This window comes from Lontra canadensis, unplaced genomic scaffold (assembly GCF_010015895.1).
Source record: "Lontra canadensis isolate GAN:19392208 unplaced genomic scaffold, GSC_riverotter_1.0 scaffold58, whole genome shotgun sequence".
NCBI lineage: Eukaryota > Metazoa > Chordata > Mammalia > Carnivora > Mustelidae > Lontra > Lontra canadensis.
The window spans coordinates 11,561,882-11,689,697 of record NW_022631052.1 but is presented as its reverse complement, the minus strand read 5'-3'; the positions used below and the strand labels follow the sequence as shown (position 1 = coordinate 11,689,697).

The 127,816-nt window shown below is 52.6% G+C and overlaps 2 protein-coding genes across 5 annotated transcripts; both read right to left on the bottom strand.

Moving 5' to 3' along the window:
- Positions 1 to 30,936: 30,936 nt before the first annotated feature.
- Positions 30,937 to 84,138, bottom strand: AACS (acetoacetyl-CoA synthetase). Of its 3 annotated transcripts, XM_032876497.1 has the most exons (18): positions 83,924 to 84,136; positions 77,294 to 77,397; positions 75,242 to 75,362; positions 68,855 to 68,968; positions 65,935 to 66,032; positions 62,174 to 62,288; positions 61,922 to 62,003; positions 58,498 to 58,645; positions 53,183 to 53,263; positions 49,490 to 49,614; positions 44,706 to 44,770; positions 44,438 to 44,560; positions 41,594 to 41,707; positions 39,789 to 39,914; positions 35,370 to 35,439; positions 34,869 to 34,927; positions 33,822 to 34,024; positions 30,937 to 31,387 (listed from the first exon to the last, which is right to left on the bottom strand). In XM_032876497.1, exons 1-18 carry the CDS (start codon positions 84,054 to 84,056, stop codon positions 31,250 to 31,252), a joined length of 2,019 nt encoding a protein of 672 aa, XP_032732388.1. In that variant the 5' UTR covers positions 84,057 to 84,136; the 3' UTR covers positions 30,937 to 31,249. The 3 variants fall into 3 exon arrangements, with proteins under 3 accessions (XP_032732388.1, XP_032732389.1, XP_032732390.1); XM_032876498.1 differs by lacking the exon at positions 53,183 to 53,263; XM_032876499.1 differs by lacking the exon at positions 33,822 to 34,024 and having other exon boundaries at positions 31,266 to 31,387; positions 83,924 to 84,138.
- A 20,116-nt stretch (positions 84,139 to 104,254) lies between these two features.
- BRI3BP (BRI3 binding protein) lies at positions 104,255 to 126,908 on the bottom strand. 2 transcript variants are annotated; one of them, XM_032876495.1, is made up of 4 exons: positions 126,584 to 126,908; positions 113,917 to 114,019; positions 105,427 to 105,510; positions 104,255 to 105,014 (listed from the first exon to the last, which is right to left on the bottom strand). In XM_032876495.1, exons 1-4 carry the CDS (start codon positions 126,791 to 126,793, stop codon positions 104,593 to 104,595), a joined length of 819 nt encoding a protein of 272 aa, XP_032732386.1. In that variant the 5' UTR covers positions 126,794 to 126,908; the 3' UTR covers positions 104,255 to 104,592. The 2 variants fall into 2 exon arrangements, with proteins under 2 accessions (XP_032732386.1, XP_032732387.1); XM_032876496.1 differs by lacking the exon at positions 105,427 to 105,510 and having other exon boundaries at positions 126,584 to 126,905.
- Between the last annotated feature and the right edge of the window lie 908 nt (positions 126,909 to 127,816).

The following is a 127,816-nucleotide window of genomic DNA, read 5'->3' as shown; positions in this document are numbered from 1 at the left end:
CCCCCCCCCCCCGTCCTAGCTGCTCCTCAGGCTCAGGGTTCCCACCTCTGCACTCTGCCCTTGCCCGTCCCTGCTCTGGGCACACCTGACCCGTCTCTAACCCCTGCTACCTCCCTTTTCCTTCCCTTCGGAGCTCAGCGCAAACATCACCTCCTCAGAGAGGCCTTCCCGGACTAGCCATTGAACACGGGACCCTCCAGAGCCTGTTGGCTGGCTCCACGGAAAAAGCCCGCATCTCTAGATCTTGGGGTCTGCGTTCAAGACCGGTGTTGGGTGTGGAGATTACTTTAAAAAGTAAATAACTTCGAAAAAATAATTTTTTAAAATATGAATAAATAAAATAGCCTCCTCCCCAGCCCCCCCCCCACCGCTCTCCAGCCGTGTTGGTATATTGTTCTGAGCTCTGCTGTTACAGAGCTAAGGTAGATGGGCACAACTCCTCCCCCCGGCCCCATCGATCTCGGCTAAAGATGGCTGGGGAGAGGGATCTGTTCTTGGTGGCTTTTCCACGTGGCCGTGTGACATTGGACGAGCCCCTGAATTCTCTGAGCTCATTATTTGAGATGAGAACTCCAGCCCTGTCTGCGCGGGTCCTGTGGTTGGGGGAGGACTCCTGCATGTTAAACGAGGCCTCTGAGTCTAGACGATAATGGGGGTATTTCCAGCGTTATTCTGAGCAGGTTAAAAAAGCCTTCCCGGATCCTGAACGGGTCAGGGTAGGTGGGAGGGACTGGCAGCTATGACCTAGGAGGACACCACCCGCCCCCCACCAAAGCTGGGCAGAGCCCTCCTCTCACACCTACCCCATCCCGCCTCCCAGCAAACCCAGAATCTCACCTCCAACCTACTGGCCTCATAGCCTGGGGGCAGAATCAAGAATTAAACAGCCCAAACTCTTCCCCTGTGTACAGATGGGGAAACTGAGGCAGATCCAACTAAGAGCCAGCTCGAGGCCCTCTGCTGCCCCAGGTCCCGCAGCCCCCCTATCCGTCAGGCAGGTGCCCCCACGCGGGCCCTCTCGCGCCCTTCCCTGCCCCCAGCTCCGCTCTGCTCAGCCCACGCGCCCGCCGGGCCACAGGCGTGGAGCGACACTGCCATCTCGTGGCTGCCGCTGGCACTGCGGGCCTGGCCTGAGCCGCGGAAGGAAGACCGTGCGCCCAGGGCAGGGGTAACGGGGGCACCGGGCAGAGAGATTTCCCCACCCCCGCCGAGCTCGCCCCAGCTTTGGAAGACCCTTGTGTCCTGTGCACCGCCCACGTTTCCAGCACACGTGCGGCGACCCCCGTCGTGACCCACCCGTTAAGATGTTCTTTGCCAAGACGCACTGTCCTTTTCCGATGCAAATATTCCCCTTCGGCTGAAAGGGTAGCTGGCATTCTCTCCAGCGAGTCCGCCACCTCGGGGATGGTGGGTGAGGAGAGCCTCTCAAAACAGCAAGTGAGCTCACTTGGTTGGACAGGAAACCAAGAAGGGCAGAACTGCGACCCCTGAACTACTGACAAGTGATGGAAGGAAGGGCGCCCTTTCTGGGGACCCCGGACTGCAAGTACCCCACCTCTCTCTCTCTCTCTGTTCCATTTCTCTTTTCTATTTTCTGCATAGTTGGGACTCCCTGCTCTCAAGCATGCAGCGAGAGAAACTTCATTCCTCCTGGTCTCCCCCACGGGGAGGTCAGCCCCTGTCTTGTTCACGAAATAGCTAGTGACAGGAACAGTGCTGGGCGCTAAGGGGACCGTCCAAGAAATAGTGGTGAAATTAGCGACTGAAAAAGGACACTCGATTAAGAGCTGAGCCTTTTGGGGCGTCTGGGTGGCTCAGTCGGTTAAGCATCTGCCTTGGGCTCAGGTCGTGATCCCGTGGCCCTGGGATGGAGCCCTGCATTGGGCTCCCTGCTCAGCAGGAAGCCTGCTTCTCCCTCTCCCACTCCCTCTGCTTGTGTTCCCTCTCTCGCTGTCTCTCTCTCGCTCTCGCTCTCTCGCTGTCTCTGTCAACTAAATCAATAAGTAAAATCCTAACAAATAAATAAATAAATAAAAAGAGCTGAGCCTTGGAAGTTGGCAGAAATTCCATGAAAATTGAGAACGGGAGGGGCTTGAGTGCACTTTCAGGTAGAGTCCCAGTGGGTGGGGAGCCCCCCGGGGAAGAATGGCTTCCAGGTGTGGCTAAGCAGAAAGCACCCTAACCAACCCCCACCCACGTCCCCTCCCCCAGCCCCCCATAGCTTCCCAGTGGGACCTGGGAGCAGAATGATCCCTGGAGGCCCAGATTGACCCCGGGTAGGGGTGGGGATGGGGATGACAAAGCGTTGGGAAGACCTCCTGCACGGGTTTTAACCGCTCTGGGGCAGAACAAACAAATACTAGCATTTAACACAGACCAGGCGGGCACAGCTCTAAGGGCTTTCCACGGTTTTGTTTTTTATTTTTGTAAATTATACATAACACAAAATTACCATTTTAACCACTTTAAAGTATACAATTCAGTGGCATCGAGTACATGAATGATGCTGTGCACCCATCACCAATATCCAGTTCCAGAACTTTTCCACCACCCCAAGGAGACTCCTTGTGCCCAGCTCCTCCCCATTCCCTCTCGTCAGCCTCAGACAACCACCCAACCGCTCCCTCTGTCTCTTTGGATTTGCCTGTGCTGGCCACTCCATACGAACGGGGTCTTTTGTGTCTGGCTTCCTGCACTCAGCATGTTTGCGAGGTGTAGCGATTGTTGAAGCACGATTCCCTAGCTCATTCCTTTTCTGTAACTGAAGGATAGTCCATCCCGCGGTTAGGTCACGTTTGCGTATCCACACGTCTGCTACTGGACCTCAGGACCGTTGGCACCTTTTAGCCTCTGGGAATAGTGCAGCTGTGAATGCTTGGGTACAAGTTTCTGTCACAACACCTGCTTTCAGTAGTTTGGGGCTGACACACTGTAATTCATTGGATCCTCATATCTGTTCATTGTATGCTTGAGGGAACTGACGCCCCAGGGAAGGTTGAACAATGTGCCTGTGGCCATAGGATCAGCCCCCGAGGAGTGGCAGGGTCAGAGGTGACCCAGGCAGTCTGACCCCAGGGGTCTCTGAGTCCCCGAGATGGATGGGTTATGCCTCTCCTACCCACGATCGCTTCCTCACAGCCTAAGACCCCCAGAAACTCAGATGCAGCCTTAATTCCTCCCCAGGAGACTCCCCATTGGTTTGAGTGGCATCAGGCTGAGCCCTGAGGGCAGGGGAAGGAGTCCTGATAGGACTCAGCCAATCACATCCCCTCCTGCCAAGGAGCTGACTAAAGAAGGCATGCGACCCAGTGCTGACCAGTGAGATGTAAAGGGTAGTTGTGGGAAAATGATTTCCTGGACCAGATGACCAAGGCAAAGGGCCCATTTTACCGTCCACCTCTTCCCTCTTGCCTCCTTAGAGAGTGAGGTGTGACGGGAGAGCTCTGGCAGTCTCTTCTGACCTTGAGGCACCACAGTACCTCTACCCACAACAGGTGGCAGCACAGAAAGACAGACAGCTCCTGACAATACCTTGAGCCACGGTGTCAGCTTCCAGTCCAGACTTCCCGTCCACTGACATGATAAACTGAATTAAACAAGCTACTTGTAGCCAAAAGCAGCCTGATAAACCTACCTACAGGAAAAGCCGACAATGGACTGCGATATGTGTTTTCCACTCAACAAAAGATCCCAAGTCAAGTGGTAGAAAGTACAAAAATTGTTATTTCCTGTATACTAACTTTGTGAGTTTTTTTTTTTCCAAAATATGCATTCCTGGCACAAAAGAAACCAGTATTGAAAAGGCATAACCCCCACCCCTCGGAGATAACCACCTCTAATATATTCATGTGTTTTCCATCCCTTCCTCTAGCTATAGTCTATAGACAATTTATTAAAAATGAGCTCCCTTGGAGCCCCGGGCTGGCTCCGTCAGTAGAGCACGGGAGTCTTGATCTCTGGGTTGTGAGTTGGAGCTGCACATGGGCATGGACAGTCCTGCAGGGTACGTCCCTAAAGAACGGATCATCGAGTGAAAGCACGTACAGTTCAGGGATTTCCACATCAAGTGCCTCTCAGAAAAGTTGTACCAATTCAAATTCCCATGAGTGCAGAAGGGTGCCCATTTGCATTTTTAATATACACTCTCTGGCTTATCCAATTAATAAAAGACTTCCCATTTACGTTAGTTCGTTATACATTAGGAACTTGTAAATATCATGGAGACTGTCACAACGAAATATAGAAATTCAGTGAGATCATCCCTAGTTATGATTTTATGGTCACTTGTTATAATCGTTCAACCCACTGTGCTTTGGTAGAATATGGGTGTGAGGGATGGTATTGAGCCATTGCCGGGACATGCGTGGGCTTTTCCCTGTCTGCATAGTTCTTCATTCTGAGCACATAGGCCTGTGTACAGTTTTCAGTATTTTTTATTTCTCTCACAAATTATATTTATTGTTTAGTCTTTGCTTAGGGGAGCTTCCTGTGGGAAAATTAGAGAGCATTTCGGACCATGCCAGGATGAACATGCGTTAGCTTCTTCACATTTGCAAAGTCCCAGTGTCCCAGAGGAGGGGCAGGAAGTGATGCAACACTGGACAGGAGGGGGTAATTATGGAAATGTTGATGGACAGACGAGACCAGTGCCCGGCGGATGTGGTCCTCACATTCCTGTTTTGGAGGACCCAAACTGGAGTTGATGGGCTCCTTAAGTCACAGCATTTCACTACAAAGGGCCAAGAGATTTCTTCTTGTCTAGAACCACCAGGCTCAAAACTGTATTATATTTTATAACAATAAAGCCAAAGCCAGAAGGGATTGATTTGTTCACATCATCAAAACGTCCACAGCTTCAGGCTTGGCTGGTTCCAGGAACCCAGTGTCCTCAGGATTCCGAGTCAGCAGAAGAACAGCAGGAAAGAAATATCATTGGCTACAGTGAGGTCATGTTCCTACCCCTGAACCAATCACAGTGCCAGGGGATGGGATATGCTGATTGGCCAGGTTGGAGTCCCTTGCCCAACCCCAGAGCTGGGAGATGCTTCAGCCCTGCGCAGGCCACACAGCCTGAGGACGGGGAGTCCGGGGACAGCTGTTCTCGCAAGCAGGTTCAATGCAGAGAACAGACCCGGGAAGACTGCATCCATGAGGGAGCTCCCTCCTTGCCCTTACATTTCATTCAGCAGGCGGAAGACACAGATGACGCTTATGCCTTTAAGAATATTAAAAAAATTTTTCACACAGTCACATTTCCTTTTTTTTTTTTTTAAGATTTTATTTATTTGAGAGGGAGAGAGCACAAGTGGGCAGAGGGCGGGGGGAAGGGGCAGAGGGGGAGAGAGAAGCAGGCTCCCCGCTGAGCAGGGGGCCTGATGTGGGGCTCCATCCCAGGACCCCGGATCATGCCCTGAGCTGAAGGCAGAGGCTTAACGACTGAGCCACCCAGGCGCCCGGTGGTCACACTTCCTTAAGCATGTTTGCATTGAATGAGTCCTGTACTTTGGACCCTAGAGCTGGGGTACCCCAATTTTTCACCATGGACACTCTAAATAAGGTAGCCGTGTTTAATTAAACCTACAAGGGGCAGTCCCCGAGAGGAGCCCACACCAGGGCATCCCTGATGAATTCTCAGCATGGATCAGCTGCCACAGCGCTTCCTGGCCTTAGTGAGAGGAGGAAGCCCTCAGCATTAGCTCGGGTGCCCCTTAACATCTGGTCAACTGGTGGAATGTGAGCACCTCTCGGGTGTGACAAGCCATGTAACCATTCCAGTAGAATCAGAGGGGTTATTTTCTTTTTTATTTTTTTTTTTTTTTAGAGGGGTTATTTTCATTCCCATTTTACAAATAAGGAGACTGAGGCTCGGGGGTTTGAGTCACTTGCTTTAAGTCACCTAAAAATGGCAGAGTTGGGGCTTGAAGCTACTCTGAGCTGCCACAGTGCGCTTCCTCCCTCTGCAGAAAGCCATTCCCGACGCAAAGCCGCAGACAGAGCTGCCTCCCAAGGGACAAAGCACGGAGTGCGCCCCCGAGATGTTGCTGGTGGCGGGGTGTCTGCCTTGCTAGCACGGCCACACCATCGTGAGTGGCTGTAGCTGCTGGACTTGTCCCACCAGTGCTGGACTGGAACAGGGCGGGGGAGAACCTGGGCAGTCAGGACCCATCAGAGGGCCTCGGAGGGAGAAACTGATTGTCTGGGAAAGCGGGGACCGCCGAGAGCTCTCGGATCCCTGACATGAAAATTCATGTGCGTTAACGATGCCGAAGGGCTGAGCTCGGTGGCGGCCCCCAGGCAGCCCCCACACCTGCTGCGGGGCAGGGGTGCCACTCAGTTGATTAAATGCAGCCGTTAAAGCCCCCCTGGGTCTCGGCTCCTTGAAACCACAGCACCTAAAATTTCACTGCGATCATCTTGACATTTACAAATTCATAATGTATAATGAGCTAACCCGAAGTGGGAATCTTTTATTAATTGCCTAAAATGGGGACTATATAATAAGAATGAATAAATACAACAAACCAAGCTGGCCTTGCAGACCCCCAAGAAGCCGGCTGTGGAAGGAGGCTTCACACACGTGACCCCTTGGGATCTGAGGACTGGGCAGGTGGCTGAGGCCAGTGGCTTTCCCTCATCACGGGGTCGGTCCCCAGGCCAGGAGGGAGAGCTCCTGCCAAGACAGCAGACACTGTTTGGGTGGGTTGCCTTGTTGATGTCTGCTGCAGGTTTCAGAAACACGAGGGAGCCTCTGAGACGCCGCGTTGCCTGAATGCCCAAGAAATGTTGGGGTACGGCGGGGGCCCTCAAGGATGCACAGCGAGCAAGTGTCAAAGACGAGATTAGAATCCTCGCCCATCTCTTTCTGCTCCCACCCTCCACTTCAGCTATCTCTGTGATTACAGAACGAAGCTCGCCTTTTGCCCCGAGATGTGGATATTCACAGCATGACATTGACCATGGGCTGACCCTGACCTGAGGCCTGCTTGGCCACCAGCAAGGGCCCCATCGGCCAATGGGGCCTCCCGGCGCTGTGCCAGGAGCGGTCTCCCCCCACGCCCCCCCCCCCGTGGAAGTGAGGCCTGATTTCCAGGGCTCTTGCGGAGAGCTCATGCAGCTAAAAGGAGAGGCTGTAAACACCAAGTATAAACGCTTGAGACAGTGCTGACAGCTCCTTGCAGAACGAAGGTCCTGATTATATAAAGAGGCTGCCTGGGGAAGGAACACTCGTGCCTGCTCAGGTTTTTCCAAAAAAAAAAAAAAAAAAAAAAGGAAAAACAGATTTTAAAAAGTTAAAGCTGCCCACCTTAACCCTCATTCATTCTTTGGGCCGATGTTTACTAAGCCCCTGGTATGCGCCAGGGGCTCCACAAATAATAGCTCTAGGGGCTGGGGATGTGACAGAGAATCACACCAAATACCCTGCTCAGGGAAAGCTGACATTCCAGTGTGGGAAGACCATAAACCAAATAAACAGGCAAAACACACAGCAGGTCAGAGGAAAATGAGTATGAAGGAGAAAAGCAAAACAAAAGTATTTTTATTTTTAAAAATATATCAGTCTTGTTTTTTAATTATTTTTTTAAGGAAACTATACCCCCCACATGGGGCTCAAACTCATGACCCTGAGATTAAGAGTCGTTTGTTCTACTGACCAAGCCAGCCAAGGGCCCCAAGAAAGTTTGTTTTTGCTTTTTTTTTTTAAAGATTGGATTTATTTATTTGACACAGAGAGAGAGCACACAAGCAGGAGGAGCAACAGAGGGACAGGGAGAAGCAGGCTCCCCATTGAGCCAGGAACCCCCACCCCAATGCGAGGCTCAATCCCGGGACCCTGGAATCACAACCTGAGCTGAAGACAGACACTTAGTCAACTGAGCCACCCAGGCGCCCCCCACCCCCCAGCAAGTATTTTTTGAGTGGAAGAAAAAAGGAGTCAGAAAAGGCCCCCCTGAAAAAGTGTCATTTGAACAAATGCTTGAACGGGTGAGGGAATGAGCCATGCAAGTGATGCCGCAAGAACAGGAAGTGCAAAGGCCCTGGGGTTGGATAGTACCAAAGGCAAAAAAAGCATAAATGGAGACCCACAGCCCAGACTGCGAACTTTGAAAACTCCACGGCCAGAAGACAATGGCTGCCAGCAATCAGGAAGCAAAGCCTGCGGCTGCCAGCAAGCAGACATGCTGGGCTGGCAGGGGCAGGGGGCAGGGAAACGGCTTCTGTGGGAGGAAGAAAGAGGGATGGAGGGGAGAGCCGATTCAGTCCCGCATCTTCTGGCAGGCAGAATTCTCAGATGGCTCAAGACTCCCACCCTGTACAATCCCAAGACTGTGAAGATGGCGGATTTTTCTTCCTGGGCAGGTTACGTTAAATGGTACACTTGACTTTAAGAAAGAGAGATTATAATAAGTGACCCCGTGAAAGAACGGGGCTCTTCCCAGGGTGAGCGATTTGAAGCCGCAGCTGGCTGTGAACCTGGACGGGGCCACCAAGAAGGGCCGTGGGAGGTCTCCAGGTGGGCAGAGCAGCCCCCAGCAGAGTGAGCCAGGAACACGGATCTCACTTGGTCCTGCTGCCACTGAACTAAACTCCTCCACAACCCCTCAAACTTGGAAGAGGATCCAAGGTCCACACGAGGACCCAGCCCGCGGGACCCGAAGCTGAGAACGCAGCCATCCTGTGCCTGGCTCCTGACCCAGCTGTGAGCAAGTAAGTGGGTGTTGTTTGGAACTGCTCGGTTTGGGGTGATTTATAATGCACCAGTAGAAAACTAAGGGATGCTCACTTGATATTTTTGAGTACCTACTATGTGCTGGTCCCTGTTAGGTGCTAGAGACACAGCCCTGGGGAGGACAGATAAGGCTTCTCCCGAATGGGGCTTATATTCAAATTAGGGTAATGGATAGTGCCTAAGGAAACAAACAACTAAGATAATGTCAGATGGCAGCATCCCTGAAAGATGGGGCCCTGGAACGAGGACGCTGGGCTAAGTTTCAATGGCCCGTTTCCCCCAGCCAGTGAGGCCCACGCTGGCAAACCAACTCCCATCAGGCAGAAGCTTTAGCCAAATGACCACCCCAAAGCCCTGTGGGACTGGTCCACCCTCTCTACCCTCGCCTCCTGCTGCTTTCTCTTTCCTGGTGTGGTCCCCATGGGCCCTCCTCTTCCTCAAACACACCAGGCTTTTTCCCACCTCAGGGTCTTTGCACATGCTCTGGCTTCTCCTCAACTCTCCAGTTTCTCCTGCAGTATCACCTCCTCAGAGACTTTTGCCAACCACCCCTCATAAGGGAGCCCTCCCCACCTGCACGTCTATTTACCCACCACGTCTTAGTCTCTCCTTTGCATGTATCACTCACAAAATGATCTCACTTATTCATTTACTTGCTGCCTCTCTCCCCCACCAGAATGTAAGGTGCAGTCCGGCAGACACTGTGCCTTTCACCGCTGTCTCCCGGAGCCTAAAACAGCTCGCGGGACATGGGAGACTCTCAGTAAACATCCGCTGACGGAATGATTGGAAACTTCCTCTGATCAGTCAGTGGCTGTTTTTATTTCTTCCAAGAGAGGAAGGCAGAAAAAGCAGTGAAAAAGGAATAATTCATAAAAGGACGAAAATCCTAAGCTATAGCGAGACAGCCATTTGCATAATGACGAGCATCTGATTTTTAATATAATTCCACCTCCAAAGTAAAATGTTAGCTATTCAAATGTAGCCGGGCCCCAGGAAAGGGCTCAGACAAACAGGAGCAGCAATCACACGGGTGGAAATCAAAATCCTTCCGTGGTTGTTTTCCCCGTCCCAGAACAATTTCTGTTTGTGCCACTCAGAACTTGCTAGCTATTCCAAACACTGCTAGCGATCTAACCAACACCCATTCCCAGCTTCGTGCTCCCTTTCCCCCTCACTGTGTAAGAGGAAACTAAATACTTTCCCAGGCCCCCTGAAAGACCTACTTGTGTCTAGTGAGATGAATGGAAGAGGTCTAGGGATAGTCTGGGAGTGCCTACGGGAAATAGAAGTGGGGAGCCTGATCAGGTCCTAGATCTTACTCCTGCCTTCATGTTGCTGTGATGGCTAGAGCTGCAGCAGCCACCTTGTGACCATGAAGAGAAGACCAAGAGAATCACAGAGATCGTTGGCCCTTACTTCATTAATCAGCTTTATCATCACCCAAAGATAACCACTTCTGAAATATATATTCTAGTATATACATATATATACACATATACATATATATGTATTCTTGATATATATAAGTAAATGTTTATCAAGCCACAGTAGTGAAGTTGCCTGTTACCTGCCAGCAAAAATCATTTCCTACCAATATGTCAGCTCTAATGGTTACAGACAGCTTCACAAAACTGAACAGTTTTGTCTTTTGTCAAAGCAATTTCACGGCCATGATCTCATCTCATCATCTCAAACCCCCTGAGCATTTGGATGGGCAGAATTCCGTTTCCCCATTTGCCAGATGAAACTTCTGAGGCTCAGAAGGGTCAAGTGACCCTCCACCCCTCACACAGCTTTGTGGCGACACCACAAACTCAGAACTAAAACCTGGACTTCTGGATTCCCAGTCTAACACGTGGAAAGACAAGAACCTATAATATAAAAGAGGATCCCTAAAACTAAAACAAAAACAAAAAAATAAAACAAACCTTCATTGTAAACCTCTATTTTATGGCTTTCAACTAAGAAACAACTGTTGTGATTCATTTACAAACCCAAGACCCAGTGGCCCAGTCTTAAAAATGAGCGGGACGCCAGAGCAGCAGGCCAGGGCAGCAGGAGCCCATCCACCACAAGGGGTGCAGGACATAGCCGTGCTCAGACTGCCCTGGGCTGCAAGGACCTTTGACAGAGGTGAACCATCCCAGTGTCCCTGGGAAGGACAGAGATGGGAAGCCAGCTGCTGTATGGCCTCATGACGCACTTCACACCCGCGGAAGGGCAGTAACAGGCTCACACCCAAGGAATCACCTGCAAGAAGGAAGGGACCACCCGGTTCCCACGAGATGTCCTGCATCTGGGCCCCAGGAGAGGCCCCGATTTCCACAGGTAGCCGGGTGGTACCGTGTACTCATTCTCCCCTTCCCGCCGCATCTAGCAGATGGTAGTTCCCATGCTGCTTCGTTCGGGGTAGGAGAGGACGTCATGAAAGCAGGTACAAAAGCCTTCAAGCGTCATGCTTTGTCTTCCCAAACCCCGGCTCTTTGGCTCTGGGATCGTAGGTACGGACGTCCACCAGAACGGAGTGAAGCACGTCAGTGAGCAGATCAGGACAAGGGCAGGGCAGCAGGGAGTGGTGCCGACTGGTGAGGCCTGCGTAAAGGCACTCAGGTTTCATTTTGAAGAGGCAGTCCTGGGGAGCGGGCAGGTGTACCCCAAGATGGAGTGAGATTTCGGGAAACCACAGGGAGGAGGGGCAGAGGGAGAAGCAGGCTCCCTGCTGAGCAGGGAGCCCGATGCGGGGCTCGATCCCAGGACCCTGGGACCCTGGCCTGAGGCGAAGGCAGACGCTCAGCGACCGAGACCCCCGGGGCCCCGAGTGGGGACCCTATGTTTTCAGCGTCTCAACAGCACTGCGAGCTCCCAGCATCATTTCAGGCAAGTCCTTGCAGCTTGAGCAACTGACTCGGTCGGCCTCGTACGCACCCAGGGGTCCTGACTCTGATGCACACGAGCGATTGTGAACCACCTTCCGGCCGCTGTGCTTACAATAGCTCACTCCCTTGTGACTCGATCTTGGAGGGCGATTCTGGTCTTTGCAACTCACCGGGGCTGGATTCGGAGAACCCCAACTGTCCAAACTCGGAGGCCTCACCTGGGGGGGCCAAGGTTGCAGACCAACGCCGGTTCTGGAACAATCACACTCGTCCTGGAGACAGCAGCCAGGACCGCAGCAGACAGCGCGCAGTCGGATCAGGTATCTCGGACTGGTCCAGAGGCAGGTTTTACTGCCTTTCCTCATTATTAAGAATTAGCTCTGTGTCATTAGCACACCAAGCCATCAGCTCAAATCCGTCCGGCCATCTGGACGCGGCTCTTGCTAACAGCACGAGCCCAGATGGATGCTGTTAGGAGAGTTGTGAGAGGAGATCAGCTAGGAGGGAGAGGGACAGAGAGCGGGAGACAGAACAGGATCCATTTGCCATATGCCCATTTCCTAGAGGCAGACACTGAGTCCTAGAAGACTGAATGCAGTGGGACAAGCTGGCTAAGGGCCAGGCCCTCTGAATTCATGGCCTTCCCAGGAAGGTCGGCTGTTTGGGCCTGACCAACAGCGGCTCCCCTTCTCTTCCGCACAGAGGACTCAGACTTTCCTTTGGGGGGGGGCGTGGAGGGCGATGGGGCGGGGGGGACTACACTCTCTCCTTGAGTCAAGTTGTAGGCCCACGAGCGGCCATATGACCCAAGCCTGGGCAATCAGATTCACAGGGAGGGTCCCCCAGTATCAAGCCCTGGGAGTGAGGTCAGGAACTTTGCTGGGACTCTTGGGAAAGCCCCCGGGAAGGCCAGCCTCACAGGCGCACGGTAAGTGGTTGGGCAGCAGGTGCGAAGAGGAAGTTAAAAGAGCAAGGGACTAATTGGGGTGGCCCCTGCAGAAGGTATGGGAAGGGAGGAGGCAGAACTGGGCAGAAGCTTCGAGACCCCACACAGATCTGACCACACGGAGCACCTGCACAGGCTCTGATTAGAGGTGACTGCACCCTGGCCCGCCACCTTCCCGGTCCCCAGCGGGTGTGCTCAGAGACACAGGCAGACCCCACAGGCGGCCGGTTGATGTGCCCCTTACTGTGGAGGAGACAGTGGACTCTGCCCCCAAGGGAGGCCCCTCAATGGTGGGAGACCTGGAATTGCAGGGGCCTCTTGCTGCCTGGAGAGGATAGTGACTCGCACGCAGAGGGCAGCAGCACCCTCAGTGGGGTGACAGGGATGCATGGAGGACACCGTCTGGGGCCCTGGATACAACCATGCCTGCAATCCGCACCCAGACTTCCTCCCACTCGCAGTAGCCAACAGATCTCCCCCTTCTTAAAGCCAGAGGCATTTGGGGTTTTCACTCACTCGCCAAAGAATCTAACATTCTCGGTCAAGCCAGCTTCTTTAAGTTTGAGAAGTGAATATATTTTTTAGTTAATGGACTCCCGTTGAAAGCTCTTCACATGGTGAGCACTGTCTAGGCCCTCAGCCACAGCGCCGGGGTCAAGGACAGCCACGGGAGACAGCATGTGATCTGGTTCTAGGACAAATTTTAGAAGGTAGCATTCATATCCCTACCTCTAAAGTACACTCAGGTATTCACAATTCAGTGGCTAAAATTCCATATCATTTGTTTTTTCCTCGTGGATGGTCTCCTATTGGATAAAGTGAGTAATGAACATTTTTAAAAGTACACCATTTTCTGTGAGACTCAATAATCAACAAAAAGGAGTGGTCAAGAGTAGGGCCCCAGGCGGGCCCACCTGGGTGTGGGTATGAGGCCAGCTCCCAGTGTGACCTTGGGCAAGCCACCCGGACTTTGCACCTTGATTATCTTCATCTGTAAACTGGGGAAATGACACTGCTCACCTCGGGGGCCTGACAGGAAGGTTAAATTAATTACTGAATACAAATGTGCCTAAAATAGTGATACTCATCATCTATAATAAAATCATCATCAATAATCATACAATAATCGTCACCTGGAATATCTTTAGCACCATACTTAAACATTTCCGTTTTTCTGAACTTGACCTTTGCACAAAAGGAAAGGCTGCCCCCACCCCTGACAGCTTGGATGGAACCGGTGGGCAGACAGACAGCCAGACACCGCCGTCAGTCTGTCTTCCTCTGAGGGAAAAACATGCAAGCAAAGACGGCGCTCTGTAACCCAATTTGAGTGTCTCATTACAATTATATAATGCTAATTGCCAGCTTTGTGTTCCATTTGGCAACTTGTTAAAGTAATTGAACAAAATATAACTAATGAACAATTATAATGAAGTTCATAATTAGGTCCTTGAAACACTTGATATGGAAAATATTTCAGATGCTTTTAAAAAACTGTACTCAAGTGAGGTGAGGCAGATACAGACATGGGAGAAGCTATGAATGGTTTCTCTGGTTCAAAACGAATCAGGTCCCCCCAGATCATTACTCAGCGCCAGCCTCGTAGACCTGAGATGCTAATTTCAGCAAGACAATGGACGTGAGTGCCTGACCCAAGGCGTGGCACGGAGTAGCTATAAGAAAAAATACTAGTTTCTTCCCTCCCCTTGGGCAGGAAGGTCAATGAGGGTAGACAATGTCATCCATGACTGGATATTCTGTGCGGTCCTGCCCAGGAGACTGGCACATAGTAGGTGCTTAGAAAGTGTAGCTAAAAAAAAAAAAAAAAAGGAATGGAATCTGCTTCTTTCTGAGGACCTCCTTCCTCCCCAACTCAAGATTAGCAGTGACTGCCGGGGGCCAGTTCACAAACTCAGACGTGCAAGACCATAGTCATCTCATGGGTTGGCCACCCCGACCCCCATTCCCACTCTCGAGGTGGAAAATCCAATGCTGAGACAGTAACTTCATAGTGGAGAACCTGGCGGGCCCAGCCTCATGCGCGATCAAAGCTGACAGCCAGAAATGGGACCAACCGACAGCACGTGGCCCCAGAGACAATGCTTAAAGGGGCACTGGGCATCACCGCCGCACGGTCCTGCCAAAACTCACAACCGAAACCCAAACAGAAGGAAGCGTCAGGGGACTCAGTACTGCAAAGTCGTTGGCCTGTCCTCTTCACAAGATAAAGGTCGGGCGCCTGGGGGGCACAGTCCGCTAAGTGTCAACTGTTAGTTTCAGCTCAGGTCATGATCTCAGGGTTGTGAGATCGAGCCCCAAGACGTGCTCCAGGCTCAGCACGGTGTGCTAGAGATTCTCTCCCTCCCCATGTACCCCTCCTTGTTGCTCTCTGTCTCAAATAAATCTTTAAAAAAAAAAAGAAGAAGAAGATCAGTGTCATGGAAGGCAATGGAAGTTTGGGGCAAAGCTTCTGACTAACCCAGGCTTAGGAACATGACAACTGCGTGCGGTGTGACCCAGGCTTTCGTTCGGGACAATTGATGAAATCCGAAAAAGGTCGGTAGCTTGGGTGATAGCATTGTTTCTATGCTAATTCCCTGATTTTGATCATTGTGCTGTGGTTATGTAAGAGAATGCCTTTGTTTTTCGGGAATACACAATGGAGTATTTAGGGATAAAGGGACATTATGTCTGTAACAGACTCACACAATTAGGAAGGAATACACGTATGTGTGTGTACGTATGTATGTGAGGGGACAGAAAAAGGAAAACATAAAGCAGATGTCAACATTTGGGGAATTTGAGTCAAGGGTATTGGGTATTTTTTGTGCTACGTTTGCAACTTTTATTTCAGTGGGAAAGTATGTCAAAACAAGAAGTGAACGGGTGTTGGGGGGAGAGTTCTAGGGCCTGCTCCCCAGCCTCCTTTGTAGCTTGAGGCAGCCGTGAGAAACAGCCCTGCTCAATGAACCGGAGGGGAAGGCTGCAGGGGACCGTTCAGGGAAAACATTCCCCACACTGGGGGCCACAGGGAGACTTCTTGCTGCCCTGGCCACCCCACACTGCCACGTCCGGCCACTGACACAGACGTGTGAACATGGGATCCCGAAGCTGTGGCAGCAACTTTGTGACCATGAGGAGTCCAAGAAACGATGGTGCCCAGAGGCCTGACACTGCTCCCCGCCTTAGGTGGTCACACGAGATCACGAAATGCCCATACTCAGTAAATCCCTTCTGTTTGGGCATTCTGTTGCTTGCCACCAAAGCGTTCCCACCTCTCTGTGTCCTTGCTACCTACCCAGGCCTTACCTCAGGAAGCCAGAGCTCCCCCGTCCCTAGAGCCAGTAAAGAATCTGGGGACGTGGCTGCCAGAGGACTCAGCCCAGGGAGCCAGGCTCCCCTTACTCATACCCATCAATGTCTTCTCTGTCTTGGCTTCTCCTCCAGTCCCAGGAAGCTTCCAGTCTGCTGGGGGCAAAGCAGAGAAACCCTGCTCTTCTTCATGCTTTTTTCCCGCGTTTTTTCCCATTTTTTTGGTCTGTGCCTCCTGGCCTCTCAGTTCCAGACTGTTATACATTCTTTTTTTAAGATTTGTATTCATTTATTTTTTTCATTATTTCATTTTATTCATTTATTTCATTTTATTCATTCATTATTTCATTTCATTCATAAAAAATAATGAATAAAATAAATGAATAAAATTTCATTTTATTCATTTATTTTATTCATTATTTTATTCATTGACAGACAGAGATCACAAGCAGGCAGAGAGGCAGGCAGAGAAAGGGGGAAGCAGGCTCCCTGCCCAGCAGAGAGCCCGATGCGGAGCTCAATCCCAGGACCCTGAGATGATGACCTGAGCCAAAGGCAGAGGCTCAACCCACTGAGCCACCCAGGCGCCCCTCAGTTCCAGACTTTTAAAAAAGCAAAAGCTATATAATGGCTCTTCTCTCTCCCTGCTGCTCTCTCCATCTCTCTCTTACACTGTCACAAACCACCCCTGATGTAATGCACACACACAGCGGCCCAGCGGCCCAGCAGCAGGGAAGGGTCAAGGCACGGTAGTGAAATCAGTTAAAGGCCGGCTCAACTTGACAAATACCCTCCACGACAATCTTTCACAAAGCATCGCGGTCCCTCCACTCTGTCCCTCCGGGCCACACGCGTTCTGTGCCCCAGGCTTCGTCCAGACAGCTCCCAGCCCCCGAAAGGCCTCCCCTCCCCCACATACAAGCCCGAGAGGGAGACCCTGTACCAGTCACGGCAGACTGTTCTGCTGTGAAACAGATAAGCCCACGGGGTCGGTGGCTTTACCCAAGCAGCGTTTCCTTCCCTCACCCAGCACCCGTGCAGGCCGGAGGGTGGTGGCTCCGTCCCTCGTGATGGATCCGGACACGGCGGGTGGGGGAGCCACCCTGTGACAGGGAACCGGGAGCCGGGGGAGTGCGGTTCTTACATCAGCAAACACTGCCCTAGACCCCACACACTGGCCTTCACAGACCACGCGGCCTCCCCTTGGGTTCCCCAGTTCCGTCTTATTCTGGAGGACTTTCCATGCCTGAGCTCTGCCCTTTTTCCAGATCACAGATTCCTTGTGGCAAGTTTCTTTTAGAATATTGATGCCCAGGCTTTTCTGCAGACCATGAAATCAGCATCTCAGGAGTAGGACCTGGAAATCAGTGTTTACAGCATACATGCACCCCAAGGCACAAATCCCATTTTTTTTTTTTTTTTTGGTTAAGATTTTACTTATTTATTTAGGCAAGAGAGTGAGTGTGCACACGTGGAGGGAGGGGCAGAGGGACGAGCAGACTTCGTGCTGAGAACGGAGCCTGATGCAGGGCTTGACCCCACAACCCTGAGATCACGACCTGAGCTGAAACCAAGAGTCGGTGCTCAACCAACGGAGCCACCAGGCGCCCCTCCTCCCAGACCCCATGCACGAATCGTAAGCGTACATCTCCATGATGGTTTATTGCGGTAAAATACACAGAACACAAAATTTGCTATTTTTGCCATTTCTAAGTGCTCCGTTCCGTGGGACATCCACACAGCTGTGGGGCCATCGCCACCACCGACCTCTAAAACTTTCCGTCATCCCATTAAACACTCAGCACCCCTTAAACACTAATTCCCCATGTCCCTCTCCCCACCCCAGCCCCCGAATACCCTCTATTCTCTGAGTCCGCCCATTTAAGCTGCCTCGTAGAAGGAGGATCACACCATGTCTGGACTCTTGAGTCCGACCTCTCTCACTCAGCACGTTTTCAGTGTGTGTCCATGTTGTAGCATGGATCACAACATCGTTCCCTTTTCTGGCTGAAGAATATTCCCTTGTGTGGAGGGGCCCCATTTTATTTCTGCAGTCATCTGTTGGCGGACACGCGGGCTCTCTCCATCCTCTGGCTGTTGTGAAGAGTGCCGCTGGGAAGAACGCTAGCGTGCAAACGTCTGTTTAAGTCCCTGATTGGAGTTGCTGGTTAACTCCTTGAGGAACTGCATAACTATCTCTTTTTTAAGATGTCATTTACTTGAGAGAGCAAACGAGAGCTTGAGCACAAGCGGGAAGGGAGGGCAGAGGGGCAAGAAGATATCCTACTCAGCAGGGAGCTCGATGTGGGGCTCAATCCCAGGACCTCAGGTTCATGACCTAAGCCAAAGGCAGACACTTAACCGACTGAGCCACCCAGACGCCCCTTGCCAAACTACAGTGGCTACACCATTTCATAGTCAATGCAAAAGGCTTGATTTCCCTATATCCTCACCAGAGCTCAATTTTGGGTACACATATATAAGCTCAAGTAACCAGGATCAGGAACTGGGCCCTCAAGTTTGTTTGTTTGTTTTTTAAGATTTTATTTATTTGTCAGCGAGAGCAAGCGAGAGAGAGAGAGCACAAGCATGGGGGAGCGACAGGCAGAGGGAAAAGGAGGCTCCCCGTCGGCCACGGAGCCTGACATGGGACTTGATCCTGGCACCCCAGGATCAGGACCTGAGCTGAAGGCAGACACTTAACCAACTGAGCCACCCAGACGTTCCTGTGCCCTCAACTTTTTGTGGTTCTTTCTCTGGAAAGGCTAGCTGACTCCTAACCCAAAAATAAACCTCAGGTCTGAAGATGCCATATTAAAAATGACACTGTCGCCTTGACAGAGTGGCTAATGATGCTAGGGCAAGCAGGAACCCACTGATCACAGGGCTGCCGCCTCCCATTTGGGAGCGGAGGAAGACCCTGGGATGCAAGAGGGAAGAATGTGGGACGGGACAAGTCAGAGTGGTTGCCTGGCTGTCCATGGCCAGGCCCAGAAATCTCAGCCTGCACCTCCCAAGCCTCTCCCCAAACTGTGAACGTGAAATCCAGCAGCCGCACGGAAGGGCTGACCTCCCCGAATTCAATTTGCAAGGTCAACCATGCAAGAACCCAGGCTAATAGAATTGTCACATCTGCGTCGCCGCCGTTTACAACGTGCTCTTGCCGGGCCTGAACACGAAAGCAATTATGTGATACATACTTTGGCAAGAACCTGAGGTTCCCATCAGGGGGAGAGAGACACTGCCGACTCAGGTTATTTAACAAAAAAGAGAGAGAGAATGAGAGACAGAGAGAGAGAAAAGGAGGAAAGCCACAAAAACACATTCATTATGAAAATTTGAAAATTTCCACTTCCCTCGAAATCACATATGAAGACCTAGGAATTGAATCCTTTTGAAAGCTCCATTGTTTTAAGAGTATAAATAGCATTCTCTTAAAAACCCACAATTTCAATCAAGCTGGAATAATGGGAAATTCCATTCATGGAACGTTGTCTTTTAAAATTTCATGACACATGAATTCATTCCCCTCCAAATCTAATTAGAGGCTCAAACATATGAGAGGGTTTGTGACAGCATCAAAGGGACTTGGAAACCGTACATGGCAATTGATCTTTTTCACTGGGGGATGATTTTTTTTTAATCAACGTAGACATTCGAGAACGCCCCTCCTCCCCCCAAAGAGGACCACAGAATGAGGCTTATCAAAAGGGGGATTCTCTCCGTTCTTTTGCAAGCCCCTCCTGAAAGGGTCCAGGATGTGAAGGCTAGCATCTAGAGCCTGCCCATCTGTGCGACCTTGGGTGAGGTCCTTGAACCTGGTGCCTTGTTCCCCATCTGCAAAGTGGGGATAATGATGGTATCTATGTCCTGGGCCTGGAGACAGTCAGGCGCGTGCCCTTGGAACAGTGCCTGACACGTGGTCAGTGTCACAGCGATGTTAGCTATTATTAGCGCCAGGCAGCCTAGAGCACAGACGAATGGCTCCAGACCCCAGGGCCTATGGTCCGAGGCCTGAGTGTTATAGAAAGACAGTCGACAGACCCCACCCCGCGCCCCAGTGGGAGCCACCACCCTCGGCTACCAGACAGCCCAGGCTGGCAGAAACAAGTGTGTGGCCTTCAGCAACTGGCACCTGGCTCGGCTGTCGGCATGCAGAGGGGACCCGGGCAGTCATTACAGAAACTGCGGGGACACAGGAAGCCTGAGGCAGGGTGACCTGCACCGGCTCATTCCAGCTGGGACAGGAGCAGCAATGCATTAAGCACTGACTGTCTGCAGGTGCCTCAGGCCACCCCGGGCTCCCCTCCCACATGGAGACCACTCTCTTGCCATAGAGGATACCATCCCAGCTCTGCCAGGAGATCCTGCCAGGAAAGGGGCTACCGGGGGAGACAAGGCAGCACCATGGACAGCGTCAGGGCGCTGTGGCTGGCCTCCCTGGGGCCTAAGCCCAATTCTACCCCACCCACTCTGTTAGCTCTAGGACCCCAGGCAAGTTAACCTGTACACCTCAGTCTCCACTCTGTGAAAACAGGAAAACAGGGGGAGTTGCAGAGGATTCAATCAGTTGCTGGCCTCTGATCGGCCTGGGCTCCGGGGAGGGTTTGCTCAATGAGTGGCTTCTGCCAGGGCTCAGCCCAGGTGTGCGGGTTGGCAGAAATGGCCTTTACTTTTCCATGACCAGGATGAGCTTCTCCCGTGAACCCCAGCCTCCTAAGGACAGGACATTGACGTCAGTCAGTCCTGCGTGGGGCTCCCCCACTCCCTGGGGCTTAAACTGGGGCAGGGGGGTAGAGGGAACATTTGGTCATGGTCATCTCTCGCTGCGGTCCCCACTGAGGCGGCTTCCTTGCTCCCCGGATCGCTTCCGGCACAGCCCGGGGTCGATGAGGACACTGCGGTCCAAGGAATCCCGCCTGCCAGGCCTGAGAATGGTGTCGGGCCACGGGAGCTGTTATGACCAAGCGATTGCAGAAGCTGCAAAATCTCCCAGTTGCTAAACTGGATCCAAACGATAAAGCCATGAGAGTCACGGGACATACATTTGCAGGCTAGATTTGAACCGCGGTTTGAGACCTCTGCTCCCTGTTGTCAAGTCTGCAGTTCCCGGAAACCCCATTCTACAGATGGGAAAGCTGAGACCCTGGGTGGTTGAGAGACACCCCCACTGTGATCCAGCGTAACCCCAGATCAGCTTCGGAGCCAGCTTCCTAATCACGGCTGTCACCTTGACACAGAGCAGGCGCCCGCTGTCCCCAGCTTTCCCAGAGCTGCGCCCGGTCTTCTTCTAGTGTCTACACCGCCAGTTTGGCCCTGCTATAAAGGAGCCTGTTCTGATGGCTACTGCCACATAATCAACCCCAAACTCAGTAGCACAGAACAAAAATATTTTACTGTATTGCCAGGCTTCCATGGTTCGAAATGCAGGCAGAGCTCAACCGGGTCATTCTTCTGTTCCATGTGGTGTCAGCTGAGGTCACTCGGTGATATTCAGCGGGTGGAAGACAGGTATGGAGGGTCAGAGACGGCTGCACTCCAGAGCCAGGGGCCTAGGCAGGGATGGCTGGAACTCTGGGCCAGAGCACCCCCATGTGGCTTCCCAGCTTGGTGACCTCCAAGTCTTCAGCCTTTTTTCTTTCAGTCGAGGTGTAATTTACCTAGAGCGCTGGGTACAGTTAAGATGTATGGCGTGTTGATTTGATCCACTTTTATACTGCAACAGGGTCACCACCACCTTCCCTATCACATCACATAATTATCTTTCCTCTTCCGTAGTGAGCACCTTTGAGATCTAGTCTCTGGCCGCTTTGAAAGATTTAATGCTGTCCTGCTGACTTCACTCGCCAGATTATGTATTGTCTCCAGAAACTATTCCTCTTCTAGCTGCAAGCCTGCACCCTAAAACAGTATCTCCCCAATTCCCCCCCTCCCTGAGCCCCGGTATCCACCATTCTACTCGCTGGTTCCATGACCTCCACGTTTTCAGATGCCACGTGTAAGTGAGAGCATGTGATGTCCGTCTTTCTCTGACTTGTCTCGCTTAGCATGACGCCTTCGAGGTCCAACCACGTTGTCACAGACGGCAGGATCTCCACCCCCGTGTATAGACACACGTAAGTAGAACATCTTCTTTATCCCAGCAGCCACCGATGGACACTCAAGTCCCCTCCCTATCTTGGTGACTGTGAATAATGCTGCAGGGAGCAGAGCAGCACGGGTGTCCCCTGGAGATCCTGTTTCCATTTTCTCCAGACTTTTTTTTTTTTTTAAGATTTTTATTTATTTGACAGAGAGAGAGAAATCACAACTAGGCAGACAGGCAGGCAGAGAGAGAGGAAGGGAAGCAAGCTCCCTGCTGAGCAGAGAGCCCGATGCGGGGCTCGATCCCAGGACCCTGAGATCATGACCTGAGCCAAAGGCAGAGGCTTAACCCACTGAGCCACACAGGCGCCCCTTCTCTAGACTTCTTACACAGGGGTGGGCTTCCCCAGAGTGAGCAGCTCCCAAAAGAACGAGGTCGAGCTCCATGGCTTCCCTGGCCAAGCCTATAAGCCACGGAGCAGCACGTGTCCCACCCTGTGGATCAATCCAGTCACCAGTCCGCTCAGATTCAAGGACAGGGGACCCAGACACACCCCTCCCCTCCAGAAGAAGTGTCGAGAAACGTTCCACCACTTTTCTTGACCTGCCACAACCCTGAGACACTGCTCTTCCTAGAGGACACGCGGTAATTTTAAAAGGAGATTTATCCCAGGAGGAGCTGCTTCTCCTCAAAGGGGGGGCCCATCCGGGTTGAACTCAGGCTGATCCTCAAAGCCCAATTCTTTTGTTTGTGGTCTGTGCGCAGAATTCTCACTTGTGTTCATGACACGAAAACGTTCACAAGCAGAAAAACAAATTTTCTTCTTGAGGTTCTGTTTGGGAACTCTTCCAGGCCACATCCAGGCAGGGCTCGGATTCCCTCCCCGGCCTGAAACAAGGCCCTCCTGCACGCACTCGGGCCACCCGCTGCATCCGGAGTCACCACCCCAGGTAGGGCTAGTGACATGGAGGAGGCAGGACCCTAAACTCAAAGTTCAGCATCAGCTCTTTCCCCCCTCCCCACCTCCCCACACCAAGTCCCAGGGTCTCACTGACCCCCTGACACCATACTGATGGGGAGCCTGTGCCCTCAGAAACCCATCCTCAACACCCCCAGCACCACCGTCAACAACCCAACAACCACCTTCCCCTTCCCCACTCTCATTCCAGGTGTGTCCAGGTGGGCTGCCCCGCCCACCCCCTGTAGGGGAGGGCAAATGACCCGGGTGTGCCCAGTCAGAACCTCCCATCCCCCTGATCATGGTGGCTGGTTCTGAGATGGGCACATGATCTTGGCCAGGCCCAGGAGACTCCTCCCTGAGACTTAGACCCCCAAAAAGCCAGGCTTACTCAGAAAGAGACTGTAACTGTAGGTAATGTTAAGAGAGCATCGGCCAGATGCCTGGCCCTACACATAGGCCGTGTGATCACCCCACCGTCCCCACAGCCCTGTTAGATTTCATCTTTTTAATCCCCACTTTTATAGCTGAGGAAAATGAGGCTCAGATAGGTCAAGTAACTTCCCTATGGTTACACAGACAAAAGAGGAACCATACTTCAGATCCAAGTACTTGGTTAGAGAGTAGGGTTGCCAAATGTAGCAAAACTACAGGACAGCTAAGTTTGAATTTCTGATCAACAATGAATACTTTTGGTGTAAATATGTCCCACGTTATATTTGGGATATTCTTATATTTGGGATATACTTACACTGAAGAGCTATTCACTGTTCCAGATTCAAATTTAACTGAACATCTATGTTTTTTTAATGAATTTTATTTTTCACTTTAAGTAGGTTCCATACCCAACATGGGGCTCAAACTCAGGACCCAAAGATCAAGAGCTGAATGCTCTACCGAGCCAGCCAGGGACCCCTGAACATCCTATAATTTCTCTGGCAACCCAATTCCTGAGTCCATGCCCTTAACCACAATACTCCAGTGGCTTAGAGATTCCATGAGAGATACTGAATCATGATCCCACTGTCCCAGCTCCTGGATCCCACTGAACCTGAAGCCACTGATAAGAGATGGCTTCCTGTCACAGAGCCAGTCCCAACTGAAATGAAGCCTTACCAGTGGTTGGCACCAAGCAGCGGAGACAGGGAAGAGGTAAAGGAGGAGGATTCCCGTCCTCAAGGACCTGAGTGAGGCCAAAGAGATAGCACTCATACATGGAAAGGTGCTAAGTGGAGTGTGATCCCATCTGCAGAGGCCTGGACCACTGAGAAGGTATGCTCACTTTCTATCGCTGCATAATGAATTACCACAGAGTAGCTTAAAGCAGCACTCATGTATTACCTCATCGTTTCTATAGACCAGGAGTCCAGGCATGGCTTCGCTCGTTCTCAGCTTAGGGTGAAGGTCAGACTGTATTATCATCTGGAGGCCCAACTCAGGAAGGATCCCCTTCCAAGCTTCCCCAGGTTTATGGCAGAATTCATTTCTCTGTAGCTGCAGAAGTCATGGTAGCTTGCTTCTTCAAAGTCAGAAGTCTCTGCTACTTGGAGTCTCTGATATCAGATAAGATCCAGAGCCTCTTATGAACACTCACCTGATTGGGTCAGGCCCACCAAAATTGTCTTCCTTTTGATTAATGCAAAGTCTACTGATTAGGGACCTTAACTGCATCTGCAAACTCTCTTCACTTTTGCTATCTTCTGTTGGTAGGTAACAGGTCACAGGTCCCGCCCCCATCCAAGAGGAGGTAATGCAAAAGTACGGGTGCTAAGGACAGGAACTATGGGGCCACTGTAGGGCATGTCTACCACAGAGGGGATTGAGTCAGTCCAGACTGGTACAGCAGGACAGGCTTCCCAGGGAGAAAGGATGTGAGCCCATCTCTGAATGGCTGGTGGTGAGGAGTGGGTGAGGAGTAAATGGGGAAGGAGGGGAGGGAGAGCAGGACAAGGAAGAGGGAGGGCAATGGGGAGCAGAAGCAGGGGTCCCCGAGGAGGGCTGAGCCCTCCTGCCCACACAGCCCCTCCATCCAGCCAGTCCTGGCCCAGCACAGGGGTTGCAGGGGGCTCAGGTGGGGGGATGGGGAGCAGCTAAACATTATTCCAGACTTTTGAAAGCCAGACATGAGAATTCAGAGCTTTACTTTCCAGAGTTTGTGTTATGGAGAAACACAGCACTTCCCCCCCCCCACGCCCTCCCCCCCACCCAATTTTCTTAATCTGGAAATCCGTTCTCATAGGCACCAGGTCCCTGCTGGTTTTCCAGGCGACCTGTCCTGCTGGGGATGGAAGGGGGAAGAGAGAGAGACAGAGGAGGTTAGACAAGTTCTCTCCTAGAGAAAGAAGGAGCAAGCGAGGGACAGGAAAAGGGCCAGCACCTATGAAAGGATGAGAAGAAACAGAGAGGCTGGCTGCCGGCTACTCCTGAAAGGAAAGCCCCATGCTGCTTTGGGACCCGCGCCCAAGGCCCTGTAACTGAGTATGGATAGTTTCCAGCGGGCATCATGGGACCCAGGCCTGGCCAATCAGCACATGCCTAGCCAAATGTGATCCAAATGGCCCAATAATCTTCAACACTGGAACTCAGGATGGAACGACCAGAAGGAAAATCCTTCTCCCCTCGCAGCACTGGGAGGACAAAATCCTGGAGTGGGAGGTATCCAGGTTGGCAGAGCAAGAGGAGAAGCCATCTGAGAAAGCAGTCAACACAGAGGAAGGTATGCTGACCCATGGAGACAGGGAACCCTGATGCCACTAGAGCCCCTAGATCCAGCCACACCTGAAGCTCATCTTGGCACTGGAGTTTTTAAACCTGTGTTTAAACCTTCTACTTGCTTGAGCCAGTTTGGGATGGGGTTTCTGTTCCTTGTAGCCAAGAAAATCCTGAGTCATGACTGAAAAAAAGGAAATGAGCCCCACAAAGAATCGGACCACACCATAAACAGGTAAGTGGTAAGTGGGAACGCGGGAATGATAAACTCAGAGCCCAGAACGTGAAAACTAGGTCCAAGCCATGCAGGGCCACTCGACAACCACCTCTTTTCATGCCCCTAAAACCACCCTGACTTGTGCCTTAGCTGTTTGAGGCCAGGAAAGAAGGCAGGAGCCAGAACAGGGAGGGCAGCCCCAGCAAGATGAAGAGGTTTGCAAACCATTCCAGCACATAATAATGAGTTGATGAACAACTGTTTCTCCGCTGGAAGTCATCTAATGAAACGATGAGACCATCCACTTACTGCTCGGACGGTCAAGGCTGCGGTCCGACGTGATCGACCACGACAGCCGAGCCAGGGCTTGGCTTGTAACGTAGTTTAAACATCATCTTAATAGGCCTTCACTTATTTGCTTATGACCTTATGACAGTCTTGAGGACACGGGGACAGAATAGTAGCAGGCTTTCAGAACTGACAGAAAAGGCAACCATGGCCTGGAGAGACAGAACCACAACTCGTCAAAGCCAATCTGGGCTTCTAGCCCGATACAACAGGCTTCCGCCTGTCCCGGCTGTGTGTTCTACACCGATGTGCCTGATGAACCACAGTGGTTCTCGAATTCTGTGCACAAGGGGTGCTGGGACTGCAGCGAGAGAACAGAGGAGGAGGAGATGGGAGAAAGCTGGACCCAGCTGGACCCACCCACCTCCTGATCCAGATCCTTGCTCCGCCTGGCTACCCCTCTACATGGGCATACACCAATGTCACTGCTGGGCTCCAACTCCTTGTGGCTTCCTGGTGCCCCTCGGAACACAGTCCACACTCTAGTTTCCACAACGCGGCCCCTCTCCCACTCGGCTCTGTACCCTTTCTCCAAGTCACGTCTCCTTTGAGCCTCTGGGTCAGTCCATGTGCTTCTCCGGACCATGGCTGAGGCTTGCTCTGCTCTGCCCCCGGGCTGACCTCCCACCTTCTCACGGGGCAGCTCCCCTCGGAGGCCGGCCTTCAGCACCGTCTCCTTGGAGAAGCCTTGGCCGTGGTGTCTGGTCAGGCCTCCTCACCTCTCCTTGCTGACCACCTGTCTTCCTGCCCGAAGCACCCACTCCCTAGAGCAAGGGACTCACCACGCTTGGTGACCACTGGCCCCAGTGACAAACAGGGTACATCACTGGAAGAGGCAGTTATTGCCCAGTCCCCAGTCCTGCAGATGCCCAGGAAAAGCCGCTTGACTGGGACACGGAAAGACATCCCCACCCTGGCAACCGCTCGGGGGGACAGGCTGAGATGGCGGAGCCGTGAGCAGCCAGAGTCGGGCCAGGCAAATGTGAGACGGGGAGTCTCCCCGCTGGCCCATGTGTGCCACGTGTGAGTGAGCGCCTGGTTCGGGTCCCTCACCCTGATAGAAAAACACATACACCGGATGTGTTCACCACCCTGCTCTTCTGGGTTCGGATGAGCTGTGTGTAATGTCAGCACACGCACACATGCACACAGGTTCACACACAAACATACACATGCAGACGTTTGCATAGGCACAAACATATATGCACACATGCGTGCATACACACACATGGCCAAAATGTTATAAAGGCCCACAAGTTTGCCTCATAAACCCTACAATTTACCTTCAAAAATGCAGAGGCACAAAGACAAGGAAGCATTGCCTTCACACGCACGCATGTCTTCTCCCCCGGGGCTGACACTCCAGCTGCAGGTCAGGTGCGATCCAGCCAGCGAGCACACAGCCCAGCCTCCTGCCGCTGAGAGCAGCTGTGGGACGGGTGGGGGCGGATGGGCAAGAAGCGGAAGGGAGGGGGCTGCAGTGTGAATGTGACCGGCATGGGTCACAGGACCAGGCCGCCATGTAGGGGATGGTGGGGCAACCGGGTGTTAGAAGCGCATGTCATGTGGGCGACCTTGCAAAGGCAAGCCACCTACCCTTCAGGCCACCCATTCACCTTCAAGCTGTTGCAGGGAAAAACCTCTTTCTAGTTGAGCCAGACCGCTACCACTCATCCCCGCAAATCTGTGTGTGGCTTTCCCTTTGAAGGCTCAAGTCCAGAGTTGGGGACATGGCTGGGCCCTCAAAGGGAATTCATTCCCCACAAGACCTTGCCCTGAGCACCTGAAGCCCAAGGGGAGAGTCTCTCCTGTCCACAAACATGGTGGTGGTGGGTTAAAAGGTCAAGGAGACACCCTTCCGGGGCTTGTTAGGGACTGGGGATCCCAATGAGAGAGCAGATCTGGGCTCCTCTGGGGCTGGGAATGAAGGGGGGGCCAGCAGGCACATGCCCGTAGCAAGAGGGGTCATTCTGAAGCCAGTGCAGAGGAGCACAGCACAGAATGTGTTGGAGGGGTAAGTGCTCCAGGGTCCCTAGGATTCTCTGTACAGGTGAGGAGGCAGGGGTGGGCAAGATCCCTCCCCCCACCCCCGAGAAAGTTCTTAGAGGTGGGAAGACAGACCCGGAGGAGGGAGCCCCCTGGCCAGGCAGCCCCCAGCCAGGCGGCACTGCAGGTCCCTATGCTCCTGGCGAAGTTGGGGAACAGACGTGCTGGGGAACCGGGAGAAGGTTGGGAAGGAGACTGGGGGGTACAACCTGCAGGCATCGCAAAGGGAAAGGCCACTGACCAGCAGGTGCTTTCAGGGCAATGCCAGGGCCAAGGCACACCGTGGGAGAGCCAGCACCACGGGGTTCGATGGCGGTCGCTCAGACCATCTGTCTCTCATTAATGAAGCTGTCCAGCGCAGCATATTAACATGGAAGTGTGGGCTTGGCCAGCCCGGGGGGTCTTGCTGGAACTCAAAAGGCACAGCAGTTAAGTCTTAACAACACCTCTGGAACAGTCTGACATGGGCTCAGAGCCCCCAGTGGGGTGGAGCCCAAGTCCCGGGAGGGAGGCTAGCAGCCAGGCCCACAGTAGGGGGACAAGCTGAGCCCAGGGTGAGTCGACAGCCAGGGGTCCCAACCACCCAGCAGCTCCAGCACAGAGTTCACAGCTTCTGATGGCCGCTCTCCCGTCCTCCTCACCAGCAGGACCTGACCGTGTTTGCAAAGTGAGGGAGGCAGAGTTGAGCCCCCAACATGCCCCAGGAAGAGGTCGGGTTCTGCGGCCAGGAGATTTAAGGTGGCACATGGAAGCGAGTGTGCGAGTCAACAGATGTTAAGATAGGGAAATGATCCCGGATTACTGGAGCGGGGCCGACGTGATCACAGAGGGCTTCTGTGTGCAAGCGGGAGGCAGGAGGCCCTGCAGCTCTGGGGATGGAGGCATGAGCCAGCAGCCACAGGGGAGGGCGCCTCCGGAAGCTGGAAAAGGCAAGGGAGACACTCTCCTCCAGGGCCTCCGGGAGGAGCACAGCCGGTGCACCTTGACTATAGCTCAGCGAGATCTGCGTCAGGCTTCCAGCCACAGTAATAAATTTGTGTTTTAAGCCACTGAGTTCATGGTAATTTGTTACAGCAACAAAAAACAAATATGAAAAAGGTGACGGGTCCTGTTTAAAAATGCTCAGATGTCCGGACGCCCTTGCCGCTGGGGATGGCCGTGTGGCCCAATTCTGGTCACTTAGGTACCAGCAGAGCCGCACGGGGTGGGGTTTCCAGAAGAGCCACTGTTTGGCTGATGACAAGGGGACAGATCAGAGAGGGAGGACTTTCTTTCTTTCTTTCTTTTTTAAAGATTGATTTATTTGACACAGAGAGAGAAAGAGAGATCACAAGTAGGCAGAGAGGCAGGCAGAGAGAGAGGGGGAATCAGGCTCCTCGCTGAGCAGAGAGCCCGATGCGGGGCTTGAGCCCAGGACCCTGAGATCATGACCTGAGCTGAGGAGGGCCTTTCTGCCCCTCACCCAGCCCACCCATCACTTCCTCCAGCTTCCTTCCAGGAACATGATGGGAGGTGAGAGGCGGGGCAGCTACAGATGGAGGACGATGTAGTGCAATTACTACCCAGGCCCCGGACACACGCTTGCCTCCACCATCCCCCAGACGGGAGAAAAAGCAGCCCTTCTTTCCGGGCAAAGCCTGGATTCTGCAACACTCTCCCAGGGACGCATGGCTCTTACAATGACATGGGTTGCTGTCCCGGTACCTGGCTGCTTGGAACCATGAGGGAGCCCAGGGTAAGGATGGGCCTCTCCTCTGGGAAGCTGGCCTCTCAGTCACTGGGAACCGTTGCTAAATGCCCAGGGCCCGGGAATGCCCCACCCCTGTGACCAAACATCCCCCCTGGGGCACGGCCCCCACAACACAAACAGCTTCGGACGCACATCCAGTCACCCGTCCAAGGAAACTCCAGCACGCCGCACACGCACAGGTGTCTGCACAGACACGTATATACAGAGAGACGTTTATTGCATAAATTCCCCCTAGTCCCTTCCACCTGTGTTTTTATAATCCAGAAGAAAAGGGATTCAAAACAGGTTTTCATTGTGCTGTTTTTACAAATACAAAAACGAACATCAGGATTACAGGAACTCGTTAATGTGCTGGACTGAGAACACACATGAACCGCCCAGTGAATGAACCCGTGACTGGATTTACAACTGCTGGGAACACCACTTCCACACGAGGTCCCGAGAGCCCCCAGGGGGAGGAGCAGCAAGGCTTTGTCCCCTGAGGCCAGGCAGCTGCAATGCGGGAGGACCCGTGCCTGCTGTCCAGGCGGCCTGCCGGCGCCCCAAGAGCGAGGCCACCCCGTAGGGCGGACGTCCAGTTGTCTAACACCCACACACACCGGATAACAAACGTTACAATATTTTTAAACCACTCGAAGTCCATGAAGTAAGGAAACCCCGCTGAAGCACGAAAGCCACGTGTGGTCCCGCGAGAGCCTCTGCTGGCCGGCGGCGGGGTTGGGTGGGCGCGACACACAGCTGCCCCAGGACCTGCAGGAGCGGTGGGCCACCCGGGGACCAGGCCACGTGTCACAGCGGACGGCCAGGCCCCGAGGGACGACGGCCAGAGCCAGAAGACCCACTTAAGAGGGAGACACAGATTTACACCTGAAGACAGTAAAGGGGACGACAGGCACAAGGCTGAAGGCAGGACGGCTCCTCAGAGGGGTGCCGCTGCCAGAGAGGGAAGCGCGGCCGTAGCCACAACTGTCAGCCACAACTGTCCACGCACAGGCCACCCCCGGCTCCTCGAGGCATGGCGCGTGCAAGAACACTTGTGCAAAGACACACACTCTCCAAGCCTCGCCACACACACAACCAAATGCTCCTTTTCGGCCTCTGAAGATCAGGACGTGGTCCAGGAAGAGACAGGGAAGCCACCAGACGCGACTGCGGCCCGGACACGACTCTCCCCCCAGCCCGCGGACACTTGCCTTCCCAAAGTAACGTCTCGACCCCACGAAAGTCACAGCACGGACGCATGTGGCAGGTGCCGAGCAAGCCAGGCCGACTCAGAAGTCCTGCAGCTCAGGGATGTCCCGGTACAGATCTAGGGCCTCGGGGTTCGAGAAGGCCCCTCGGTGCTCCACGGCTTTTCCAGCGATGATCTGCTTCACGGCCACTTCCACTTTCTTGCCGTTGAGGGTGTACTGCACAGGGCGGAGGAAACAAGGATGGGGCTGGGCCTCGAGCGGGGAAGAGCCGGGGGCTCCCGGGGCCGGGCAGTCCAGACTGCGGACGGAACGATCCCCGCCTGGAGCCCACTGCGCACTGTGCCCGCGGAGGGGGCCTTCCACTGTGGTGAGCACACGGGCCACCACGTCTGGGGACTGTGGGCTGATTCCCGAGGCCCCACTGGCCTCCTCGAGCGTGACGGGGGCCCCAGCGCCTCTCCCTGCAGGGGGCGCTCACGGGACTCACATAGGGACAGCCCTAGCAAGGGCCTCACTGTCAGACTGTCTCTTTTTTGTCGGTGCCACTGACTTCACTAGCCTTCTCTGTACCGTAAAATCAGGCCATCACCAGCATGTCAGCAGCGGGCTGGCTTCCCACCACCTCGTCATGATCACATGGCCAGCGAGCTTCGTCCACAAGCCTCACCAAGCTGTCCCCAAATCTGTCCTCAGAACCACTCGTCGGGGTGCGATGGGGCAGTCAGACTCCTTCCAAACGTGCAAAGCTCCCCCTAAAACCTGTGGCCTGCATGTGCCGCCTTTGCTCCCTACAGGCCTCTGGTGGCAGTGCAGGCGTCCGGGGGCCGGGGGACTCAAGGACAGAGCCCTTTAGTAGAATGGCAGTGCCCTGATCTCTCCTCCACGGGCATGAATTTTTTTTTCAACCTGAGATGTAATTAAAATTCATTCATTTGAGAAACTCAGGCGACGTGTGAACTAATTAAGGACCTAAGCGCTAGCTTCCCAGGGACTGCCTGTCACTGGGGTGTCAGCCCCTCTCGGCCGGGAACGCGAGAGTCTCACATGCTGTATGGGCTTGGAAGCTTTACACAAAAGCCCCAAGAATGGCTCAGGGGAGCTAATAATTTATATCTTCCACCAGTTGACAAAAGAAAGAAGACCGTGATTCAGATGCAATCCCACTACCGCTTTCCCTGGTGAAGAGGGTGGTGGGAGGCAGAGGACCCCACCGCCCCTGGGGCTATGGCTCGGGCCTCCCTGGGGCACACACACCATGATGCCTCCCATCGGTATGGGACAGGCATCTCAACTGTGAGTGGGGACAAAGATGTGATCAGTCGGGGCGGTCGTGCCTGCCTGGGGCCTGCCAGACTCATAATGCCCCAAGTGCCCCCCAGTCTCCTTGGCCGGGCCACCCCCACCCCAGCGCGTGACACCCAGGGCCAACCGAATCCATCAGTTCAGATCAGGAGGCTCTGGAAACACAAGGACCTCAAAACATCTCAGGGAACCCTCAAAGTGACTTCCCAGCCCAACCAGACAGAAGAGACAGCGCCCGCGGAGGGTGGGAGCTGACAGCGACCTGATAGCCATGCTGAGGACAGAAAGATGGGCCACCATTTCCTGTATCTCTCAAATAAACTGTGTCACTAACCTCATGACCTCAGTTGGGGAATAACCCTTCTGGTAACAAAGGACAGATGTCCCGTTTCAACAAAAGAGAGCCAAGGGGAAAATCAAACTCTCATACTCCAGAATGTTCCAGAAGCAGACAGAACTGGTTCCCTGAAGGAAAGCCTTAGGCCCTCATCAGAAGGCAGTAAGTGTCACGGACTCGAGAAGTACCGTCCCCGCCCGTGGGAGCCACCGTCCACAGAGTCGCTGGGAGTCACCAACCAAGAGAGACAGAGAGACTAGTCCCAAGCTTGGGACCCTTCCTGTGCATAACCATTATTTAAAAGAAGCGTGTGAACAGAAGTCTGGGCCCTGCTGAGGACAGCATCAGAGCTGTGCTCCCGCAGGGGCCCGGTCACACTCTGCCCCATCTGCCCGTCAGAGAACCACGATCCGCCGGCTTCCGGACAGCCTGGCTCACCTGTGCACACACGCGTGCATGTGCACACGGCAGCCTCCCCTCTTGGCTGCCATCCGCGTGTCACCAGTCCCAGCTGAGGCTGAGATCCAGTCTGGGAGCCCATCCTCCCCCACTCAGAACCTAAACAGAGTGGAAGGGGGGGCAGCTTTCTGGAGACGTGCCTCTAAATAGATTCGACTTTTCTTTCCACGGGCGAAACTTAAAATTAAAAGCCAAGAGCAATGGCACCCCAGCGGCTCTTTAAAAAGTTAAAATTAATTTTCTCATTAATAATTTTAAGAACACACCAGCACCACACTGGGGGAAAGCTGGCTGGATGTGCAGGTCCGGGCCTGCCTAGCCTCTGAACACAGGTATTTTAGCAGAAGTTACTTTAAATGCAATTCAGGAAGGGTTAAAAAAAAAAATAGGAGAGAGAGAAAGAGAGAGATGTTGGGGGGAAAAAGATGGGGTTGCCAGGCAACACAGACAAACTATATATAAAGCAGAGCAAGCTCCTAGATGAGTCCCCGCGTGCGGGGCTCTCGGGGAGATGCCGGCGCTCTGGCCCCATGGCCTGGGGGCAGGACCTACCGGGATGCCCTTGGTCTCCAGGACGAGGCTGGGCACGTGCCGTGCAGACAGGCCGACGCGGATGGCGTTACAGATGCTTTTCACCAGCTCGGGCCCGAACGAGTGGCCGGAAGCCATCTTCAGGAAGAGAAGCACCCTCTCCTCCCCGTCCTTGTTGTACTGGGGGACGCAGAGGCTGTCCGCCACCTCCTCGAAGGCCTCCACTGCAGACACAGGGGAAGGGGACACGCGCTCACAGCGGCCCGCTGCGGCCAGCCAGCAGGGAGGGGGAGGCTGGCCCCCCGGGCCTGACGGGCACGGCCGCCTCTCCCCCACCCTCCCGGGAAGAGACCCTCCAGGGGAGCACGCAGGAGAGTGTCCGTCTCTGGCGGGGAGTCAAGAGCTGTGGCTTGAACTGCAGTGGTCAACGTGTTTATAGGAAGCCAAACGCAGGCCTCCCTGGCTCCACTACACGCCGATTTAAAGATAAACAGGAAGCAAGTGCCTGTGGTGGGGACCCCACTGCGGGGAGGGACAAAGGCTCAAGGCAGGAGGAGCAGGACTCTGGCCTGGCTCCACTGACAATCTTGGCGTGACATCAGTAGGACACCACCTCCTAGGGAGGCTGACTTCGTGGCCTGCGTGGAGCATTTTGAAGGCCCATGGTTGATTGCACTGAGTGGCCGCAAGGCCCACCGTCTTTATATGGTGTCCTGAGTGGCGCTGTGGGACCTCCAGCAATCACAACCTCTCTGTGCTTCTCCTTCACCCATACGGAGAGGACATAATTAAGCAAGCCAAGGTTGCTCACTGTGAAGATAAAATGTAACGGAACAGGAATGGGCCTCTAAGGCTTTGCGGCCATGAGCAGTGTGGACAAGGTATGTTCTGGAAAAAAGGACACGTTCACAAATGTCTATTCTCACCACTGAGGCAAAAAGACCAGAGTTAGCGCCAAAAGGCGGGCTGGGCTCTCTGGAAAGCGGGCTCTGGGGCTCCCCGCTACGACAAACCCTCCTTCCTTCCTGGATGACCCGAGAATAATTCAGGAGAAAGTGAAACACTTACCAATGTTATAGATTTCTGAGCTGCCAAATCGCACTCCGTTGGGGTTGAGTGTGCCATCGCTGGAAAGAGACAAGGTCATGAACACACAGCAGTTCCTGAGTGAGGCATGTCACCCGGGGGCGGGGGTGGAGGGAGGCATCACCCCCTTTCCACACGGCAACGCTGGGCCCTGTCATGAAGGTTCCCTCCTCTTGCTCCTTATCCCTACCAGTCCCCCTCTCTCTCTAAACACCAAGCCAGACAACAAGGGAGTCCCCTTTGTGTGGAAACACCTGTCACCTCCCTGCCCCTTCCCACCTGTACAGCTGTTCTGGAAGGGCTGCTGCTACCGAGGACGGACACACCTTTGCCACAGACCCGCTACCCCATGCTGGGGCCCAGGAATGTGGATCAGGCCCAGACCCGGCCCCCAGGGAGCCGACACGGGATGCCCCCTGTCCCTGCCTGGATGCTTTGGGAAAGGGGGCTCCTGGGAAGAGAAACCGTCCGAAGACCCCTCACCTCCGGCCCAGCATGCTGATGCCCCCCGTCTTGGGGTTGATTCTGCAGAAGTCGCCGTGCGCCCAGACACCTGCAGGGAGGCAGAGGGGCTCAGTCACCCCGGAGAAGGGGTCCTGCCTGGACAGACGCCCACGGCAGGCATGACAGCAACAGGAGGTTCATCAAAACAGACACGGCTAAGGCACATAAATAGGTACAGAACGGGGCTGGGGCCCGGGGTAAAAGTGGATTAGCCCATCCCTGCCCCCAGGAGCACAGCGTCTAGCAGGGGCCACTGGGCACCCAGTTCTGACACGCACCAGCACGCAAGAGAACGTCACTCCTTCGGGCACCCACAAGGGCCTCAGGAATTCACAGGGTTGGGACCAGCCCTGGCAGTGAGGGTGCGAGAGGGGGCAGGGGAAGGTCAGTGGGAGCTTTGGGAGCAGGCCTGACTCAAGAAGCCACTTTAGGAAGTCAGGGTGGTCTGGGAGAGCTGAGGGGGCAGGTCTGGAGGGGCTGGACCCACCCCGGAACGGGACAGAAGCAGCACGACCAGAGGCAGGCTCCTAACGGAGGCCCGAGGTAAGGCACGAGCCATGTGCACAGAGCTACCTAGCTGGTAAAACGCGGGGGACACGGAAGGCAGAGGAACGGGGTGGAGGGGCAGGGATCAGAGGTGACCATGCAACCGATCACCTGTGCCAACCCCGTGTGGCCCGGCGGACAGCCGAGGCCTGGCCTGGCAGCATTCCCAGGGAGGCCTCGTCCAGACACAGCAAAGCTAATAGCCCCAGCCTCAGCCACATCCTCCAGGAGCAGGAAAGAGAGGTCATGCCTTAACGGAATTGCCAAGGGAGCAATTAAAGCGGCCAGAAGCTTCCTCCTGCCGCCAAAGGCAATGACCATTGACCAGCCGCACAATCGGAGGCCAAACGGGTTTGAATGACCAGGCGCACATCCCGCCAGCTCTGTGGCTGCCTGGAAGTCACTTCCCCAGGGGCAGTCTGGCCTCCTGAAATGGGGCCCGAGTCCCTGCGGCCCAGAAAGGGAAAATATCAAATAAAACCACCTTCAGGGCCTTCACAGAGAGGACCTCCTCCCCCGCAATGCTGGAGACGCTTCCCGCCTGGAGGCACGAACCCCATCCGCCCACACCTGTCCGGGAGGCGCCCCCGTGACGAGACATCGCACTTATTCCCTCGCTCGTTCACAGTCATGACCAGACTGCACGAGCAGCGACTGAGGCTCCCGCCCAGGTGCAGACCCAGCTGAAGGCCAGGACGTCTGTCCGTCTGCAGGGAGGTGGTCCTTGGGAGGCAGTTAGGGAACGGAGGGACTCCTGAGCTCCTTTCTTCTGACGCAAAAGAATAACTGTAAGCCTCCGGGTCCCTCTCCCCTCCTCCCCTAGCTGAAGAGAGAAACCCCCTTCCTCCTGACGGGACTCGTGAAAGACTCGGGTACACAAACAGGAAAAGATCATTCCCAGGACTGCGAGTGATACGCCAGGTTTCTGCAGAAGCACATCCGACAGCTACGCCCAACGCCGGGCTTCCAGACGCCATCCCAGGGGACAGGGCTGCGGACGCAGCCGCAGGGCCGCCCCCTCCATGGGTCCTTTCTCATCTGGGGACCGGGTGCCGACCGACACAGAGTCTGGGCCGTGCGGAGCCAGCTCTCCCAGGAGTTTGATCATGAATGTGAGACCCCGGAAACGAAGACAAAACAGAAGATGCAAATGCACCCTGAAGGAATTGTCATTTGTGAAAACAAAATGCAGCACTGCTGCCTCGTACAACGTGAAGTCGGGAGGAAGGATTCTCACGGGGCTGGTGGCTCTGCTGCCGGGTCATCATGGCGCAGGAATGCAGGCTTCCCTGCGGGTTCCCGTGCCCAGGGCCAGCAGAGCACTGGCTCCTTCCACCCTGTTTCAGCGACCGCACGCCAGTGCAAAGGGAGAGACCCAGCCTTGCTCTTGCTTTCCTCCTGCAGGAAATCTAGGTAAGCATGTGTCTTGTATAGAGAGAACAACAGCACGGCTGTCCACGTCTGCAAATGCTCCATCATGAATAAACTGCACACACACACACACGCTTCTCTTATGGGAGGACGGAGGGCTCCATGAGTTATGACTCAGTCTCCTTCCACTTTGAGCTCTTCTGCTGATGCGGGCTGAGGGAACCTCTGGCTGTCTCCATGTCCAAGTTCAAAGTCCCAACAGTTGGTGGGTGTGCTTGGCTCCCGAGTGGAAATGTGTCCCCTGCACCCATCCGTACCCATTTTATTTCCCTTTTTATCTTGGCTGCCAGGAAACTTGGAGCTGAAATCACTGCTTTGTAGAATCAGAACAGTCTAAGTCTTTCTTCAGTCCGCTTTTAAAATCTTTAAATTTTTACTAGATTTTTTAAAATGATAAGATATAAAGAAAAGCAAAATAGCTCATAATTCCCCCGACACAGATAACCCTTTGTTGTGGATTTATTCACACACTTACACACACATATTTCCTTTTAGAAGTTTACACAAAGAGATACTGTACCCTCTGTGCCGTACTTCTTTTCGCTTACTAATTCCTTGGATATCACTGCCTGCTTACGTTTTCACCTGGTCTAACGATGTCTGTGAGTTTGCATGCTGCTCCAGGAACGACAACCTTGGCCTCCAGCTGTTTCCTTCAACACTAACTCCAATACAGTGTCAGAATCTCCCAGGACAACCTGGACAGTCAGGTTCCACCTGTGTTCCTCCGGTCCATGACCAAAGGCTCCAGAGTTCCATTATCTTAACTGCCTTCCTCTTTCCGTACTGGTTCGCAGATCTCCCACCTACTCCCAGAAAGTATCTGAGGAAACTACTTATAAAACCGATTACATAATGAGATTCTTTAAAGAGAATCAGAAACCCTGCCCTGGGGGTAAGAGGACTGCTGGAAACAAGCAATGATTTCCGCTCTGAGCTTCCTGGCAGCCAAGGCAAAAATGGAAATGGCAATAAAACAGGTCAAAATACTTGTTTTCTCCAAGAGGGAAGTTCAAAAAAAGAAGGAAGGAAGGAAGGGAGGGAGGAAGGGGAAGGAAAGGCTTTGAAATCAATCCTGAGAGACATTTATCATGTTAACTGTACATACAATAAGTTATAGGAAACACAGTTTCCAAAGAGCAGTGAGCTGTACTGCAGGAGACAGGGATGGATCCTCCCACTGAGGTTCTGCTCCTCTTGGCCTCTCTTCCTACGGCAGGAGGTCCTGCCCTTTCCTTCAGGGTCACCTGAGGAACGTTTCTCTCTACATTAGCTCCCTCTATGCTGCCTCACTCCGCCTGGACAGCTGCACACTAGCGGGATCCAAGGTGGGGCTCACGTGTGGCAGGTACCCAGGAGGCCACGCCACATCTGGGGCGCTCCTCCGACGCCTGCGTGGGGGTGCGATGCCAGATACAGTGGTTTTCACATGGGACGTGTAAACACTCAAGGCCGGGGGAGAAACGGGAGGGGTCCACGGCGAGTTCTGCTCCTGCCGGCCACCTGCCCTCTCCTGGTCCTCCACGAGCCATTACCACAAAATCAAATTACCTTTCTGGAGACGGAAGCAAGCACGCACTTGGAGAACACCGCTCTGGGACAGAGGACTTACTAAACTGTGAATCAGACAGCTGTGATAACTCGAGGTGGCTTATGAACGAAGGAAAGACGCAGACGGGAGTCAGAACTTGAAATAAACACTTCCCTGCTCCGGGGCAAGGCGCCACTTGGAAGATGAAACACGAGGGTGTCGGTCTATGTGAGAGTGACAAGCAGGCTGCGGAGCACCCCACCCCCAATGTGCTCCTCCTCCAACACCTCCATGAGGACTGGGTGAGGGTGCGTGCCCGGTGGAGAGGAGGAGGCCCAAGCCAGATTCCTCCTGAACACGCCGCTTCCGTCTGAACCGGCAGTCCTGGGTAAGCGCACAGCCCACAGCCCTCCCACAGGCAAACCGGGGCTCATACTGGGGCTGGTGCCGGCCCCCCGCAGCCGCACCTGCAGCCCGGGGGCTCTGCACACAGAGGCCAGCTAAGCAGAAAGCAACCCCACCAGGGCTCAGCCAGGTCAGCGTCTGACTCTTGGTTTCCGCTCAGGTCCTCCGCACTCAGCAAGGGTCTGCTTGAGAGTCTCTCCCCTCCTCCCTCTGCCCCTCTCTACCCCCCTGCTCACGTGCTCTCTTTCTCTCTCAAATAAACAAATAAGCCGTAAGGAAATAGAAGCTAAGCAGACGCCAGTTTCACATGATGGCTCCAAGCAGAAGGGACAAGATCCTGATCCCCATTCAGCCTCGCCCCCTGGTGGAAGGAGCCGTGAGCAGCTTCACAGGTGTGGGCGGGGAAGACCTCAGAACCCGACCGGAAGGCCCAGCCCAGAGGGAGTGTGGGCGGCTCCCTCCGCATCCCCCACCACCAGACCTACCTGGGAATCTGGAGAAATAGGCCTTCCTGTACTTGCTCCCGTTCTCATCGTTCCAGAAGTGCGTGGGCTGGCAGGGGACCGGCTTGGTGCACACCAGCTCGCCGCTCTCCCCCCACACTGCCTTTCCTGCTTCGGGAAGGAAAGACTAAGCTGAGCACACGCAGCAGCCGCGTACCCTGGCACACGCTCCCCATCCCCTACACCATGTACTTGGGACCGACCCCAGCGACCTTCCCTCCGGACCCACGCCCCCCTAAACCTCTCTTCTAAAGGGAACTGATTTTTCCCACACGTGTATTAATACGTTCACGCCATCGAGACACGTCTCCAAACAGCAAAGTCATCCCGCGTGTCTCCAAACTGTGCCCATGGCCTCCTGCTCTGTGCGCCCCGCACCCGGCTCGGCTCTCCCAGTGTGGGCTTGGGGTGCCTCGCTCGTCCACTATATGCCGCTCAAGCCCACTCGTTTTCACTGCTTGTAACTGTCCACATGCGATCGTGGCCATTTATTCCTCCGGAGGACGAGCTCTGTATGTTCCCGACTCTGTTCCCTACTGCGAACATGTGGCGACGAACCCACTCGCACGCCTCTCCTCGCTCGTATGCACCAGTGCTTCTCCCAGGAGTAGAATTTCTGCACCACGCGGTCCCTACCTCCCTTCATTACTCCCAACCTGCAGGCTAACTGAGTCACGCCGAGTCCCACTTGCTCCAGCAGGGCGCCCAGTCTCCGGCCCTGGGCACAGCAGAGGCCGTGGAGGCCGAGGAGAGGGCAGCACAGCAACCCTCCCAAGGAGCGGGTCCCTTTATCCAGCACCTTCCACACCGCAGCAACGCAGGACTGGCACTGAAAAGTCACCATTCCACATGCACCCAAGGGGGCTCCTGGGGTTCCCCATTTCCTCCCCCTCACCTAGCTCCTCCCCCCCCCCCCCCCCCCCCCCCGCCCCCGAGAGACGACAGACAGACAGCTGGAAGCTGCAGAGATGGCCGTCAGTTTCTCTCTGCCAGGAGCATCTCCCCCAACCAGGCCACAGAATGCAGCAGGGACCAGGACCAAAAGAAATGGTTCAGACGGTGGGGAAGAAAACAGACATATGGGGCCGATAAGCTCAGCAAGCACCAGGAAAAGCTCTCTTCTGAAAGTAAGAACCGATTTTCAGAAAGGTCTCTGGAAACATTTCCCATGAACTGGAGAGGGAGAAATCCTTCCTGTGCTCTCCAGGCTTCCAGCCCATAACCTGGTGGGGCCACCACGGCCGACGTCTCTCCCTCTTCCTCACCCAGACTCCCCATGCACTCTGCCAGGCTAAAATAATGGTGGCTGCAGGGCAAATTTGCACAGTGCACACACCACACGCCAGGCTAGGCCCTGTTTGGTGCTAGAGACACAAACAGGCTTTGCTCATTTATCAATGGCCACCAACAGGCTATAGAGCAAAAGCTCATCCTGACATTGTCAGAGGCCAACACCCCAGCTCCCCTACCGGGTCCATGTCAAGGTCAGGGGGTCACAGGAGCAGGGCAGTGTGGCTGCCTGAGCAGCATCTCTGGGCTTTGGATGCTGGGGGTGCAACAGCCCTCCTGCCGCTCCTGAACACACAGCTCTCCGCTCCAGCCCGACACTGACTTCTCAGGAGGGCAGGCTGAAGGGGGCTGGGGACAGGGAGCCCGGCGGGCCGCTAGAAGGAGCCCAGTCTGCCAGTGAGCTGGGCTACCCCTCTCGGGGAGGTTACACATCCGATTGCTCCCGAGCTACCAGTCCCCCCAGAAACAGAAAGAAAGGCAGTTAGTGAAGCCATCACCTTCCTCGTTCCAGGCTTCGACGGCCATGCCCAGGTTCCGGGCCTGAATTTCCCCTCTAGAGACAGGAACAGAAAAGTTCTGGCCCATGAAGCAAGAGATGATGTCGGTGCCCCCTGCAAACAAAGGGAAAGGAGAGGCAGAATTCAGAAGACTGAGATGAACAGCTTTTTTTTTTACTGGCGAACACCAAGGGAGGAAGACCCCAGAGGTACTTCTACTCTTTCTCCCGGTAGATACTGCCAAACGCACAATGGTTAGTGCTTCTTTTCAGGGAGACATGAGGGAGGGGATTTAAAATTTCAGCAAAACGCCTGTGTCCGGACGATTTATGTTTTGACCAAGCCTTCCTGCTGGATGACAGACAAAACGAATGACCTGTCATGGTCACAGTGAAATTCCAGACTTGGGCTCACGGGACATGAAGGCTTCACCCATGAGCCCAACCTCACCGGCACCGCGTGGGCAAATGCGTCACATACAGAGGCCCTCTGCGGCAACCGGAGGAGCCGCACGCCAGGGGTCTGTGCAGGCCGGGTCTCACAGAAGACAGAACGCATCGGGCGGGAAGCACGCTGGGGTGCCAGGAAGGCCTGAGATGCTCTCGGGTGACCTTGGGACGCCTGCGGCGCCAGCCCGGGCTGAGGGGCTGAAACACGCCCAGGTCTAAGCACTGGATCAGCCAGCAGGCCACCTCCCAGAGCTTCTGCACCGCAGCGCTCTGGGCACATAATGCCCTCTGGGAGGCCGAGGAATGGATGTGAGCCTCCCTTCCACCTGGCTGGAGACCCTCACCACACACGATCATCTCACACACGTGGGGCACCGCATACACCCGACTCCTGCCTTTCCCCCAGAGCATCTCGAAGAGTGTTTTGTGTCAGGAAAGGAGAGCTGCTATGTTCCAAGACTTCATGGCATTCACAGAGTGACACACAGGCGGCAAACATTTAAACATGTCACCTGTCACGAGGAGAGTGACCCCACTAGATAAGTGGCCTGAGCCCCAGCATGTCCACCCACTCGGTGGGCAGCAGTCGCATGGACAGGCCCCTAGAGTCACACTGCACAATCCGTCCCTTTTAAGGCAGGCAAACTGAGGCCCAGAGGGAGAAGAGATGTCTCAAGGCCACTCACAGATGCTGGCCGGACCCTTGCCTGCCCTGCTCGCCTAAACAGCTCAAGTCCCCCAGCCTCGGGCCACGGGTCCCGCAGAGGCCTGTCAGGGCAGCTTCGGGCTTCAAGCAAATCACACAGTAGCTTTTAAAGACGTGTTCTCGGGGGCCCCTGGGTGGCTCAGTCATTGAGCCTCTGCCTTTGGCTCAGGTCATGATCCCAGGGTCCTGGGATCGAGCCCCACATCGGGCTCCCTGCTCAGCGAGGAGCCTGCGTCTCCCTCTCCCACTCCCCCTGCTTGTGTTCCCTCTCTCGCTGTGACTCTCTCTGTCAAATGAATAAATAAAATCTTTTTAAAAACAAACAAATAAATAAAGATATGCTTTCAGAAATATAAATTAAATTCCTCTCAAGATTTTGATGAGCTAAGATAGAATTAACTACAAGTCATGCTGTTAAGGGGGAAATACGGAACAGCGTGAATCCTAAGTTAAATGAGTCTCACCCCGTCCAGACACACTCTCCCACCTACGTACGGACACCCCTGAGGGGAAACGAGCGCAGGCTTCTGTGGCGGGAAGGAGAAACCACTCGGGGTGGACACCACTCTGTTTCTTTTTTGGATTCTGAAGATTTTGCAACATGCACAAGTTGTCTTCATACAATTTCACGTTAGGAAAAAGTGAAGAGAAAAAGAAGTCACTTGAAATCCCAATACCCAAGCGTGTGCGCGCGCGCACACACACACACACACACACACACACACGGGTGTACACACCCCACCACATATTCCTTCTCTCGATCTACAAAAATGACCACACTTATATCTCTGCAATCTGCTTCTCTCACTCAACGTATCACAACCCTCTTTCGGTATCAATGAATATGTTTCCATCTACATAAGAATATTCACCATATCCCTCCTAAGAGCTGCAAAAATTCAGGATGCGCCATACATTATTCAACGAATTCCCTTCTACCAGGCACAAAGGTAACTTCTGGCTTTTAACGAGCATAAACGACGTTGCAACAATTGTTCTTATTACTTATTACTTGGCCAATCCTTATTACTTACAGATTCTGTATTTTCAAATGCTTCTGCTCACTAAAACTGATGACCTCAGGAGCAACACTCCGGGTGCTCTCAAGGTCATCGGAGAACACGAGCCAAGCAGTGGAAATCTCGAGACGCCCCACACGCACGTCTGCAGCCACAGAACCACAAGGCAGTGCCCTGCTCTGGCTTCAGCTCTTGTGACAGAGAAGACCGGGAGAGAGCACGGGTGGGGGAACGGGGTACAAGGGGCTCTGGCTCGGGACCCAGTTGCACTGCACCCATTGGGGGGCTGCTCCGACAAGTCCGTTAACACTCCTAAACCTCGTTTTCTCTTCCATAAGATAAAGACAACAGAACCTACCAGAAAAGGGTTGTTTCCAGAATATAAGATCATAATTGATGTGAGATGTGTATGTGTGTGTGTGTGTGTGTGTGTGTGTGTGTGTTCCTTCCCCAATGGTTTCGTAGTCGCTAACTCAGTAACTTCCTAGAACTTAACTATCATGAACAAGAAGAACCAACCGTGCACAGATGTGCACCCTGCTGTTTACCTGGGACAAATACAAGGTAGCGGACCTGTCAGGTCCAAGGCCGTGCACGCTTACAGGGGGCCAGCCTGGTCGTGCCCCACTTCCCCTGCTTCCTCCCAGACCCCCCACGGTGCAAGCCCTACCTGAGATGGAGCCCAGGAGGACGCTGCTCTTAATGCACTTGTAGACGTAGTCATAGCTCTTGGCTTTCAGAGGGGAGCCAGTGGACAGGATCGTGTGAAGTGTCTGGAGACTGTGGGTTTCCACTAGGGGGAAGAACCACAGAGAGATTAAAACGAGACCCGACACCCCTGTTCTGGCTCACGTGCAGGAAACAGATAAGAGGGCGGCTCTGGACTCCTTGGTTGGCAGGACGGGGACGAGGCCAGGCGTCCTGAGGGGCACACTGACCTGGCTTCAACTGTTTCTCTTCAAGGACGGCCAGCCACTTGGCACCCGTTCCAAGGATGGTGATGCTAAGGGCACAGGAGGGAAAGAAAACAGAAACTCTCAAGGCTCTTGCACATTCCACGCTCCAGAGCTTTTTAAAATTAGTGACTCGCTTCTGGCAAGTTTGCAAAATCCAAGACACATATTTTTCTGGGCTGAATTAATACCTAGTGTTCAGTAAACACATGTGTTGACTGCGGGTTCAGCAGGGACAGGCCGGTGCACGGACTCCCAACATGCTCGGAGCCCCGGCCCCCGGAGCACATGGCTCCATGTGACAGACAGCGACTCGTACACCAGCCCACCCTCCTCCCAACTGCAGGGTATTTGCCCTTTGGGGAGCAAAGGAAGCCAGGAAACCGAGACCCCTCAAGTCCCAGCTCCATGCAAGCCCCTTCTGCCGAGGTGCAGAAGCGGCGGGACCTTCTGTGGGAGCAGGGCCCGTGCTGGGCGCTCGGGACCCACCCCCTGTTCTTAAGTGACTTAAATGACTTCTTAAATGGTGCAGCTCTTCTCATTTCGAATGTTCAGAGTCTACGGTCCTTTGCTCCACGTCCGCACTCAGAGAACAACGCCACGTGGAGAAGAAGTCGCTGCGTTTCCAGGGGCGAGCGCTCCTGATGGCTCCAGCAGCCAGGCAGCCCTGGACCAGCAGACCAGCTTCATAACTAAACAGTGCCCTCCCTCCCAGGCCCAAAGGAGGCTGCAAACATCAAAGTCCCTTGGCATCCCTCTGGGCAGCCAAAACCTAATCCCCCCACCCCTGGGTGGGGGACAGCCACATGCTGTCCAGCACCAGGGCAGCTGGGCTGGGAGGAGCCCTTGAGCCTGCTGTCTGTCCTTCGTCCCTCCCAGCCCCCCTCTTCACCACCAGCACCTGGCTGCCAGGAAGCCCCCCACCGAGACCTTAGGCACCTCCCGGGTTGCTGTGCCCTAGAGGTGGCTGCTTCAGGAGGGGAGGCCGTGGAGGACTGTGTACACAACCCTCCCACGTCCCCCGTGGTTACTGCATTAACTCGGGCAGGATGATTCCCAAACTCAAGACCATCTCTGAGCACTAAGGTGTCACCCTTCAGGAACGGCTACATTTTCACAGAAGACCAGGCACGCCTGCAGCCTCTGATGGCGGAGCAATGACTGCCACAGCGCCAGGATCTCGGACCCCAGCCACACCAAAGCAACATTCCCCTTGCTGCTCATCCCCTTGCCCCCCCCGCACCGAAATCAATGGCTCTCTGTGGTTCTTCCCATATCCCTGTGAACCCTGACCTTGGCAATGCACGGAGACTCCAACCATGTGCTGGACCTGGGTCACAAGCCTGCATGTCTCAAGAACAGGAAGGTCTCCCCACCCGACTCCAGGGCTTGCAGGAGCTGCGTAAAACCACACTGAGCCCACAAAGCAAGGGAGCTTGGTGTGGGTGCTCCGCGCTGTGTATTTTTAGGGATAACGGCTGGGGATCTGCACAAAGTACCAGGCGGCTTCCCAGCTGGACAGGAGCCGCCCCCCGTGCCCCACGGGCGGCTCATAGACAGCCCCTCTGAGGCCGCCCACCTGGTGCCTGGGTAACTCCATCTGCCTAAGACCCACCAGTCTCCCACTGCCCTCTTCCCCCACCCCCTACAATGCATTCTCCACTCAGGAGCAAGACTTTGCCTTCACAAACACGAACCCAGGCTGTGTTGCTCCAAACGTTTCAAGGGTGTCGCGTTTCGTGCAGAAAAGCCCCCACCGTCCAAGCCGGCCTCAGAGTCCCCGAGGGACCAGCCTCTACCCCCACCGCCCCGGCCGGCCCCACATTCACTCTTCACATTCACAGCACAGGGGTCTCCTTCCCTCACACACCTATCCCAGCTCCAACTTAGGGCCCGGGCACTTACCACCCCTCTGCCTGGAGCGTGTTTTGCATCCCCTCCCCAGGCCTGAGGTTTAGGCCCCAGTGCCCTTGCCTCCAGGGGAATCCCGGAACTCAGGGCACCAACACCACTTCTTTCTCTCTCCTCCTTCCCCCATTCGCATGCAGCCCCACAAGGGCAGAGACGAGTCACCTCCACCACTGCACTGCTGTGCACGCCTCAGAGCCCAGCAGGGCACATGGCGCAGAGCAGACGGGGTGTGGGCGTGACCCTGGCGGACAGCTGTCCAGCAAGTCCACTCTGCCAGTGTGCCCCCGGGGCCTCTCCCACCCAGAGACAGGTGACACAGGGGAACTCAGATGGCTGGCCTGGGTACAAGAAAAGCCTGGACAAAAGACCCCAGAGCTCTGGCCCCAACTCTAACCCAAATATTCCCCAAGCCAGACTCCCGGAGCCCAGAAAAACACCCCAAACGACAAAGAAAATCCGTCTTTTAAAAGAACCTCATCGGGATGCCTGGGTAGCTCAGTCAGTTGGGTGTCTGCCTTCGGGTCAGGTCATGATCCCAGGGTCCTGGGATGGAGCCCCCCATCGGGCTCCCTGCTCAGTGAGAAGCCTGCTTCCTCTCCTCCCCACTCATATCCTCTCTCGTGGTTTCTCTCTCTCCCAAATAAATAAATAAAATCTTAAAAAAAAAAAAGAAAAGAAAAGAATTTTGCATCTACAAAATAAATGTTCTGTTACCAGACATGTTAGTACGTCTCTGGGCCAACACGTTAAAATCATCCAAGATTTCATTCATACATTAGCCTGGGTTATTTAAAAAACCCAGGAGCCCTGAAATGGCCCACAAGGACCCTGCTGTCCAGCTTAGGAGAGCTGCTCCTCTTGCCACCGACACGTAGGAACTTATGTGACCATATGTAACTTGGTTTTAATTTTCAGTGGGGAGGGCGCGCACAAGTGAAGGTCAGATGAAGGTCTCCCCCCACACCTGATCTGCACCCCTCCATGGCCATTGGCAGTCAGAGCAGGTGTTCAAGGCCCGCAGTCCTCCCAAGCACCCCACCCCCGGCTCCCGCCTGAACGCAGACCTGCACCAACCTCCAGCAACGGAGCAGGGACGATCCCGGCCAGGTCCAGAGGGGCCCTCTGATGGCCAAGGCCACGTCTCTGGCAGCATCTGGGGCACGAGCCAGCAGGGCTGCTGGAAGGCAGATGCCTAGGACATGCCTACTACATCGGCCCAGACCACACATCTGTGACTGCTCAGCCACACACATACATGCACCCATCCCTACATGCACCCACAACCACACCTTGCTCACACGTATTCACACACACACTTTGATGTACTCGCACACACCTCTGCACACACCCACACATGCAGACACATATACTCTTGCCCACACTTGCACACACTCTGCACACCTGTGTACACATGCAAACACATGCACAAATGTGTGCACGCGCATACACACACACACACACAGAGCTGGGTTGTGCTGGGGCCCTTCATCCTTTAAATTCATTAGCACTGAGCCCCAATAATGCACATTATCTATCGGTCTTCCTATTATATGCACACAGACACACACAGACACACCCCAGAAAGCGTCCCCACCTGGAGCCCAGCTCCCGGGTATTAAGGGTAAAGCTCTTAAAGTCATCTAAGTTCCCAGGGATTTGATTAACCTTTTGCTGGAAACAGTCTCATTAGGAAATAACCTTCCTTGCCAATATTTTGAGCCAAATGTCAGAATTTAAATATTACCCAGGCCGCGCAAAGTTATATTTGAAATATTAATGACCACGAATTTAAAAACATTAGTGGCTCCTTCTGTCTCCTCACCGTGAACAGACTCAAACTGAGAGTGAGGTGCGCGTTTCAGAGCACGGGGGCTTCCAGGCTCCCGGAGCTCTGCGGCTTCCGTGCTTGTGCTCCTGGAGCCACGATCATTAGGCCAACAGTGACCACGGGCCGCAAGGGGGCGGATGCTTCCACTGGTTCTGATGAATTCATCCACAGAGAGAGCATTCCCAGAATGGTCCCTTGACACTGTCCCCAGTGATGATGAGGAGGGGAACCGGGAGAGGGAGGGAGGGCCCAGCCTCCTTCCCCACGCTCTGCCCCTGCTCCCTAGGATCCCAGCTTGTCACCTGACCGAGAAACTAGCCATCAGCAGGATGGCCTGGAGGCACAGAGGCCCTCCTGCAGCATCTATAGGAGCATTTTGGAGCAACCTTGTGACGGGTCCAAGGAGACTCCAGGGGACAGCTGACAAAGGCAGGACTGTCCTCTTGCCACGGGTCTCGGAAGGCCAGCAGTGGGAAACCCAGACCCTGGGAATGCCCCAGTGCTGGGCTCTGCCCCTGCCCTTCACAGGCATATCCACACCATCCCTGAACAGCCTGTTTTACCCCCCAACCCACCCTGGAGCTGGGGGAGCCCGGCAAGAGGCAGAACCCTCGCTGGCCCTGGCTCCCTTTCTCCTGGGCTTTTCCAGCAGCTCTTAGGTTCCAGAGTTACAGACACAAGATCACATTCCCTCTCCTGATTCCCCGAAATTTCAAACTCACTCCTGGCCCTGGGGGTGGCCCCCATCTCCTTGGTCGGTCCCCGTCAGGGCTACCTGCCTCTTCCTACCCTCCTTGGCAACTTCAACCCCCCTCGCCCTCCCACACCCTCCCACGCCCTCTCTCACCCTCCCACGGCCTCCCTCACCCTCCCACGGCCTCCCTCACCCTCCCACAGCCTCCCTCACCCTCCCGCGCCCTCCCTCGCCCTCCATGCCCACCGAGAGGCCAAGCACTCCCAAGATGGCACCAGCGCTACGGCAGTCAATAGCAGTGTGGCTCTATGGCGAGCATGGTGTCCTGGCACCTACCCTATCCTGTCAACCAGGTCCCAGAGCACGTTGGGCGTGGGCACCAGCGGGGAGCCGTCGTACAAGACCACAGCCGCCCCCGTGGCAAGAGCCGACACCATCCAGTTCCACATCATCCAGCCAACCTGGGACAGTCAAAAGGAACACAGTGTCAACCGAGCGCCAGGCCAGGTGCCCTCACCTCTGTCCCTCAGCGTCTCATGTCCCGACACCGAGCCAGCGGTCCGCAAGGACACCCACCCCCGATGGACAACGCTTGCACCAGCAGCTCCACGCCTAGAGTGTCTCATATGGACCCACACACACACGTTAAGACGGGTCAAAGGGTGTTTCCCGCAGCCTCGCTGGGGACAATGGGAGCCAGAGAGCCAGGAGATGTAGTCCCGCCCCAAGGAAAGGGGTCCCACACATGCACACGTGCTGTGGAACGCCACAGGCCAAACCCGTGAGGCCGCATCAGACGTTTGGAACAGCACGTGGCAAGCTTTCAGGAGCCAGCCCACCCCGGCCGTCCACAGGAATGCGGCCTGCAGTGACGGGGACCAGTCTCTGAGACGAGCTTCTGTGTCGAACAAGCCAGCATGGGGGCTGCAGCGTACCCACACCCACAGCTGGAGCCCCGGGCAGGCCTCCACATGGGCCACGGGCCACGGGGAACACGTAGACCGCATGTGTGAGCAAGACCCACTCGGTGCCCCTGCCCCGGGAGGGCACTGACAGCTCACCACACACACACGTGTGCCATGTGAAATGTTTCCCATACACAAGTGAGGCCTCCTTTGTTGTTGTTATTTAAGAAAACATTTTAGGGCAGAAAGAACTGGCCACAGCGTTCCCATCCATGCAGGGGAACTTGTGGGCGTTTCCAGAGCTGAACCAACACAGCGAGGGAGCCAGGAGCAGGAGGAAAGCTCCAACAGGAGTCTCCGGCAGGGAGGCCAGGAAGCCCGCCCTCCTCTCCCATGCCCGTGCGCAGATCCCACAGCGGGGACCGGGGGCCACGGAAGGCACCCCAAGCGGCTAAGAACCGCTGACGAGGGCACTTAAGAGACAACCAGCACAGAGCCTCAGCGAGCAGGCCACCGACGGCCTGGGGGACAGGCTCAAGAACCCAGCAGGCCCCTGAGAAGCTGCCTGTCCTTCCCCTCAATGACACCAGCACTGCGGGCACCCCAAATCTCAAGTTCGTTGAGCTTCCTCTTAACAAGCTTTTAATATCCCCAATTGAGTTTTTCACTAAGGAATTCTTTTTTTTTTTTTAAGATTTTATTTATTTATTTTGACAGATGGAGCTCACAAGTAGGCAGAGAGGTAGGCAGAGAGAGGGGGAGAAGCAGGCTCCCCGCTGAGCAGAGAGCCTGATGCGGGGCTCGATCCCAGGACCCTGAGACCATGACCTGAGCTGAAGGCAGAGGCTTTAACCCACTGAGCCACCCAGGCACCCCAATAAGGAATTATTCTTAACAAAAGAAACCAGTGCGGGGCAGCCCAAGCAGCACAGTGGCCCGGCCAACTCACTATCCGAGGAAGTTTTTAAAGTCAGTCAGTAAGAGACACAGCGTAGGCCTGGCTCCGGCCATGGGGACCCCCACAGCCACTGCCAGCCACGGCTGTGGGCACCAGCATGCCCCACGGAAAAAGCTACCTGCCCATCCCTCCTGGGCAGGATGCTTCGGGAAAAGTGAAATGCCTCTGGGACAACCACTCCATATCTAAGCTCTTATTACGTACTTGCCCTCAATGTAAAACCCTGGCATTTTAAACCGTGAGTCCCAGGAGGCAGCTGAGTTTGACATCGTCGCACCTGCCAGTTCTCCCCACAATTCAAAAGACGCTCCATCAATGCTGATGGGCTTTCTGTGTGAAAAGGGCCCCAGAGCCTGCCAGTGCCCAGCACCACTGGCCTGCCTGTGGGGAGGGCAGGAGGATCTGGGTTACATCCCTGCAGCTGAGGGAGACCCCAATCACTGGGCCCAAGCCCTTGATTTTCAGCTAGACACGCCAAGCGATGAGGCAGCCCATGCACAGCCACATACCCAGGGTGCCCTCGGACTCCCTCTCCCGGGAGTGGGTGGAGTCCCAGGCTCTGTCCCCAAGGGCACAGCCAGGGCCCTGGCCATCAACCTCACGGGCCGGGAGCACACTTCCAACATTCCGCTTCCCTAAAAACTCAGCACGGAGGGCCCCTGGGTGGTTCAGTGGGTTAAGCCTCTGCCTTCAGCTCAGATCATGATCTCAGGGTCCTGGGATCGAGCCCCACATCAGACTCTCTGCTCAGCGGGGAGCCTGCTACCCCCTCTCTCTCTCTGCCTGCCTCTCTGCCTACTTGTGATCTCTGTCTTTCGAATAAATAAATAAAATCTTAAAAAAAAAAAAAACTCAGCACAGAATTGTCATCGAAGGAACAGAGCTAACTCACTCTGAAACCTCTTGATGTTTGCAGTTGGAAAAAGTCAACTTCAAGTTTTCGTCTCATAGGATAAAACACTGTTTCCTTTAACTTGTCTGACGTGTTCATCACACAGAGTTCACAAGGACAGGAGTGTCCCCAGCTGCTCGAACCCGAGCTTTGGTTTAATGATGCGTATCCCACACGAGACCAGGAGAATGTGCTAGAGGCAGGCCCCCATCCACCCCACGTCCCAGGGACGTCTGACCCAGACAACACTGGCTTAGGCTGTACTATCTCCTTTCCCTTGGCTCCTGGGCCCCCCTCCTTGCTCAGCGAAAGCCGCAGTCTTTCCAGGATTCTAGTGAAACACCTCAGGGAGAAGGGAGGTGGCTCGGCAGACCAGCCGGGTACCTGGGCTCAGCCACCAGGTAGCCCGGCAAGGATTAGGGGCAGAACAGAACTCCTTCTGTGAGGAGGGTGGCCGGGTAGTGTTGTAAGTTGAGCTTCCAACGCTTGATTTCAGCTCAGGTGGTGATCTCAGGGTTGTAGGATCGAGCCCCACACCAGGCTCTCTGCTCAGTGGGGAGTCTGTTTGTCCCTCTCCCGCTGCCCCTCCCCGTTTGCATGCTCTTGCTCCTGCGTTCTCTCTCTCTCTCTCTCTCTAAAAGAAACACAATTAAGTCTGGGCAGGGGGCGGTCTCCTTCTGGGAGGACGGCACCAACAAGAGCAGGCACACACTTGGCGTGAGGGCAGCCTGAGCTGCATGCCCATGCCCATGGCAGGGACAGGGGGCCCCCTAGGCCGGTCCTGCAATGGGGAGCAGCCCTGGTCCCCAGGATAGACTCAGGCCCAACCTGGCCTCCACACCTGGACCCCCTGCTGTCACAGTAATTGGAAGCGCCATCTGTATACATTTCCTATTTCCACTCCAACAAACTGCCACAAACTTAGTGGCCCAAAACACCACAAATTCATTACGTGAGCGTTCTGGAGGTAGAAGTCCATAATCAAGGTATCGGCAGGACTGTGCTCCTTCTGGAAGCTCCTTGTCTTTCCCAACTTCAAAAAGTCACTCATATCCTCTGGCTTGCGACCCCGCACCACTCTGACCCTCACCCCATCTCCATCTCCGAGGCTGACCCTCCCACTTTCCTCATCCAAGGACCCGTGTGCTCCCATCAGGCCCACCTTGCTAACGCAAGAGAATGCCCCCTCACCACACCCCTGACCGAATCGCACAGGCCCTGAAGGGACCAAAGCTCAGTCCCCTGGCTCCCGGCAACCTCCGAAGCCCGCTTACCGTGGTGTAATACAGCAAGATGTCGCCGCTGCCCGTGTTGCCATGAAGGACATGTTCCTTTAGGTGCTGGATAAGGGTGCCCTGGGGAGAGGCGGGAGAGCAGCGTGAGCAAACACGGCCCAGACACAAAGCCCTGGGGAAGAAGCCAGCCTCCCTTTCCTTTCCTGGAGGAAGCCAAATACCGAGCACGTTAGAGTGGATAAGCAGGACTCCCAGGGTGCCCTGCGTCCTGACCTGAGAGTCCGCGAGCACCCGGGAAGCAGCCTCCAACCGGCTCCAGCCAGCCTCGAGCTCCAGCTACCACGGACATCTGGAACAGTGTGGGACCCTAACCCCAGGCAGAGGGGAGCGGGGAGGCAAAGTCAAGGCCGGGGCAGAAGGACGGGAGCACAGCACAAGAACCCTGCAGCGCAGGGATGGGACAGCCCGGTGGAGCCGCGGCCACCACGCCACCACGGGCTCTGCAAGCCTCGCAGCACGATACCCTGCTTTGAGCCCAAACGTCCGGGTAGACCCCAACCCCCAGCACCATCCACTGTTTCTATACAGCAGGTGTGCACACGCCCAGTGCTCCAGAGCGGACAGCGCGATGAGGCCCCTGCCTGCCCCCAATTCTCCAGCGGCCGTGCAACCACCTCCTGTGTGTTTCCATGTAAACTCCTGGCCTCTCAGCCTGGATTTATTTATGCTGGCTTCTTTACCTGCACACATGGCCTGCACTTTGCCTTCTCCGCACACCACACCTCGGAGCTCTCTATCTGGCCCTGAGAGCGCCCTCGTGTTTTATTTTCAGCTCTGTAATACTCCACCACCCACACCCCTCCTGTTGAACTCGTCCTGTCTGCAGCTCCCAGCGGGGAGGGAGCACCCCACCTCCAAGCACTGTCTGGAGGGCACAGCAAGGGGCCCCACGCCAGACACTTAGCATCCCCTGGCCTTGGTGCTCCCATCTGTGTGTGGATCTCATGCAGGATCCTGAGGCTACACGAGGCACTGCCCCTCACAGGCCCCTGCACAGGGCCGGCTGCCACACTTCCACAGATGGGAGCACCTGGCTGGTGGCAACAGGTCCCCTTGTTTAGGGCCTATCATGGATGGATGAAGGACCCACATATCACATGGATGGATGAAGCAAGGACCCACGTATCACAAGCAGCCTTTACAACTGATTCTCTTTGTACCCAAGGGAAATGAAAACAAGCCAGCAAGGCTTGAAAGGCAGAGGATCCCTTTGAAAGCTCAGTGGAAACAACCCTACCCAACGAAGTCTCCAACTCAAGAGCCAGAGCTCCTACTCCAGAGCACGTCCAGGACAGAGGCCACCACCAGGCCCGCGAGGAGCAGCAGGGACCACAGCCACTTGGGGGCCGGGCAGACAGAGGCTTCGGGGGGGCATGCAGGACCTTTCTGAAGGTCCCCAAGGCACATGCAGACGCCAGATCTCTGGTGGCTTTATGGAGCATGCATCAGAGGGGTCGGGAACAGCTCCCCTGGACCCCCTGAGCGGGTCACACAACACAGCGAAGTCGCACAACACAGCACTCTGCCTCAGAGTGCAGGGGGGGCAGGGGCACCTGCTTGGGGACAATGACTTCAGGAACTCCTTGAGTGAACATGAAACATCCACACGCCACATCCACAGACAGGGCCAGGGGCTCCCTGACGACAGGAGCCCGCAGCAAAGCCCCCTCCCGGATTCTTACTTAAAATCGTCATTCAGTTTAGACTTGTTTCTTCATCGGTGCGGTCTGCTTCGAGCCTGGCCTATTTATAACCCTACATCTGTTCGCCTGCGCCTTCTCCTCCTCCTCTCAGGAGGCACAAAACAAGCCAGGCTTGGCTTCTCTCTCAAGAGTCTCTGAATGAACTGTGATTCACAGCGGTAGTTTTGCTCTTAATTTTTAAGTATTTATGGCTGAGTCTGAGGGGAAGGAAGTATGAGCAATGTGACTTTGTGCATCTCAAGCAAAAAGAGGAATTTAATTTCATAGAAAGAAGAGGGAAGCTGCTTTCTGAGACCTGAGACCTCTTGTCGACTCGGAAAACACAAGCCTGCAAACGAGGAACAGCAGCCCCAGTAAAGCCGGGGGCCAGCCCTCTGTCCCCGCTGTGGCCCTCCATCCCACTGTCTCCAAGGTTCCTGTCGAGGGAACTCTTGAACAGAACAGGCAAGATGCTTAGTCACTTCTCTGGAGAGGCAAGAGCACAGAGAAGACAGAATAAATATGATTTTTCCTGACTTTTCCATACTCCAAATATACCAAGCATGATGATTTTATGAGCAAGCCACATTATATCTAATACATTTTTATGTTCCTTGCCTAAAAAAGTGACATTCGCTCTGCAAAAAGCACTAAAAATAAAAGTGTAGTTAGACATTTCAGTTTTTTCCTAAAATGTCTGTTGTTTTGCCACACATATCCCACCCTTGTCTACAAGGTTTCTAAAAACGCTCCTCTCTATAGCTCGTTAACGGGCCTGTGACCGGGCGGACCAGAGCTCCCCTCCCTGGGGAAAATGTGATTCCAGCCACCATAGCAAATGACATCTTGGACTCTGAACACACCCAACGTGATTTCATAAAACGGGATGGTTTGAACAAGGTCAACTCACTCCTGCAAAAGGGCAACTCGCCTCAGCCTGGCCAGTGTTACGGGCAGACGTAAGGGCTTCGCCCCGACATCCCCCTCCCTCCTGCCCTGTGGCTTCCTGAGAAGTCCCCCACCGGCTCCTGGTGTATCTGGCAGCTCTGTGTCACCTGGGATCAGACCCGCAGCGAATCCAGAGCCAGGTAATAAGGGAACCGTGCCGACTCCTTTCCCCATTCTGATGGAAGTGCTCTGGGAAAAGCTGTGTAAGGCTTTAAAATGATTCAAATGTAAATGTCCCCTTTTTATGGAAGGGATTCAGACTGCTTCTAGGCAGAGGGAACATCTGTAAAAGCTAAGTCAACTAGAATAAGAGAAACATCATATTTGATTTTCAAATGCCACCATCATCTCCAGCAACAGCCAGAAAGCCGTCTGTGAACAGCTTTCTCCTCTCGGATAATCCCCTTCTTCCGAGCAGGAGAGAAGGCTATGACCAGGTGTGACCCAGAGCCTGCGGGTTTTTCTCCTCCCTCCAGGCTAAGCTACCTGAGGGAGAAGTGGGAAAGCAGGTCTGGAGAGAGCTGCAGAGCGGCCAGGCCAGAAGCCAAGGCATTTGGAAGGAGTGCTGGGGGGCGCAGAGCCCGGGGAGGGGGCTGGCTCCCGAGGCCGGCCCAGGAGACATCGGAGCTCCGGGGGGGACTCTGCCTGAGTCAGAAAGAAGCTTCCCCGTCAAGGCCAGGAGCGGTGTAGGCCGACAGGAGGAGGCCAGGAGGGGGCACGGTCGTAGAAAAGCACCAAACGCACCAGGAATGGTACCTCCGAAGATGACCTGGTTAGACGCCAAGGACGCAGTGCGCAGACAGCAGCGCCTCCTGAATGACATACGGAGAAAGACACATCACGGCTTCCAGGAGGCGACGCCCAGCCCTAAGCAGTGGGAGGCACCTGCCGCCACAAGACCAGCAGCTGCACCCCCAGGACACAGGTGTCCTGACGGGGGAAGGCAGGCTGAGGGCCGCTCCGGAGCGCGGGCCCCAGAGGGAGCAGAGCACGTGGACGGGGCTACACGTCACATGACAGCATCCTACGGATGCCCGACTTCGTGAACACAGCGACCCGACGAGGGCTCTGTGCAGGAGCGTGCTTGTGGCCAGGAGACGCGTGCTCAAGGACTCAGGGTGAACGGCCGGACCCTGCAACTCATGGTCCAGGTGGGGGGCGGCAAAAAGCAAACGTGTGTATGTGTGTCTGTGTGTGTGTGTCTGTATGTCTGTGTGTGCACCTGTGTGTGTAACTGTATGTGTGCCTATGTATGTCTATGTGGGTGCCTGTGCGCCTATGTCTGTGTCTGTGTGTCCATGTGTGCCTGTGTGTCCACTGTGTATCCGTGTGTCTGTATGTGTCTGTATGTGTGTCTATGTCTCTGTCTGTAGGTGTCTATATCTGTGTGTCTGTGTGTCTATGTGTGTGTCTATTTGTGTCTGTATGTCTGTGTCTATGTCTGTGTCTGTGTGTGTCGTGTGTGTGTGCTCGCACACAGAGACAGCGACCACACAGAAGCAGCTTTCAGAAAGCGCTAGGAGCAGATGCCGAGCGCACAGAGGCTGGCGGAGTCCGGCAGCCGCACCGTGAGCCCACCGAGCTCTTCCTGCAGCTTCCCTACAGGCTCGCGGCTGTTTCAAGCATAAAAGGTTCACTTCACTGATTGACGGGGACAGAATCTCAGGCTTAGTAGCAAAGCATTATTTCAGGGGCCTCTGTAAAGCTGGCCTCCTGATGAAATACGCAGGGAAACAAGGACTGTGTGCTGTGGGCTGAACTGAGGGTCCCTGAAGTTGTACGCTGAGCCCGAGGCCCAGGACCTTGGAATGTGGCCTCGTTAAAAGAGGTGACAAAGTCAAGGAGCCCAGAAGGTGGGTCCTAATCTAATCTGACTGATGTCCTTATGGGAAAAGGGAAATGGGACAAAACACACGAGCCCAAGCATGCGCATGGAGGGAAGACGAGGTGAGGGCACGGGCAGAAGGCGGCTGTCCACAAGCCAAGGCGCGAGCCCTCAGCGGAACCCAACCCTGGCCTCCCCAGCCTCAGACTTCCAGCCCAGTAACCATGAGAGGCGTGTGGCGTCCATGCCGCGGCCCGGGGTGCTCAGTGACAGCAGCCAGAGCCAACGACTGTGGCCCGTAAGCTTCTCTCAGCTGCTGGCACTTTATACCGTGACCAGGAGGCTCTCCAGGGTTTTGATCCCAGCCCACGGGTAGCTCTGTCTGACCACGCCATAGAGCGCACATGCATCCACGCCTCTAACACGATGACCTCATGCAACAACACGGCACCTCTCCCAACCCTCGAGGTGCTCACGGCTGCTGCTCTCCCGGCTCCACTGCCTTCTTCATGCAAGGCTGGAGGGCACCCCCCCACCGCGTTCATAAGCACCTATGGGGTCCTGGCCGCACTGTGGAAGTCAGGGGCTCACCCCGGGGCCTCCACCCCCATCCCGGCGGTGACAGGCACCACAGCAGCGCCTGGAACAGCAGCTCCGAGTGCCCGAGCTCAGTCTCAGACCTCCACGCTCCCCCACCACACCTGCAGAGGAGCTGCACGATGGAGTCTCTGGGGAGGGGGTGCAGGCTGGCCGGGTGGGGGTCTGGAGTGCATGCCCAGACGGCTGTTTTCGCCAGCCAGGAGTCCCCAGGGGAGCAGACAGAGGGTGGAGAGACGTACCCCAGCGGAATGCACCATGCACTTGGGCGCCCCGGTTGTGCCCGACGAGAACATGATGAAGAGGGGGTGGCTGAAGGGCAGCTGCTCGAACTCCAGCTGCGGGGCCTGCGCACCTTTCCCAGGGGCAAGAAAATCATCCAGGAACACGCTGGGGGCAGAACACACAGAGACAGACAGTGAACATTCCAGAAGGCTGGGTTGCATCTGCCGAGGCTTCCCAGGCTAGACGTGGCTGCTCACTGCCCTCTACTGCTGCCTTGTAGGATTTCCAGGGAAAACTAACCTTGTTTGGCAGCTCTCTGGGAGAGAGGGGAAAAAGTCAGATCTCTATGAATTCGCACTCACGCTAACTGAAGGGAAATGCACCGAATGAGTGAAAATTCCAAGCTTCTTTATTAGCATGCTGACAAGACCAAGGGCTGTCTCTTCTGAGACTCTCTGGAGGGCTTTGACACGCACTGTGCCCAAGGATCACATACAATGAACACGTCCCATTTGCAGGCAAACTCGGGGGAAGAAAGCTGTGCTGGTCGCTGCGAGGAGCAGGGCGGGAAGGGAAGGACCAGATCCCTGAGCTCCTCCACGGGAAGGTCGGGGTGGCACAGTGGGGCCAAGATCTGAAGACCAGATCCCATGACAGAGATGCTTCTAGGCAAATGTGTCACGTGTCCCGAGGAGGACAGCAGCTCAGTACAGATATCTGTCCCGCAGGAGATGAAACCAAGCCCCAAACCGGGCTCTTGCCTGCTCGAGGCTAGTTCTAGCAATTCTGCGACAGTCTCAGAGTCATTGAGAGAAAGTGAGTGTTCTGGAATGTAAGGAGCTGGGAGGCTTCAAAGTAAGGCATCTTCCCTCTTCTAAGAGGGAAACTATCTTCGTGCAGTGTACTACTTTGGATCTTACTCGCTCTTCCTTTCTAGTTTATTAAGATGGCTTTGTTTAAGTCACTGACTTAACATCTTTTTCTTTTCTCACACCTAAAATTTCTTCTAAGTATTGACTTAACAGCATCATACAGATATTGGTGCTTTGAATTTTCATTTTCATCCTGTTTAATATACTTCCTAGAAACAAAATTAAGTCCGGCCGCTGACTACCACCTAAGACATCCACCCCCAAAGCTGACATAGGGCATCAACGCGGGTGGCCAAAAACCAGCAGAGAAGGAACAGGTTTGTCTGATGAACAGAAACAGGGCCTCTGAAGCCAAAGGGCCACGTGGGAGAGGTGTTTTCTCCATGTTGAGATGAGCAGGAACACGGACTCTGGCACTATTCTCTCCGCTGGCTTGAAAGGGGCGGGGGGGGGGGGGGAGGAAAAAAAAAAAACCCTGCCATTTTGACAAATGGAACCTTCTTTCCAGAAGGGGGAGAATCCGTAGAACTCAGGCTGCAGCAATTTGCTAAGGATAATTACTCCGGAACCAAATGCATACACACAAGAGGGAAGAACCGTGCTATCTTGCAAGGGAAGACATCCTTAAGGACGAGGCTGTCTTGTGGGGGAGGCGCAGAGGGTTAAAAAGGGCCTGCAGAATAATTCAGCTCTGAGCAGTAAACAACAAAGCCTTCTGCTCTAGAGTGTCAGGAAAACTATTCACTGTGGAACGTTCCAGCAACGGAAGGCCCATTCCACCGCCACCTCCCCTTCGGACCCCAGTTACACGAAGTGTCCAATCTAATCGGATACTTCACACAGAGAAAAACCTTTTCTTCCAAAGGGTCTATAAATCACAGTAAAGAGCAATTACTTTTGTTGCTGTTCTAAAAATGAAAATCCCAAAGGGCGGTCCCCCCCGCAACCCCAGGTCTCTGAACCCGGGCACGTTCTTGTTCTTAGTTTATCTGCGGCATCCAGCAATCAAAGATGAGCCAGACGGGGGTCCCATCCCCCAGGTGGGACGGCAAGAGCTTCTCACATCGTATCAAGCTAAATGAAGTGGCTCACGGGATTCTACAGGATGCTACGGGATTTTACGGGATACTCTCGTTCATTATCAGCCGCTGATCAACACATTCAGAAGGATAAAAGCTGAGCCACAGTAGGACCAGTGAGCCCGTCTGGTCTTCCTCCCAGCCTCTGCGTTCTGACCCCCGACAGAAAGGCAGGGCAGCTGTGTGCGTGGTGGGAACTGGGACCGGGGATCGTCATCTGGCTGTCATTCATCACAGTTGGCAGGACACCCCCAGTCTCAGGGACAACCCAAGTGCCGAGCCTGCCCGTAAGGCCCTGCACATCCTGACGCAGGTACCCGTGGGACAGAGCGCACCTCAGCCTGCGGCTGTCCCCAACCCATCATGACTGCCAGGGGCTATGCTAAGTGCACTTGGCCTGGTGTCCACTTACTGAAGAAAGTGCTGTTATCTCCCCATTTTACAGATGGGGACCCCAGGCACAGACAGGTGGATCCCTCACACAGGGTCACAGAGCTGAGACCACCGCCCTCACGGAAGAGTCACTTTGCTGGCAGCACCCTGTGGCCTCCGGAATCCAAGTACCGGCACCTGTCCCCAAACCCTGCTCATCTGTCAAGGTCACCTTCAGTGTCACCTCCCCCAGACCTGTGCCCTGCTCTCAGCCCCTAGGTACCTCCTGTCCACCTCCTGCCCCTGTCTACTGGGCCCAGTGGTCACGGCTCACCCTCCCTGCAGGTGTGGCTCGTGCCTCCCAACAACCACAACCCCCGGAGCATAGCACCTAGAGGTCCCCCCTCAGCACCCCCAGAAAGCAGCCTGCACAAAACCCAAGCCACACGTCGGTTGTCTGCCCCCCAAAAAGACCCTTGTGATCTCCTCCCTGTCCCCCCGACAGGGCAAGAGGGAGTAAACACACCTGACCTCGGAACCCCCCATGATGGTTTCAAGGAAGGGGAAGGGAGTATAACTCCAAGAATCTGGAAGCAAACTCAACTGTGACCAAACCACAACCCAATTCCTGAAATCCTCTTCCAAAATAAACTGCCTCCAATACTATTAGGTACATAAGTGTGTGATGCATCAGCTTATAAATGTCAGAAAAACAGAGGAAGGTGCTATTAACAATAGGGACAAAGGTCCTACAAGGGAAACATATACACACAAGCGTGTGTTTACATGTACACACGCATGCACATGTGCGCGTGCACGCGCGCGCACACACACACACACACACACACGGCAATTTCCATTCCATCGGGAGCTGGCCTTGACCGGACACTTCAAGTCACAGCAGAGGGAAAGACGGAGGACCCCTGGGGCTCTCTCCATTCCACCGCGAAGTCACTGTGTGGCCTCGGGTGCCCACGTACAAACTGTGATTTTTAACCAAAACCTCCTGTACCTCTAAACTGCTACGCCCCCCGTGAAAGGATTCACAGACTGGACAACCCACTGGGACTTCCGGAGGGTTCTGCCCGGAACCAGCGATCGGCACATGGTGGACTTACCTATTTGGAATCTTGGAAATGTCTATCTTCTCTTTCGAGGCAACGTAAGGAATCAGCACCACCTTCTTCAAGTCCGGAAGTCCTGGAGGGAGGAGAGGGGGAACACGGGCTTATAGGCCACGGCATACGGGCAGCGGTATTTCTCACAGAGTGTAACACAACTGAGGGACGGCCGACGCGGAGCCCCGGGGACCTCTTATTGGTGCACCCTGAGCCCTGCCTTGCTAGCGGAGATGTGGGAGGGCCACCCACCTTTCACCACCTGCTGCAACTTGTCCATGTGGCTGTACTCTTTGCCGTTGTACACGACGGCCTCCACGGAGAAGATGAGCTTCGGCTGGATTTGAGAAAAGCGGTCCAGGACGCCCTGCAAATGGAAGGAAAGGGTGGTCACCATCAGTCACGCCAAAGCCGAAAACCCTCAGCCACCAACGGGACCACGTCGGGGGAGAGACCAGCGGCACCGTCCACCAGCCCGACTCCCACGTCCCTGTCAGCCGCGGCCAACGCAGAAAGCCCAGCAAACCACAGCTCACGCCGGAGACGGGACCGTCACTTCAAGGACTCGACCTACAGAAATACCAGAAGGGTGTGCACACACACACCAAAATAGCAAAACACAAGTCTGTAAGACGGGGAAACTGGGGGCCGAGTAGTGGCCCTTCCAGAAAGAGCCGCACTTTGCAGAAAGAGCCTCAAACACAGCTCCTCTCGTGCACGGGAAAGACAACTCGCCTTCCAGAAAGGCAACTCTCACCACAAAGCACCTCCACATCCTGGTTCTCTTCTAATCCTCCAAACAGCGCTTCTTGCCAACGAAATGCACGACCCCATAAATGTGTATACTAATACACAAGCTCTGTTGAAAAGGCAGACTCGGGGTGCCTGGCTGGCTGGGGTGGTCACCATCCGACTTGTGATTTCTGCTCAGGTCGCGATCTCATGGGTCATGGCATTGACCGAGCCCCGTGTCAGGCTCCACGCTCAGCCGGAAGTCTGCTTGGGATTCCCTCTCTCTGCCCCTCCTCCCACTGACACTCACGCACACTTTCTCTCTAAAATAAATTAATAAATATTTTTAATAAATGAATACAAAAAGCAGGCTCACCGCAGCCACGTGTCTGTTTACAGCACACGTGGAACCCGCCATCCTGCCAAGCACATGTCTCTCTCTGGAAGAACGCTGGCTTCCCACGCAGGTCACACCTGGTCTCTGGGACTGCTGTGAACTGATGGGAACTGACAGGTGCAGCCTCACGACACACTCCACACAACCCGAGTGTTCTCCCAGGGGTGACAGGCAAACGCACTCCCAGCTGGGTCTCCCCCTAAGTTCAGGACACAGTGGAGCCCTCTTCATCCATAAACAGGGCTCCTGGGAAGGCACAGCCCAGAACGCCCCTTCTGTTCCCTTGTGTATCGGTCCAAGGCCAGCGGCTGACAATCAAACCCGGGTTACTCTAAGAGCACAAACAGTGAAGCCATGATTCCCCAAGAAAATCCCGGGGAGGTGGGAACCAGAAGGGAGAGGCGTAAAGACCGGGCGCTTTGTCCACGCACACAAGGGGAAGGGCTATGTGGAAAATTCATGAGGCTCACCAGGAAAACCATTAGGGGGATAAAAGACACCGTGGTGATGTACACATGCAGGACAGCAAAACTGTACTCTAAAAGCCCAGGATTCTAAGATGGGCTGAGGGTTGCTGGTTTCTCTGGGAAAAAACTTTTTGCCCATAAAAATCCCTTACCATGCACCAAGGGCCGCATGCCAGGCCCCACTCTGGTTTGCTACGGGTACCCACACGTTCAGCCTGAACACCCCGGAGTGGCTCTGTGTCCTCGTGGCAGCGCCAGCTGAAGTGAGAAGCCCAGCGTTCCCACCAGCCGGGGACACAGCTGGGCCTGCAGGCTGGGACGCTTAGCGGTAAGGCCGCCTGCACTAGGGAAGACTGGCCCCGGGACAGGAAACCAGGGAGCGCTATCCCCTGAGACGCTGGCCAGCAGGCCAGAGAGACTCCCCAGACCCAGGCGTGCTGAAGGCTGCGGAGAGAGGGGGCCACACTGCCATCTAGTGTGCGCCAGCACCCGCAGAGTGGCCTGGAGAGGACGGTGATCCGCGAGAACAGCCGGGAGGGAGGTGGCCAGACGCTTGCCTATGTCCTCCCTCTACCACCTGCACCACCGGGACCACCAGGAGCTCTGTTCTGCAGGGGGTCTGCAGACAGGGCCACGCCTGCTCCCTGCCCCCCGGCCCACCCAGGGCCACACACAGCTCTCCCGACATCTTCCTGTGTCAAAAGCTCCAATGCCACTTAAGACCATCGGCCTCCTGGATAACGGCTAATACGTACCGTCCCGCGTGGTGCATCCAGGGCCGCCCCCAGCCCCTGACAGGCAAATGCAAAAGCATGATTCTGTGGCTCTCGCCAGCTCCCCGGTGTGTACTGAGGACACGGCCAGGAAGCAGCAAAGCCAGACCCGAATCCAGGGAGGAACCACCGCGCCGCACTGCCTGCCCGGCCCTGCTTCTGAGCAACACAGATCAAGGGCTGCTGAGGGGTCTGAGGGAACAGTGCCCAGGGACGGGCTGGCCCCCACCTTCCAAGACCCTCCGTGCAGATGCCGCTGGCCCCGAGCAGCTCTCACAGGCTCACAGACAGCCTGGGGCACTGGAGGCTGCACAGAGAGCTCCAGTCCTGGCTGACCCAGGGTGGTCCTCCACGGGGTGAAGCAGGCACAGGCACACGTAAGCCCCAGGAGGAAAACCACGCCAAGTGGTGAGGTCTGGGGCGGCCACCCCTCCCTGAACTCAGCAGAGCTCGGGCCTCGCCCCAGAGTCAGGTCACCGCACGTCTCCAGGCCCCTGTGCCAGAGAAGCACGTCTGTTCCTCTTTTGCACAGCGTCGGGAAAATGAGAGGTACCGGGACCACCTTTGCCAGGACAGCAAGTCCCAAGGCAGATGTGAGCATCAGGCTCATACCCAGAAACCTACCCCGCAGCCGAGACGCACACTGACCACAGGGCCCTGAGCTCCGACGCCGCCAGTGGCTGCACCTGCCGCGGGTGTGCCGACCACGGCCCGAACCTCCGACACTCATTCGTGGCCCTGCCTTCCCACGGCCCGTTTCACATGGAGGATAAACAGCTGGCCAAGGGTGCGCTATTGGCAAGGCCAGGCCAACCTTCAGACACTGGGCTACACGGTCCCGTGCCAGAGCAGGGACTGTGCCGAGAGCGGAGCAGTCTGACGCTGGGCAGAGTGGCTGGTGGTCATGGATGCCCCCCGGGTCCTCTAACTGGGGTCTGTCCTCGTGGCTCCTGATGGCCCTTCATCCCCAAGGCTCTGCAACCAGGAGAGGTCCCTAGGGCCCTGGGTAAGTCCTGTTCTGCCACTGCTTTGCCCTCCATGGCGGGGTTGAGCGTGAGCTGCCTGCCCCTGCCTAGGTCACTCCAGCAGCTGGATGTACCCGAGGTCCCTGCGGGGTTCACAGAGAGAAGGAGGTCTGCCCTCCTCCCGCACAGAGCACAGAGAGCATAATTCAAAGTAAGAGATCAGAAATGGCAGGGAGGTCTCGGGGGAACTTCTGTGAGCAAATCCAGACGACTGTCTACAGAAAAATCTCCTGTGGTCACGGATCCGTGGACAGATGACCAGCCCCCTCTAGCCAGATCTCCAAGAGCCATCTGTCACACAGAACACATGCTGACGCAGTCCATACACCCGGACAGGACATCAGTAATATTAAAAAAAGGAAGACTCGTTCACTTTTAGATTGAAAAACAAGACTCTGCTCCTTCTGGCTCCTTCTCTTTTTCTCATGTCACCAGCCGTGAGATGGGAGGCCATGGTGACATGGTCGCCTTCCAGACCCACCAGTCCTGCTGCACAGCCTCCCGCACCCCTGCCCAAGATGTCAGAGAGGGGCAGAGTGCTTCCCTGCAGAAACCGCATGGGAATGTTTCTGCCACTGTGGCCGCACCCCCAGGGCAATCAGTGGGAACCCCAACTCACGTTCACACCGAAGTCTGGGGATGTGGAACTCCAGATGGCGCCGATGCTCGCTGCGGCCAGCATGGCCTCCACAGCATGCACGCCGTTGGGTAAATAACCTGTCATTGGGCACAGGGAGAAAGGCCTGGGTTCAGGGTATGCTGGACATGGCAGACCTCTAAAAGGCACCACTGAGAGCAAGGGCAGGAGTGGGGAAAGGGGCTGGCTCTCGCTGGTCCCAGGAGCACGGCCAGCCCCACCTCACCCCAGTGCCTGGACACTGCCTCTTCAGAAAGCCCCACCACTTATCACCAGCCTGTCCATGTCCTACTGTCACCCCCTCCAACCCAACCTAACCAGGGTGATCCCCCCAGCCCTTGCAGGATCCGGCCCCGGCCTCCTCTCCCTCCACTCTGCCTCCCACACTGGGCTCAGTCACAGCCTTCTTTCAGTTCTCCAGTTGTTCTAAGCTCCTCCTGCCCCAGGGCCTTTGCACAGACTGTTTCCTCTGCCTGAACACTCTTCCATACCCACCAGCCTTCCTGACTCTGCAAACTCATCATTCAGCTCTTAATGCAAATGAGACTTTCTCAGAAATGCCCTCTCCAAGGTCACCCATAAGCTCGAGTTCCCTGGCCAGTCCCCACAAAGCACACTCTATTTCTCCCTCACCAAATTAACCTTAACAGTCACCTACATCTAATAGTTGTAAGTGGCAATTTTATATCTGGTTCTCATGGGAGGGCAGCGACTTTGCCTGTTTTGTTCTTTGCTTTACCAAGTACCTTTTACCATGCCCGGCATATCAGGGCCTTCATACTGGTGAGCTGGCTGGCAGGTGGATGGAGGGAAGGAAAGATGGACAGACAGGTGGACAGATTGGGAGAGAAGGAGAGGCAATAAGGGAATGAAGACGATGAGCAGGACAGTCACGAGACTATAAGAGAAGCACCACAGACCCTCCATCTGACAGGAGGCTGGGCTTTTACCACAACAGACCGAAAGAATCTTTGTGGCCAGTGAGACTGTGGTCCATTAAACAGATCATCCTAAGTGTTCCAGAGGAAAGGAGCACGCATGAGGCGTCAGGGAACAGGGGGCCATGGTCCCCTGGTAACCACAGAAGCCCCACAGTCCTGGCGCCCACGGCCCTGAGCTCAGCTCTCCCCTTGCTTCCCTCCCCACTGCTCTCAGCTGTGACCACTCCCGCCAGGACAGGAGTGTCCCAGAGGGCAGGGTGCGCCCAGCACCTGCCACAGGCAGGCCCGCAGACATGTGCTGAGTTTGGTGTGTAAACTGCAATGTCCCCGGGGCTGGAGGGGACCCAGCCCTGGGAGGCTGCACAGCCAGACTTGGTGGAGACTGGCAGAGGGCCAGGAGATGAGCAAGTCACAGACAAGAGAAGCCCCCCACGGGCAGCCCCACCGCAGTGTGAGGAGCCCCTCATGCCTCTCCCCGGGGGTCACTCCCTCGTGCCCCCGTCAGGGAAACACAGCCCCCAGCCTGGAACTACGGTCCAGTGTCCACGCTGTGACACCCACGAGGGCCGGTCGCCAGGTACCAGCCTGACTCTTCAGAGCCGGGTGTGCCCTCCCCGGAGGGCTCTCAGCCACCTTCCCCAACACACCTGGTTCTCCATTTCTCCTTCTCTCAGAAAACATTTGCTTTGGAAAGAGATTTTTTTTTTTAATGAAAATTGGAAGAAGGACCTTCTAAAATCCTTTTCTAAACCTCAAAAGGGCAGGCTAAATTGGAAGAAGAATCCCAGATACTGAGCCTTCGACCACGAGATGCCTGCTGTGACCACGGGCCCCGCACCCACACTCGCTCACTCCGTGTTCATCACACACCCGCTGTGCGCCCGCCTCCCTGGGCACTGAGACGCGGCAGCAAACAGAAGACAGAGCCCCAGTCCTCTAGTATGGGAGGACAGAGACGCGTGTGTGCACACTAATAACCCCAAGATTCCAGGTGGTCTATGAGGAGAACAGAAAAACAAAGCAGGGTGTGCGGAGAGAGGGAGAGAGTGGTGGCGGGTTTTCTGTGGGCTCACAGGGACCAACCACAGGAAGGCCCCCCCCGAGGGCTAAGACAGGAGGCCACTTGGTACATCCCTACTGTCTGGAGCTAGTCAGGTCCTAGCAGGGACCCCAGGCCCAGCTGCCAAGCGAGGAGACGCGGGCACAGCCCTTTCCTCCGTTTACACATGATAAGGCCGCCCTCTTTGTAAACACACGCTGAATGCCCACTTGCAGTGAGCTATCTGGGGAGAGGCCCAGCAGCAGCTTCCCCAGCTGCCTCCCCTGCCCCATGGTCCCAGTCCCACCACCACATGGGGGTGGGGGAGGCAGGCTAGTCTGCTTACCTGCTGCTGCTTGCCCCTGGGGATACACCCACCCACATCTCAATTCACTACAGTGCCTTGCCGTGGAGACCAGGTTCACTTAGAGGCCTTTAAAGGTCCTCCTGAAGTCAAAGTGAAAAGAAAACTGTAAGAAACATGACTCACCACCAGATTAGGAGAGAACAAAGGAAGGCAGGGACTTGGCGAGGGGACAGGGGATGGAGATGGAGAAGGAGCCAGGCCTCCCTTTCAGGTCTGAGGACTCCAACCCTGCTTCCTTCCAGAAGGGCAGTCCCTGCCAGCCTTGCTGCCTGCCCTGCACACCTAGCCCACCACACTCCTGTCAACCCTGCAGGTGTCCTGCTCCCATGAGCCTCAGGGCCTTTGCACAGGCTATCTCTGTTGCGTGGACTACCCTGCACTCTCCCTGTGCCATGACTTACCCTGTGTATCTAGCCTCCATCGAGCACAGATCGCTGAAGTCCTACAAGGCTGCATGTAATCTGCCATCTTGTAAAAAAGTGGCCTCAACCTTCCAATCCAGTCCCTCTACCTCAGTCTCCCCACCGCAAAACCACAAGAACCAAAAATACTTACCGACCACCCGGTCTCCTTGTTTCACACCCATTTTCCTCATTGCTGCTGCAAACAAAGCCACTTGTTGCCTCAACTCTTCAAATGTCACCTTCACAATTTCCTCTCTGCCTTCCCCTGGGAAGAGAAAAGGAACAGACTGTAGAGACAGCCCTAAAAGACGGGTTCTCAGTCACAGACAAGGAGGAAAACTCACACAGTTTAAACCCGGGTTAGAAACGGGTGCCCGGAAACGTCACACAGACACGGGTTTACTCAACTTCCTAGAGAAGGATGTCTATGTGGAAGTTAGCCTAAGAGGTCAGCATGACCAGCCTCGCTGTCGAAGAAACAACACATGACAACAGCGAGACATGAATTTTCACCTAACAGATGGCAATAACATAACAGGACAGTGTGCTGGCTGGTCCCCTGATGATCCCAGGGAGACCTGCCCTTGGTGCTCATGCTCTTGGAAGGGAAAGCGCCCGAGCCGGGTCACCAGTAGGACCCTGGAGACAAGTGACTTCTGAGGCTTGGTCACAGAAGACATGGCAGCTTCCAGCTAGCTCACTCTGGGGGATCCAGCTGCCATACGGTGAGACACCAAGGTCTCTCACCGACAGTCATGGGGGTGCGCCATCTTGAATATGGAGCTGCCCGCCTCAGTCAATCCTTCAGATGACACAGCCCCTGCCAACATCCTCGTGCAACTTCAGAGGACGGCCCCAAGCCAGAAGCGCCCTGCCAAGCCATTTCTGAACATGCCACCCACAGGAGCCATGAGACACTAAGGGCTTATTATATTAAGCCATGGTTTTCAGGTAATTTGCTCCTCAGCAACAGGCAATGAGTACAATCAGGACACTTGGGTAGTTCAGTCATTAAAGGAAGGGGTTTTCCTATGTAAAGGGAGGAAATGGCAGCAGTGGGCAAGAGAGAGCACGCAAGGAAGAGTGTGAAAGCCACCGCACACCTGGAATGACCACCATACCTCCCTAACTCACGACTCTTGATTTTGGCTCAGGTCGTGGTCTTGGGGTCCTGGGACTGAGCCCCACACTTGGGGCTCCACAATCAGCACAGAGTCTGCTCAGGATCCTCTCTCCCTCTCCCTCTGTCCCTGCCCCTGCTTGCATGCTTGCTCTCTCTCTAAAATAAATAAAATCTTAGAAAGAAAGAAAGAAAGAAAGAAAGAAAGAAAGAAAGAAAGAAAGAAAGGAAGGAAGGAAGGAAGACAGACTTGACAATGCATGGGTGTGGGAAAATTATTTGAACGTACTTTCAAGTGGAAAGACGTTACTCCTCTGACCACTGTCTTGGAGGCAAATATTTTATTCCTGACTGCTAACTGCTGTTCAATTCTATAACACGAAGCATCACTCCTCCAAACACCCTGATTTCTCTTTGGTGTAAATCTTGCTTTTCCCATTTCCTTAAAGTTATGTATGCCTACCCCTGGTCCTCTTCTCTCCTCATTGGGTAGCCTTGTAATTACTTCTCCCATAGTCCCTTCCCCCATGTGATTTCTTATCCTATTAAGATACCCAGCAACCTGAAACCCACTGCTGAAAGACAAAACGTGCTGTGCGGGCAGCTGTTCTCAGAAAGGCCATGCTGACGGGGCTAATCCGTACTGCTTTAGCTCTGCTCGCTGGAGCTTGAAGACACGGGTGAACCGCTTTCCTTTGGCGGCACCTCGTGGCCTCACCCGGGATCAAACATGCCTGGGATCAAACATGGGAGGTATGGGGTCTACTGAGAACGTCTGAGTGAGCAGGAAGGAAAACTCCCCGAGCACCTGCACTCAGCCGGGAGAGTAGGAAGGAAATCAGGAAAACACGCAGAAGATGAAACACAGTGACCCTGAAGCCCCCAAGCCAATCTAGGACCCAGCTTAAGAAGGCACCCTATTTGTGGGGCGCCTGGGAGGCTCAGTTGGTTAAGCATCTGCCTTCGGCTCAGGTCATTATCCAGGGATCCAGGGACCCAGGGGCCCTGGGATCGAGCCCCTGCATTGGGCTCCCTGCTCAGCGGGGAGACTTCTTCTCCCTCTCCCTCTGCCTGCTGCTCCCTCTGCTTGTGCTCTCTCTCGCTCGAGCTGTCAAATAAATAAAATTTTTTTAAAAAAGGAGAAGAAGGTACCCTATTTGTAAGTTAAGTTGGACCCTGGCTTGAGGGCACTTATTTCCACTGCAAATACAAGGGGGAGCTCATTAGAAGAAGGGGTTCTCCTATTTAAGGGGAGGGAATGGCAGCAGTGGGTAGGAGAGAGTGCGCAGGGAGAAGTGTGAAACAGCCACCGCACACCCGGAATGACCACTCACTCCCTAACTCAGGCTCAAGACACAGCTGGACTTCAGAAAAGAGGGTCCGGGTCCAGCCAGGGAGGGAGAGCGTGAGAGCATGAGTACTCGGCCGGGTCCATCCAACACTGCCCGCCCAGAAGACTGGTCTGGTTCGTGACTCGCATTACCAGTTTCCATGTTGGTTCTGTTTTGTCGGTCTGAAGAGTCCCATCTGACCTTCCCCACTTTCTCAGTGGAGGAACCGGGACCCGGTATAGTGCCCGAGGGGAAAGTGCAGGTACATCTGACGGGGGAGGAGAAGCGATGAGAGACCCAGCGTTTCCGCCCCTCAGGTTATAACATGTGCCAAGCGGTGTTCACCAAGGGACCCCAATGCATGGGGCAGGACCGCCCTTAAAGGGCCACTCGTGGGCAGACAGAAAGCGCTAGATCCACACACCGGACCGTGACCAGGACATAAAAAGGAAGGAAGCAATGACAGCTGCCACAGGGTGGTGGGACCTTGAAAGCATGAGGCCGAGCGAGAGGCCAGACACAAGGGGCCACATGGGATCCCATCTCTAGGAAATGCCCAGCACGGGCAAACCCGTGGAGACAACAGAGACCGGAGGGTTCTAGGGCTGCAGAAGGGCAAGGTGACAGAGACTGTAGGAACTGGACAGAGATGGTGGCTGACAACCCTGGGAAGATGCAGAGAACCACTGACATGTGCCACGTAAGGGCGTGGATGACTCTCGTGGCTGAAATCCCATGAGAAGGAAGGTCACTCTCCCAGCTCCTGCCACTCTCTGCCTCCCGGAGGATGCGGCCCCCCAAATGCCTCCAGCCAGTCCCCTACCAGGTGCTGTGGTGACCAGGGTCACATAGCGGGCATGCCTGTGTCACATGCACAGCTCGCTACTGAAACCTGGGTGTAAACCAACTCCTATTAGACTTCAAGGGCGTAACGAACCCCAGGTAAATGTCCTCCTCCATTCATTTTACAAAGCTAAGGCTTAGCCTACTGGGTCTAGCACAAAATGTGCCTGCATTTCACACACCTAACTGACGGCCACCACAGCTTCACCCGGCCCACCTTCCACGTGCTCAAGGCACCGACATGAGCCTCCCGCTGGACAAAATCACCCACCACAAAGCCTGTTTTATAAGGAAGTGTCAACTGTCTTGTGTCATTTCCTGACTCCTGCACTGACAGTGACAGACGGCTTGGCAGTGAGGGTGTAGGGGGCGTCTGGGACCCTTGTGATCGTGGGGCTGATGGGGCGCGGCGGCTGCTGTCCAGCATCACGGGAGAGCATAGGACCGCGGATCGTGAGCCCGCGACTAGACCTGGATTCAAAATTCCAAGTGCGGGGACGCCTGGGTGGCTCAGTCGGTTAAGCGGCTGCCTGCAGCTCAGGTCATGATCCCAGGGTCCTGGGATCAAGTCCCGCATCGGGCTCCTTGCTCCACAGGGAGCCTGCTTCTCTCTCCGCCTCTGCCTGCTGCTCCCCCTGCTTGTGCGTGAGCTATCTCTCTCTCTCTCTAACAAATAAATAATAAAAAAAAAAAAATTCCAAGTGCGGTTTCTACTGCATGTGTGAAACCATCGTAACATCAGTCCTAAGTTGAATGATCCTAAGTAAGAGACCATCTGCATGCTCCTTCTTACCGTCCATCCCACTACAAGGTCAGCCATTCTGTTCGACACCAGGTTCCCAGCACCTTGCACCAAGGAGACATCTGAGACAGACCTGGGAGCGAGTGAGTGAATGGGTGGACGGACAGGCAAACACCTCCTTGAAGAGCAAGGGAGAGACGCAGGCCTGGTGTAGCATCCCCAGCCCCCAGGAACACTTACATGCTCAGCCCAGACTGCATCAGGCTAAGAACTAAGGAAGGTAGCAGAATAATACCAAACAGCCCAAACGCTGCGTAAAGACAAGACTCTGGGGTTCTTAACCAACAATCTACATCAGAAGCAACTGCGGGCTTTAAGGATAGACGTGAGCCTGGACCCCGTCCCTAAAGATGTGCTCTGGGAAGCCAAGGCAGGAAATGGACCGACAGGACTTAAAAGCCACACAGGGATTTCAGAGGTATAATCTCAACGGAGACCAATGCACGCTTGCCCTGTGGCAGGGACTGTCGTAAACACATCTACATATTTGCTCATTTAAACTCTCCATTATTCCTGAAAACTTACTCTCCTCCTCTCCGTTCGCCAGAAGCAGAAACACACCCAGAGAGGTTAAGGGGCTCACCCAAGGTCACACAGCTACTGCAGGTCATCTACCCCCATTTCAGGCACTACCTGGACAAGCATCATTAGCTGACGTGTAACACCACTGTTGGTAACGAAGAGTAACTTGCAGTGTAGACCAGGATTGGAAGGACTGAGAACAGGTGGCAAGACACGAAAACTGGGCAGGTGATGGCAGGGGCACAGCTCTCTGGGTTTCCTTTGCAAAGGCAAGGACAGCCATCGCAAACACGTAGACAGCATTCGATTCTGTCACCATGCTGAAACTGGAAGTCGTGAGTCATGAACACCAAAGGTCCAGTGAATTTCAGTCTCCTCAGCTGCTGCCCTACTTCCTCACAACACAGTAGCACATGCTGCGTCGAAACTGAGTAAGTAAGGGGTGCCTGGGTGGCTCAGTGGGTTAAAGCCTCTGCCTTTGGCTCAGGTCATGATCCTGGGGTCCTGGGATCAAGCCCCATGTCCAGCTCTCTGCTCTCTGCTCAGCGCGGAGCCTGCTTCCCCCTCTCTCTGTCTCTGCCTGCCTCTCTGTTTGCTTGTGATCTCTGTCTGTCAAATAAATATATAAAATATTTTAAAAATAAAATAAGAAAGTAAAGCTTTGTTACTCAGAGGAGAAACAGTCACCCAGAAAATCCACCCCAAAACACCTCAAACCTTACCAATATGACATAAACCCAATGGTACTTCAGGCTTACCAAAAACCTGCATTTCACACACCTAACTAGCAGCCAACCACAGTGTCTCCTCACTAAGAAAATTCCTCATTTTAAATATTTTATGCCAACTCTTAAAGAGCCCGCCTAGTACAAAAATTAGAATAATCTCTAAACCTTATTTTCTTTTTTTTTTTTTAAAGATTTTATTTATTTATTTGACAGACGGAGATCACAAGTAGGCAGAGAGGCAGGCAGAGAGAGAGAGAGGGAAGCAGGCTCCCTGCTGAGCAGAGAGCCCGATGAGGGGCTTGATCCCAGGACCCTGGGATCATGACCTGAACTGAAAACAGAGGCTTTAACCCACTGAGCCACCCAGGCGCCCCAGTCTCTAAACCTTATTTTCAAAGGAGACATCAATGGGCAGAGATCCTAGCTGTGGTTTCCCCCGCTAACTGTCCCAGTGACTCTGAGCTGGTTACTTTAATATTTGGTGTCTCCATTTCTCCCATAAAACATGATCACATGACTGTCCCCTCCCTTTCTCAGCAATAAGAGAAAGTCAACAGAGGTCTGAATGATGTTGGAAAGGTGCCAAGAGCACCAGTTAGGGGAACCAGTATGGAGGAACCTCCTTGGGAAATGAAACAGAGACTCACCATACGATCCAGCTCTGGGTATCTGTCCAAAAGGTTCTAGAGCCGGACCTCAAGGAGCTACGTGCACACCCATGTTTGTCATAGCCTGATTCACAACAGTCAGCAGGTGAAAGCGACCCAGGTGCCCCATGACAGATCAAGAGACAAACAAGATGTCGGGTATCTGAACAAGGGACCATCACACGGCCTCAAACAAGAAGGAAAACATCACATGACTACACGGTTGGACTCTGAGGACACCGTGCCAAAACAGGAAGTGGGGGACGCGAGGGTCGGTGTCGCAGGATGGAAACGTTCCGGAGAGCTGAAGTGCCACAACGGGAAGGCACCCAACGCTACAGAGCTGTACGCTTAAAAATGGTTCAGACAAGATGTTTAACATTATGTACTTTTTAAGAAATAAAAAAGAAAGAGAAAAAAACAGGTGCCAAGACATTGTTTGAAAACACGCACAGCGATCTGACTACTTCCGAGCCTCTCCGGCCTTGCGGCCCCGTGTGAGTGGCACCCAGGACATGGAGAAAGTAAGATCCAAGGGGACTCACTCGCAGCGTATAGGGCAACTCGGTCATTTTCTTTGTGCCGCAGGAGGTTTTCCGCGTAGTTTAGACGACTGCCTTTGAACCACTCGGGGACATCTGCGATGCCTTTCGATGTGTCCACGACCTACGGAGCAAACCAAGCAAACCAAGACAGCACACAAATGAGGTCTACACCAGTAATAAACATAAGTGACTCTGCTTCCCAGGAAGCCCGCTAACTCACTGGCCCCAAACATCATTAAATCATTTCAGAGACTGAACACTGGACTGGCCGCCAGGCTTGGAACTGCAAAGACATTAGCGCCCTGTAGTTCATCAGACGGGACCTCACACGGGAAAGTTGCCGGGAGGAGACTGTCAGCATTCTCATCACAGGGAGAGTAAGGTGACAGAGGCGTTAACGCCACAGTGTGTCTGTGTATCAAATCATCACGTTGGACACTTTAAATATATACGGTTTTGGATGCCTGCGTGGCTCAGTCCTTAAGCGTCTGCCTTCAGCATGGGTCATGATCCCAGGGTCCTGGGATCGAGCCCTGCATCAGGCTCCCTGCTCAGAGAAAAGCCTGCCTCTCACTCCCCCTGCTTGCGTTCCCTCTCTCGCTGTGTCTTTCGCTGTCAAATAAATAAATAGAATCTTTAAATAAATAAATAAATAAGGTTTCACTGCTAATTATTCCCCCATGAGGTTTAAAAAAATAAAGAAAGAAATGAATGCCAGGGGAAACCACCACTCCCACGAATGGACTCTTTCAACAGACCTATATGAAGCCCTACCATTGAGAGCTGCGGGTGACAGAGAGTACATAAGACAGGGCGGCAGTGTCCAGGGCCGTAGGCTCCGACCAGACACACCGAAATCTGGGAAATGGACCTACAGGACCCACCCACCCCTCCCACTGACAACCCACCAGAGACGGGGCTGGGCTCCTCATCTCCTTCCTCAACACGATGGAACCTTGATGTCCTTCCCCAAGTGCCTCCACACAAGACTCTCAGAACAGTTCACCCCACACTTAAACAAGAACACAACGAAGTTATACACTGATTAACAGGACAGGCTTTCCTCAGATAGTCATCAACTGACAGCCTGAGGAGTTGGAACATTCCCTGAACTTCAGGTTTAAAAAATAATAAAACTATTGACAACTTAAAAAAACAACAATAATGTGAATGTATTTTTTTAAGATTTTATCTACGTATTTGACAGAGAAGAGCAGGAGAAGCAGCAGAGGGAGAGGGAGAAGCAGGTTCCTGCTGAGCAGAGAGCCTGACACGGGGCTCAATCCCAGGACCCTGAGATCATGACCTGAGCCAAAGGCAGATGCTTAATGACTGAGTCACCCAGGCATCCCAATAATGTGAATGTATTTAATAACAGCACTGAACCGAACACTAAAGTGGTTAAGGTTAACTAAAGGTTAAGATGGGAAATTGTGTTATATGTATTTTTTTTTTAAAGATTTTATTTTATTTATTTGACAGACAGAGATCACAAGCAGGCAGAGAGGCAGGCAGAGAAAGAGGAGAAAGCAGGCTCCCTGCTGAGCAGAGAGCCCGATTCAGGGCTCAATCCCAGGACCCTGAGATCATGACCTGAGCCGAAGGCAGAAGCTTTAACCCACTGAGCCACCCTGGCTCCCCGTGTTATATGTATTTTGTATTTTACCACAATATATGTATTTTATCACAATTAGATTGACCTCAACACAATTTTCTGCTAACTCTCTAGAACAATGATTTTTTCACACTGATGTGAGGTGTCAAAAGAAAATATGATTCAGGGACACCTGAGGGTGGCTCAGTGGGTTAAGCCTCTGCCGGCTCAGGTCCTGGGATCAAGTCCCGCATCAGGCTCTCTGCTCAGCAGGGAGCCTGCTTCCCCACCCCCCCCCACCGCCTGCCTCTCTGCCTGCTTGTGATCTCTCTCTGTCAAATAAAATCTTAAAAAAAAAAAAAAAAAAAAGAAAATATGATTCAGTATTCCCAAAAATGAACACTTCATTTTGGAACATAACCATGAAAAGGGAATGCTTAAGTAAAATCCCTACTTACCTCATCATACATGCGTGAGAAGACAATTCCACTGAATTTCCAGAACTCTGCCCAGAAGTCTGGATACGATTCAACTGACCAGTGGTATAAGTCATCATAATTTTCTAAAAATAAAATAAAATGGCACATGGGTCAAACCAAGCTTAGAAAGTTCTGGCAGCTCAGTGAGAAGACAGACACACCTAAGGAACTGCAGTTATGAGCGGTTCAAAGGTCTCCAACAAGAAATGGTCTGGGGAAGGTGGAGTATCTTAATTCTTGCCCCCCGCCCCCGAGCAAACCCACCACTGCTGGCCAGTGATGCTATATTCCAACCAATATGCCTAAGAACATGGACTCTGGAGCCACAAGGCCCGGGTTCAAATCCCGCCCGGGCCGTCTATTAGCTGTGTGACCTTTGGAAGTTACTTGAGCACACTGTGTCTCAGTTTCCCCGTCTGTGAAATGGAGATGGTTAAGAGCACCCCCTCTTGACAGGGCTATTGGGAGGACTTAAATAAGCATGAACACATGCACGAGACAGACACTAGAACAGAGCCTTGGGCTGAATGAGAACTCCGTTAAGCTTGCTACTATTACACTGTACAAACAGGAAAATCGTATCCAATAGATCCGAAAATCAGGAAGTGCAAAACTAGGAGCTTACCGATGACTTCTTGTGCCAGTAACAGTGTTTGGGGGGAGGGAAGAATGGTATTTATTTTATTTTAGTAAGCAACAAATTTGCATGATTCAAGATAACAAGAGTATAGAAGGTCATTCAGGAAAAGTCCTTTTCCATCTTGTCCCACAATCATCTAACTTTTCCTGCCCAGAAGTAACCAGTTAAAGAGATTTGTGCGTCCTTCCAGACTTTATGCATGAGTCAATATATCCTTCTCTCCAGCTTTTACACTAATGGAAAGCTCTTCCCACCGGGTTCCCATCCTGAGACCTGGGGAAAGTCCCTGCCCCTCACTGGCATGACCAGCAGCGTGTCAGGAACAGAAAAAAAATGGCCTAACGTGATGGCTGGACTGAATTCTCTCGCTGCCATCAGTCAGCTAAAGACTTAATGGTCCTCCCTGTTGCCAGTCCTGGGAGGGGCAGGGAGGGAGTACACAGAGGAAGGGGGAAATCTCTGAGAGCTGGAGCATGCTGCAGGGGAGGGGGCTGGGCCTAGCCACCAGGGCAGGGTGAGCACGCTGGGAGGAAGCCAAGTGGCAGGGAGGAGCTCTGGCGTGAGTGGGTCTGCGGCAGGGATGGAGAAGGATCAACTGGGACGAAATGGGGACAGGCGGCACAGAGGTCACAGAGAGATCAGGGAACTGGGGCTTCAGGCCACTTCCTCCAAGCCCCCGGAGAAGTGCCCTCCTGCCCCACCCACCTACTCAAGCCAGGGGCCATACAGCAGGTCAACAGAGCACTCAGGGAAAAACACGAGGCACCGGACATCGGGAACACCGGGGCCAACCGTGACTCTAGAGATCACGCGTGGGGACCTCAGGTAGGCCAGTCTGCCTCTCTGGGACTCAGTTTCCCTGTGTGTCACCTGGAAATCGACTGGAGGAGGGTATGGGTGCTCCCAGGACCGTGGAGTGACCCTGTGTTCCAGGGCGGGGGTGGGGGACCTGCATCAGAATCTCGGCTCTGCCACTTACTACAAGGACGGTGGGCAAGCTGCCCCACCCTCTGTGCCTCGGCACTGTCACCGGCAAGCTGGGGACAACAACAGTGACCCCAACGAGCAGGAGAGCGTTTGCTTAAAGACATAGGCTCCAGAGTGTGACCATCCGGGTTCAGATCCTGCTACTCTCCCTGTGAGCCCAGATGAGCAATCAGTCATCTCTGGACCCCGGTTTCTCCGCCATCAAAGGAAGAGAATGGGGGCTCCTGGGTGGCTCAGTGGGTTAAAGCCTCTGCCTTCAGCTCAGGTCATGATCCCAGGGTCCTGGGATCGAGCCCCGCATCCCCGCATCGGGCTCTCTGCTCAGCAGGGAGCCTGCTTCCTCCTTTCTCTCTCTGCCTGCCTCTCTGCCTACTTGTGATCTCTCTCTGTCAAATAAATAAATAAATAAATGAATAAATAAATAAATAAATAAAAGGAAGAGAATGGTACTTGTCACAGCATCACGGTCAGGACTGAGAGTCAAAACATACAAAGCACTAAGAACAGTGCTTGGCAGAGAGGAGTTACCTGGCGTGTCAGCCCCTAGAGTCATTGCTGGCTCGCAGGAGCACGTCCCACGCCAGACTAGTGGACAGGACGGTGTGGCCTAAGACCTGGGGACAGGGCTGTGCAAGTATACAGAAGGGTTCATGAGCAGGACTCTGGTCCAGAACGGGGGCGGGAGAGGAACCTCCACCCCACCCGCGCTGGGGAAGCCACACCAGGTAAACAGGCTGGCAGCTCCATTCCCTCCCAGTCTTTTGTTTGTTTGGTTTGGGTCACCTTGACCCTCATAAAGGGCAAAGAGTTCCAGCACCAAAAACTCCTCCAGGCTCCCACAAGAGATGGACCAGAAGTTTGACACCCACACCTCCACCGAAGGCTTCAAAAACCCATCAAGAGGGAGTTACCAGCAGCATCCCCGAGGGAGGAAGATGCCACCCACCTGTCAATCGGGGGCCCGAGTGGTCCCAACAGCCCCCTAACATCATGAAGACCATAGAGGACAGCAGAGAAATGGAAGGACTAGGTGCAGAGACTTATTCCCCACCGACGACCCAGCCAAGTCATCAGGGACCACTCTGTGGACAAGCAGGGGCCCCTTCCGGCTTCTGCTCACACACTCCTGGCCCCGCGCACAGGCTGCACCCCTGAAGCCCAAGTAACCCCCTCCACGGCCCCATGTGTTCCGTCTACACGGTGTTCATGAAGAACCCGAACTAGCTGCCAATGTCCTAAAGTCAGGTTTCAATGAAATTCTGTGTCCTTGCCTGGTCTGACACAGGAGAACAGCTGTGGCCGGCCCCTGCTTCCATCACCTGCCCTGACATCCCTGGGCTGTCCCCTCCCCACACTGAGCGGGACTCATCTGCATCACCAACAGGATAGTACGGAAATGACCGAGGGTGACTTCCAAGTCCAGGTCCTAGCAGAGAGCACAGCGCCCAACTTCCTCTCCTGGATCACTAAGGCACTGTCACACCACGTAGTGACAAGCAGCAACAGAGCTGGATGACAGCTGTCCCCCCACCCCCCCACAGGTGAGAGGCCACATAACGCAGCAGAGACTAATGATTCTGGGAAAAAACTACAGGTGGGCTACTCACAGCTGCAACATCCCAGCCAGGATGGAGCTGCTGCTTTCCCAGCTGGGGAACGGGGGTGCCAGCAGCTCCCACCTGGCCAGTTTACAGAGGACGGAGTCCTCGGATGCACAGAAAGCCCCCGCTACAAGTTGACTGGTATTGCCCCCATCGCCCGCTGGGTCCCCAGAAGCATCTGCATGTGCAAGTCCTGCTTTCCCTTCACCCCCTTCTTCCTCTCCACCTACAAGAATTTTCACCAGCCTGCACCTCTAAGTCTCAGCTCCAGATCTGGCCCGACAGAGCCAGCACGTGGCGGAGCGCCTGGGAGGCTGCCAGGGCGCCGGCGCTTGCTACTGACTCACCGGCAGCGCTGCCAGCCTGCACGAGCCTCCTCCTCCTGCTGCACTGGAGCTGTTTGGGACCAGGGGACCCAGCCTTCCCTTTGCAGGCAGATGCCCTCCCAGCTGCTGGAGCGTGGACCTGATCAAAGCTTGCAGCCCACTCGAAGACACGCAGCCCAGGCCACCAAACCAGCAGGCACTTTGAAGCGGGTGTCCCTCCCCGAATCACGGGGGGCTGGTGCGGGCAGCACGCGAGGCGGGGGGGGGCGGGTCTCGCGAAAGAGGCCTCACATCACAGGCACGTAGGCTGGGCGGCATCTGGGAGCCGCTCCATAGGTGATCCGGGTCCCCCCGCCCCAGGTCTACAGGGGCTTGCGGGGAGTTCTCAGGTGAGCTCCGCTAGAAGCGGTAACAAAAAAAAACAACCGATGGCCCCAGTAGCAGGAAAAAGAGCCCAGGCCGGCCAGCTCCTGAATCGCGGGGACAGAAACCTCACGCCAACCACAGTCTTGGGGGACAGTCTCCTCGTGCCCAGGTAGCCAGGCAGGAGACTGCCCCCCCAGCCGTCCGGCCTCGAGGCTGAACACAACGGAAGCACCTGGTGAAGATGCGGCCCTTGCTCTCTCTCCGTACAAGGAGTGACGGCATTGCTCAATACCGCATACCACTACACACAACACCGGGGATGCGGGGGGGGGGGGGGGGGGGGGCGCTCAGAGGCTACAAGTTCAAGGGCACAGCCTTTAAGACTTAGAATCCTCAGAGTTCCTGAAAAGGCGAAGCAGAATGAAAGTCGAAATTACATGCATCTGGAGAGCTGACGAAAGGAGAAAACATTCGAAGACAACGATCAAAAACAGGGCAGCACGTGAGTTGGCTCTTAAAGGCCCAAACCTCCAGGGCCGGGCTTCTGGAAGGGAGAGAAGCGGCAGGCTGGCTCAGCCCTTGGGAGTGGAAGGGGAGGAGGAGACAAATGCCAAGCTCGAAAGCCTCCCATACCAAGAGGTGAACCCCACTCAGCCCCGCTTCCCAGCACCACGTGGAGACACAGACCCAGCATCACAGGCCTTTGGGTTTTCAAACAAAGTTGGAAATCCTGCCTTATCTATGCAGTCTCTAGCATGTGAGCCGCCCCAGCCAAGTCTTCAGGTCCAGTCTGGGCCCAAGCAGGCCACCAGTGCCTGGCAGTGTTCACAGAGTGACCCACGGGCCAGCCAGGTGCAGGGGACCACTGGGCCTGAGGGCCTCCAGTCACCCTCACACCAGCCACTGACGTGGCTCCTCTCGCCATGCCCATCTTACAGCCGGGGAAAGTGAGGCTCGGGAAGATCCGCTGACTTCCTCGTGATCACAGCGAGAAGTGGTGGAGCCAGTTTGAAATCCAGGTGGTCAGGCCAGAGTGTCTCGCCCGCATCACAACTCGTGTGCAATCGTTTCCTAAAGCGGCACAGCCAGTTAAGCCCGGGAGAAGAGTATTATGCTACTGATGGCACAGGAACAGGAGACAGAATGGAGCAGAGTTTACGCAGACGCATGCTCTTGGCTCTTCTTAGGGGAGAAGGAATCAGGTCTGTTCTCCCCCAGCCCGACACACGTTAATTTACCAACTACTACCTGAGAAGCTCCCGAGTAATAAGCCACATCCGTCTCCAAGGTGCTCCCTGTCTAGGGAGCAGGAGGGAGGGAGGGAGAGAGCTGGGTCCCCCAAGGGAAGGGACTCAGTGGAAGCTACACATCCATCCTACGGGGGAGGGCTTGGAAGCTGCCAGGTGGCACTGTCTGACATTCCGTGGTCAACAAGGGGCCATTGTGAGCCTCTGCGCCAAGGAGTGACAAAGTCAGACCTGTGCTCCGGCAAGGCAAGCAGCGTGTACCGAAGGGAGGAGGAAGGAAAAGCAGGAAGCAGGGAAGCCAGCCAGTGTTCAGGGGGGAGGGAACAAGGCCCCCACGGAAAGGGGGGGATTAAGAAGGAAGGTAGTGTTGCTGAGGACTGCCTAGGCAGGGAAGACGACCTAGTCTCCACTTCTGGGAGGATGGCGGAGAACGGTGATGCCCTGGACAGGAATACAGGAGTCCCAGAAGCCAGCTGAGGGCCACGAAGGGGAAGAAAGTGCCCATGAGGAGCTGAAAAGCCCTGAAGGAAGTCGGACAAGCCCGCCAGAGCTGGAGGGAAGCGCGAGCAGGTGCTTCTCAGCCAGAAAAAGAGCCTCGTCCACCTAGCCCACATGCAGCCTGGTCAGGCGGTTTCTGAGAGCCAGGGTGGCGGCTGGAGGGAGGGCCCGTGAGTAGGTCTGCAGCCGGCTGGGAGTGTAAACAGGAGGGGAAGGAGGCTCGCCCCAACCCCAAAGGCTGTACCTGACCTTCCTTCCCCTAGGTGCCTGAATTCCACGCTAGCCCTTTAGCAAACTCAGGCTGGGGAGACTAGGAGGGGACAACACAAGGTGATACTGGCAGGCAAGAGGACCCCACAAACACAGGAGAAGAGCTAGAAGTCAGAAAGCCCCCATGTCTGGGAGGAAGCTCCCCCCAGGCCAGAGTACAAGACCCCAGGGAGCGCCTCACCTCACAAGTAGAAGACTAGCAAGGGATCTCAGTCCCCAGGGTTCCAAGGCAGGGTGGGGGTGGGGTGGGGGGCATGAGGGGAAGCGGGGGCAGGTGGGGACCCCTCCCAGGGACATAGAACCCCCCTCCCAGGGACATAGATGCTACAGTCAGAAGGATCCTGCACAGACAAGGGGGCAAACCCCACCGCCACAAAGCTCCCACGCCCTGGAGAGGGAGCCCCCACTATTCCGGTGGCTCCTCCAAGCCCCGGAACAGGGAAAAACTGAAAATCCGGGGATTATTCCCACGAGCAGCAGGGGCCTTGACAGCAACGCCCGGGAGAAGGCGGCGCCCCGGTCCCCAGAAGGGGAGTCCCCCTGCCAGGGGGCCCTTCGGATCCCGAGGGGGTGCCAGACTTCTGGAGGCCACGGCCCGGGGCGGGGCGAGGGTGAGGGTTGAGTGGAGAGGCGGTGGTGGCCGCGGAGCCCCCGGGCCGCGTGCCGGCACTCACCCAGCGCCAGGCCGCTGGCGGCGCCCGCGACCGCCCGGAAGCGGTCCATCTGCGTGTTCTTTTTGCTGTCAGGCTCCCACATCACCTGGCACTCCAGGATCTCCTCCCGGCCGGCCCGCGGCTGCTTGGACATGGCTACGGCGGGGGTGGCGTGCGCTGCGCTGGGACCGGGAACCCGGCTGGGAGCGGGCCAGGGGCAGCAGGCGGGGCGGCGGGGTCCCGGGGAGTGGGGTCAGCCGCACCGACCGGCGACAGGCAGCGCGACTGAGCGCTGCGCGGGCGCCGTCCGCGGGATCCCCGGCCGGCCCCGCCCCCATCAGGCCCCGCCCCTCTCCGGCCCCGCCCCTCCGCGTGTAACCCTCCGCCGGTGCCCAGCCTCGCAAAGGAGTGCTCGCCGCCGCGCCCAGCTGCCGCCGGGACTCGAACCCGCGCGCGCGCGCGGTGGGTGGAGCTGCGCAGGCGCGTTGCTCCCGAGTTCCCCATCCTTACCTGGCGCAGGAAGGAGTTAAAGCAGCACCGGAAGCAGGGAGCTAGAGGCTGTGGCTCGTTCCTGTGCTCATTCATTCGCTATTGATTTGTTCTTCCTGCGGATTATTTACCGAGCGCCTGGTGGGTACCAGGCCCGGTGCAGGGCTGTGCGGATACAGCAGTGAAGGAAGCAAAATTCCTGCCCGGGGTCAGCAGGAGAGAAGAAGTGGAGAAGATGCCCTATATACGTCATACATAGCATAACGCATACAATAAAATATATGGTACACCAATGAGTGTCGTATAGATAATACGTATACGGTTATCCATATAATAAAAAGTGTTAATTACTATGGAAAGAAAGCAAGGAAGGATAGAAAAAACGGAAAGAGGAGTGTTTCTATTTAAATAGAGTTGTCAGGGAAGAGCCCACTGAAAAGGTGACTTGAAGCAAGTGACAGGTGTAATGAGCTCTTCAGTATCTGGGGGAAAGTTTCCAGACGGAGATGACAGCAGGTGCAAAGACCCTGAGGCAGGAGTGTTGGGTGTGGTTAGAGAACTAGTGAAGTGTCCAGCCTTTTTCTTTGACTTGAGAGACCTGGGGTAGAAGATAAAATCAATGAAGGAAGAATGGCAGCACAAGTGGCCCCTGAGAATCATGAAGACCAGCTTTTACCATGGGCAAGATGAGATCACTGAGGGTTTTGAGCGGAACAGGGTCATGTTCTGACTGTAGCTGTAATAGGAACTCCTCTGGCTGCTGAGTTGAGAATAGATTTCAGGGAGCAGGTATATAAGCAGGGAGACCAGTTAGGATGATGTTAAAAGAAATGATGGTGGGGCACTTGGGTGGTTGAGCTGGTTGAGCATCTGCCTTTGGCTGGGGCCATGGTCCCAGGGTCCTGGGATCAAGCCCTGCAGGGGGCTTCTTGCTTGGCAGGGACTCTGCTTCTCCCTCTCCCGCTCCCCCTGCTGTGCTCCCTCTCTTTCTCTCTCAAATAAATAAATAAAACGTTTAAAAAGAGAGAGAGAGAGATTATGGTGGCTGGACCAAGTGGCAGATGTGGAAATAGAAAAATGGGACTTGGGGCATATTTTGAAGGTTTATTTATTGCATTCCTACTGTATGTTGGTTAGCACTGTGCTAAGGACCTCCCTGTATTCCTTGTAACTTATTCTCAGAGCAACCCAGTCAGCTTCTCCGGGGCACACTTTTTTTTTTTTTCCGGTGTTGGGGTTATATGAAGCAACCCCACCACTAAATCAGAAACAGCTTCCGCCTCTCAATCGCCATGAATAAAATCAGTTCTCATTTGAAACAGGATGCTTGCTATATAAACATGACTTCCAGAATACCTCATTCCCTTGACCTCAAAGTCCTAAGGCCAGCTCTGGCTCTGTGTTTGAGTCATCACCTTTGTGAAGGCATGAGTTCATCTTGACCCGGAAGGAGAGTCATCTTTGAAGAATTCATGTTTATTTCTTGGACACTGGAATGCAAATTCCACAGGAGCAAAATCCTTGTTTCACCAGTTCAGCACGGTTCCCAGAGCCTGATCAATAACAGGAGATCAATAAATAGTCATTCATTCAGAAATGCCTAGCGTGTGCTTGCCATGGGCTAGGAAGGGGAGTTCTGCTATGTAAAGCATAGATCTCCTCTTCCTGGGGCATGCAAATCGGAGTTTCAGTAGGGGATTGGCCATTTCTCATCGAGTGGGCAGAGGGCTGGATTTATATGCCTGATGACCACTTGATTCATCCTTAATCCCTTCAGCCTGGCCCACCCAACCAGGACAGCCTCTGTAGGGGAACCAAAGGGAGAGGTAAGCTATAGCCAAAATAACTGGGTACTTGGTCATCACCCTTTCAACACTTCGAGACACACGCAAACCTTTGGAAATACCTTTTCAGGCCTCACCTTGCTGTCCCATATCCTTCTTAACAAGATCAAAGAGGGGGAAAAAGAAGAGATTCAAAAAAGTTCTTCCCATTTAAAATGGAGACATTGGGGCACCCGGGTGGCTCAGTCGGTTAAGCATCTGCCTTCCACTCGGGTCTCAGTCCTGGGGTTCTGGGATCGAGCCCTACACCGGTCTCCCTGCTCAGCTGGTTGTCTGCTTCTCCTCCCTCTGCCTATCACTCCCCCTGCTTGTGCTCACACACACTCTCTCTCTCTCTCACTGTCAAATAAATAAATAAAATCTTTAAAATAAATACATAAATAATAAAATGGGAACATTGTTGGAAGGGCCTTTCTTGACCAAGAACCTTACACTCTCTGTTGCATGTGCAAACTTCCTTGCGTCTCTGCAATTACCTTCTTCCCCTAGTACCTGTTGCTTAGTTTTGACTTAAGGATCTGGACTGGTACTTTTGGGTTTTTGTTTGTTTTTGAGAGAGAGGGAGAGAAACAGTGCATGCATGGGGTAGGCCACAGAGGAAAAGGTAGAGAATCTTTTTATTTTTTTTTTAAGACTTGATTTATTTTCTTGAGAGAGAGAGCATGTGAGAGAGAGAGAGAGAGCACATAGGGAGAGGGAGAAGCAAACTCTCCACCACGCAGAGAACCCAACTTGGGGCTTGATCCCAGGACCCCGAGATCATGACCTGAGCCGAAGGCAGAGACTCAACCCACTGAGCCACCCAGGAGCCCCAGGGGGAGAGAATCTTAAGCAGACTCCATGACCCTGAGATCATGATCTGATCTGAAATCAAGAGCCGGAGACTTAACTCATGGAAGCACTGAGACGACCCTAGATTGGTTCTACATATACACCACACTCCCGACCTGTGCTCCCCGCTCCTGTTCTAGGTACTTCAAAACTTCTTAACAGAATACAGAAATTTGCCAGGTCAGATGCCCTCTCACTTCATCAGAGGGCTGACCTTCCAGTCATTTCTTCGGAATGCATCCTGCTGTTCCCTCACATATAAGTTCACCTACATTCCTTTTTATTTCTTCCACCCTGGTGTGCATTAAGTTGGGCTTTCCATCTTTCAAAGGTCTCACTATTATAAGGTGACCATTAACCAATATAGGAAATGATGAAAACATATTGGGTCCTCTGGGATACATTGAAGGCAACTTCAAGAGAAAAGCATGAGTGTTTGGAAGTGGAGAAGAGTTTTCCAAAAAGGCCCAAACCGGTGGTCTGGAAGAGGAGTGCCACCATGGTTGGGGTACAAGTCAAGGCTATCTGAAAGTCCACATGGTTTTGACAATATGAATCTCATTTTCCTCCTCTCTTCCCAAAGCATGATATTTCTCTGTCCACATAGAAAGAAATGCCATAATGCTATTGTGCAGCTGGAAAAGAAACCAAAATATCTGTCCTCAGAGAGATAGCTGGGAAGTAACACCAGCTCTGAGAGCTACTCACCTGCTTGAAACACCACAAAATCCAACTTTGGAGTCTCTCCTAAGAGGATTGTGCTCAACCCAAGTGATCGTATCCTGACATAAGTTGACATTTCATCATAGGCTTAAATGGACATCTTTTTTTTTTAACTGAGGGCTTTATGGGCACTTGGGTGGCTCAGTCAGTTAAGTGTCTGCCTTTGGCTCAGGTCATGATCCCAGGGTCTTGGGATGGAGCCCGGCATCAGGCTCCCTGCTCAGTGGGGAATCTGCTTGTCCTTGTCCCTCTGCTCCCCACCGCCCTTGTGCCTGCGCTCTCTCTCTCTCTCACTTGCTCACTCTTTCTCAAATAAATAAATAAAATCATTTTTAAAATAAACTGAGAGTTTTAGGGGTGCCTGAGTGGCTCAGTGGGTTAAGCCTCTGCCTTCGGCTCAGGTCATGATCTCGGTCCTGGGATCGAGAGAGGACATAGTAAGTGCAAAGGCCCTGAGTTATGCTTGGCACAATCAAATAGAAGCGGGTATCTGGGACCTTGAGATGCCACTGGGAAAGGACTGTGGATTTTATTTCAAATGTGATTAGAAGCCTTTGGAAAGTTTTGAGTCGGGGAGTGATGTGACATATATTTTGAAAACATTATTCTAGCTGCTGTGCCATAATAGAGTGAGTGGGGTTGAGTTTGAGTAGGATGGAGGGAGATAATGCAGAGGTTCACATGGGGTATCATGGGGCTTGACTAGGGTGGAAAGGTGGGAGATACTGAGAAGGGGAGAGAGAGAGATCCAGGTACCTGTATATGAATATAAGCTCAGAGATACATCTTTAAATATCTATCTGTACGTAGAGATATTTTGGATATATCTATCCAAGAGGATATCGTGTGGGGTCAGATAGTAGATAGCAGTGCTTGGGGGCCAGACAGGATGAGAACAACTTCTGGCATAGAAGTGATATTCCCCACGTCATAACCAAAGGAGGAATGCTTAGGATCTGGTGGAGAAAAGACAAGAAGGGGCAATGAAACTGACATATTTCCATTTCCTACAGCTGCTGACACACGAGGCTCTCTTGGGCTGGTCTGGGAGAAAGGTGAAGAGTGAGTCCAATTTCCCTGAGTTCATCAGGCAAAAGGGTTGTTGGAGGATTTCTTTTTCTGGCCTCTGGGGTATAGTTGTCTCAACCCTCCCCAGCCACACACCAAGCTGTGGAAATCCAGTGGAAGGCAGCTACCAAGGGCCAGATGTGCCTAAAGGGATGTCCCGAAGTTCAACCATCTCCTCTCCAACCACAGAAGAAAGCAGAGGGGGAAATGTGGTCACAACGCAAGAAGAGGGGTACATAGGTGGTGGGACAGTCATCCAATGAATACTATGCAGCAGCCAAAGGGGGATGCTCTGTATGTAGATGGGGAGGCACAGTGAACAATATGTTGAGCAAAAAAGCAAGCCTCAGAAGTGTACAGACTTTTACAGAAAGGGAAAAAGCAGGCAAAACCCAAAATATCTGGTTTAGGAATACATACATGTTAAAGAAACATAAAAAAAAAAATGCAAAGAAATGTTTATCAATACTCAGGGCACAGGATTCTTCCAGGAGAAGGGAGTGGATTTAGGGAGGGGCTTCCAAGATACTGGCCACACCCTATTACACAGGGTTGCGGGAACATGGTGCACATTTATTAATCTTTAAAATGCACATACATACTGGGGCACCTGGGCGCTCAGTGGGTTAAGCCTCTGCCTTTGGCTCAGGTCATGATCCCAGGGTCCTGGGATCGAGCCCCATCTGGCTCTCTGCTCAGCGGGGAGCCTGCTTCTCCCTCTCTGCCTGCCTGCTCTCTGCCTACTTGTGATCTCTCTCTCTCTGTCAAATTAATTAATTAATTAATTAATTAAAAACAAATAAAAATAAATAAATAAAACATACCTACATACTATATCCAGTCTTTTTGTAGGCATTGAACTTTTCACAATTAAAAGTAAATAAATGAGGGACCCCTGGGTGGTTCTGTTAGTTGAGCATCTGACTCTTTTTTTCCTTTTTAAAGATTTTATTTATTTATTTGACAGACAGAGATCACAAGCAGGCAGAGAGGCAGGCAGAGAGAGAGGAAGGGAAGCAGGCTCCCTGCTGAGCAGAGAGCCAGACGTGGGGCTTGATCCCTGGGATCATGACCTGAGCCGAAGGCAGGGGCTTTAATCCACTGAGCCACCCAGGCACCCCAAGCATCTGACTCTTGATCCCAGCTCAGGTCTTGATCTCATGGTCATGAATTCAAGCCACATGGTGAACTCCACACTGGGCATGGAGCCGAAGAAGAAAAAGAAGAAGAAGGGGAGGAGGAGAATGAGGAGGATGAGGAGAAGGAGAAGAAAAAGAAGAAGGGGGAGGAGGAGGAGGAGAAAGAACAAAAAAAAAAGAGAGAGAGAGAGAAAGAGAGAAGAGAAGGAAAAGAAAAAGTAAATAACAAAAACCCTGGCGACATCAATGACTGTCTTATGTCACCAAGGCTGGACTGAAAAATTGTAAACAAACTTCAAGTCTGTCAATAGGAGGAAGGCTAGTAAAGTGCAGTACACTCCAGACCTTGCGGTATTGCGTGCATCAGTTAAAAATAGTAAGATCGACCTAAAATAGCATAGTTCTCAAAGAGATGGTTCAGGAGGAAAAGCAAGTTGCAGAACAAGATCTACAGCTATAGAAAAATTCATGTAAAATACCACTTATGTTTAAAAATGTATATTTCTGCTTTGGCATATGTAACAGATATTCTCCACATGCTAATATGTGTTGTAGGAAAGATCTTATAGGGGGTGGAGGGATGGCCCTTCCGAAAGATATGTCCACCTGGAACCTGGGAACATGACCTTATCTGGAAAAAGCATCTTTGCAGATGTAATTAAGGCACAGATCTTTTTTTTTTTTTTTTTTAAGATTTTATTTATTTATTTGACAGACAGAGATCACAAGTAGGCAGAGATGCAGGCAGAGAGAGAGAGAGGAGGAAGCAGGCTCCCTGCTGAGCAGAGAGCCCAATGCCGGGCTCGATGCGGGGCTCGATGCGGGGCTCGATCCCAGACCCTGAGATCATGACCTGGGCGGAACGCAGAGGGTTTAACCCACTGAGCCACCCAGGCGCCCCAAGGCACGGATCTTGAGATAAGATCATTCTAGATTGCCCACATAGCCCCTAAAGCTAATGACAAGTGTCCTATTCTTATTTATTTACTTTTAATTGTGAAAAAATGCAATGCCAGAATTGACCAGATTTACCAATTTACCAGAAAATGATGTTTTATGGCATAACAGTTTTGAATTTGATTCAGAGAATAAGCATTGCTCCCTCCCCACAAACACCAGAGCTAGCCAGCCAGGCGGAGCATAATGAGATGAAAACACCCAAAACTAACACTCAAGGTCTTCCAGCAGGATGTTCCTGAAGAGACTGAGTAAAAATATATTCGTGAGACACATTTTCTATTCAATATTCAAGAAAAACAATCAGAAGATTAAAGGCTTATGCTCTGAATAGAATTCAAGACTATTATGCCATAAAACATCATTTTCTGGTAAATTGGTAAATCTGGTCAATTCTGAAAAAAAAAAAAAAACACAGAATTGGTTGTTTGCCATATTGGCTTTTGGCAAATTGAGTTTTGAAGCCCTGGACAACTTCTGCTGGGATCACCTGGGACAGACGTCTGTCACTAGTTCAGATGCCACCCCCTCAAATGGGCCTTCCCCAGCCAGCCAGTAACTATGTAAGCAAACCTCCCATCTTCTGCAGGAAATCTGCGCAGTACTTAATTTTTCTTCCTTCATAGTACAAGTCTAAGTCATCTTGATTATTAACTTCTTCACTTTTTAATCTTTATTTTTTGAAGACTTTATCTGTCAGAGAGAGAGAGAGAGCTTGTGCGCACACAAGCAGGGGGGATGGGAGGCAGAAGGAGAATCAGGCTCCCCATAAGCAAGGAGCCCGACGTGGGACTCGATCCTAGGACCTGAGCCACCCAGGCATCCCTAATCTTTTTTTTTTAAGATTTTATTTATTTATTTGACAAAGAGAGGGTGAGATAGCATGAGCTGTTGGGGGGGCGAGGAGATGCAGAGGGAGAGAGAGAAGCGGACTCCCCAGCGAGTTTCTTACTGCTTTCTGTGTGACACTCAGCTCCTGATCATCACCTACAATCTGGTGATATACTATGAACAGGGTTCTAGACAGTACTTAAACCTTATTAGCCTAGTACACTCACGGTGAAACAGACATTCCCACCGGCAAAGGCCTCATTTAATACTAAAGAGATTTAGATCAGCCATACAAGCCATCCAACATTTGCTATGGTTTCCCTCTGGCTTGTTTTTTAACAGGGCAAGGAAAGGTGACCAGATGAGGTGACTGCCCACCCTCTGGCTTGATTAGGCTTCTTTCTCCTCTTAGGTAAGTGTAAAGTTCTCAGTATAGAAGCCAGACTTCAAGAGAAAGGATATTGAAAAATACCCCATCTCCGGGGGATTCTGCTGCCTGTATGATGAAGAAAGGGGCTGGGTGGCGTAATAAGAGGCAAAGTCCACAAGGCATGTGGGTGGCTCAGTGGGGTAAGTGTGAGGCTCTTGGTTTTGGCTCAGGCCTTGATCTCAGGGTCTTGGGATCAAGTCCCGCTTGGGGCTCTTGGCCTGCCAGGGAGTCTACTTACCAATTCTCTCTCTCTCTCTCTCTCTCTGCTCCTGCTCATGCGCTATCTCTGTCTCAAATCAATAAATCTTGGAAGGAAGGAAGAAAAAAAAAGAAATGGAGCCTCGGGACACCTAGCTCTGGCGGTAGCCTGTGACTCTTAATCTCAGGGTCCTGCCTTGGAGCCCCACGTTGGGTGTAGATATTACTTAAATAAATAAACTTTAAGAAGCAAGTGCTTATTTTCTCACACACACAGTTCCTTCCCTCTTTATACCATCTCGTGCGCAAGTAGTCCAAGTCCTCCCAAAGGCCGCTCCTTGTTTGGAAACCTTCCCAACCCAACCCATCTCGGTGCATGGGGTACCCAGACCCTGCCTGCTCCGGGCCTGTTTTCAGCCTGAGCTCCCACCACCAAGCGAATGACGTCCTCTGGGTCCCGCAAGCCCCCAGGAAGCACCTGGTTCCTGCCAGCTGCCTCCCGGCTGCACCAGCAGCTCCGAGCAGACTCGCGAAGCACCCAAAAACCCGAGGATTCCGAGTCTCTCTCATCTGTGTCATGGAGCCTGTATTGCGCACTTCTTTCGTGCATTTCGGGCGAGGTAAGCCTTTTATTTACTTGCATTCATGATTCCTCTTGGTGCTTTGTGGATTTTTGTTTGTTTTTGTTTTAATGCATTCTGTAGGATGCCACGCCAAAGTGTGTATCTGCGGGAGGGGTCCTGGGAAGCGGGGAAAGCCCCCTGCGGACAAGGCTGCCCGGAACCGCTAGTCTCTTCCCCGACTTGGCGCGCGGGTGACTACGCCCACCCCCGCCTCCCATGACCTCCCGCCGCCTCCCGCCGCCTCCAAGCGCACAAGCCAGCCCGCCCGGCGGAAGGATCCGACCCACCCGTCCGCACCACACTCGGCCCGCACTCTGATTGGCTGGCGGAGAGCTGGCCTCACATCAGCCCAGGCGGCCGCGCGGCGGAGAGCTGACCTGAGCACCAACCAATCGCAAGGCGCTCGGGTTCGTGAGGCGCGCCTCTCAGCCAATCCAAAACGGGAACCGGAAAAAGGCGTGCCCAATCGGAGCTGGGTAGGAGGGCGGGGTCACCCTTCGACCGTGAAGGCCGACCGCTGTCACCTTGACAACCCTGCGAGTTGGGCCGGTCCCACCGGTCTGTCTTCCTCGAGTCCTCCAGGAGTCACCCTGGGCCTCCCTGCCTCAGCGCCTGGGGCTGCGCTCGGCTGGGAAGAGTCAGGACACTCGTTCTTCCCGGTCCGCATTCTGCTGTGATGCTGAGGCGCCCGACGGCGCGGCTCGGCGCACGTGGGGCATCGGCGGGAGCCCCGTCGGGGGTGGGGGGCGATACGAAGTCCTCAGTCCGGAAGTGCTTGTGATAATGTCATCTCCAGTCAGGACAGTCCAACTCGAAACCAGAGCCGACTGAAATAAATATAAAAAAGTACCGAACTAGGGGCGCCTGGGGGCCTCAGTAGGTTAAGCCTCTGTCTTCTGCTCAGGTCATGATCTCAAGGTCCCGGGATCGAGCCCCGCATCCAGCTCTCTGCTCAGTGGGGAGCCTGCTTCCCCCCCCAACCCGCCCCCCCCCGCCTCTCTGCCACTGCTGCCCCCTTTTGTGGCTATTGTCACCATTCTACTCTTTTAGATGTTTTCTTTTTCTAATTGTATTTTTATATTATATTTTATTATATATATGATATATATAATATAATTATTTTATATTATTAAATTTATCTTATTTTAATATTTTTATTTTTTTTAAATTTTAATTTATTTTATTAGCCCAATGCAGGGCTCGATCCCAGGACTCTGAGATCATGACCTGAGCCGAAGGCAGAGACTTTAACCCACTGAGCCACCCAGGCACCCCGAAGTTAATAAAATTAATTAAAAAAAATAATAATACTTACCCTCACTGTGTCACAACTAAAGTAGGACAAAGGAGGTGTTTAGAAAAAATTAAATAAATAAATAAATAAAACAAGCTTATCCTTTAGATGAATGATGTAAATGGTGTATTTGATGTAAATTTTCATTCCATCACCGATAGGTTGGTTTCAAAGTTTCTACGCTAATGGAAAGATGGAATGAATTAACAGCCTAATTCCTCGAAAACTCGAGGCAAAACTGAACCCTTAATGTCATATTGTGTTTATTCTGTTACATTGGATAATAATGTTATGTTGTTATAAGTTATACTGCGTCATATGTACAATAATGTCACATTGCGTTACACAATAATGTTGTTATTTTATTATATAATAATGTTATATTGTGTCAAATGCTTATAATAATGTTATATTATGTGTTATATTTTATAATAATGTTATATAGTATCAGATTTGCACTAGATGCAACAACTTGCATGAAAGTCATAGAAACACAAGGGTTGTGGGTTGTTGTTTTTTTTTTAAGATTTTATTTATTTGACAGAGACAGCGAGAGAGGGAACACAAGCAGGAGGAGTGGGAGAGGGAGAAGCAGGCTTCCTGCTGAGCAGGGAGCCCGATGTGGGGCTGGATCCCAGGAACCCGGGATCATGACCTGAGCCAAAGGCAGACACCTAATGAGTGAGCCACCCAGGCACCCCACACCAGAGGACTTAATGTAAATAACTCACCTTAAGTAGTGCAGGTGGTCAATAAGGGAAAGGCTAAATAAACTGTGGCATATCCACAAGATGGGATACTAGCCACAGAATGTGACAGCTGACTGAGACACATGTACAAAAATACCAGACTCTAGAAAAGAGTAGATAATATGCTATAGTTAGTGTTAAAGAATGGTATATACATATATGCTTGTGTTGTCACTGGCTATCCCTAGCAGGAGTCATAAGAAACTGGTGACTGGGGTCGCCTTGGGGACAGAAAGGTGGTGGGCAGACCAGGCAGGAGCGAGATTCCGGATTCACTGAACACACTTTCGTACCTCTGAAGCGTGTACTATGTGATTGCTTGCCTTTGCCAGAGAGCCACACACTTTGTGGTTCAGGACTGTTACATACTGTTTGTCACCCCACTCCATTCATATGTAGAACCCTAAGCCCTAAACCCTACCCCCCAGTGTGCTAGTATGAGGAGGTGGGGTCTTCGGGAGGTAATGAGGTCATGAGTGTGGAGCCTCATGGGTGGGATTAGTGCCCTCCTAAAGGAGACCCCAGAGAGCCCCCTCATCCCTTCCACCACATGAGGACACAGGGAGAGAGGACTGTCACCTAAGAGCCAGGAAACAGACCTCACCAGGCACTGACTCTCTGGCCCCTTGACCTTGGACTCCCCAGCTTCCAGAACACTGAGAAATAAATATTTATGAACGCCTGGGTGGCTCAGTGGGTTAATGCCTCTGCCTTGGGCTCAGGTCATGATCTCAGGGTCCTGGGATCGAGCCCTGCATTGGGCTCTTTGGGAACCTGTCTTCCCCCTCTCTCTCTCTGCCTGCCTCTCTGCCTACTTGTGATCTCTGTCAAAGAGATAAATAAAATCTCAAAAAAAATAAAAAAAGAAGAAAGAAATATTTATTGTTTAAGTCACCCAGTCTGTGGTACTTTTGTAACAGAAGTCCAAAGAGGACCTTTTTACACCCTTTTAACTTACTAGGAATCTCAAAAGCTTTTGTTTCCTGGGTTATATCTACCCATAAGGATTAACAATAAAGTTAGAAATAATTTCACAAAATTAAAAATAAAAAGTGAGGAAACCAACCAATACATGCATTAATTTAAAAATAACAATGATAGCCGTGCTTATCTGGCTCGGTCGGTCGAGTGTCCGATTATTGGTGTCGGCTCAGGTCACAATGTCAGGGTCTCGAGAGCGAGCCCGGTGTAGGCTCCCTGCTGGGTGTGGGGTTGGCTTCAGATTCTCGCTCTCCCTCTCCTTCTGCCCCTCCCCCTCTCTAGAAAATAAAATAACAGTGCTAAACCCAGAGCACACTACCATAAACAACGTATTTGTATGAAAAATACCTATATTTGGGGGGGGGAACGGAAGAGGGGCATTGGTCTATAATCTGTTAATCTTAAGGTCTATCTTAATCAAAGACTGCTGGCTCCATGCCCGTGTCACCGCTCATCAGTTACACTACCCTAGCTGGTACCCCCTGGAAAACCCCTTTGCATGTTCGTGACACAGTGAAAGTAGAAAATGCAAATGACTAATTATTAATAGTATTTTATGTTACTAGAGGAACTCAGACCACACTCAGGACTGCAGGCCTATCCCAAGGAGTGAATGAACTATTTCCAAGCCTCCAACGGAGGGCTCCTCCATCCTAAAATGAAATAAAATAATATATGTATTTATATATATATTCATAGGCATGTGAGGGTAACATTCAAATGATTTTACACAATTCACACAGGGTGTTCTAAGCCATACAAGAAAAGGATGTGGAAACAAAGGGAGGCAACACTGCAAGTCTTTTTGAAATCTAAGTTGATAAGAACACAATTGGTTTTGTCTGATTCCTGAGGCAAAAAAAACGATTTCACTCTCCCTGTGACAAGATCTTAAGTCCTAGGAAAACAATGGCCTCTTTGAATGGAATAGGGAATCCTGAGACCCCTGAAAAACAAACACATCCAGAAGATACCAGTCCAAGCTGGGAATTCTCCTGCACGTGTAATAACCTGTAAGCGTTAAGTGAAGCTCCCGCTTTCCGAGCGCGGCTGGAGACAGGAAAATCTCCAAAGGCACGTATCTGCAAATTCTCAAGCTGTCGGGAGGAAAGACTGCTCCGTGTAAACGCTGATAGAACAGAAGGGGCTCTCCATGCCTCCACGGGCGGCGTGCAGGGACACTGGACGTGGAATCAGAGACCCCGGGCTTCAGTCTCGGCTCCCCACCCTCCCTTACTGTGCCACTTTATGCAAGTAACTTAACCTCTCTGGGCCCGCGCACAAAACGGGAATTTGCTGTAAGGCTTAAATTTTGCTTAAATCCAATAAGCTGTAAAATAAATAGTGTTGATCCTTGCTCCCAGCTGTCACCTTCAGAGTAGATAAGATGCTGGTTAATTGGGTTTGGGTTTTGTTTTTTTTTTTAAAGGAATCTCTACCCTCATGTGGAGATCAAGTGTCACATGCTCCACCAACCAAGCCAGCCATGCACCCCTTGAGGGTTTGGTTTTTTGTTTTTGTTTTTTTTTTTTTTGATTGTTAGGATTTATAGTCATTGTTTTCTTAGGGTCATCAATGAATATCTCCGTTGATGCAAGTTGAAAAAAACAAAACCACACAAAAACCGCCCCATGAAAGCTACAGCTTCTCCAGGAGGAGTGACTGGAGTGACTTCTGCCTGTAGGGAGGTAGCCTGAAAGACTGGGCTCTCCCTCAGGGTCCCCCAGGATTGGCCATTTGACCTTGGGCAATGTTTCTCAACCTCTCTGAGCCCGGGTGTTCCCCTTTTCATTAACCAAGATAATCCCTTCTTAGCAGCGTGGTTGTGTAATTCCAACAAGCTGGGGCAGGTAGAGCCCAGGGGAGACAGACACAGAAGGCTCTTAGTTTACAGTGACGGCTGTCATCGGTGGGGGAACATACAGCCACCACTCCTCTGTCATCAGCGACCTGTGGTGCTCTTGGTCCTGAAAATTTATCTAAAGGAAAGCCATCTCTCTGTTCACAACACTCTGCCACCAAACGTGGGTTTTCCCTCGCATTCAGCAATTCTGACCCTTGCTACCCAGAATCGGAGCAGACCCCACGGACTAAGAGCGGAGTCCCACAAAACCATCCCTTGCCTTCAGACGTCAATCCCAATTTCAAAGGCCCTGGGGTTGCCCTCACTTCTTTTCCACTTGGTGACAAATCAGAGGTTCCCTGACTGCCTCCTGGGGTTCAGTGATGTGCTGCACTGGCTCAAGAACGCAGGGAAACACTTTATGTCCTATTACTGGTTTATGATGGGATAATTGAAGATGACCAGCTTCAAGTGAGATGATACCTTTCAGGAAATGAATTTTGTTTTGTTTTGAGAAAAAACTGACCACACCAAGTATTGGTGGGGATGCAGAGGAATTAGAATTCTCATACACAGCTGGGTCGAGAATGTGGGTACGAACACCTCAGAAAACAGTTTTTTAGCAAACAAAACATATGCCTATTATAGGACCCAGACATTCGGCCCCTAAGGGTTTATCTAAGACAAACGAAAGGAAATGTTCATACAAAGATCTGCACATACATGTCCACGGTAGCTTTACTTGTAATGGCCTCAAATTGCAAACAGCCCAAGGGCATCAGCAGGTGAACAGAGACACAGAAGTACTTTCATGCCGTGGAATACGACCCAGCAATAAAAGGGAGCGAGTTACCCACAAACCCAACCTGGATGAATTTCAAAATAATTATGCTGAGTCAAACAGAACAGGGTGGAAAAGCAGGCACCTGCTGTTTGATTCCATTTATGCAAAATGCTAGAAAATGCAAGCAAATGCGTAGGGACAGAGAACCATCAGGGGTTGCTTGGGAACCGGAGAGAGCGAGGAGGAGAGCGGGGAGGTTCAGAGGCAGCGACAGAAGGGACTTTGGGGGTGGGGATGTGCCTCTTTTCTTGATGGTGGCCATGTTTTCACAGGTACAGAAATATACCCGAAGTGATCAGACTTTACGTCTCCACTTCCGCTCTCCCTTCTGCTTTTGGCAGAAGGGAGAGCGGAAGTAGAGACGGTATACCGAGGCCAGGTGGGGGTGGGAGGGCAGGCAGGTGCCCCTGTGCCCTCCGTCTGTTGCTCTATCAAATCACACTCCTCAGCCCGGCACAGCCTCACCCGACAACGCCTCGTTTCAGTTAATGGTCTCCCAGATCCTGGGAGACCTGCTCCCACCCTCCGTTCCCACCTACTTCTTCACCCCATCTTTTTTTTTTTTCCCAGATGTGCTCTTGCAAAACGGTCAATCACATGTATTTAATTCACTCCAATGGACAATGCTTTCATATCTCCCTGGGATTTCTACTTCGTCCCCCAGAGCTGCTGCTTGAGGCTATGCACGGCTGCGCTGTCCTCCCACGGTGTGGGGTGCCCGCCTCTAGGCCACTCTCTCTCCCAGGGGTGGGCCACCCACCCTCCAAATAGCACACCCTCCCACCCAGGAGCAGTACTTTTGGGTCGTAAGTGTATTTAACTGGACTCTTCTATTACATTTGCTCCTGAATATTTGCTAAGGACATAATGTTTAGCGCCCACAAAGGCATCTTGGTTCAGGATGGGACGGAGGGGTATACATCTGTTGCAAAACCCAGTTTGGGTTGCCGGAACTTACAAATAAAAATCCAGGATTCCCAGTTACATCTGCGTTTTGGATAAGCAACAGATACTTTTTATAAGTATATCCCAAATATGGCAGAAGATACACTTACACTTAAGGAAGTATTTGTTGCTTATCTGAAATTCACATTTAATTGGGTGTGTCTGTCTTTTATCTGGTCACCCTCCCTCCAACTGAACATATCAAGATTATTGGACTCTTCTCGGACTGGGGAATAGAATCATAAGATCACCATGACATGTCAAAACTGGGGAAGACTCCACAAATGCTTGGTCAGAAGGAAGGAAACATATTTAAGAAGCCCGTACAACAAAATTACAATAAACATTTATTAAGCTGTAATTTTCACAATATTTTCATTCTGTTCTGAAATCGGTCTACAAATATCTCTACAGAACATGAAAGCCAGTGATTTAATAAATAGGAGGAATGTAAGTACCATTTTGCAAATAAAATAAGCCTTATACATTTATGTCTATATTTGATAGTCACAGAATCAGTTTTCCCAAGGCTTATGGAACTAAAGTGTGCACACGTCACATACACACACACACCACCATATTCAAATCAAATGGATTTATAGTAAGTGTGAAATCAAATGCTATAGAAAAATTTATAACCAGATACACAAAATAGAAACTGAATCATGAATACACTGTCGATAATGGACACCATACCTTACAAATATGATTTCCAGTTAAGAGGGGAAATAGTCGCTTTGCCGGATTTTAAGTGAGTGCTAATCACTGTCACCATCACAAGAAATCAATTTAATTACACGGTATCCAGAGATTTAACACACATGCGAATATTAGAGCTGACACTATAACAAAACCTTTAAATCCACTAAAAGACATTGGAACAGAGGGTCAATGACACCATTAGCTGCCACAGGTTTTCAGTAGACAGATGCAAATGACAGTCAGCTTTTTATGCCACCGCAGTGGAAAAACCGGTCCTGGTGCATCGCCTGCAAATTGGGGGATCATCGAGGAGGAAAGCGCAGAATTCAGCGCGCTGAACAAAGGTTGTTTATACCAAATATTGTACATCATCTCGATGGCTGTCCAATACTAATTTTAAGGGTACTATGTTAGATCCTGCCAAAAATATATATATAATTCTATTCACTATTCACAAGTGAGGAGCAAAAGTCCAATTACTCAGATGACAAACAAAACTTTGCAGAATGGAGATATATATATATATATATAATTGTGTGTGTATATATGTATATATATGTATACACACACACATATATATGTATATACACATATATATATATATACTTTTTTTTTAAGTTGGGGAAGGGAGATGACATCTTAGGGCCTTAGAAAGTCCTTCTAACATGAGCCGGCTTTTGGGTTAAGTCAGACAATTCAAACCCCATCATGGAGGGGTGATCAGGTGTCAGTCAGGTACAGCAGCTTAAAAAGCAGCAAGAGGCGTAGAAATGAAGGGTCTTGGGACTGCCACCGGGACAGGCTGCATTCACTGTGTTTTCGGTGCCGCACTGGCTATGTGACCTTATTCCTCACCGTTCCCTAAGGCTGCAAGCCAGAGACAGACTAGCAGCCGACTGGGTTTGCATCTTCCCCACCGAGCTAGCCCTCAGGGCTGTGCCAAGTCCTAGTATAATCCCCCCAACCACTGACCCTGACTCTGTATGTTTGCCCATGGCTCCCAGGAAGGGACGTTCAAGCCTGGTCACCTGCCACCACCACAGTCATCAAGCACAGACTCCCCTCTCCGCTTCCTGACCCTGCGCTCGACGGGCTTGCGGGGGGCCTTTCGCAGCGCGCGGTGCCCATTGGCTTTAGGGAACTGTGTGACAAACCTTCTTTCAATGGTATTCGCCTCCCGTGCCAGTCACCCCATCACCTTCATCAATAAAGATCCCGGCACGATTGATGCACAAGACCAGCTTCCGAAAAGTTCTATGGCTTCACTTTGTTACCAGAAGTGATATGGGGTATTGCTGAAACAGCCCCAAGCCCCCGGAAGGCAGATGACCCCACTCCTGATCGCTATGGGGAATGTATGGATGGAAGGCTGGAGTGCCGCAGAAACGCCTTGTCTAGCATGCCGGGGAAGAGGTCATTGTCAACACTGACTCCAGAGCTGCCGCACAAATCCAGCCAGTTAGAGAGAGCTGGTCCTTTCTCTTTTCTGTTCTTGGTGTGTGTCGGGACACTGAGGCACTGGGAAATAAACACTGATGAACTTTAAGAGATCTAGAAAACGGAGTTGTCATGACCACCCATTCACAGTAGTTCTCATCAGGATTGGTTACGTCACATGGAAGGAAGTGTTGTACTAATATATTCTATGCCCTGGGAGACATAAAAAAAGGGTTTCGCTTCCAGGTATGAGCTATGGTACAAAAATACATTTTTTTTCCATGTACAAAAGAGAGGGAAAAGAAAGAGATGGGGGGCTCTGGGAATAGCCAAGTACCCTAACAAGCTTCCATGAAAGGGAAAAAAAAAAATCCCAAACTATCTGGAGGTACGAACGTGCCCGAACAAAAAAGCAAACGTGGGCATCAAAGAGCAAGAGTTATCCAGATCTAATAACCACGATTCCTACCAGAATTTCAAATTGACCTTCTGCCCTAAAGTGATACACCTGTTTAACTCTAGGTTCTTTCATTGAAGATAAAGCCATCTTTCATCTGAGTGTGTCAGACTCTAAGACCGGCCTCAGTCTTGTCTCACTGGGTCAAAGGGGTACATTTTCCCCGCAGAAATTTCTAGTCTCAATGCACCGGGGCCCAGAGGCGCGAGGCTCCCGGGATTTGCTGGAGGTCCCAACGGCGTTCCTGCCTAGATCACAGATTAGCACAGTGCCCTTCCGGCTTCGCGTGGGAAGGGGGCAGGGGGAATGGAGTGGAGGTTCTATCCAGACCTGGGATAGTGGGGGACTTTAAAGCTTTGTGCACCGAATGCCAATTCTCTCCTGGCCAACGTTGGCAAAGCCAATGTTTTACCCAGTACCTAAGCACACCCAGTATGCAGAAGCCAAATGCACAAAAGGAAGGAGAGCAAGGACAGCCTTCCTGGAGTTATTTTTTAGACACCGTGCTGATAGATTTGTCTGGAAGTATCGGAATGGCAAAACTGAAACTCCTCCAATCCAAAAAAACCACAGGCTCCAGATGCCCACGGATGAAGTCTTGCCTGAGCACAGGCCGGAGAGGGACAGGTGTGCATTCCAGGAAACGAACTGAATGCAGCCGAGCTTGGGTCCCATTATGTGCACCTTAGAAAGAGAAGTTCCTCTAACACCCTCAAAAATAGTTGCTTTTGTTTTCTAGAGATTTGCAACCCCCAATAAAACCTCCCGGGAATTCCGCACAAGAGTTGGCGCACAGCTGGGTTTTCTCCAGAATGCTCTGTGGACCATGGGGTCGTGGTTCTGCCCAATCTGAGAGGGGTCTCTGCAAATCTGCGTGCAGGGGCTCCAGGAGGGGCCCCCTGGGGCACCGAGCTGGGCAGGGAAGGATCGTGGAGGGAGTTGCCACCCTTGGCAGCCTTCAGAACTGCCTTCTGGCAAAGCTGGAGTCTCCCTTCCTCACTGTGTGTTCCCCAGCGCTTATCAACAGGACCGGGGGGTGGGGGGCGCGAGACTGGGGCACTTCCCTGCACCCCTGACCCAGCCTCGCAAGGCACCCCAGCAAGACCCCCCACCACTGTCTGCCCAGTATGTTCTTCTCTGCCCCAGGGCACCACCTAAGACAAGGGCACCACAGACTTCAGACAGAAAGCACCTGATGCATGGATCATAAAAATTTTAGGAAAAATAATTCAGATCTTCTCCAAGGTGTGTTTCTTGCTGCTAATTGCTCCTGAGAACACCTTAGAAGAAGCCATCGACTTGGAAATGCTCTCAGCTGCTACGATTTGCTCTTCTTTCATGGTCCCGAGTCCACCAAAACTACAGGGGAAAAAACAACAACCCTTGAGGCCATAACTTCCCTCTAGAGGTCCAGCAGGCGGACAGCGACATGAGGGCATCCAGACTCCTGATGGAGGGAGCTTTGGTGCTCATTCACATGGCTCTCAGCATCAAACCCCAAAGACACTTCTTTGCCTGGTCCTTGAATTTTCCTCTACAAAACGTGGAGGTTAAAATACATCAAAGTTCAGAAGGAAACAAAACAAAGCAAACAACTAAAAAACAGATTTTCCACAAAGAATAATCTTTTCTTTTAGAAATAGAGTTGACAGGGGCCTGGCCGGGGCCACTAGGACCCAAAAGATGTTTCGTTTTGTCCTGGACCCTGACTACCCACACCCAGAACCAACACCATCCGTCCACTAAGTCGCCATCAACCGAAAATGACATCCGATGAAGCCCAGGGTTTTGGAGCACGAGAATCATGCACACAGACCCCCCCCACCAACCCCTGTGCTGGGAAACCCAATTCCAGTGTTGGAGCTTCTCGTCGAAAGTGTCCAGTTAGCATATCCTTCCCCTCAGTGTAAAGTCTGATTCAACTTGACTCGATCCGCCTTTATTAAAAAACCTTACAAAAGATGTACTGAAGTGCTTGAAAAAATTAACTTTATGCTCTATGCACAGATAAACTCTTCCTGTACAGCTAATACGGTTATATCCTTTGTTTAAAAAATATTCTTTCCCCCCCCTCCCCCACTAATGACACTTCGTGGGTAGTTCCACACAAACGATCCCGCCATCCCTTGGGGAACGTGTCCTCGGGGTCGACACGTGGCCGGAAAGACCCTCACGGAGCGCCACCCGCCGTGCTCGGGAGTGTTTATTGAAATTGCTTGGGGTTGGGTGCTCTCTTCTTCCTTCTCCGCTTCTGTTTTCTGAGAGAGGGCGCTGGCGTGAGGGGACCCGGCCGGCTGGCTGATTGTCACTTGCCGTTGGCGCGGTCCAGACTCTCCAGAACCTTGTTGAAGCGGATGTTGAGCAGCCTGACCTGGTTCTCCAGTTGCTCCAGCTTCTCCTCCACGCTGGGGCCGCTGGGCCCGCTGCGCCAGTAGAAGCCCATGGGCCCGGTCATGAAGTAGATGGCCACCACGAAGCAGAGGGGCAGTATGGCGTTCTCCGGCTCCCCCTCGTACTTGTGCAGCACGTACATGCAGGACATGGAGAACAGGATGACCCGTGCCACCCAGAAGAAGCGGCCAAACACCACGTGCAGGAGGCTGAAGGTCAAGCCCAGGGTCAGCGACAGGAAGCAGTAGGCCAGCAGGATGATGCCCACCAGCAGGAGGGCGCGGGCCGGGCTGTTGGCCACCGAGGCCAGGCTGAAGTACTGGGACAGGTTCGACACTGCGGGACAGAGAAGAGGGACAGTGGTCTGGTCACGAGGAGCCAGGGCTTTCTCTCCAAGCGGGGTTTGTTTGGGCAGCTTGGCTCCCTTGCTGGGTGTGTATGACAAGAGGTCCCTGAAGTCGGCTGCCTCGTGATCTTTCCTGCTAAGCCCTGGGAGAAGACCACCGGCCAGAACCTGAGTTTAAAACGCCCTTTCGTGGCAGGGCGGAGCTTACACACTGTCCTTGGATTTCCTCCCTTCCTGTCCTTCAAAGTCACCAACGGCCAGTTTTAGGCTGGTTATGGGGCTGCCTAGGATGAAGGCCTTTCCGGCCTCCCTTATAGCTACAAAACTGAGCTTTGGTCGAGGAGATGTTTTGGGGTGGCCTCAAGGGGTTTTTCCTAAAAGTAGCAGGAATGTGCCCTTTACCTCCTTTTCTTCTGCCTGCTGGAATGTGGATGCGATGGCGGGAGTGGGAGCAGCTGTCTTGGGCCATGAAGTAAGGGAAGTAGCCTATTGGGGAGCAATAAGATGGAAGGAGCCTCGGTCCTGAGGACAACGTGCTGCAAAGCCACCTACCTGCCTAACCACCTACCTGTGAACTTTCACATAGAGAAATAAGCTTCCATCTTGTTAAAGCTGCTGGTATTTTAGATCTCTTACTCACAGCCAAACCTAATCATACGTGATGCTCCATCTTAAATAAATATGGAGTGAAATGGAGGAGATGTATCTTCTGTGTGCCCGACTTAAGAAAATTTTCAAACAGAAAAGTTACAAGGATAGTAAGATAAATACTCCTATTGACACCACTAGGTTAAACAGTTGTTAACGTTTTACCCTATTTTGTTTCGTCACATACTTTTTTTTTTTTTTTACCAAGCCATTTGAAAGAGGCAAAAGATCATACTTCAGCATGCATATTTTTTCCGGTTTTATTAAAATATAACTGAAATAAAGCGCCACAGGAGCTCAAGCTGTAAAGCATGACTCATTACATATATTGGGAAATTATTACAATAAAAGTAATTAACATTCATCACCTCATATAGATACAAAAAAATTCTTTTTTCTTGTCCTGAGAACTCTTAGGATCTACTACTGTCTTAATAACTTTCAAATACACCATATAGCAGAGTTAACTATAATCACCATGTTGTACATTATCTCCCTGTAGTTATTTATCTTATAATTAGAAATTTGTACATTTTGACCATCTTATTCCAATTCTCCCACCCACTATCTCCTACCTCTGACCACAAATCTGATCTCTTTTCCTATGAGGCTTTTTTTCTTTTTTTTTTAAGATTCTGCATATAAGTGAGATCATACAATATCTGTCTTTGTCTGACTTACTTCATTTAGCAAAATGCCCTGTTCCGTCCATGTTGTGGACGGCAGGATCTCCTTCCCTTTGATGGCTGAGTGATATTCCATTGTATACAAGGCCCACTTCTCTACCCATTCATCTGTCGATGGACACTGAGGTGGATTCTGCATCTTGGCCTTCGTAGACAACGTGGCCATGAACATGGCGATGCACACATCTCTGTGACATAGTGTTTTCCTTTGCTTTGGGTATATTCCTAGGAGCGGGATTGCTGGATGATACAGTAACTCTGATTTTTAATTCTTTCAGGAACTTCCATACTGTTTCCCATAGTGACTGTCCCAATTGAGAATCCCACCAATAGCGCACAAGGAAGGGTTCCCTGTTGCACATGTCCTCGCCAACATTTGTAATCTTGTCTTTGGGACAGGAGTCATTCCAGTAGGTGTAAGATGATACCTCGTGTGCTTTTGTGAGCGAGTGTTTGCCTGGTTTCCAAAGTGCTCTGGCTGCTCCCTCACCAGTCCATGGCCACGCCTGGCCCAGAACAATGGGGAGGAGCAGCGCCCTCTCGTGTGCTTTTGATTTGCACTTCCCTCATTAGCGATGCTGAGCACCTTTTTATATAAGCATTGGACGTTTGTATGTCTTTCTTGGAAAAATGTCTGTTTGGGTCCTTTGTTCATATTTTAATCAGACTGTGGGTTTCTTACTCTTCGGTTGTAGGAGTTCTTCATACATTTTGGACATTAACCCCGTAACAGATATACAGTTTGCAAATAGTTTTTCCCCACTCCGTAGGTACTTTCCATTTTGTAGATTGTTTCTTCTGCCGTGCAGAAGTTTCTCAGTTTGATGTGGTCTCACTTGTTTATTTTTGCTTTGGGTGTCAAATTTAAAAAAACAAAACAAAACACCAAAAGCCATTGCCAAGACCAAGGTCAAAAAGCTTACCACCTGTTTTCTTCTAGGAGTTTTATGGTTTCCGGTTTTACATTTAAGTCTGTAATACATTTTGAGTTCATTTTTGTGAGGGGCATAATATAGGGGTCTGGTTTCTTTCTATTACACGTGAATATCCAGTTTTCTGAGCATTATCTATTAAAGACACTGTCTTTTCTCCACTGAGTATTCTTTGATCCCTTGTCAAATACTGGTTGACCATAGATCCCCGATTCATTTCTGTGTTCTCAGTTCTCTTCCATTGGTCTGTATGTCTGTTTTAACCCCAGAATTATACTATTTTGATCATTCCTGCTTTAAAATACAACTTGAAATTAGGAAGTACCACTTAGATCTTTTTTCTCATGATTCCTTTGGCCAGTCAGGGTCTTTTGTGGTTCCATATAAATTTTAGGATTTTTTTCTACATTGGTTAAAGAAAAGCCATTGAGGGGTGCCTGGGTGGCTCAGTGGGTTAAAGCCTCTGCCTTCGGCTCAGGTCATGATCCCAGGGTCCTGGGATCGAGTCCCGCTTCGGGCTCTCTGCTCAGCAGGGACCTTGCTTCCTCCTCTCTCTGCCTGTCTCTCTGCCTACTTATGATCTCTCTGTCAAATAAATAAATAAAAGCTTAAAAACAAATAAAAAAGAATTTCATTGGGGGCACCTGGGTGGCTCAGTCAGTTAAGCGTCTGACTCTTGATCTCAACTCAGGTCTTGATCTCAGGGCTGTAAGTTCAAGCCTCGCACTGGGCACTACACTGGGCATGGAGCCTACTCAAAAAAATAAAATAAAAAAGAACTTCATTATGATCTTGTACTTAGATATACCTCATTCCTTAAGTCTAATTTTTCTCTAAAAAATTTTTTTCTTATTAAATAGCCTTAATTTTTCAGAGGAGTTTTAGGTTTACAGAAAAATTAAGCAAAGGTAATAAATTCATTTTTAAACATTATTATTATTAATTTGTTTAAAAATAAGAGTGAGGGGTGCCTGGGTGGCTCAGCGGGTTAAAGCCTCTGTCTTCGGCTCAGGTCATGATCTCAGGATCCTGGGATAGAGCCCTGCATCGGGCTCTCTGCTCAGCAGGGAGCCTGCTTCCTCCTCTCTCTCTGCCTGCTTCTCTGCCTGCTTGTGATCTCTGTCAAATAAATAAATAAAATCTTTAAAAAAATAAATAAATAAAAGTAAAAATAACAGTGAACCCATTTATAGGTTAATACAAATAATATATTTTTCATGAAAAATAACTGCTTTCCAAAACAAAGCCCCCAAACCCCCCGCAACCAAAACAGTGGAGTTGTTTTGTGTTTTTACAAATCTCTATAATATCCACTTTGAGAGGAGAGGGCTGGATCCTCAGATCTGGTTTTGAATCCTCAGAAATAGGATGCCAGTCACAAAGGTGGGCCACAAGAGGTAATTTACATATTTCTAGAGGCCACACTAAAAAGGGCAAAAAAGAAAAAGCTAAAAATTAACGTTAAGATACTTAGCCCAACGTGTTCGCTCTATTATCAACATGGAATCGATATAAAAAACTGTGGAAGCAGGCCTCGAATGCGTGACCTCACAGTTTCCCCTGCCGGGCCTCAGGGAACCCCCTCCAGGGTTCCTCCAAGCATACTTTGAGAACCACCAGACTAAACTCACCACCTAAAGCCATACAGCATGTACTGTCAGGTTATCAAGGGACTAAGTGAGGTGACCAGTGGGTACAAGGGTTCCTGGGGATAATCCCTGACTGGGGCCAAGAATGGTAACACAGTTCCCGCGACTCTAATAAAAACTGCACTTCTCTCCAGCAAGGCCAGTGAGGAGCAACCTTGCCCTGCCCTGCGGAGGCCCTAAAAATCCTAACTGGGACACGAGCAGCTCTGGATGTCCTGCCTGTATCCACTTCCTGGCGCTGCCACAGTTAAGAACCATGGGATGAGTGGCTCAGACAATAGGATCAAATTCTCACACAGCATGGAGGTCACAAGGGTGAGGTCAGGGTGTCCGTAGGTGGCCCCTTCTGAAGCCACAAGGGAGACTCCGTCCCGGGCCTTACCCCAGCTTCTGGGGTGTGTGGGAGATCCCTGGCCTTCCTGACTCACACAATCATTCCCCGATCTCTGCCTTCATCTTCGTGGGGCTTCTGGGCCCAAGGTTCCCCCTCCTGTGAGGTTGCCGGCCATCCTGGGTCAGGGGCCCACCCCGATCCAGGGTCCTAGGGAGAGCTGACTCTGTGTGCAGGCAGATGCAGGCGGCCCTCAGCACAGGGGATCGGGACTGGGTGAGTCCCAGAAGGGCGTGATGATGTACTTTTTGGAGCAGAGCCCCTCTGTAAGCCACAGAGTGTTTACGAGGCATTTGCCTGGGGCTAGGCACTGTTCTAATGGTTCTGCACTAATTGTCATCTGGTCCTTACAACATGCTGACAATATGTAGCCTTTCCCATGTGGGGACTCCCACAGCTACAGCAGGGCAGGGCGGGCACCTCGACGTAGGGAGTCTGGTGCTTGAAGCCATCCACTCCTTGCGCTGTCCCAACGCGTGGTCATAGCACAGTGCAAGGGGGGGCGCGGGTTGTGGCTTCCAAGCCTTCAGAGAACGTAAACAACTTGACGAAGCCACGAGACTTAAATCCGAGACTTAAATCCGTCCTTCCAACTCCTGGACAAGGGCTCCACTTCCCAGAACGGTGGCCTGAGCCACCAGATCTAGAGCAGGGCTAACGCCCCTGTGTCCTTTATGGTAGCCACCGGCCACATGTGGCCACAGAGCACTTGAGATGTGGCAAGTCTGAATGGAGATGTGCCGTGTCAAACACAGGCTGCACTTCGACGGCGTAACAACTCCCAAAATGTAAGGCACCTCATTAGCAATTTTTCATATTGATCACAAGTTGAGATGACGATATTTGGAATCTGCTGGGTCGGCTAAAACACCTTATTCAGTTCATGTCTTTCTACTTTTCTAACGCAGCAACTGGAACACGTAACTTCATCTGGCTCTCCGTTTCCACTGGGCAGCTCCGTTGGTCCTGGGAGGCTCCGGGACCCTGAAAACTTCTGGAGTTGGAAGTTAGAGGACTGTACCCGTGGAAACACTGTGCACCAGAATAGCCAGCTCTGGGGTACAGTCTCCTGCCTTTTGCACATTCCCACTTCTAGGCCTAAGGCGCAAATCCCAAAGGCCTTTGGATGTTTTGAAGCTGATGCCCCAGCTACAGGGAGGGGAGAACGTGACAGGAAAGGGAGTGCTTTCATCTCTGGAACGGGCCAGCGGCCCTGGCCACGAACATGAGCCCGTGAGGACTCTGGGGAAGGATGCTGTTCTGATCGTCTCCCGTGTAATCGCGAGGCTGTCGCTACTCTAGCTTTCCCGCTCCAAGCTGCGTGCAACTTTCTGCAATAAGGCTCGCTTCTCCAGGGCGCTCTGGTCGGGGATGGAAGCTGGGCAGCGGCGAACATGGAGTCCAAGCACGATTGCACGCAGTTGCTCTATCCGTGCTGTGAGCTGACTCAGCCTGGCTCCCAGGAGGAGTCCTCAGCAGCCCCAGGAGGCTGCAGGTGGCACAGCAGCCTCTCAAAGGGCCGTCCCGCTATGGCGGATCCTTTGCCCCAGTGGTGAGGTGCCCTGAGCTGGTCTGAGGCCTCTCCCAGGTTGAACTCGGTGATTCAAGGCTGGAGACGGGTTCCCAGGGGCTGAGGGGGGACGACAGTGGGTGTGAACCAGGCAGCCCCGCCTGCGGGGCCGGGTCTCCAGTTCTTCAGGTGGGAGTGTCAAAGGCAACTGGGAGGGTTCCCGGAGACCCTGCACCCGGCAGGGTTGTACTGGTTTCCCACAGCTGTTGTGACCAGACACAGTGGCTTTAAGCAAGAGGAATGTACTGTCTTGCTGGCTGGGGGCCAGGATTCCGACATCAGGGTGTGGGTGGGGCGGGGCTCCTTGAGCACTCTACAGGGGGTCCCTCCTGCCTCTTCCAGCTCCCGAGGGGATCCAGGCATCCTGGGCTTGTGGCCACATCTTTCTGGTCTCTGCCAAGGCTGTCTCTTCTCTGTGTTTCTCTCTCAGTCTCTGTGTCCAAATTTCCCTCCTCGTATAAGGACACCAGACATTGCATATAGGATCCACGGTAATCTGCAAAGACTCTATCCCCCAATCAGCTCAAGTTCACAGATATGGGGCTTCTGGGGCATTTCTGGGGGCGCACATCGGTGTGAAATCACACCAGCAGCCAAGCAGGGGCCAACAGTCCTCCAGCTTTTATGAATCACGGGCTCCTATGCACCCGAGGCAGAGCAAGGCAGAGGGGACAATCTGGAGGAGATGGGCAAAACCCCACTCAGAGCAGAGAGATTCCAGAAGGAGATAGGCAATAAACACACACACACGCAGACACACACGCACGCACATGCACGTGACATCATAGCTGACAAGTGATGGTGATTGTGATAACAGACCGGGTCGCTGTACACGGGTTAGTCAGGATGGGCTTCTTGGAGGAGGTGTCATATACTTGAGAGTAGAGGATGGAAAAGACCCACCAGGCAAAGGGCTGAGGGACTGCTTCTGGCAGGGGACACCTAGAGAAACCAAAGCTGTGTCCAAGAACAGGATGGAGGCCGGGGGATGGTAGAGAGGTTGGGCAGATCCTTGGAGCCGACTACCCTCGGTGGGAACCCTGTGTGGGATCCAAGTGCAACAGGAGTCCCTGGGCAGTTTGAAGGTGAAGTACTTGACCTGACTAATGTTTTTTGTTTTTTTTTTAAGAAATCACTCGATGCAGCAAAAGTAGTAATAAAAACAAAAACCACGCTGGCTGACCGGCTGAGAAGGAGCCACAGGGGCCGAGAGAGGACACTGACTTAGGAGGTGTGCGGAGTGGTTCCCACGGAAAGCCGGAGGCTGCTCTCTAGAGAAGTGTGCAGGGAGGACGGGCCCTTGGCTGGTGTTTGGGAACTTGGATTTTGGAGTGTGGTATGGTGATTTATAGTACAAAGTATGCATATTTGGTCTTTGTCCACATGCCCGGCACAGAGCTCCTAAAACCTTCGGAGTTTTCTAAGGAGTGAGAGCAGTAAAGGTGTCTTGATAATTTGTAAGATGCCCCCTTTGAGCCGTATTCCAATGCGGTGACTTTTGGAAAGACCCTAAGGACGGGGGCTGGGTGCTGGGAGAACCAACGGCAGGGAGAGGGCTGGGATTTCTGTCCCGTGCCCTGATGTCCAGGGAGGGGAGACTGGCTTGAGGTCAAACCAGTCAGCCCCAGCCAAAGATTTACTCAGTCATGCCTGTGTCACAGAGTCTCCATACAAACCCGACGGGACGGGGTCTGGGGAGGTTCTGGGCTGGGACGCTTGGAAAATGTTAAGGCTCCCTAGCCCTTCCCGCAGACCTCGCCTGCACGTCTCTGCCATCTGGCTATTCCCGGGTTACATCCGTCTGTAATGAACTGGTCACTTAGTTAAGTAAATGGGTTTCTGGCGTTCTGTGAGCCGCTCTAGCTGATCAGTCAGACCCAGCCGGGGGCGCGTGGGAATGTTCTATCTACGGCTAGTCTGCCAGAAGGACAGGTGGGCTTGCGACCGGCATCTGGAAAGGAAGGGGCGTCCTGTGGGACGAGCCCTTGCCCTGTGGGTTCGCTCTGACACTATCTCCAGAAAGACAGGGTCAGAGTTCAGCTAAATATGCGGGACGCCTGGTCAGTGTCCACGGAGGACTGAGTCAACTGCTTGGTGGTGTGGGGAAAACACACGTATGGCGGAGGGCTCCCTCCATTCCCTTATAAGTGGGCCTCTCTGTGCCTGGACTGTCTGTACAAATCATGATTTATGCTGACCGCCTGTTCTCCTGAGGGGAGTCGAGTCTGGGTCCATGCCAGGCAGAAGGTGCCTAAGTGACCAGCCCCTAAGAAACACCTCGGGCACTGGGTCTCTAACAGGCTTCCGGGCTACACGACACATGACAGCCGTCACCACAAACTGCTGCTGGAGGAACGAGAGCAAGCTGTCCCCCTTGCTGATGGTGCTCTGTGTCCTTACACTATAAGAAGTCACAGCCAGGAGCATGACTACAATGCTGAGTCCTGGGTCTTCCTAGTGGCTCACCGTGCCTGGGGCTGATCCTGGGGACCTCAACACAGGCTACTGGAGACTTCCTGGCAAGCGAGGTGGCAGCCTGGACTGGGGCCCGTGACCTTGAATCCAATTCCAGAGGCAGCCTCCCGATTTCCTGGGGCAGAGCAGCAACTCCCCGGGCAGGCCAGTTTGGCCGGGTTCTGGGGGCCACACCCCGCTCCTTCTGAAAACTCTGCAAGCGACCCAAGCTTTGTATGAAATCCCTTTCTGCCTAAATAGCTATCGTAGTCTGTGATGTATTCCCACAGCCCAGGGGCCCTACCTCTGGTCCCCGCGGCTTGCCTGGGGGCAGCCGAGTCAGCAACACCCACTCGTACCTCACCCCAAACAGCATCCGTCCACCTCAGTCTGGATGGGCCATTTCTTTACGCAACTATTCCAAGAAAAAATGTTCACTTGTGTCCCCCTGCCTCCTCCAAGGGGTCCCCCATGCCACCCACTGCGGATACTGAGTCCACATCTTGAGAACCACTAGAAAAAAACAGCCTTAAATGAATGCCCCCCCCCCAGCCCCACTTACCATCAAGTCCAAGAACATCCAAGAGGTCCATCCAAAAGTTCCACAACCTTTCGACAAACATGTCCACCCCCAGCACAAACCGCTCGGTCAGCCTGGTCAGGAACTGCAGAAACAAGAGAACGGTCACTACACCGACTGGGACAGCGCCCCCATCTCCTCGTCCAGCCAGGCCCAGTGGTTGACCCATCAATGGGAAAACAGAGTTGGCTGGTAGCCCGGGTGCTGTCGTGAGCTTGGTCGACTGGGAGCTGGGAGGTCCCCACGAAGTGGCTTTGCTTCGCTCCTGATTTCTCCGAGAGCCCTCCTGCTCATGACAAGGTCAAGGACTCCGCTTCTCTCTGCCTGATTTCTCATTTTTAAACAGTTCCACCCAGAGCATGGGTGTTAGGGACGAGGGACAAGGATGAAGACGATGGTGGTTCTCACACACGAGCTGTATCCCATCTCCCAGGTACGTGGACATGCTAGAGCCCCGTGCCCCACCCGTCTGTAAGAACCTGGCCTGTCGGAGGGCTTCGTGGGCTCTCCGGGTGATTCTGGGGGACTATGAACAGGGGAAGCAGTCTTGTTCGACTAGTTTGGAGGAGTAAGTAGCACTCTGCACACATGGTACGGAACTCAGAGCTGCAAATGGGAATTCAGTGAAAGGCAAGTCTCCTATCTCACTCCCGGCCATGCAGACCTCCGTCCAGACGCACATGTTGTCGCCACTCATTTCGGCGGCGTCCTTTCGAGGCACCCGGTCAGTGTCTTCCCACCAGCAACAGCAAATGGGCCCTGTTTTGCAGTTTTTCTCCTGTGACACTCTTGTCTTAGTGATTACTCAACCTCAGCCCGTACAGAGCCGCCTCATTCTCCGTAAAGGGGCTTAAGCGACCCCCTCCCGCTGGACACCTCAGTTGTTCTCACCTGCGCTATTAGGGCAAATGGGAATGACGAGCGGAGCCTTGCAGCTCTAGGCGCTCTGACTCACGTGGGCAATGTCTTGGAGTGAACTGCCTGGAGCATCTGGAACCAGACTTCAGGGTTGGATCGCTGCCCCAGGACACGGGGAAAAGGAACAGGATTGAATCAGCAGCCAGGAGAGAGGGGACTCAAATAACCTCCACCCCAGCTCTGTGGCTTGGCTGAGAGCACGTGCAGCTGGGAGTCTAGGTGCTGGGTTCAAATCCCAGGTCGGCCTCTTCCTGCTAGCTAGGTAGTTTGTGTGTGTGTGTGTGTGTGAGTGAGTGAGTTACACAGACACCCACATACGATACTAAAAACACAAAACTCCTAAAAAAGGAGTTTTAATTATAAGACTCAGAGCAGAGCTCCAGCTGAGAGATACGTACGTACACTTGTACTGCCCCATCTGGTTTTCTGAGCAGTAAGTGCCATATTCACGTGACGTGCCTTGAGCACCTGCTAAATGGTCACAATTCCTACTGACATCCCATATTCTCATAGAGCACTGACCCCAACGTGTCCTGCAAGGAATCGTCCTTTTATCCTTGGGTCATTGCCCTCACGGGGTTTGTACAGGTAGAGACGGTACAAATATGGCCATCAACTGACAGGCGGACAAAGAGAGCCTGGTCTATCCAGACAATGGGGTATTATAGGGCCATAAAATGGAAGGAGGTACTGAGGCCCACTTCCGCATCAGCCTTGAAAACAGGGTGCTCAGGGAATGAAGCCAGACACGAGAGACCGCAGAGCAAACGATTCCGTTTGTGTGAAATGTCCAGGACAGGCAAAGCCATAGGGACAGAAAGTAGACGGGCGGTTGCCGGGGGGCTGTGATAGCTAAAAGGTCCACAATCGCTTTTAGAAGTGGCAAAATGTCCTCCCACGGACTGTGGTGACAAATTCTCGACCCTATGAACAGACCAACGAGGGCAGAACGGCACACTTTGGGGGGTGAATTGTATGGTACTTGAATTATACCTCCATTAAGTTATTTTAAAATGGAAGGGTTAAAAAAAAAAAGAGCTGGGTTTTAAAAAAATAATAATAATAAAACAGGGCACCTGGCTGGCTCAGTCGGTGGAACATGTGACTCTTGATCTCAGGGTCCTGAGTTCAAGCCCCATATGGGGTGTGGAGTCTACTTAAAAAATGAAAATAAAAATAAAAAACAAAAAACACTTACACACACAAGTGGAAAGACTGTGAACACCAGAAGGAAGCGTATGTGCCACAGAAAAGAGGGCGATTGCCCCTCGCGGCAGTGGAGGGAGGTGGTGGGACACATCTGTACCCAGGTAGAAGGCCCATTGGTAACGGTCTTATAATTAAAACTCCTTTTTTAGGGGCACCTGGATGGCACAGTTTGTTAAGCATCCAACTCTTGACTCCAGCTCAGGTCATGATCTCAGGGCTGTGCGACTGAGCCCAGAGTTGGGCTCCATGCTCAGTGGGAACTCAGCTTGGGATTCTCTCTCTCCCTCTCCCTCAGTCCACTCCCCTCTCTTTCTAAAACAAAACAAAACAAAACAAAACAAACAAACAAACAAAAACCTTCCTTTTAAAAAAAAGAGCTTTACTGGCATATGATTTACATATCACTAAGTTCATGTCTTCCAAGCGTCCAGTTGTGTGGTCTTTAGAAAAGTCACAAAGTCACGAAGTTATACAACCATCACCATGATCTAATTTTAGAACATGGTCATCGCCTCCAAAGAAAGCCTCCCCATCCCTCCACCCCAACCTAGGCACCTGTTAATCTGTCTCTACGGATTTGCCTTTTCTAGACTTTCCATACAAACGGAATTGTACGACACATGACCTCTCGCATCTACTTTCGTTCACTCATCACGACATTCCCCAGGTTGTACCAGGAATCAGGATTTCATTCCTTTTTATGGCCCCATAGCATTCCACTTTACAGGTATGCTCTGTTTTGCTCGTCCTGTTGCATATCGTACATGTTGATCTGGAACTGGGTGGGAGTTTTTCATAATTTGTTCAAATGGAAGAAAAAGGAAGGGCCCTAGGCTTTCTAGAAGAAGGTATTGGGCCTTTGAGATGGTACCAGCTCCCCCGGAAAGGGTGTGAGGAAGGAGCTGTTTTGGAAGGAAGAGGCACCTGTGCTCACACCGCTGAAACTCTCTGTGCCTCAGTTTTGTCAGCTGTCAAATGGGGCCAAGACAGGATTGGACACCTTAACCTGGAAAGGCCTTTGCATGGGGCCAGCACACACCAGGTACCCAGGGGTTGGAACACCTAAGGATGCTCCTGTCACAGCGCCTAGCCATGCGGGTCTCCGGGAGGTGCCTGGAGACCCGCCGTCCTTGGGAAAACCTCATGCCCACGCAGGACTGGCATCGCTCAGAAGGAAGAACCAGTCTGTCCTGAAAACTGGCTGGGGCAGGAGAGGTGGAAAGCAGGGAAGGGCCCACCCTAGGCCTTTTAACCACACACTGGCAAACTTGCTCTCTGCCCTGTGGGCACATTGTGGGCACACAGGACACTTTGGCCCACTTCACGTGGCAAAGACACAGGAGCTCTGGGGGTGGGGTGGGGATGAACTGTGACGACCCTGTCTGGGCAGCCCCAAGCCACTGCTACAGGGGTCACCTTGCAGCTGGAGCCTGGGGCGGGGCACCTGCCCGGTGCGGACGCAGACTCGCCCCAGGACAGAAGCCACGGAAGCTGTGGGGGACGCAAGAAGCAGTAACAGAGGGAAGAGCCGTTCAAATGACAGCAGCTTGAATCAGGCTAAGAGCCTGTGCCCTTGACGTGTCTTCTGCCTCAAACCCACACAAGAATAACGTCAGACCCATCGAAGCTGACAGGTGTCCTACAGCATCCCTGATCCGGGCTCCGGCAAGCTGCCCAGGGGGGCCGTCGAGGAGAGGCAGAGAGCGTGCCCCAGCTTGAGGACAGCTCGAGCCAGTGTGCTGTTCTGGATGGGATCCTCGGACACAAAGGGACGTTGGGTAAAAATCAAGGATATCGAAAGAAAGCATGGACTCTGAGCTACTTATAATCTAGCCATCCTGGTTCGATGACGTAACAAATGCGTTATGAGAATGTAGGACGTTCACAACAGGGGGATCTGCCCGCAGGCTGTGAGGGGATTCTGTGCCATCCTCTCAATTTTTCTATAAATCTAAAACTGTTCCTACAAAATAAAGATATATCCATTTTTAAATATTTTTTTTAAAGTCACATCTACGCCCACGGTAGGGCTCGAACTCACATCTACGCCCACGGTAGGGCTCGAACTCACAACTCAGAGGTCAAGAGTCATATGACCCACGAACCCAGCCAGCCACGTGCCCCTTAAAGATATTTTTTTTTAAAGGGAGACCTAACAGACACATCGGTTAAATGCAGGGTCAACTCTGTTTGGATCCCAATGCAAAGGAAGCAATTCGGTCGGGAGACCTTTCAAGTTAGACAGAAAAACTAGAAAATCGACTGGTCAGTCACTACAGAATACTGCTATGAACCGTGTGTTTTGTGGTCATGTTTTTTGTTTGTTTGTTAAAGATACAGACCAAAGTATTCTCAGATTAACTAAAATGACTTGGATTGGGTTTCAAATACTACTGCAGGTTAAAGGTCACTTTTGGTAAGGGGATAACTATAGCAGAAATGGCTGAAGGTTGATAGGCAGAAGCCGTGGGTGATGGGTGCGGGGTTCATTACAAGATCCCTTCTCCCTTGGTGAGGGTCGCACAACGTTCAGGATGAAAAGTTAGAAACAGGAAGACTCAGGTGAACAGACGGGAGGCCCGTGGCTGTCCCCGTGGGAGGGACAAACGACTCAAGCCGGGATTTTATTATCCCTCTTCTTGCACCGGGGAGGCCTGGACACGCACCCCCGGACAGCATCCAGCATCCAATCGCACCCCTGGCGCCCCGCCCAGCCCATCACCCTCTGCTCAGGCAAAGTGGCTCCAGGGGAAGTCAGCAAAGGCGTCTTGATGAGCAAGTCAGAGCAGGAGGGAAGTTTCTACCCTTTCGAGTTGGCCTGAGCATGAGCAGAACACACCGACTGCAAAGACTACATGAACGGAAAACACTGGGACACACGCAGCGGTCACAAACGGGTCACAAAGGGGAAAGGCACCTCCAAGGCAGGTGCGCAGACCCCTTCAGCGGATTCCTTGCCATTTATGCGGTGATGCCCTCATCTAACTGCCAGGGAAGCGTCAGACAACATACCCCGCTGGACATTTCGAGAAACGACTGGTCTGGGGGGCGCCTGGGGTGCTCAGGCAGCAGAGCGTGCGACTCTGGATCTCGGCGTTGTGAGTTCGAGCCCCATGTTGGGGGTAGAAACTACTTAAAAATAAAATCTTTAGGGGCGCCTGGGTGGCTCAGTGGGTTAAGCCGCTGCCTTTGGCTCAGGTCATGATCTCAAGGTCCTGGGATCGAGTCCCGCATCGGGCTCTCTGCTCAGCGGGGAGCTTGCTTCCCTCTCTCTCTCTCTCTCTGCCTGCCTCTCTGTCTACTAGTGATCTCTCTCTGTCAAATCAATAAATAAAATATTTAAAAAAATAAAAATAAAAAAATAAAATCTTTAGGGGCGCCTGGGTGGCTCAGTCATTGGGCATCTGCCCTCAACTCGGGTCATGATCTCAGGGTCCTGGGATCCAGCCCCGCATCGGTCTCCCTGCCCAGCAGGAGGCCTGCTTCTCCCTCTCCCACTCCCCCTGCTTGTGTTCCCTCTCTCACTGTGTCTTTCTCTGTCAAATAAATAAATAAAATCTTATATAAAATAAAATCTTAAAAAAAAAAAGAAAAGAAAGAAACAAAAGAGTGGTCTCTTAAGACCACAGTGAGATAGCATTTCAGCCTCACTCTGAGGGCTCTAATCAGAAAGACAGTGACAAGTGTTTGCAAGAATGTAGAGAAATAGGGATCTCATACGCTGCTGGTGGGAATCCAAAAGGGTGCATCTGTACGGCGGTTCCTTGAAATGTCAGTTACCACGGGACTCAGCAATTCCATGGCTACGTGTACACCCCAAATGTTGGAAACACATGTTCCCATAAAAACCTGTACATGGGGGGCACCTGGGTGGCTCCATTGGTTCAGCGCCTGCCTGGGTTCGGATCATGCTCACAGGGTGCTGGGATCGAGCCTCGCGTCGGGCCCCCTGCTTCTCCCTCCTCCTCTGCCTGTTGCTTCCCTGCCTGGGAGCTCTCTCTCTCTTAAAAAACAAAAACAAAAACAAAAACAAAAAAACCCAAAAAACTTGTACGTGAATGTTTGCAGTAGCATTAATCACAGTAGCCAAAAAGTAGAAACACAAAAAGTAGAAACAACCTGATATCCATTATCTGATGGATAAATAAAAAGTCATAAGAAGGGATGAGGTTTGGATGCAGGCCACACGGTGGATCCGTCCTAAAGGCAGCCAGGGACACTTTGTATGAAACGTCCAGAATAGGCAAGTCTACGGAACCAGCACACAGATGACAGGTTGTGTAAGGATGGGGGAAGGGGAATGATGGCCAAAGGGTGCAAGGTTTCCTTCTGGGGTAAAGAGGATGTTCTGAAATCGACTGAGGTGATGGCCGTACAGCTCTCCGAATATACTCAAAACCACTGAAATTTCCATGACCGAAGTCTATGGTGCCTGAATTATAGCTCCATAGAGCTGTTACCAAAACAAGGTGGCGAGGGGCACCTGGGTGGTTCAGTGGGTTAAGCCGCTGCCTTTGGCTCAGGTCATGATCTCAGGGTCCTTGGATCGAGTCCTGCATTGGGCTCTCTGCTCAGCAGGGAGCCTGCTTCCTTTCTCTCTCTCTCTTTCTCTCTCTCACCTGCCTCTTTGCCTACTTGTGATCTCTCTCCGTCAAATAAATAAATAAAATCTTTAAAAACAAAACAAAAACAAGGGGGTGGGGAAAGGCAATTGGTCTGTGCAATTCAAAAATGTCCATGTCAGAAAAGCTCTCCAAACCAACCCCCAAAAATGGAGGGAACTCTGACAAGCTAAAAGACACTAAGATGACTTGAAAACCAAATGCAGTGAGCAATGCCTGATTACGCATTAGATTTTTTTTGGAAAGCTGTAAAGGAAATGTGCCTATAGACAGCATATGACGAGTGTTTTTTGTACTAAATGTAAGGTTTTTTCCTGGGGGGGGGGGTTGGACCATTGTTCCGTGGTTCCGTAGGAGAAAGTGTCATGACGTCTGCAACTCACTTTCAAATGTTTCTGCAAAGAAAAAACCATGCCTGTGCATGTGCATGGGGGCGTGTATGCGTGCGTGTGTGTGTGTGTGTGGTGTGCCAAGGAAAAGAGAAAAACAAGTTTGGGGGATATGTGAACCACCCCTTGGCCAGGTGAGGGATTTCCAGCCATTCCTTGTTCTTTCAAATGCTCTGTCCTTCAAATTTTTTCAAAGTAGCGAGTTAGAGGAAACATTTTGATTGTGGTGATGTTTTCAGGGACACACGTCAAAATCTGTCAACTCGGCCCCTCACACCCCACTTTAAACAGGTGCGGTCTCTTGGAGTGTAATGTCAGTAAAGCGGTTCCATGGGGTGGGAAAAAAAGACTGGAAAGTGTCAGGGTTATTTTGCTCAAAATACTTTCTTGCAAACACCTAACAAAGCAAAAACCTCTTAAAAAAAACAAAAACAGAAGACCAACAGCTCAATAGAAAAATGACAAAGAAAACAAAAGGCAGTTTCCAGAATAGAAAAGGCCAATGGATTTTGAATCAGTGAAGAAACCATCATCTCAAACATAATAAAACCAAAAATTTAACAACACACTTTGCTGGAGAAGGTTTGGAAGCCTGCCTTCATATGTTTGGTAGGAGTGGAAACTTGTCATTCTTTGGAAAACAATCTAGCAGTCTCTCTCGGTGTTAAAAGTGTGTATGTGGCATTGGGGCGGCTTAGTCGGTTAGGAGTCTGCCGTCAGCTCAGGTCATGATCCTGGAGTCCTGGGATCGAGCCCCACATTGGGCTCCCTGCTCAGTGGGGAATCTATTTCTCCCTTTCCCCCTGCTCATGGCTCTCTATTTCAAATAAATAAATAAAATATTATTTTTAAAAAGCGTGTATGGAATTAGAACTGTGTGTAAAGACAAAAGACAAAACTATGTTGCCAAAGGCAGGAGAATGGTTGACTTGGGCTGGAGGGGCGCAGAGAGCCTGGGACAATCCATTTCTAGACCCGCGTGCTCGTGACACGGATATCTTCAGGGTACAAGGATTCACTGTGCTTCACACTTCTCATGCAGGAAAGTACTAGGATTCAATTTAAAAATTTGTAAATGCACAGACCCTTGGAGTCTGCTGTCTAACGGTCTGTAGGTGAATTTGTCTATGTGCACATACAACAATCTTCCTAGGGAGACCGTCACTGCAGCCAGGCATGCAGGGGCAAAAGACGGGACGCTAACAAAATACTGACTATCGGGTGGGTTAAATAAGGGTACATTCTGAATAATAGTTTGCTTTTGGCAGCCCTCCAAAAAGAAGGAATCAAAGCTTTATGTACCAATAGGATCTGGTCTCCAAAATTTATTAATTAAAAAAAGAAGAGGAAGGAAGAGGAGGGAAAAGAAGGAGAAGAGAGTGGGACAGCATGTATAATGAAAAACAGAAAACTCATGAAGAGGCAGGATCTATCCATATTCAGAATATCCGTACTGCTCTGGGAAGGAGAATGGAGATAGGGTCAGAGGTGGCAAGCAGATTTCTTTTTTTTAACTTTGAACTATTTGAAATGGCATTCCATGCAACTGCGACCTTATTAAAAAGAAAAAAAAACTATAAATGTTAAGCTTCTTAAAAAAAAAAAAAAACTAACTAAAAAGCAAAGGAGTAAGAAAGAAACACCAGCTCTCAGCTTAGCATTCAGATGTTCCCACCACGTGGGTCCAGCTGTAATTTTTCCCTGTGCTCCCCAAGATCCACACCCTAATGCACCCAACCTGTGAACCGTACCTCATCAACCTTGTCCCACCCCTTTCCTTCCATGCCAACCCATCTTCCCAGACCCATCTCGTGCCCCTCCCTCCATATCCTGCCCAATGTCTCCTGGCAAGGCACCTGACCCTTTTCTCCTGGCTCCCACAAGGCCTTTCTTGCATCACTGTTGAGCCTGTTTTGTTGACCCTAACCCTAGGTCCTGCATGACGTGGCTGTCTCCCTCTGTCCCTTGCTCAGTCTGTCACAGCCCTACAACCAGCCCTCCCTTGTCCTTATACACCAAACCCATTCCCACCGCAGGGCCTTTGCTCATGCTGCTCCCTTTGCCTGGCATGCTCTCTCCCTCTACCTCCTTCTCATTCAGCTTACTTCCCTGGCCACTCTATTCCACTTAACTTCCAGTTCTGCAGAGGTTACAAGTATGGGCACTCCCAGTCCTCTCCCACTGATTAGCTGGACTGGGGACAAAAGAGTCAACCTTTCCATGCCTTTGCTGTCCTCATCTGTAAAACAGGGAAGACCATAACAGAGCCTCTCTCTTAGAGCACGGCAGATCCATCCTAAGCTTGAACAAAGATTCTTCTTCAATATGATTACATCCTCTTCCCTTATTTCTGAAACAGCACTTACCACTCTGAAATAATCTTGTTTTATGGATCAGACTTATCTATTGCCTGTCCCCTGAAAGGTCCGCAGGAGGGGCCATTATGTCTGGCTCATACTGTAGGTGCTTAAGAAATTTTAAACAATTGTTGTAAGAGACACATAGCATAAAATGAACCATTTTAAAGTGTACAATTCAGGGGCATTTAGTACACTCACAACAGTGTGCAACCACAATCTCTACCTAGCTCCAGAACATTTTCATTGCCCCAGAAAGAAACCCCCTATCAATTAAGAGCTCACTCCCTATCCCACCCGCCCCCCTTTAGGAAACTTTTTATCTACTTTCGGTCTCTACGGATTTGCCTGTTCTGGATACTTTAAACAAATGGAATCTTACAACACGTGGCCTTTGGTGTCTGGCTTCTTTCCTTTGTTTTTCAAGTTTCATCCAAGTGCTTTATTCCTTTTTATGGCTGGATAGTATTCCCTGCTTGCACAGACCACGGTGTGTCCATTATCAGCTGATAAACATTTGGGCTATTTCCACTTTTTGGCTGATGTGCAAAGCACTGCTATGAACATTCACAGACAAGTTGCTTAATAAAAAAATAAATGAGTCGATTGCTCTCCTACCGGATGAACCCACTTCCTATAAATATCTTCTATCATTCACTAAATGGTTATTCAGTACTTCGTATGGCCTTGCTCATTGCACTCAACCCTTGAGTTCATCTCCTCTGAACAAATGAGACGGAGAGGTCAAACAACTGGCCCGAGATCACAGAGCTAGGGATTCCGACCCACGTCTGTGGGACAGCGAGGCCCGTCGCTCCAAACCAGAACATCATGGGTTTATTTTAGACACGGCCTAGATTAGAATACGGGGTGTGTCTTTAAACACCCTCAAACTTCACAACCCACCAAGCCGGTCTGGCTCCAATTAGTAACCCCAGACATGCTGAAAACTACAGTTGCCAGCAGACCCAGTTTTTGTTTAATTAAGAATAACAAAACAGTCTCCCCCAAGCCTGGCCAGTCTGGGCTACACTCCACAGGAAATGTCAGGTCAGCCTCATTTTAGAGGCTGTTCTGATGGGGGGGAACCAGAAAGGGTCATGAGGCAGGAAGACCTGGGAAGGAAGGTATCAGTGCCGACTCTGGGCCCAGTCTGCCTGGGTTCAATTCCCGGCTCGGCCACTCGGTTTGACTTGAAGACACGCATGTCACCACTCTGTGCCTCAGTTTCCCTACTACAAAATGAACATATTAACAGTACCCACTCACAGCATTGTTCTAAGAATGGAGTTACTCTATCTGCAAAAGCACTCAGCACATTTCAAGCAAATAACAAATTTGTATCATCCCTATTGAAGGCACAAACCCTGTTTTACCCCAGAAAGAATTCTGACCTTGAGAGTCCCAGGTTCTTTGCGAGAATAGACCTGTGTTATTGATCCCAACCCAGAGGTGAGGCCCTGAAATATCATTTTGTATTTCATGCCCATCGAACTTAGATTCTCACCTAGGACCACCTCCTGAAACGTAACTTGCCTGTGCTCCCACCAACACAAGCCAGACTTTCAAAATTTTGGCTCCAAAACAAAAGATCTTTGCCTTCGAATCATTCAAGAACAACGGCACCTTGCTCACACCCTTTATGCTCAGGCAGACAGGCTGGGAATCTTTTTGCTCTCAGGTGTTGGGTCATGCCTCCCACAAGGCGATCTTCTCCGCCACAGAACCCACGACCTCCACAAGGAGTGTCTGCACACCCACGGGAGAGGGCCGGCGGTCAGAAGTCACCATTTTCCTACTAAACTAATCTTTTCATTTCACCCAATAAGAATATCCAGCCAATCTGATCTGGGTTTTAATTTTTTTTTTCCCCTGCATGTCAAGCACCAGAGAATTTTTTTTCACCCTGAAAGTCCTTCCAGCAGGACTAAAGCAATGTGGATTTGCACCTTGGCCAGAATGTAGCAGGTACGGATTTAGCCATTACTCTGGGCCGGGAAGAACACCAACGATTCATCATCCCCACCTCATAACGAAGGGGATATTATGATTAGCCCCTTTTAAGGATAAAGAAACTGAAGCTCAAAGACATGAAGCCACTTGTGCAAGGCCAGCCGGCAGGTAAGCGCTAGAGCCAGAACTTGAGTTCCCAAACCCCAGGGCTAGCCTAGAGTAAAGAAGTTAACAGGAGGAACAGCAAGGGCTGCGCTCAAGGAACCACATTACCACATGCAACTGTCCCTCATTCACTTCCCCTTTCTACGGGCACTTGCCCAAATGAAGCCCTCCCACAAGGCTCCAGAGGGCAGAGCAGGGCATGGGGAGAAGTTCCCACGCTCCTCCTGGGCGCTCAACACACAGGAGAGCTGCAGGTTGCTGAAAGTTCCAGAGTAAAAAACGCTCCAAATCAAGGGGCGGCAGAAGTAGGAGCTCAGGAGGGTTACTGGGCCAGGTTGCCGAAGCGACATAGCAGGCTTCTACTCCCCTTTCTTTCCCTGCGAAGTCGAGAGAAAGAAAGAAAGAAAGAAAGAAAGAAAGAGGAAGGAAGGAAGATAAAGGAAGGAAGGAAGGAAGGAAGGATGGCAGGAAGGAAAAGAGAGAAAGGAAGGTTGGAGGAAGGAAGGAAAGAAAGAAAGAGAAAGGAAGGAAGGGGCCTAAATGTCTTCAAAGCATTAGGAGGAGGGCCTAAGGTGCTCAAGGGAAGTGGGTCGGTGTGAGGCTAGCAGAAAGGCGGGTTGCTGGGGACAGGGCAGGACGCCCCGGGGCAGCCGCGCGGCGCCTGGCTCATAGTAGGTGCTCATTCAAACGCGCTGAACGAATGAATGAGAGGCGCGGCCGGCATTAGCGCGGCCCGACTGCCCGCCCGCTGGGCTGGCGGGCAAGGTCCAAGGAGAAGTACGAGGCGCAGAGCAGAGGGCGCCCGAGGCCCTGCGTCCCGGTCGCGCGCGAGCTCCCGCGGCCGGTTCCGACCACGGCCTGGCGCGGGGGCGACGCGCCCGCAGGAGGCAGGCCCCCGGGCGCAGGCCGGCCTTCCCCTCTCCCCTCTCCCCGCCGACCGGCAGCCTCGGAGGCCGCACACGGCCCAGGCCGGCCCCGGGCGCCAGGTGCGCGGCGGCCGGGGCAAGGTGACCGCAGGCTCGAGCCCGGCGCCCACCTTCTGAGCGGCGCGCACGTTGTCCTCGCCGAACAGGCTGCTGACGCTCTGCGAGAAGGTGTTGACCGCGCGGCGGAAGCTGTTCTTCTCGGTGCCGCCGCGGCCCCGCGCCCCCTGCGCGCCCGGGGCCAGCAGCCCGAGCAGCAGCAGCGGCAGCAGCAGCAGGAGCCCAGCCCGGGCCCGGGGCCCGCAAGAGGCGCGCGCGCCCATCCTGGGGCCGGCGGGATGTGGGGTCGGGAGCCGGGCTGAGGGCCGCACCGGGGACGCCGCGGCTCGGGCGGGGGGACCGCGTTGGCGCGCTGGTGGGGCCGCCCGCCGCGCCTCTGTCAGCCGCCGCCGCCGCTGTCGCAGCGCCACCCGCCCCGCCCCGCGCGCCGAGCCGCGACGGCCCTGCCCACGCCTGGCCCCGCCCCCCGGACGCGGGGTCCCGGCGGTCCACCCGCCAACGTCCGCGCGAGGGGCGGCGGAGGCCGGAGGCTGCTCGGTCTCCCCGCCCCCGCTGAGTGGGGGGTGGGGGGGCAACCTTTTATTTAAAAAATACCAATTTTAATGTTTAACTTTTCGGTAAAAAGCGGCCGGTGCAGGTAAAACTTGGCAACGGCCTCAGCGAGGATCATGACCGCCATTGATTGGAGAACCAGATACAAACATGTCACTGAGTTGATAACGATCCCCAATCCTCGGCCACCGTTGGCGATGGCAAGGGCTCCGGCTCATCCATTAATCCATTCTGAAATTTTTGAAAGGGGAAGCAGCGAGCGGATATCCCTCCTGCCCCTCCTGAGCGAGCTGTAATTCAGCGTCACAAAACAGGCGAGGAGGGGAAGTTTTCGGAAGATTAAGTCCAGCTGGTTCAAAAGGAGGGCGCGAGAGTGTTAGAAAATCACGTCGCACCCCGTTAGTGAAATGATGGATGCAGCAGGAGGCTGAAACCCAGAAGGGGGCTGACTGGTCGCGGCAGAACTTGAAAATGGAGAGGCCACGCCGTCCTGACCTGGGCGCGCCCGGCCCTAGTAGCAGGAAGTCACCTGCCCCACTTAGGATGGATTCTTGCCAAAACACTTTGAACCCTCACCGGATCTGACCTCTCCATCTAACCTACAGTTTGCAGGAAATATGGGGGTTGGAGGAGAAAATGAGAAGAAGCCTTGAGCGAAATCCAGAATGTGGAGCATTCTACGGGGCAAACGACCCAGTTTCTTCAATAACTAAATGGTATAAAAGGGTAGGAGG

Coding starts and splice junctions, on each gene's coding strand:
- AACS (XM_032876497.1), bottom strand. CDS start 84,056: ATGTCCAAGCAGCCGCGGGCCGGCCGGGAGGAGATCCTGGAGTGCCAG. Junction 68,969..75,241: donor AGTTGCCCTATACGCTGCGA/GTGAGTCCCCTT, acceptor TTCTCTTCCCAG/GGGAAGGCAGAGAGGAAATT. Junction 41,708..44,437: donor CCTCCTGGGCTCCATCTCAG/GTAGGGCTTGCA, acceptor CTTTGTTTGCAG/GGGGCACCGACATCATCTCT.
- BRI3BP (XM_032876495.1), bottom strand. CDS start 126,793: ATGGGCGCGCGCGCCTCTTGCGGGCCCCGGGCCCGGGCTGGGCTCCTG. Junction 114,020..126,583: donor ACGTGCGCGCCGCTCAGAAG/GTGGGCGCCGGG, acceptor TTGTTTCTGCAG/TTCCTGACCAGGCTGACCGA. Junction 105,511..113,916: donor GGATGTTCTTGGACTTGATG/GTAAGTGGGGCT, acceptor GCTCCCCAATAG/GCTACTTCCCTTACTTCATG.